General features: G+C 38.9%; 1 long non-coding RNA gene across 1 annotated transcript; it reads left to right on the forward strand.

Moving 5' to 3' along the window:
* Window positions 1-37422: 37422 nt before the first annotated feature.
* On the forward strand, window positions 37423-105867 carry LOC143690163 (uncharacterized). The gene is made up of 3 exons (XR_013179016.1): window positions 37423-38538; window positions 93470-93502; window positions 105725-105867. It is a non-coding gene; the product is annotated as an uncharacterized LOC143690163 (long non-coding RNA).
* The last annotated feature ends 38312 nt before the right edge of the window (window positions 105868-144179 follow it).

Raw genomic sequence — 144179 nt, forward strand, 5'->3', positions numbered from 1 at the left:
AACCCCCTGGTTTGAGGTCCCAGTGGTTTTCTCCCACCTGACTTTGTTTCCCACCAGTCATCCTCACACACCTGATGTTTTAGCCAAACTAGAGTAAAATGTAGAACAATTAAAGGATATTTTCCCCCCTGGATCCCTGCTCATTGGAGATCTGGATTCCAAGCATCTGATTTTCCTGTTGAGTGAGAAGCACATGTGAGCTTTCCACCACAGAAATCCCTTGCTTTTCTGGGGATAGCCAGGCCATCTTCATTGACTCTCATGGTTTCTAATTTTTACTGGCTGTGAGAATGGAAAATATTGTGTGGTGAATTGCTAGAAGTCCCTCATTTGGTCCCCAAAGAAGGGTTGTTCTACTTAGGAGAGGAAATAAAAGGAAATTGTATATTTTTTCTAGACAGTGTGTTTCCTCTTTGCTTGTGTATCTTCTGTAGCGTAGCGTATTCAGCCAGTCACAGCAAAGCATTCTTTGCTGGAAAGCTTGTACTAAAGAAATAAATTATTGCATTTTCCATAGGATATGGGCTTGTACATTTTAGTAAGTTCAATTCTTTCCAACAGTGTCATTCACTGATTTCCTCGAATTAGGAATTTGTTTTTCAGCTGAAATATTTTTGCTAGGCACATGGTTTGAAAGCCAAATTGCTCCCCTTGTATTCTTTCTGTATGTTTTTGGTTTTAAAGTTCTTTTGCTTTTAAAAAAATATGCCCTGAAAAATCTTAATGAACGTTTCATGTAACAGGCCTAGACAAAAATTACCTAAACATAAGTCTATCATCTGATGTGACTGGTATTGGTAATTGATAGGTTAATCAAAAATTGACTAACCAAAGTATGTAGATGTAGGAGAGTAATCTATAAATCCTTGTTTCCAGAGGAGATGGAAGAATGGTTGATTCAGTCATTACTGGTGGCTATAAGTAATTAGAGTTTAGGACGTCACAGATATTGACATAAAAGGGTACAGTAAAATCAATCATAATAGCTAACATTTACTGAGATTTCTTATCCCGTCCATTAAGCCCTTTACATGCATGTATACATGTTAACCAGATTTTGGTTAAGAATGGTTCTACTGTCTTCTTTTTACTCCTTTGTCTTTTGTTTTTGTTTCTGCTAATTAGGTTTAAGAGCTATTATTTATTTTTATTTTTTACATGGGCAGGCACCAGGAATCGAACCCAGGTCCTCGGGCTTGGCAGGCAAGCATTCTTACCTACTGAGCCACCATGGCCCGCCCAGAGCTATTATTTTGATGAGCTAATCTGGAATTTTACTTTTTAGTTTGTGGAGAAGAGGGATGAGAGGTAAAGGAGAGAGGAAGAAGTGGACCTAATTTTTCTCCTGGTCTGACATACTTAATAGCTAAGGACCTGGATTTATTTGGGTTCAAATTCTGGGCTATGATCTGACTGTGTAATCTCGAGCAAATTATCCGACTTTTTAAAATTTTTTCGACTTTGAGAAGTTGTGGGTTTACAGAAAAGCCATGCATTAAATACAGTGTTCTCGTATACCACCCTTTTATTAACAGCTTGTGTTGGTGTGGTACATTTGTTACAATTCATGAAAAGACATTTTTATAATTGTACATTGTTTGTCTTTTACAGTCCTATGTTGTTTTTTCAGGTTTCATTCTAGTAACACACAGTCTAAAATTTCTCCTTTTAAGTATGTTCACGTATAGTTCAGTGATGTTAATTACATTCACAATGTAAATGACTTAAGCTTGTAAAGGTTCAGCTTCCCCATCTGTTAGAAAAGAGAATGGTATGCTTTCTCTAGAGTTGTTGTGAGATTGCATGATATGCATGTAAAGGGCTTAATAGACGGGATAAGAAATCTCAGTAAATGTTAGCTATTATGATTGATTTTACTGTACCCTTTTATGTCAATATCTGTGACGTCCTAAACTCTAATTACTTATAGCCACCAGTAATGACACATGGAGTGAGGTGACAGAGTTCTGTGCCAATCTAACCAATTGCCTTTAGTGAAATCATTATATCTTCAGTATACCTATGCTGAATACTAAGTTTAACAGTTACTTTCATTCAAAATGTCTTTGCTGTTAAGTGGGGGGTTGTTTACACTGCAGATTATCAACCTTGCTTCTACTTGAGGAGAGTTAGCATCATGGGTTGTTCATCAATTTGAAAACTAGTATTTCAGCTGTTTCTTTCCATATGTACATGCAGAGATGAGCTGATTCTCTGAACCTCAGTAGAATTCTATTAGTCAGTCTTGTTGCCAATTTAAATTAGGCATTTAATATTTCTATTTCCTTTTTACCTAGGAAGGGAACTCATCCACAATTGGTTTAGTGATGGAAAATATTTGAAAGAAGTTTTAAATTGTGGAGCCAAAGCTCAAGAAAACAGTGAAATAATAAAAGCATTGCTAACCTCACGTATGAAATGCTTCATCCACATGTTGTTTAGTGAAGCAGCTATTGTTTCTGGAGAAAAAGAAGCAAAGACCAAATAATAAAGACTAAATCAGTGGGAGCAAGGGATGCTTTCAGGTGTTTTGTTTTCAGAATATTTTTATGAGAAAGAAAATTTACTAACAGAAGGAAAAATGCTCCTCAATGTGAATGAATGGTTTTTAAAGAAAAAAAATCATTCTGGAGATACTAAGATTGACCTAGAAATTGACCCAAGCACCAAATGCTGAAGTTTAACTTCACTTGGTCACTAGAAGGTTACTAACAAACTCCAGCTGTTTTCTCAGGCTTGACTGTCTGACAGGCTTTTGACTGTCTTTATTTGGTAATGGGGTGTATGTAGTACATCGATTTAAAAATGTGCACTTCCATTATTTCTCTTATTGGGGGCAGTTGTCTTTCTTGTATGAAAGAGCTTGTGATATACAGGATGGTGATGTAATTTCATTTGTTAGTCAAACATGAGGGTTCTTAGTAGGCAACAAGGGCTTTTAGTTTTTTCTGGTTTTCAAAAATCCTAGAAATATAAGTGATGATTTGAGGATCAATTTGGAGGAACTAAATCAGAATAAAATCTATTATAACAAGATTGATTGAAATCTTTTGAAGATCCCAAGTGTCAATGAGTAGAGGTGTATGGAGGGACCTAGAAACCTAATTTTGAAGTTAAAGCATTAGGTTTCATTTCCATTACTTTTTCCCTCTAGAAGGTTGTTACTTTTTAGCCATTAGTAATTTAACACTTACATTGTTTAAACTGAGATATAACTTCAGTGTTTAGAAAGAAATGTCCAATCATGCAGATTGTAGATAATTGTATTTTTGTACTGGAGTCAGAGGGGAAGAAATGGCTTTGATATGACATCAAAAACTGTCTGCTAATGGAGTGTGTGAAGGCGAAACCAGTTTCCCTTAGACACCTTAGAAATAGCATGATTTATAAAACAGGAGATGCTCCCTTTAAAGTAATTAAAATATAAATTTTCTGAGACATATTATGTGTTCAGAATTGGTCAGTAAATTTTTTGAAACCACCTCCTCCTTTGCAGTATTTTGTGATAAGAATGGAATAGTTTCCAAACCCTAACAGAACTCTGTGGGAAAAAGTGGTTTGGGTTTATTTAGTTTGTAATAGCTTACTGCAAGATTCATTAAAATGATTATTTAAAATTGCAAAAGTAAATGCAAAGACATTCGGTAATTATACCGAGAAGGTAAGAATTAGATTTAATTCTCATTTTTGTTTGTTTTTAATGCTGAGGTTCTAGTCTTAATTAATCTGTTAAATTAGATCTTTTTCATAATCTGTCCAACTGCGTCATCCAGTTGAGTTTGGCCAAACTCTACGAGATCCCCTAACCATTCATGTTGACGAGACAACCACTGCAGGGTCCGCTGCTCAAGCGGCACAGTGTCATCTTTGTAAACTGTAGTCCTGGAAAAACATCCTTTCCCCCCACTTGTGTTTGAGTGGCAAATTCTAGACAGGAGAAATATCCTATTTCTCTATACGATATCATCAGATCAATAGACTCCTGGCAGAAACAGTTACCTCTGTTTTACACTAGTAAAATGAAATGTATTATGGAATTAAGTGACCATTTTACATGACAGTAAAAGTATTTAAGACTTTCCTAACACAATATATTACCCATACTGTCAAGCACATACTTAACTATACTTACCCAAGTCTAGTAAATTAAGGATGGCAGTAAATAGATTTCTAAAATATTGGAAACCCTTCATGTCTTATATAAATAAAATGACTATGGTGTATATTTTTTACTAGATAGTTAAAATGGTTACTCTATATTTAAAGAGGACGTTTTTGTTCTCCTTTTAAAAGGTGGATTTTTAAGATTTTAATATCTTTTTACAGTCAAGAAATTGATTCTAAACTCTTCAGTAGTTGACACAAATATTTAAACATCTTTGACAAAATTTCAATCCAGTGGGATTTAATCAAGCCTTCCCCCCTGCCACCCCCAGCCCTTTACCTGTGGACTGAAATAAGGGCTTCTGCAATTTTATGGGCTGAATACTTTGGGGCAGGGGGGTTTAATTTACCCATGCTTTTTGTCATGTGTAAGTATGTGACGTGAATATTTTGTCCATAACCGATGGCTGTCAAGAATTTAGGGCTGTAAAAAACAAACTCCTTTATCGCTACAACCACTCTATTATCCAGGGACTCACTTTTTAGTTTGTCCCCTTCTTTGCTTTGCTTTCAGTGGTCCCCCATCTGCCTTCCCTTTGGCCATTTCACTGCTCATCAGCGCCTCCACCAGATGGTAGACAGAGTCAGAAATGGGGGGTGGGGGTGGGGTGTCAGCTCTGGTAAAAAGCTTCCTAGAAAGGAGGCTGTGTGAGTAATTGCAGACATAAGGTTTTCAGATCATCTATCTATGTGATGCATCCAGGCTACCCCCAAACCCTGTCCTCAGGAATAATTGAATGCAGCTATGACACTAAAGTTTATTTTTCATTTGTTACTTATTTGTTCTTATAATAAATGTGGTTTTTGAAGTTAGTTAAAAACGTCTTTTTGAGGGCACTTTGCTAAACAAAAGTCTCTTTTTTAAAAATATCTCCTCTGTATTGAGTGGCTGCAGACCAGGCTTCGTTTAGCAAATCTTTCGCTCCTGTACAAATCCAGAAGAATTGCACTAAATCTGTTCTTCCATTGGACTCAGTTTGTGGCGTGATAATTCTTTAAAATTCAGGCACAGGGAGATTGCTTCTTGTTGCTGAAAGGGTCCCATTGGGTATTAAAAGGTCACAAAGCTAACTGGCTGTATGAGCAAGGTAAGCCCATGTTAGCACTTTGCGCCATGGTTTCAGTGCATTAACCTAGTGAATCCTCTTTGTGTGTCTCTCTGGACCTACTATCGTCCTGCAGAAGGCTAATCATGTAAGATGGACAGCGCTGATATAGACAGAGGCCATTTAAACACCTTTTTGTTCATTCGTTTGTTTGCTTGCTTGTTTCTGGCTTGGCTGAGCCACTTAAACCTTAGGGCTCCACTACTGAGAATCTCCAATATTGTCATTTACCATTTGTCTAAACATTTTGCTGAAGTCTTCTGATGGTATTGTGAAAGAAGCCTTATGCTAGGTCCTGGGGATGTGAAGGTCAACAAGACAGTGGGTGCTGCCTTCCGAGAGCTTACACTCTGGGGAACACACACAGAAAACCCTGATGCCAGATTACTACCACTCTGTGTTTCGGATGTTGTGAGGCTAGATTAAATGATAGTTTTGAAGAATTTTTGAGCTCTTTTCAATTTAATAGCCCTCCCGTAGAAGTAAGTGCTTCCCAAATCTGAATAGCATCCTATATCAGCATTTGAATTTATCTACATATATGATTTATGAATTGATTGTGTTATGTGGGCTTGGGGTTATATTCCCTCATTATTGCCACAGAAAATATCCAAGCTAATATCAAATGTACACAGATTAGATTAATTAAATAATGAGCCAATTTTTATCTAATTAAGATAGGCTTTTTGTGATGTGTTAAGTTGGCAGATACAGGCTCAAGAAAGGGGAGAAAAAAAGGGACTCCAAATGAGCAGGATAATTCTATTGAGCTACCACCTCAACACATGTTGACCTAATTTTTTCTCTTTGTTCATGCTGAATATAGTTTGTATATCAAATAATTTTAAAGCCCCTAGGTCTTAGAGCAACTTAATTATACTCTTGTATTTCTGAATAGTGTTATCCTTTGCATTTAAAAATGAGCTCTTTGAGGGTAGAAGGCATATCACATTTCTCTTTGTACCCTTAGCACCTAAGACATAAAAGAGAATTCAGCAAAGTGATTGAGAGCTCAGACTCAGATATGGGCTTATCAAGGCAAGTTGCTCCAAGTAACCAGCCCAGTTTTTCTGTGTATAAGGCAAGGACAATACTAGTTTTTGTATCATAGTTATTTTTAAGAATTAAGTCAGAAGCCATCAAAACATTTTATTCAGTATGTGCAGGCACTCAGTAGCTCCTAGTTGTTGATGCTTGGTACAGTTCCAGTCCCATTGCAGGTCTTAATAAATGTTTAGTGAGTTGAATGACAGTATTTCATTATTGTATATAAAGCATGGTCTTTGAATTTTTGTCTTCCAGTGGTGAATGTGGATTTGGTTGCTTTTTTTTTTTTGACTGACGATTTGTATTTTCAGATAGACTACACTGGGGTTAGAAACACAACTTGTAAGCATCAAGACGGTGTGTGTAATAATTTCATGTTGCAGCTTATGATTTTCCACTTCAGAAGTAAGCTGCCGCCGTCACCCAGGACCAGTAGAGACTTTGCATGCCTTGCCCTACAGTAACGTTTCCATTCCCTCACAACTGGAAATAGCATTCTGCTGTCTAAAATAGACTCTAGTGTTGTGCCTTAAAAGGATTTTGGTCACAGCTTTGAATCATCAGAAAAACAGAAGAGTGCTTTGTTGGCAAACTTCACAAAGTAATTTTCTAAGGTGGTTTCTAATTTTTTTCCACAGTAAGTTATTTTAATTGCTATTTCGGTCACCTTTACTTCTAGTCTTTTAGTGTTAAAATGAAAATAAAGAAAAGAGGAAAATCACTTGCCTTCATTGTTTCTTTTTTCAAGGGCCTTTTTAAAGCACTTTAAATTGGCACATTAAGGCAGTGGGGTATAGAACTGGGGAATTCATTGGGGGGAAAAATCTAATACCTTAGGTTTACGTCACCAAGGAATAAGTAATCCACAGTCAGAATAACATAGGTAGCAATGTTGCAAAGCTTAAAAGTTTAAATATTAACATTACCAATGAAGGAAGAAGCAATCTGCCAAGTTTCCAGACTCACCACCAGAGACTGTACGGAGAGGACGTGGAATCCTAAGACTGTAACTGAGGATGTTCTTTTAAGTGCTGCTGGGGTTGTCATTTTACCATTCCCTGTTCAAAATGATTGTAGTTTCGTAGAAGACACATAGCACCTGAGTGTCTGTTTAGCAATGATCCTGGAGTTTAGTTTCTGTCCTACAGGATCCCAAGCCCCACATTTTCTTTTCTGCCTTTATTCTCTCGGATAGCTCAACTTGAACGTTCCTTCACTTTCTCAGTGGGGACTGGATGAAGTCCCTGCTGGGTTGGAGCCACCCTCGCGTGGTAGGGGTAGGGGTAGCGGTTGCGGTAGCGTGGATGAACATGGCCATTCGGTGGTTCTCCTTTCTCTTGAGAGACAGACACTCTGATACGGAGCCCTGTTCGTGACCCTGGGCATACACCTTAGGGATTTCTTGGGAAAAAATGAAAAGGCAGTTTATGACAATGCCGACCAAAGTTGTCGAACCGTATATTTCCCATATGTGTTGGGTGAAAATTGCCTCATCCCTAACCCTAAGTCTCACCCTTATAATTCTTTTCATGGCCATGATATAGAGTTGAATGACTTTCTGTTTGGATTTGCCGTGTACAGGGTGCTCACTTTCAGGCTGTTAAACAAAAACAGTGATGGGTTTCTGTGGGTTTTTTTAGCTGTGGCCTTATTCCAGTGGTAACCTATTTGTGTGTGTGTGATTTATCAATGAATCAGCCAACCTTAGAATTTTGTGCTTTGCATCCTGTTTAGACAGTTGACTACCTACACAAACCCATTTAAAATCCATAATCATATAAACAATGAAATGGTGACTTTGTCTGATATACAGTCTTAATTGGTTTTGCTGTTAAATCGCTAATCTCAGTGGATGTCAGTTGGGACCCCTGTCATTAGTTGACACTATGGAAACAAAGCTGTTATAATTATTATTTTGCTTGCATGGTTGAAACTGCTTAGGGATTCCTTAATATTCACTGGGAACTATTTCCTACTCCACTCACTTGTACTCCAGTGCCTGTTAATGATGATAAAGCAAGTAGTCTTAATGCACATTATAGGATGAAGAGAATAAGTCCTATTCTATAGGATGGAATCCGTGTACATAGGTTGCATAGTGTGAGAGGGTTTGGCTGTACGTGGTCACAGTATAAAGAATTCCTTTGCGACTGAGCTTTTTTTCTTTGCTAAAAAAAAAAAGAGTTTTCTGCCTGGTACTACTATTATGTGATATGTATTCAGCATCACTATTTGCTATTCTTTTTTATTTTTATTTTTGTTTTCTGTATGGTGTGGTCATATTTCATTATTTTTCCATGTGAGTAACCCATTATTGCAGCACCATTTGTTGAACTCTTTTGTTTGTTTTGCTTGTTTGTGTTTTGGGAAGTGCATGGAACAGGAATCGAACCCGGGTCTCCCACATGGCAGGTGAGACTTCTACCGCTGAACTACTCTTGCACCCCCTATTTGCTATTCTTTTAAGTGAATATGTAATAATAAAAATTTGGACCCTCGTTTTTGAAAAGCTGACGTTTTATATCCATAAGGCAAGTAAAAATGTTTAGATTTCTGTACAATTCTAGGTTTTCTATTTGATAGCTTTATTTTTTATGGGATTTTTGAGTCTGAAAAGATGTTTAGATTAATTTGCTTGCAGTCTTGAACTTCTTTGCTAAAAAAAATCCTCATGCTTATGAAAAGACTATCTTGAAAGGCAATTTCATCAGTACCATTGATAATGGTGTACAGATTTAATCACCCTTCCTGTGACAGCAGGGTCTTAACACTTTCAACCTAAATATCTCCTTATATGGTTTTCAACCCATTTCCGCTTGTTTTGTTCTTAATGGTGATAGAGAACATCTGGCATGGCCTTCTTCAGAATAAATCTTCCTACTGAATGTAGTGAAAAGTGTACACTCTTAGGGTTTTGGAAAATCTACGTTTGAGTCTGGGCCTTATCACTTACTGGTTTTAGACCACTGTTGTCTCTCTGAGACTAAATTTCCTTTGTAAAATGCGGCTGGTATTCTTTTGAAAGTTGCTGAAAATATCATTTTTGTATATCTTCTTAAAAGAGTTTCTTTCATTAACATACTTTTAATCATAGTATTTCACTTTTTTCTTTGGATTAATTGGCAGAATGAATGAGAACTGTTTTGCGATTTCTACAAATAGAAACAAAGTAAAATTTGGGGGAAAAAAAATAAGGCTGGTAATACCTCCCACACAGGTTTAGCCAAAGTGTCCAGGTCCTAGTAAAAGCTGAAAATATGATCTCTGTTATCATCATGACTAGAACCTGTAAGAATTTATTGTCAGCCTTCCCTTTTCCATGATAACATTACCAGCTCTTTCTGCCCATGTTCCAACTTTCTAATTCATTAATCATGGTTCTGGATGAGACTTTGGATGGGGTGGTAAATGGAACACTGGGTTTGCAATGAAAGACCTACCTGACTTGCCTTCTAACTTAATGAACTTCTATCTGTGTAACCCTGGAGAAGTCACTTAACATCCTTGAGCCTAAGTTTCCTCATATGTAAAATGCCCTTTTCCTTAATGGCAATTATTAGGCATTTACTCTCTTTCCATTTGCTGTTATTAAACTGTTCCAATGTGGCCTCCGACCTTCTGGTTGGAAGGCTAAAACTGACAACTTTTAGACATATTACAGACACAAATTAAAGCAGAAGGGAATCTCCGCAGTGACGAACATTAAAGAAGAGGATTGTCGACTGTTCCTCTTAAGGTACAGTCATTGACAAGTTCCAGACAGAAGAATGATGGATGGTGTGGTCAGAACATGTCTGGACAAGAGGATAACTTTGACCGGGCCATTGAGCATTGGTGATGGGGGAATTGGCCCTACTGGTTGCAATGATAGGCCAGAGAGGACCATGGCTATGTCTGCAGAGATACAATCTAAGGGGGGAGGTTGGGGTGGCAGACTGATATGTAGAGAACTGAAAATGGAATATTAGAGATGACCAGAGGGGAGGATACGTCCCCAGTTGTGAGAGCCATACCACAAAGTTGGTCAAAATGTACCGAAATTGGTAAAAAAGGAAAGTAGAGTGGACCCAGTCATATTTACATGAATATTTACCTGTGCTATTGGTTTTATTTTTAGACATATTGAAAATACAATTCAAATTTGTGGAAGCAAGAACATTTTGCCCCATTTATATTGTACTAATTATATTATATATAATTATAGTATAATATATATGTATACTATAATTATATATAATATTATAATATACTATATATACACTATACTATATATAATTATACTATATATACTATGCTATATATAATTATAATATACTGTATGATATACTATATATAATATAATTATATACAATTATGGTATATTATAATTATACGAATACAAATATGCATCAATATTCTGATATCCATCAACAGTCTAATAATTCTGGCTGCATTTCCATTTGGAATTTGTAGATGCTGCTTTCCAGGGGCCCTTTCCTCTTCGGAAAGTAGTTTTTTAAGAGTTGCTTGTCCCCTCTTGGCTGGCTGTGACCTTAACCATTGAATCACTTCATCGTTTTTGGCCTCCGAAGTTGGTGATTCTGAGTGAAAGGAGTGGTAATGTGATGTCATGTCTGGCGCCTGGGCCTGTAGCCTAACTGCACAGGAGTCCCGCCCTTCCTGGTCTAGGCAGCTCAATGCACAGTGCTTGGCGCTTAGTGAGCACTCAGTAAATGGAGTTGCTTTTCCCATGCCTCTCTGGATCTCGGTCCATGGTGAAAGCTGAGGCCCACATGTGGAAATGCAGTTCTAGAACCCTTGGGTAGGGTAAGGCGATTGTTCTGGTTTACAGCTAGGCTTCCCATTCTTAGGAATCATAATACGATCCCTTATGGGTATTAATGTGTTTTAACTTCATGGAAAGTTGATAAACTGGGTGTAATAATGTGACATTTGAAAGTATTGGTTAAGGACACTAGCAGTAGGGGTACATTTGTTGAGATATTTTACATTCCACCTGTATTGTTCGGATTTAATTGACCCTTCCCCAACAAAACAAAACACAACCAGAAACAAAGATCATTCCTCCACATTTTTTCCTAATTCCTCAATAAGGAAAACATCAAGCCAGAAAGGAACCTTTTGAAATACTTAAGCATTTATGTTTTCAAAATAAAAAGGTTCTTTCTTGCCTTTCTCTAGAAGAGTGAAAACTTAGACTCTTTTTCTTTCTCCTTTAACCCAAGTTGCAAACAGTATGTATTCTTGTCTTTTTTAAAACTTGAGACTTATAGCTGCACATGCAGTTGTTAAGAAAGAGTACAGAGAAATCTTTGTGTACTTTTTGCTCCTTTTCCCCCATGGTAACATCTTGTAATACAACAGTAGTACGATACCTCAACTGGGATATTGACATTTATACCCATCTTATTTACCCATCTTATTCAGAGTTCTGCATTTTTACTTGTGCTCATTTGTCTGTATGTGTATGTGTATATTAAATGGTATATGACATTATTCCTATATAGGTTCATCCACCACTATTACCTTTAAAATTGTGAGTTTCTTGATAGTTTTAGGCATGTCCAGGGATGATAGATATTAAGATATACCTTTTCTTCTCAATACACAGGATCTGTGGCTGTAAGGAAGGTGGTTTCTGCCTGTGGCTGTGCAGTTGCTCTTTCACAGTCCTCATTAGAAAGGACGGGCTGGCCCAGGTAAAATTATAGGTGGGCTAGGCACACAGTTAACTGCTTGCCTGGAGTAACTGGTGCTCTTGTACTGCATTAGGAGTTCTGCCAATTTCAGAGGCCAAGAAGCAAAGTGTTGGCCCAGGGGTGTAACACACCTGCTTTGCCCGAAGCCATGGGCAACAGGCCGACTTGTACCTGTTTGCCCTCCTGGGATACATTGAAACGTGTCTCCAGAGTCCCTCAGCTGTGGATACATTCCTTTTATTCCTTAGAAATTCTTTGTTTCATATAGACTTTAAATGTCCACAGGGGCAGATTTTCACCGGGGCAACTGGACTGTTAATTGTACTTTGGCTGTCTGGCCTGTTTTTAGAATGAGCATAGAAGACCCCTATAATCTTGAGATCTTTAGGTGTATCCAAATTTGAAAATACCACAAAAGCATTAGGTTCCCCAGCTTGAAAAAAAAGAAAAAGATTACAACAGTTTGTGAGACACATTCACATACACACACACACATACACACACACACACACACACACACAGCTTTGCTGAGACACTGGACACTTGGACGAGCTGCCTCCCTAGCTAACTGTCTCAATCCTGTAGTTGAGGCTGAGAACAACTGGATTTGCAGATAGCTCAAACTGTGGATATACACATTTGAGGATGACAAAGGTCTGCTGTATTCTATGAGTTACTCCTAGAATCTGATGTTTGATTAGATAACCAAAACAGACTATTATTATTATTTTATTATGTCTAAAGCAGTTATATTGGGCGGTGTGACAGTGGCTCAGCAGGTAGAATTCTCGCCTGCCGTGCTGGATACCCGGGTTTGATTCCCAGTGCCTACCCTTGAAAAAAAAAAAATTAAAGCAGCTATATTTGGTCATAATAATCAATGAGCAAATAGTGATAAATGTGATCATCCTGGGGTCCTTTTAGAGACTAGGTCCAGTCTATTGCCAGTGCACCATTGGATACTATATCCAGCTACGCCTTGGCATATAAAGAAAACATTAGAAAAGAATATCAGGATATGTTGCCATTACTTCTGTAGCAAAATGCTTTGGACCTTATTTAATCCAAGTAAATGTAGCCAAATTGCTGTCGTGGCCAAGGCAAATGGAAGCCTGCAGTTCTGCTTCCGGTGTCCTGTTGACTGTCCCGAGGCCCTGTCTGAACAATTCCAGACACGGACTTTGAAATGTTGACCTATTTGGCGTTTGCTCAGCCCACCTAGAGCCCACTTGGTTTAGTGGTTACATAATCAAATCCTCTCAAGTACTGCAGGGGATAAACTGAAAGCTGAATGCCACTGCGTCCAGCTGACCCCATCACACAACCTCATTAGCTAGAAGAAGAACTGGAGTGCATTGTTTTCCCGCTATACTGAACGGCTTCCTATCACCTCACCAGACCTTCTTCTGTTTCCCATTTGGAATGTTGACCAGAGTTCTTTTGTGCACCCTCTTTCTTCAGGTCCCATTAGCTTTGAACCCATTTTTAGAAACACGCAGGTATTTGTAACACAAAATGAGAACCTGCAACGCATTTCATTAAGTATAAAACAACCCGTCCAGCATTTATAGCTTTTTTACAATAACACACCGAAAAGATTTATAGGCTGTTTGGGTGCGATTTTTGGATTAATTCCCTTTTTTTTTTGAAACCATTTGTTGGGCCGGTTTATTTAAAAAAGAGAATGAATAGACTCGAAAACACATAATTTTCATTTTCGTTTTTGCCTGGAAGCCAGTAAGTGTCTATTTTAGGGAACTGAAAAGTGAATTATAGAACATCAGCACCACATTTATCATTTTGATCTTCAGTTTTATTACATGCTTGTTTGCATGTGTGAAGCCTCTAACTAAGATAAAAAGAATTTTTTCTTTGAATATACTTTTTATTTTATTTTTTATTGCTATATATTATATATTCACATACCATGGATAAAAAGAATTTTTTTAAGTTTATTTTATTTCATGTTATTTTTTAAGGTAATAAAGCCTGGAACAACGTCTTTGTTATATAATATTTAGTGGCATGTACATAAAAGAGGGAAATCCTTTGCTCAGTATTCCTACCTGAATGCATCCCTCCAGATTTCACCAGTTGAATATAATTGCACTCAAATAATCTTCCTGACTTCATTCTCTTCAATATTATCTGATCAGTTTGAGAATAAATGTCAATATAACCTTTATTTGTACCATAAAAACATTTAAAAAAAAAATTTTTTTTTTTACATGGGCAGGCACCGGGAATCGAACCGGGGTCCTCGGGCATGGCAGGCAAGCATTCTTACCTGCTGAGCCACCATGGCCCTAAAAACATTTTTTTAACCAAGTAATGAGCATGGATGGCGTGTATTTTATGAAGGTTTATATGTGATTCCAAATCTCCCTTTATATTAATGTCTTTTAGCTTCAAATATACGTCTTCCCATCAGCCTAGTCCCCATTTCCTATAATCTTACAGACCTGGGAGAACAATATTTTCCCCTCTGTTGTTTTAATAATTACATTCTCTGCGCTCAGTGGTGGCCTATTAACTAATGTGAATACCATCGGCTTGCAGAATAGCCTCAAATTTCTGTATATTGGAACTGTGAGAATTTTCTATAATGGTGCCTTAGCAATAACGATGGAGGTGCAGGCATTTCCTGAGGATTAATGACCAGCTGGGAGGAACCAGTGGCCCTTGGCTCTCCCTCCCAGCCATCCATTAATTCCAAGGAAATGTCTTTTGCTGAGGTTGTTATTGCTATTATAAGCTTAAAATGGAAAAACATAATAGGCATATGAGTTATTTTTATGGGCTGATGCAGTTTCCAATGGTATGCGCTATTTCGAGAAAATGAATGTATACACATACAATAGTAAGTCAGATTGTTTGAATCATCCCTCAGTATTCCATATGTTTTATGACTGATTTTACAGTTCCTTACCTTCCTCACCCTCCCTCCCCCACCCCAAAATGACCCAGTAATTCCAACATCCGTTCAAGTCTTAAAAGTGTTGCATTCAGTGACATATTTGGAAACACCCGTACATGTTATCAGCTTTAAATAATATGTAGGCTTTACATAGGGTCTGAAATGAATGAGTTTATTTTCCGTTTTTGTGATAATGTTTCTTAGGTGAGAATGAAACACAGCAAGAAATGAAAAAAAATGAAACCACTGTAACGATTTTGCTGGGCTTCTTTGATTTTTCTTCGTCATTTAACAGGCAGCCTTATGTTTATATGCTTACATATTGAAGCCACGAGAGACTAATGCACAGCTTAGTTATTCAACTTTCCAGAATTTCTTAGGCATATTAAATATTGTAATATTTAATTTTAACACTAAAAACACAAAAAATCTTCCAAAAACGGAGCCAAAATGTCTAAAGTGTTTTCCCGTAATACTCTTTCCTGATTTCTTAAAAAAAAAGCTAGCCCTTGTTTATTTCTCCTTCCAGTCTTAGTCAACTGGCCTATTGCATTATTTTTATCTAGAGTATTAATAGGGTTTTAAAAAAGTCATGCTGGAATATTGTCACCCTTGACCTTGTGGAGAAATCTGAATCAAGGTGGGAAGAATGTCTACTCCATGCAGGTTGCATGCATATTGCTTGTGGACCTGGACAGCATCACCCAGGCATGATGCCAAGGACCGTTTTATTTATCTATCATCAGTCAATGACTCCCCGTTGGAATGGACTAGGCTCTATAGTTGATTTTAAAAATGTACAGGACAGATATCTGCACTAAAAGAAACAGGACTCAAGCTGTGAAGTCTTGTTCTGCAACACTCTCAAGTTCCTTTCTCACTTCTTTCCTATCTCCACCGAATTCACTTACGACCTCCAAGTAGTTGCTCATGATTGTCTTCTCCTTTGCAGTCAAACTTTCTTGAGCCTGCTTTGTCACTGGTTCCCAGCCTTCTTCTGTTCCTTTACCTCATCTCAGCATTTGCCCTTGATGAAAAGTTTAGGTGCTGCTTTGCCTCTCAGATTTAACCCCCCTTTCCTTTTTTTTTTGGCATGGGCAGGCACCGGAAATTGAACCCGGGTCTGTGGCATGGCAGGCGAGAACTCTTGCCTCTGAGCCACTATGGCCCACCCCTTTCCTTTTGTTTTAGGTGCTAGGATTCTCTGAGTTCCTCCAAGCAGTGCTACCCAATAGAACTCTCTGTGATAATGAAAATGTTCAATGTTTGCCCTGCCCAGCGTGGTAGCTGCTAGCCACACACAGCTCGTGTGTCTGAAGAGCTGAAAACTTGATTTATTGTTATTTTAATTAATTTGAATTAGCCACATATGGACAGTGCACTTCTAGTGACCTTTGAATTATCAAGGCCCTGCCTTCCCTCCATATCTGTCTTTTCTCTGTTTGCAGTACCTCATATCCATTCTGCTCTAATTGCCACCCTGGAGGAGAACTTAATGCCCATCACCTCAAACTTTGCCATATTCTGCTTTGAGTCTCCTGCCTAAGTAATATAACAAAAATCAAATAGCTATTGTGTAAACGCCACTTTCCTTGGCCCTGGAGGGAGTCCAGAGATAAAGAAAGCATACTTCTTGTCCTCAAGGAGCTTGCAGAAGAGAAAGGACCAGGATTTTCTGTTGATAATCGGAAGTGAATCCATCATTCAGGAATAGCCTTGAGTAAGCCATGTTGAATTTTTCTGAGTTTGTGGCTTTGAGATGGGAGGTATTACAAAAATATGTGACTTTATTTCTAAAGAGGTTAACTTTCAAACCATTCTTCAGTGAGGAGCTTTATACAGTATAAAGTTATCGCGTAAAGTGCCATACTCATGTCCCTTAAGTAAGATGACCATATGTCATGGTTTGATAGGACAGTCCCAGTTTATGACAGTTGAGCCTGTGTAACTACTAATAGTGCCACTTTCACTCCCTAAAGTGTCCTAGTTTGGGTGGGCACATTATATTATCACCCTGCTGCTGTCTGCCCAAGTTTTTCCTACAGATACCCATCCCTCTCCTAATCTTGTTTACATTTGTGTTTTTCGGCCACTTCCAGATTATTCTGGAATAATTACTCTAACATGTTCCTCTATTTAAAAAAAACTGTTAATGACGCATCATTAATAACTGAATAAATTATCAGTTTTCCAGCTCACATAAATAGAACTATTTAGCTCTCTGTTTATCATTTGCCTCACATACCTGTAGCCAAGTGAGTAAACTTCCTATTCCATTAACTGGACAGACGCTATCTCACCTTCACTTTTACGTGGAATGTCCTTTTCCCACTTTCAGCTGCTTAAAATCTTCTTTAATCTTCTAAGTCCAGTTTGGACACCATCTCTCCTGTGAAATTGGCTTGGATTCCTGGTCAGAAGTGAGCTGTCTCAATCCTGGTCATGAACACACATCATTAATGCTGTCAGTTTATTTTCTCTTGTACTGGTTATTTTTGAACATTTCTTATCTGTTTACCAGTTTTGTTAGCTCCTTGAGAACAAGTTTCAAGTTTTTTGCATTATTTTTTTTTGTGTGACCAAGGAGAGTGATGATATACAATAGTTGCTTAATACATGTTTGTCAAATAAAGAAAAAAATATATGGCTAGTCTACTTAGGTCATTCCCACAAAATGATTTTTTAAAACTATGTAATTGGAGGTCTTTAAATAATCCATTTCCACAGTGTTATGTCATTAATTACTGTACTCTGAGGAATTTTTGCTGCTGCTAATCTCTTGGAACCAATATTAAAAAATATAAATATAAGTGACATTCAGCGCTGCTACTGCATTCAATGAGATTACAAAATAGAAAGTAGATTTAGAACCAGATGTTGGAAAGAGACCTTCAAAGATAACGTGTAGAAAATCTTGCTAAAATTGGTTTGGGAACAGTCTGAGATGACCCTCCCAAGCGTGACATTTGACAACGTGGTGGCATGTTCTTCTGTAGCAATAAAGAGATGTGTCTGTTTGGGGGAATACTCCACCAAATCAAATTAAGGCAGTTAAGTCATATCTAATGACTTCCCATTTCCATCTGGAAAATTTAAAGTTTTGTTCTGCAATTAGCTTTCCAGCATATAGCATTTTTGTTGGCTTACTGAAACTGTTTAGCCAAAATAGAGCGTGAGGGCAAGTCCTGGTCCCAGCAGTTGGCTGCACCTTCCTTCCAGCTGTCCAGAGTGCACATCTGTAGAGAAGAGTAAAATGTCCCCTGTCGTGTTTAAACTGACAGTCGTGTCTTCAGGGATCATCAGATTTCAAAGACGAAATAAATCAAGAAAAAATATCCTTTGAATGGATCAGCCGATGGGAAACTGAGTTATAAGCTGGAATTCAGTCACAAGGACAGGCTTGAAAGGTTTTCACATGAATAAGGCCATCAGTCAGGAGTGCCAGGCTCTGTGCCCAGCTCGTTCTCTCTGTGTGACCTGCCAGAGGATGTTGTCTGCAGCCTGTGGGGCTTGAAACCTTTCTGGGTCAGTTGGCTTGGCCCAGGCTTTGCACTTGTGCCCTATTTTGGCTAAGCAGTTTTAGTTAACTGAAAATTCTGTATTCTGTAAACTTAATTACAGAACAAAAAACCCTTAACTTCTCCAGGTGGAAAATGGGATAGGCAAATACAACAAAGGAAAGAAGCATTGTTTCCTGCACTGGTGCTCTGCAGTTTCAGAGCAGTCCCATGAATGTTATGTGTGCACAGTAAACATTTATGGCCATATCGAGGTCCAAGCAGCACAAGGGATTTTGTGCTAGTAGTTGTTAATGAGTACCACAAATAGGAATCCCTTATATCTGAGGTAGTCATAGTAACTAAGTAGGGCCCATTTCCTTTGTGCTTATTAGCTTCCAACCTGCTGACCATGCGTAGCCTCTATGGACTCCAGGTTTCCTAATTCATATAATACCCCAGAGAGGTAGGTAAGTGCTTTTCAGAAAAGCAAACTTAGGTAAGAGATTTTAAGAATGCTACGTAGCAACTAAGGAGATAATTTTTGGCCTGTCAATTTAATTAAGTAGTGTTATGAAGACAAAAATCACATGGCCAGAAACTGAGAATTATGATTATTAGGAAAATAATACACCTCCTTGACATCTCTTATGTTACTAGCTCCACGTGTCGGCTATTTTGTACATAGCACAAGTTACACTTGCACAGTGAGCTTTTGGGGAACTCCAGCTTCACCACTAATATTCAGGATTTTTTAAATATGGGGAAATATTTAACATACTAGAAACAAAAACCGTTTAATTAATGACATTCATATGCATATATCTATGTGAATGAAATCCTCACACTACAAATTATTTTATAATATTTATATTTAAGAGAATAGATTTTTCTTTGGTGTGTGTGACTGTGCAGTGTCATTTGAACATCAGCATAGAATTGTCAGTGGCCTGTATTTCTTCGCTTTTAAACTGTGCTTGTAAATATTTTGATCCATTTTATTCACATCAGTCCTTTTGCACATTAGTATCCCTTTGATTTCGTGAGTGAAGCTTTTAGACATTTACAGGTAGAAATGAAAGTACTCTATAGAAATTAAATGTATATACGCTGAAAAGATTATAGCTGCTTTCTTTAAATATTCAGCTTATTAAATTTAAACCTACGTTAGCCCTCAGGCTTTCTGAGGTTTTCAAATTTGAACTGGAATGCAAAGTGAAATTCACTAGAGTGACATTTTTCCATTTCTCCAGTACCAAGAGGAAGAGGGCACTTGTTCTAGGCATGTGTAACCCTGTCTATTTTTCATTAACAGTCAAGGTATAGTTCTTGGCTAAATAGATGGAGAATCAAAATTTGTGAGCTCTTGGCCTCATACCAAATATATAATTACAATTCCTTGGGACCCAAGAAGGGTGAACCTCCACGTTGGAGAGAAAAATAATGGACAAACATAGGAGAAAGAGTGAAAACTGAGAACGACCCCTAAAGAGACATCTGCTCACTCACTCAGTTAATATTTATCACGTGCTACAGCTGGGCACAGTCCTAGATATTGGAGATGCATTGATGACCAATTCCTGGACCCTGCTCTCATGGATCTCAGCATTCTGGAGAGGAATTATAAAAGGTAGTCACTCAAAAATAAGGATGATAATTTCAGATGGTGATAAGAACTATTAAAAAACAAGTGAACCAGGTTAATGTATTAGAGTACAGGAAAGGGGGAGACTGCTTTAGATCGAATGGTCCGTGCAGGTGCCGTGTGAACTTGGCACCATGAGTGACAGGGCCCAACCATGTAACTAGTGCATCTGTTGGTTGGTGTTAACAGCAGATGGGAGGAACGAGGCAGGGATGGTTAATTGAGCATTTGCCTTTATTTTTCTCCACCCCTGGGTAATGAAAAAATGAGCCTAAGCAGACCACCCAAAAAGTCAAGATGTTTCATTATGTCTGTTCTCTTTGTGACACCTGTGTGACTATTTGTACGCTTCAAAGTGAAAAAAATACTCTCTCTCCTTCCTTAGTCCAGAGCTCATTCTTCAACACGGGTGGAATTGAAGAAAAGCAAGCAAAGTGATCATTAATGAGAACACTCATTCTTTTCAGCAGTGCTAACTTAAAAAACAGTCACTGGCCCTCCTTAGCTGTTTGGTATTGTGCCTCCTCCACCTACTTGAGCCAAATTGCTCTTTCTATTGCTCTTTTCCTTGTAGGGATGAGTGTGAGTGTGTGCACGTGTGTGTCAGGATGGGGGGAATCAGTTCCTGGTTTCTAAACGCTGCAGAAGAACAGAGTAGCAGAGAAAGCAGCGAGTTTGCAAAGAGAGGAGATCTTAAGTGTGGATTAAATTACTTAATTGTGGATTAAATTAAATAATTTCAGGAGGGTACATACAGCATTTGAATCTACTGAGGCGCCAAATTCTTTTCTAATGCTTGGCCCTGTTGAGAACATCTTTGCCTTTGCATACAAAGGCAACATTGAAATCCAGAGTCAGGAAGGGCAACCTCTAGGAACTTAATCTGTTAGGGAGAGAGCCAGGAACAAGTCCAGTTGGAGTGGTATCTGGGGAGGAGGAGTCAGAGTTGGCTGACCAGACCTCCCTTAGTGAGTGTTTATTATGTTTAAGCCACAGAATTAATTACTGCGAAAGGACATAAAGGAAAGAGAAGACCTAAGCTCTATCCTCATGATACTGACAAATCAGTTGGACTGAGTACACATAAATCAACTAAAGAACACTTCTGCCAAGTTTAAATTGTGTAAAAATGGAAGATATGAGTCTTGTGGGGACACAGCTTTGGGGTGGAGTTTTGAAGGAAATGAGGACTATATCTGAGTTAATGTACATAAAGCTTGTCACCTGAACAAGAGTAGAAGCATCTGGAGGGTGACGGCTTGGCTTCTCTTTCTTAGTCATTCTCCCAAAGTCCTTTGTTGTTTCTTGGACTCTCTGTTGCAGCATTTACCAGGAGCGTCAACACTGGACTTGGGCACCATATTGCTAAACTGATTAAAGGTCCTCATTCCATGCTGCTACCAACTCCAGCACAAAATGCAAACAGACTTCACAGGCACCTTGTAGGCCTGCCCCATTTGTCTTCTGATGTCCACCCTCTCCCCCTGCTTTGAGCTCTTATTCCCTCACAAAAGAATCTCCGCATCCGAGAAAGAGCAAATATCCAGTAACCTTCTGTAGCTGGCCTCACTGAAAGGGGAGAATCTGTTGAATGCCACTGGAAATGTAAGGTTCTCTTGTGACAGTAAGATCTCAGGAGAAAACTAGTGGTTAAATTGCTAAGTTCTTTGAGTCTGAAGCTTTTTTTCACTTGCAGTGCAGATAAGTGTCTGATCTTGCAGTATCATGTGTCTGACTTCTTTGTTTTGGCTTCTTTTTTTTTTTTTTTCCAAAATGCCATTTTCATTTGTTCTTAGAGTTTAGAACATGTCAAAGAGCTTCTGAGTGGTAGGTGGTTTTACAGAGCACACGGAGAATGAAAACTAAATATCATGCTGGAAGCAGTCCACTGAGATCAGGGAGGTGTCAGATTACTTTCCAGTCTTGGCTGTGTCTGAATGTGAAACAGGAAAGGGAGAACTGGGGCAATGAGTCACTTCATTTGGGCCCCAAACACCATTTACCTTGAGTATGTAGAAAAATTGAAACACGTTTTATTTTTTTTAATAGGTATTATAAAGGTGCTATTTTCTCTATGGTTCCCAGCCAGTTCAATACCATCTCAAATGATGGTTTATGGTATGTTAATATAGAAGAAAAACCCAGATATGGTAGTCTTGCCTAATCTCATTTAATCCTTTCCCCTAATTCCTGACGAGCATCAATTTTTTTTTGGCATGGGTATGCTCCAGGAATCGAACTTGCGTCTCTGGCATGGCAGGTGAGAATTCTGCCACTGAGCCACCGTTACACTGTCCTAGCATCAATTTTAACAAGTGGTCAGTTAGGTGGCTGTTGGTTTTTATGGATTATTCTTGAAAGAATAATGAAAGCATAGCGTTTTTTTAAAAAAGAAGAAGTAAAATTATCTTTATTGTGGGTGATATGATATGCTCCTGGAAACTCCCAAAGAATCAATGATAAAATTAACTCAAACAATAAAAGAATGTATTGACCAGTAGGATACAAAATTAACAGACATAAGCTAATGGCCTTCATATACTCAAACAATAAACAAAGGATATAGTAGCAGAGAAAAGCCCATTGAGAATAGCAACAAAGAAGGGCATCATGGCCTTTTTATTTTTTTTATTTTTAGCATGGACAGACACTGGGAATCAAACCTGGGTCTCGGGCATGGCAGGTAAGAACTATGCCTGCTGAGCCACTGTGGCCCGCCCGCATCATAGCCTTTTAAGGTTGAAAATTAAGAATTTATGACAAAATCCAAAACATAGACTTTGTCACATTATAAAAACTAATGCTGCTGAAAACTTCCAACACATCACTTCCAAGTGAATCTAGTAGATTGCTACCGATTTCCTATACTTCCTTCATCAATGAGGAAAAAGCCTCTTTGCAAAACATTCAGTTGATGGAAAGGTTACCTAGAAGAATGGGTCTAGAAATTGTTTTACAAGGATCGTACTTAGTCAACTCATTACCAAAACCACTTTGATTGATTTTGATTCAATACCACTTGAAATAGGCTATTGCCACCACCATCATCATGTGCATTCATAAATCAGAGCAAGACGAGAGAAGGAATATGGTGGATCACAGAGCAACTCACCAAGGTGGCAGCGATGACTAGGAAATAAACACAATGACCCTATTTTAGGAACCCAAAGAAGGGGAATTATAGCTCTTAAAGGTTTACCTGGTCAATGATGGGTCCCCAAGTCTAATCTGATGTCATGGTCCGTACTCCCCTATTGCTGTCTGCTGAGGCCTCCAGGGAGAAGGCAAGAGGGTGCCATCAAGAGAGTAATTACTCAGGGCATAGTGGACTACCTTTCAATGCAACAGCTCTTTGCCACAAATGCCTCGAGATTGTTTCTATAATTTATATATTTAAGAAAGAATGGTCAAGTCATACAACTCGCATTAAATTCTGGTATATACTGTTTTGAGTGTCATTTCCCAATGTAAATAATACAAAAGGGAGCATCTAAAAACTGTCCTGCTTGGTAGTCATAACCACCAAATAGTAGGCATTGTTCTAGAGACCACAGAATAAACCTTCAAAGCACACTTAATTGACCTAATTTTATAAATGCAGAAGCTGGGTCTTAGGAAATTTAAGTAACTTGCACAGATACACAAGCTAACAAATAATAAAACTGAGTCACGATCCCAGGTCTTTCAGACTCCAAAATCTGTTTTTTCTGCACCATGTGCCGAGTGATTAGACAGGGTATGGAAATTTTAGTTTTTCAGACCTTTTCACACCTAGCTGTAGGTTAAGCATTGGTTTGCTTGTAGAAATGTATCAGTTATCTCCATTATATTTAGAATGCATCTAGTGAGCACTTAACATATGTGTATGCAGATCATCATTATAGATTTGTGTGTAAGTAAATAAAATAGCACTCCTAGCTTTAAGACCTTAATGTCCAGGGGTGGATTTGCATGCAAATAAATAAATATGATGTTACAGGACATGGCATCATGAAATAGTACTTCTAATAGCCTCTGTTTATTGAGCTCCAGCTATGTGTCAGGAGTTATGCTAAGTGTATTATAAATATTCTCTTGTTTTATTATTTAATTCTTATAGAGGCCCTTAAAAGAGCTATTTTGTAAATATTTTGCCAAAACCTAAATCATGAACAAAAATCCATGAGACCTTTATTTCAATCAGGAAAAATAAAGGAAGCTTTACAAAGAAGATGAATGACATTTCAGATGCGCCCTAAAGAATGCATAGAATTCTTTTTTTTTTTTTGCATGGGCAGGCACTGGGAATCACATAGGATTTTGATAGGACAACTAGAAGAGGAAGTTCCTGGAAAGGGCCTTCCATGCTGGTGGAAAGTAGGAACAGATCACTGGAGGCAGGAACATATAGGTACAGGGTGTTTTCAAGTAAGAGAAGCTAATTTTAGTTGGATAGTGCAAATTTAGGGTATGGCATAGGGTGAAAATTGGATGTACACAACTAGCCTCAAGCTTAAGTGGTAACTGGTCATAGGGGAATATGCTTGAAAAGTCTAAGGAGATCGGAAATTATGCTTTGGTAAATGGGAAGCTATTAAAGATATCTGAGCAAGAGAATGACAGGTCAGATTTGATTAGATTTAGAAAAAAGGCTCAGTCAGAAGCTTACATTGTGGGACATAGATAATCTAGTGACCAACATATTATAAATATTTGTTACAACAATTTTATTTCTTTAGAATATCAGTTTTTTAATGTGTATTTATAATAAGGTAATTAGCATTTTATATGTTCGTTCTTATATTTTTCTAATGCCAGGAGCTGGTAATCAGCGCATGCCTTCATTAACTTCAGTGTAAAAGATTGGCCTCTATCTACAAATCTAGTCTTAATACTAGCAGTCTGTGAACTCTCCTTTTAATTTTATGAGCTTGCATTGAAATTGTTGTACCATTATTTCAATGCATAAGTCTTATTGCCTTAAATAGATTGCAGATTTCTGGAGGATATAGACCCCATTTTTTGCTTTCTTTAATATCTCCTGCAGCACTAGAGAACCAGTTGATGCTCACTAAACATTTGTTGAATGAATGAATGAATGTACTCATTCTTACCATTAGGGTGAGTGATTAGTTCAGGGTCACAGTGAGAAGAACCTTTAGACTTCTGAAGAAACAGGGCTCTGTAGATTGTAAATTTATATTTAAATTCCATGGTCTGTTCACATTACTGGATTTCACATCCAAAGACTCAAATTCCATAAATCTAGGCTGATGGAAGAGGTTGAACAGGGATCAGCGAATGATGGCTCAGAGTCCACAGCCAGACCTGCAAGCTAAGAATGTTTTTTATATTTTTACATGGTTGAGGAAAATCAAAAGGAGGGGGCAATATTTTGTGACCCGAGAAAATTATATGAAGTTCAAATTTTAGTATCCATAAATAAAGCCTTTTGGGTCACAGTCACACCTATTTGTCCACTAGTCTGGGGCTGCCTTCTCACTTTCTCATTGCAGCGGCAGTTTGTGACAGACTAAGTGGCCCTCAAAACCTAAAATATTTACTATCTAGCCCTTTACGGAAAAAGTTTGCTAGCTTCTGCTCTAATGTGTCTTTCTGGCCTTTTAATCCATTTAGATTGGTTTCTTTTTTCAGGGTGCAAATGGAAAATGAATTTAAGTTCCTTAATAGACGCAAGAAACCTTTCACTTTGCCTCCAGATATTATTTTTTACCTTCTCTTGAGCTTCTTGAATGTTCTATATCTTGATTCTCAAAGCTAAAGAATAATGAGGTAGAATATGTTTTATCCATTACCGTATCTCTTTACGATGGGGACTCTGAAAATGTGGTTTTCCCTTTAGGTTAGAGAGCTACATTCCTTTATTAGGCACATAGTTTTTGGTTTATACCCAGGCCGCTCCACTGAACAGTATCAAATGAACTACTTCAGGTCACTTAGAATTCTCTTCCAGTTTGATTTCTACCCATATCTCATCCAGTCTTCCTTAGAGAGGCTCAGGAACGCATAGTGGAATAAGCTTTGTTTGTGAACAATATATTGAGCTTTCCTATTTGATAGGTTAATGTCATAATAACCTACCAGTTACCTTACATGCTTTGCAGCTCTTTGGGCTTAGTGAAAGGAGGAGCAGCCTCTATTGTAGCTGGAGCCATTCTGAAATGGCAGGGAGGCAGCAGGATGCAAAGTACAGAATATTCTCCCTTCCTCGTGTCTTTAAATCACTTCTGAGCTCAGTGTAATGGCTTCTGCCCCCTTCATCCTACAGAAAGTATTTTAAATAAGGGCCCCCAGGAATTTCTGAACTGCTCAATCCAAGGGACACATCTCAGTCCTCAACCTAATGCTTTTTGTTTTTAATCTGGCACATTATTTCTACATTCCTGTTTCAAACTCTCCCTTCTGCAAGAAGGGAGAACGACATCTCTTTCTGGTGTTTCTTTTCCTGTGTGAAGGCTCCTTGTGTCTGCTTCACTCTGCTTCTCTCTCTGCTTGCCCCTTACATGTGGCTTGGCTCTGGGGTTAATACCGAGGCCTCTTCGTGTCTGATTCCACAGGCTTCTTCTGAGTAAGCCCATTGACATCTCTGTCTCGGTAACTATCTGCATTTCAGTGACCATATTCGTCACTTACTTGACTTACTTGACACCGCCATCATTCACCCAGTCATTCCTTGACCCTCCCCTTTCTCTATTGTCAACACTCCCAAGTTCTGTCGCTTATTGCCCCTACTTATGCCTTAAGCCCTATGTCTTGGGCTTTTTCCTCCATTCCCACTGTATCTTCCTGTGTTCAAGCCCTTGTCATCCCTCATGGAACCTGATCATGCTGGTCTTCCCTCATTTGCTGCAGAGCTCTAGTCTTCTCCTCTCTCCAGCCCACCCCCAATATTATAGCAGATGTTGTTCTCAAAACAGAAATCTTATCCCTCCTTTGCCAGAAACTTTCAAATGGCTGCCATTCACCCAAGGGCTAAAATCCAAACTTTAGGTCTAGCTCCTAATCCTGTCGCCTACCTTCCCTCGACCAGTTGAGGTCTTTGGGTCCTTAGTATGGAAAAACCAGTTTTTCTGAAGCACTCATTGCTTCGCTCACACCTCTGCTGTTTTTGCTGAATTCTTTATATTTAGCTCCTTCTAGACAAACGTCACCACCCTGCCCAGGGCCCCAGTTCAAATGCGGTCTGCTTCCTCCCGATAGCTAGCTCTTGCCTCCTCCTTGCCACCTTGGGACTTTGCACACCCCTCGCATGGAATAAATTTCCTAGTGTGCAGGAGTGGTTCACTTACCTGACTTTACCCTGTTAGACGATGTCTCATCCGTCCTTGTATTCCCAGGGCATAGCACAGCATCTTTTTATTTAAAACAAAATTCACATTTTATTTAGATTAAAGTAAGCTGTACAGAATTGATTTTCTTCACCCAAAATAACAGCAATATTTTCTGTAGTATTCCTAGATAAACCCAAATCACTTATTTTTGTAGGCTTTCTAGGTTTTGCTTATAAATCAAAGTGAGGCAGCAGATACAGTCATGGAAATAGACAGAAGGAAACAGATAAATCAGCTGTCAGTATCCTTGGCCTCTGATTCTGTCTTGACCATGAAACACAAGAATCCAAAATATCTGCTAAGAACACAGCATCTATCTTATAAAAAGTATCTGGGATACGAATGTGACCGAGCTAGGTGACTGCTCCTGCCCCATGAGCCCTCCACATTCTGTTGCCAGGCCTGTTAGAAATGAATGATGCTATATAAACCTAATAGGATAACTAGTAGCCAAAAAGTTTATTTCCTTCTTTCAATATTTTATTTATATGGAATTAAGTCTAAGTGTAATGGCTATATGTAGTTACTCGTGAGGTCAGGTGTGTATGGAGTGGAAAAAATAGTGCTTATTTCAATAGAACAGAGTGGAAGAGAAGAGACTACTGATGTCATCCTAGTGTATTGCATATACTGGAGATACATTTCATTTCCCCTATTAATACTGGGAGAGCTTGGTAGAAAGTGAATGTCTTATTAGACATTTCAAGTATGTATAAACGTATAATACGAAGTTATATATAAGCTTGGGTGTATCTATGTATGTATATTCTGAATGTGACCCACCAATATCACTGTATTCTGCTGTGTATTTTATTATGTGCATCCTCAGAAAATTGTCATTGTAACTCCAGTAGTAAAGATGGGGGACTGGGACTCTATTTTCAAGTCATTCTTGTGGCATTTGCTCTTGATTGTATAATAGTTACAATAACAGTAGAATCATTTATTGGATGATTAACATGAGCAGGACAAACGTGGGCATAAGATAAACTCTCGGCTCTTATGAAATTAAAAAAATCACACTCATGAAAAAAGTAAGAAACAATTACAAGATAGTTGGAGTAAGCCGTTATTAGTGGCAAACAGTAAATGTGATTCCACTTTGTATTTCTCCATGGCCTGCTGAGCGTTTTGCACACACTGGGTATCTTATAGAAATTTGCTGAATGAATCAGTAACAATAGAACAGAGGTAAATTTTAGTAACTTGTCAATTGTTCTTTCTTCACTGTACGTAATAGACTGAAATTAGGTCTTGTGTTATGTTTATTGCTGCCAGCTAATTGTGAATAAAACTAAGAATTTGAGAATTTGCCCTTCATTCTTTGATAGATGTCATTTACCACCTATGACGACAGAGCTTACTATGTTTTACAAAGTTAAAGTCAAAATTAAATGAGAATATATTTAGTATATTTAAATTATATCTGTGTAATTTAAAGCCATATAAAGCCTACTACTCAGTTGAAGTCTTTTTAAAAGACACACTGAGTGAGAATGTGAATGAAAGTCTTTAATGACATGAGAAAAACACTCAGGAAATTTTACCCATTTTCTTTTTAGTGGGAACAAACTGCTCTGATACAAAGCCTTGGTGTCTAGGAGGAAGGAAACCATGAGTTAGTTGATGAAGTTCCTTCTCAAAGTTGTTTTAGAGGCTTTTTCAGAAAGTGGCATAGGATGGCTGTGCTGCCTCGCCAGCCCTGTTGGCATGGAGCGCAGGTTGTCTGCCCCTCCAGGTCCCCAGCTTAACTCACGGGACCTGAAGGCTTGGCAAGATAACTGTTTTGCTCAATGGCAGAGTTCTCGCCTGCCATGCCGGAGACCCGGGTTTGATTCCCGGTGCCTGCCCATGCCAAAAAAAGATAACTTTTGACAGAAATATGAATGATCGGATTCTAACTCATCTTTTTTTTTAATGGGAAATATAACATATATATATATATAAAAGCAACAACTCCCTAAGTACATTTTAACAAATAGTTATAGGACAGATTTTAAAGTTTGGTATGGGTTACAGGTCCACGATTTTCCTTTTTTCTTCCAGCTGCTCCAAGACACTGGAGACCAAACAGAGATATCAATATAATGATTCAGCAGTCATACTCATTTGTTAAATCCTGTCTTCTCTTACTCCTCCTTCTCTTTAAATAAGATATATGCGTAAAACCAATAAATTCCAAAGTACATTGCAACAATTAGTTGTAGAGCAGATTTCAGAGTTTGGTATGGGGTAAAATGTCACAATTTTAGATTTTAATTTCTATCTGCTCTAAGGTACTGAGAAATATCAGCATAATGTTTCAGCACTCAGACTCGTTTGTTAAACCCGGCTTTCTCTGTATAATGCTGCCATCACTTCCGATCTTTCTCCCACTCTTCAGGGGCACCTGGGCCATGCCCATTCCAACTTTTTTTGTGTTGGAAGGGTCTGTGGAGAACATGGGATGGGGGGATGAAGCCGGTTGATGCTCCGGAAACGTGGCCTCCCTGCATCTCAGAACCTTTCTGGTCCAGGGACCCATCTGGAGGCTGCAGGTTTTAGAAAGTTATCCTAGCGCATGGAACCCCTGTAGAATCTTATATAATTCATCTTTTTTTCTGTATCTATATATGAAGGTGACTATATTCACATGTGCATTTAAAACATAGTTTTAAGAAGAGTCAGCCCCAGTGCCTTCTTCTTTACCTTTTCCATTTTGGAGTTCCAGCTCAGTGAAATAGAGTCACATTCTGCAATGGGTTTAGCTCTTTCTAACAAGTTTTTTCCAGTGCAAGAAAATTGGAACCTCTCAGATCTGCATGTACTTATTCTACCTTCTCTTCTTTCTTTATTCAATAAAATTTCTCCCTAGTGATACTGTTGTAGAATTACTATGTAGCTTGACACTATGGCCAAGTGAGCATGTGTGTGTTTTGTTGTTTAATAACACTGTGTAAAATTAAAAATAAATGCTTACATTTAAATAGCACTACTGCAACAGGTAACTATTCCAAAGTAGTCCTAAACTGAATTTTTACTACTTCATTCTCATCCTAGAAGATACAATGTGGCTCAGCACATACTTATTTTGGTCCTTTTATTGGTAGTAATACTGGGTGTACCTTAGCTATTTGAATAGTTATGTTCTGAATGAGCAAATGATACTTTTCTAAGTTTATCTTTTTAAATGGACTAAAGAAGAACTTGTAATTTGTGACAGTGTTAGTTTGTTATTTCAAAGACACATACTATGCTGCAAAGAATGCATAATTTATATTTACATATATGTATATTCACTTTTGATAGTAAGCCTTACATCAACCATCAGTCAACTTGGTATGATTTTGAACTATCCATTTGGTGGATATTATTTGCTTTTTTAAAATTTGTTTCTTGTCTTTGAGTTATCTTTACTGTCATTAGAGAATAAATAAGGTTGGTTAGTAGAGAATGAGCTCACCTCTGTTACTCCAGCTATTTTTAGAATCTTTGATTTTTAAAAAATGGTTGGAGGAAAGACATGGAACTACTTTCAACCAGGTTGACCCTGGACTCCATTAGCAGGGAATGTGGTGAGTTTGTTCTTTTTTGTTGTCTCTAAATTTCAACAAAACTAGAAATTATTTTTTCCTCTCCTAAACTTATTATATAAAAATAAAGCAGCTACAAGGAGTTATTCTATCATACATATACATGTTTACAAATGATTTACTTGACTGTTCTGGTCTGTTAGTTAAATATGTATCCAAGGTACTTTTAAAAAAAAAAAAAGAAGTTCTGAGTCATGTTTCCCATGGAATGGATTCTAAGTTGCTGCAAAATTCATCAATCGTTTAAACATGTTGAGTTTTAACATTAGGAATTTACACCATAGAGACTCACTCCTAAATCATGGCGTAAAGAGTATAAGTCAGTTAGATATATTTAAAAAGTGAAGGAAAATCTCATCTCACTTGATCATTCTGTATTTGCTAAATAAGTTATTTTGTATAAAACAATCTTAAATATACCTCCCAAAAAGCTTCCTAGTTCTATTATGCCCTTAACTTTATATCCAGTTTTTCTTTAAAGAGAGCCAAATCCTAGGAACCCAGAAAGGGATTCTGGGTTGGTAATTCCCAATTTCTTTTGGCATCATTTATAAAGCAGATAGAACATTTACTTTCTTGCATCTGATTTATGAAAACCATAAAATCATCTTACCACGTAAGTCCAAACTTTCTTTTGACCTAAGAACAAATGTTCTTGCCATCTATTAATCCTTGAAATTAAGGTTTTGGGTAGAACTTTCCAGGCAGCCTATAACAAACTCAATGTGTGGTCCTAAAGCACATGGGATTATAAGATGTTCAACCAGGTGTGCACAGTATTTGCCACAGAAGGAAAAGAAGCCATTCCCACCTTTGAGCAAGCCAGTTTGTTGCTACAGGGGTGACAGGTGAGCACCCGTGGGGGGTCCTGAGGAGGGTGGCTCCAGTGGAGGGGGATATACATGTTGGAGGCTAGGGGAAGCTCATACGTACCCCTGGTCTCTGGGTGGCTGGGCTTATTCTTCTCAATCCTGGTTTGTGAAGTGATTTATTGGCACTACAGTCCATGGGCCATACATCATCTTCCTGGTTGGCTTTGTTGGCACCTTGTCACATTCTTGCTGGCTTGAGGAATTCATTGTTCTTGTTTGAACTGATAAGAACAAAAAAAAGTTTTCTCACTAAGATCTTGGGAAAGGCCAAGAGCGTGGAATGTTGACATGGAGAAGCCGGGCTGTACTTTTCCCAAGCAGTGCAGCCTTTGTACCTGCTCACATCCTAAAGGGAAGCCTTGCCTTTAGGTGTGCTGGCTACAGCTTTTGAAGAGTTTGAGCAGGGTTGGTACTAATTCTTTCTGGAATGTTTGGTAGAATTCACATGTGAAGCCGTCTGGTCCTGGACTTTTCTTTTTGGGAAGCTTTTGAATGACTGTTTCAATTTCTTTACCTGTGATTGGTTTGTTGAGGTCATCTATTTCTTCTTGAGTCAAAGTTGGTTGTTCATGCCTTTCTAGGAACTTGTCCATTTCATCTACATTGTTGTATTTAGTAGCATAAAGTTGTTCACAGTATCCTGTTATTACCTCCTTTATTTCTGTGAGGTCAGTGGTTATGTCTCCTCTTCCATTTCTGATCTTATTTATTTGCGTCCGCTCTCTTCTTCTTTTTGTCAATCTTGCTAAGGGCCCATCAATCTTATTGACTTTCTCATAGAACCAACTTCTGGTCTTATTGATTTTCTCTATTGTTGCCATGTTCTCAATTTCATTTATTTCTGCTCTAATCTTTGTTATTTCTTTCCTTTTGCTTGCTTTGGGGTTAGTTTGCTGTTCTTTCCCCAGTTCTTCCAACTGGCTACAGCTTTATTTGCCCAAAGAAGGAGTTTCCTGATTGTGAGGTACTTCTTTTTGCTGCAGTGGTACCTGGTACTGTGGAGAGGGGCTTTGGGAGGGGTCAAGAAGGAAGGGGGATTCCTTCCTGTCATGGGAGATGGAATGGCTGAGGGGAGATTCTAATGGAAGGTAACATGACCCTGGCCGCTGGGGGAATGTAAAACATGTGGCGACTTCTGATGTGAACCAGTCTCTTCGAAGTTCATCCCGTTGTGCAGTGTGATTTTTGGGCACGACGCCATGCTGCCCTTTCCCCTTTGATATGTACTGCCCCATGCTTCACTTGGTGTTTTGGCAACCCGCACACAGAGGCTGGCATTTGAGACCAGCACTTTTGAAGATAGTTAAATTTCAAAACGGGACCTCATCAAGCCACTCCTTAAAGGGTTTTGCGATGTATACATAGGGCATTATCTCCCACTTTGATGTAGCAAATGAATGATTGCCTGGTTTTTATTTCTCTTTGGCATAACATCTCTGATATCTTTGGTTTGAAAAAAAATGGATTAAACTCTTTTTCATCCAAGAAAAGTAAAAGGCCAGATGATATATACCATGTCATGAGAATGTAAATGCTCGTATCTCTGTGAAAATATGTTTTCTTTAAGAGTAGCTTAACAAAAACATAGGGAAACATTCTGTTCATGAATATTCTCTGTCATCAAGCTGTTGTTGATTGGAAGGGGAACAATTTGCACCCCGGCCAAGGGTGAGGTGTCCTGAGAGTTTTTACACTTTTGTATTATAATGTTAACAAGTTCATGTGCAATGCCATAAATCACATTTACCTGGAAGCGCTATTCACACATCCCCACTATGAACCTCATTTTGAACAAAAGCAATAGAAAGTGGTTTTTAAACTTCTTAAAATGGCTCTCTGCAACCATATTTCCTACAGAATGCATATGTATCAACTGTTTTTTTTGTACTTGATTTGCCAAGCAATTAAGTGTTGCGAATAAGGATGCTTGAAGAACTGCCAAGGTAGGTGGCTAGAAATTTGGATTCGAAGTTGACACTGTGATAATACCAAATGCAAATTAAAGTGACCTAATAAATACATGACAGTACAGTAATTGCACTATTAAAAGAGGAAGCTAGTTTGGAAAAGCACATACTTTTTCTTTTATGTTAACTGTCTTGCTATCAAGTAATATTTGATAGCATTTAAATAACTTTCTAAATAAATAAATAATATGCAATATTGTCCATATCAGCATTAAAACTTTTAGCACGTAGCGTGCTATTATTATTATTATTATTATTATTATTATTATTATTTTAGTCTACAAGCCCAGTTTCCCCAATTTCTTTATAACTCTGATGAGCCTGCCAGCTCTGCCTTTGCCTTTTTTCTCAGCTTGGAAGCTACTCTGGTTTCCAGAATTAAGTTTATTGACAGTGTTTCACTGCTCTCTGCTGGAGAAGCCCAAAGCTAGGCCAGGCTTCTGGGGCTCTGATCAGTTGCAAGGAATGCAGGTGAGATGGCTCAGCTGATAAACTCCTAGCCTCTGAAATTAAACTCAACACAAGACTTATTCATGCTTGTCTTAGATCACCGTTTAAGAACTTTGTTGTGCAGCCCAAAGATAGGCTTCTCTGAGAGGAGGATGGGTAAAATGAAAATGTAACACAGCCCAAATTGTACTTTCTCACTTTAAATGTTGTCCTAGAGATAAAGATTTCTAACAAATACTGTAATGATGCCCTGAGACTGCAGTTTCCAGGTCAACTTTCATCCTTCCTTTTTTGACACATTGATATCTACTTTATTCTGATATGAATATTGGAGACAATAGTCCCTCCCCTCCAAAAAGAAAGAAAATAAAGCTGTTTGGGGCAACTTCTTAGGTGGGTACATGACTGGAAAAAAGGGGCTGTGAGTATATGCCAAGTAAACAGGCAGTGAGGTAGGACATCTTTTCCTAACATAGTTCTAGGCAGGAATAAATACTGATTTATATTTTCATTTGCATGAATACAAAACCATACCATAATTTAGATGCTGTATTTCTCATGGATATAAACGGAAACAGCAAACATTTGAGGTGAGTATTGTTTTTAAAATACATACTGCATATACACGTATACACTTATATTTATGCATGTGTGTTTGTGTGTTTATATACATATTGTGTGTATATATTTTGGGGGGATGGGGAGTGAAGATTTAAGCATAACACATCTCTCCAAAGTGTTTTATGTTCCTTTCAGTCTGGCAACTTTTAACTTAAAAACAACTTGACAATATTATTATATTAAACAATATAAATCATAAAAAGCCAGTCTTACAACAGCCTTAAAGTGCTATTATATTCTACAGCATTCCAAGTGAATTATTGCTGTGCTGTCAAAGAAAACAAAAACATTTGGGAAAGACTGTTTATTTTACAGTGGTTGACCAAAAGTATGCAAGTGGTTATAAAAAAAATGTAGACGGCTCACGATGGGAGTTACCACTTGCACATTCTGAAATTCATTCACAAACCTTTGACACTGAGTCTCGATCACTAGAGATAATATTAGAGGCCAAAATAGTGGGGAAATCCTAGTACTTTCAAAGCATTTCAATTCAAAACAAATAAACACAACTCTACTCCCCAGCCCCCACCCCCACCTGCCATCCTGTACCACTGCCTTCCCCTCACTTACAGAGCCGGATGGCACGAGATTTGATTTTTTTTTTTCTTCCCAAGAACAGCAAAGAAAACTTTGCAAAAAATATTTCTGAGATTATTGCAGTGAGAGATTTTTGTGCTTGGTAGCGTGTGTCACCTCTGTATTTAAAGCTTAAAATAAAAAGCTGCTATTGACAAGCTAATAGATTGTTCATTAAACAAATATTTCATTTTAGAACTGCATGGGAGATTAGAGATTACAGTCCCTTCATATTAAAGATGATAAAATGTATACCCAAAGAAGATAACCATCTTAAGTTCATGCAGCGAGGCAGTGTAGAAGGATAAGGGTTAGAAAAAGAAGGCTTTGTGTTATGGTGTTTCTGCCTGAGAATAGGACAATATACAGTCAAGACCTCACTGATATCTCGTGGCAAATGCTTATTTTAATGTTGAAGAATTTCTCCTTGGTGAAGAGGGCCTTGTTCCAGGAGATTGGGTTTTACAGTTTAGGTTTCTTTTACTTCTTTTTTTTTAGTTTGAATGATAAGCCAGGATCCATTCAACTTTCTGGGGACTCACTGGATATTTTTGAGAAGTATTCCAACTTTGAGAAATTGGAGTAGTCATAACTGGCTCTATTTATCTTTATGATGGGGTGAATGATTGAAAAGCTCCTTGCTATGTCTAGCATGATTCTATCACATAGAACCACCCAATAAATACTGGTTGAAAGGATACATTTAGGGAAATGCTTCAAATGTCCTTTCTGTATACCAGTGCAGCTTGCTTTCTGGGTGGTATGTAAATTATAGGAAGGCAGCTCTCAAAGTTAAGTGTGGGACAGTGAACTGATAGATACTTAGCCATCCCTTACGCGCATTACATGCCACGGGCATCTAACTATATCCTAAAGCTTTGCCCCAGGTGTTAAGGGAATGGAGGAGAGAGAAGAGGGGAGCAGTTCAGTTTGCATCTGTGTCCCTACCTCAGCAGCTCCTCCTCAGGTTTGAGGGTCTCCAGAGTCTGACAGTTTTGTGTAGCTTTGGCACAAAAGATAGGTGTCCTTTTTGACAGCTCCAATGTTTGTGTCTCTGGAGTGAAACAGCATCATGTTTTTTCAGCTGTAGCATCTGCCTTCTTTTGGTGACATCTATGGATTCATCACGTGCTTGCTGGCCAGGATATGTAAACCAAACTTGGCTAAAAACATTTAAAGGATTATGAAGCAATCTTACTTAATAGTAACAAAACAATACAAAAACCACTCCAACAGATCCTCAAGTTTGCTACTAAGTAGTGGAAAGATCTAGTTATGACTGCCCTAGATCTAGAGAGAGAGAGAGAGAAAGACAGCAAGAGCAGGCAGGAGGGGAAAGGAGGAAGAGAAGAAACTGCTGAAGGAGGGCCTGACTCACTCCCTCTTGGCTCACTCCAGACAGAACTCCACACGTTCCCTCCCAGTGGTTGCTAACGAGGAGCCCCATGCTGGCAAAGGAAGCAGGCTAATCCCAAGAACCCGCCTTTCATGCATGTGCTGGGATGATTGAGTCACTGCTGCTTACACGTTTCTCTTCCTTGAACCGCACACCCTTTCCCAAGTGCTCAGAGGTGGCCTGAGCGTCGCAGGTCGCGCAGTGGCGGTCCATGCTGCAGAACGCCTTCAGAGGTTCACAGCGCCGGGTTCCGGGAGGCTGTCCCCAGTGGTCACCGGCCGGGCTGGGAGCGTGGAGGTGTCTGTCACCAGAAATGTCTACCCTGGCCAGAGGGAAATGAGCATGGAAACCCCTTGTGCCAGCCTGTGCCAAAAGCAACATTAGTCACCGAAAGAGCCCGGCAGACGGCGAGGTCCTGCGTGCCGGCCTTTCTGCTGCTCTTATTAGAATCCTGCGCTGCTATTTCGGCGCCTTCTGCCAGCTGGCCCCTGCCCACCTTTTTTTTTTTTTTTTTTTTTTTTTTTTTGTTGTTGTTGTTCATATTGAAGCAGCCAGGAACTGAGCGAAAGAGGAAGCTTCGGCTGTGCTACGGGCTGCGCTGCCAAGGGCGCGTCTGTAGTAGGTCCAGCAGCAAAAACAAAACAGAGCGGAGCCCAGGGAGGTCCCAGGGAGCAGCTGAGCGTGGAAACAAAGCAGCCCGCCCGGGACAACGGCAGGCCGCCGAATGTCAGGCCGGCAGGGAGCTTCGTGAGTGGCTGCGTCCTCGCAAAGACGGGGAACTTCGGTCCGGAGAGGATGGGACATACCCAGGCAGTGGCCGAGCCGGGAGTAGAAACAAGGGCTCATGAGGGTCTGTCTGCCCACCTTGCTGTTGGGTTTTAGTAGCTCTGCTCCTGAGAATGCAGCTCTGGGCGTCTTATCTACTCTCCCCGACCTCGATGCTCTCCACGGGGATGAGAATAATACCTACCTCACCCGGAGGGCGGTGGGGAGAAATGGATGAGAAGATGTAAACAAAGCGCTTGGCTCCATGCCAGGCAACCAGAGGACTTAGACGTGAAGGAAGCCAGAAAGGCAGAGGGAGTTGTCCAGAAATGCCTGATCTTTTGGGGAAGCGTGTTTTTTTACAGCAGCGCCGCAACAAGGGGTAAACACACTCCAATTAAGATCAGGTTGATGATCTAATTTTGTTCAGTTTTGATGTTGTTGGAGTGGTTTATCCAATGACGGACCCTCCCTGCCCCTTCCAGGAAAAGCCGCGCTCCAAAAGGAGGAAGCCAAGCGGTGCAAGCCGTGGAGTTGCGGCAGTTCACACTGACTGAATATATGCGTCCCCTTTGTGCAAGTGCATTCTGAACGTCTCTGACCGAGAGTGTAAACTGCTGCACTTCAAAGTTATGTTCTGATGGAAAACACTTTCTGAAAGGCTGGAGGATAATAATTCTAGGGGTAAAAGAAGGGATTAGGCGGCAAAGAATATGATTTCACCCCCTTAGGCAGAGATACATGGAAGAGACCAGAAACCCAGCTTCTAATACTATGACAGACTTATTCCAAAAGTGCTCTAAATCCTCTTCTGCCAGTGACTGGTTGTGAGACAGGAGGTGAAGCACAAATAAAAGTAGTGATCATATCAACAACAGTGACCACTGATGGATCCCCATCTGGGTGTCAGGTATTGTGCTAAATCTGAATTTATCTCAATTTCCACAGCAATCCCATGAAACCTTTTCCCTTTTAGAAAAGTTGCCTAACTCGTCCATGATCACTTAGCTAGGAAGCGCTCAGCTGTTTCATTATGTCCTACACCCACTTCAATGTCAAAACTCCCTGTTTTCTCACCTGTAAATTAAGGGCCAGACTACATTATTACCAAACCTCCTTCTTTTTTAAGTTCTAAATGTTTCTAGAAGGAGGCACAGTTTATAATAAGCAGTCTTGTTTTCCAAATAAATTTTGCACTGTTAAAACCAAGGAGCTGGTGGTCCTTTGCCTAAGTATATATTGTTTAAAACAGAGGATTCAGGGAGGGATTAAAAACCAGAAAAAAATGATTTCATGTAATGTTTTGATATATGTGCATGCCCAGCTGCCTTAGAGTGAAATTAGCACACTTCTGAATTATGCCTGATCAGTGGATAATGACTGGTCAATATTAATGCACAAGTTTACCTCCTTTTGCCTACAAGGGCAAAATTTAACCTTTATTTGTGCTGGCATATACTGTTTCTAAGGAAGGTTGTGCATGTATGAATGCAACTTAGCATCCTCAAGGGAAGCAGTCCCAGTAGCTTGACTTTATTACTTTACTAAGTGAAATTTCTCTATCAAAAATTTTTCATGTCATAATGGAATGATATTTACTAGTATTTTTGATATTTGGTAAATTAGCTACATCTAAGTTAATATGTACTAATAGTTGCTTAGCTGTTCAACCTTGGACAAGTTCCTTCATCTCTCTGAGCCTTAGTTGCCTCAACTACAAAATGGAAATTTTAACGGTGTCATCATATTACTATGATGGGTTGTTCAGAGCATTAAATAACTGAATTATGTAAAGAGTTTCGAACTGTACCTGCTGCATAAAAAGGGCTAATTGTTAGTAATATTACTGATGTTTTCCAAACTGGAATTTTCTTACAATTGTGTCCCATAAGTTTTAAATCATAATAACACCTCTAGCTGATTCTATTTTTAAGTGATGGCTTCTTTCACTTCTCTCTGATGTCTATAAATTACAATTGTGTAGAAAATCTTTTCTTTTAAGAAATTTCTATATTCTATTTTATCCACTAGCTTTACAAATAAGCAGTTTCTTAGTGTTTATGTATTCTTTAGAATTTTATCTAGAGAAGCTGTTGAACTTCTATATTACTATATTACTATAGGCATTAAATGGATTTACTCTGAATTACAGATTCTATTAGGTAGAATTTGTCCTCCATTTTTTTCTTGGTGCCTGTGTTTCAGAGAAACATGTTTTCCATTCTTAGTCATGATAAATAGTGGGCTTTAAAATGACATCACAAGATACATATTTCTCATATACAAAAGTTTGTTGTTATGTTCTTTTGGCCAGAAGAGACTCTTCTTCCTGGGAAATGTAGCCACAGAATGCTCAATTTGTGTTTTATTAATATCCTTGTAGATTGAAAACAAAATGTTTTCCCTCCCCGTTTTTGTTCTTTTTCCATTTGGCAAACCCAGTGCTTTGCCACATGAGCCAATGCGTGTCTCATTTGCTTCTTTCTTGTGCACTAGCAGTGCTGGTGATATCATCTGGAATGTGTGCGATCCTGGGAATAAATAACACACTGGAAAGACTTTGCTTTGCTTTTGCTTTGAGACAGCAGGATCACTCATGCACCTTACAGTGTACTGTAAATATCCCAAACCAATTTCCTTGTTTAAAAATAATTTGACAGTCTTCTCCTTCCTATACTTTTTGATCAAAATAATAAGAACGATAGTATTAAAAGATTTTTATACGTGATCACTATAATTTGGGAGTCACATTTCCAAAATCATTTTAAAATTTGAGCTGATGATATCAAATATCTATGCCATGAAAATGTCTTACAATTTTTTTTTCCAACAAATCACTAGGTTAACCTATATCAAGGAACTTCCTAAACTTGGGTTACATTTATATATTTGCTCTATTTCACTATTGTTAAACAGCATTCTTTGACTAAATTATAGCATGGTTTTAAGGAGTCAGGATGTAAGTGGACTTTAGATTGGGCTGGTCTCGAACTGCTTTCAAGCTGGCTTTTCACTTAGGGTTAAAGACACTGTAGCATCCTTAGTCCCTGTCTCTTCTTTCTAGTGGGGAGCTTCTTTTGATACCTCATTCTTGAAAGGAATTCATTCTTGAAAGGAATTACTGAGAAGAGCATTAGCTAAAAGACACCTCCGAGATGTTCAGGGAAGAAAATACAAATCCAATCAGGGCATACCCTTGAATTTAAGTGAAATTTCCAGATAGAGCTTTCTAACTGGTCAGCCACCCAACTGGCAGTGGTTAATTTTACTCTCTACCTTATCTTGAACACATTCTTGCTTTTTGAAAGCACAACCCATTGAATTTCCCATTTCCTATTTTATACATTGCCTTCCGCCAGTGCCATTTAATAAGTAAGCAGGAGTCTCTGGAACTGTAGGTTGGATTATGAAATCTTGGAAATTTGAATGACTTTGAGCTCATTTAGAAAGTAAAGCGTGTTTTTGTTACTTTCATGCCTCAGAAATTGTAGGCAAATCACTTCACTGTCTTTATTTGGCAATTTAAGTGATGTCTTCTCTATAAAGAGCTCATTACACAAATGGCCTCTGTGCAATGGATGTTATTTTAGTGAAGAATTTCAAAGACTGAAGAATTTGATGACTTGCTCTAAGGCTAGTTAGTTCAGTGAAGACAATGAAAACCTTATCTTGCCCATTATTTTGAAAGTTGGCATTCCAGTGAGTCACTGTATGGAAAAGCATTAAGAAAAATATTTTATACTTAGAATTTGTGAAAACTCTAAAAACATTCAAGCGTGTTAGCCAGAGCCTCATCTTTAATGGTGGTGAATTAGATCTTTAATAGAAATAACTAAACAGTAAAGGTTCTTTGATCACTCTGACTGTTATAGTGAGAGATCTGATGCGAATGTGGCTTGCTATAGGTAAACCTTAAAAAAGAACAAAACTTGAGTTTATTATTATAATTGATCCTTCTTTGCATTGGGGGCTTGGACCATCCCATTAGGTTTTCTAGTAGAGATTAGTTTCCTCTTGATCTCTCTCACTTACACACACACACACACACACACACTCATGCATATTCATACACATACCTTCTCATAGACTACAAGAAATAGTATTTGCTTGTCTGTAGTTATTAATGTTCTTTTCCGTAGCAGTTTGGGGCATAGGATGTAGTTTGTAAGTTGGGGAGGCACAGATATTTTCTCTAAAGGAGATGCCTTTGAATAAGTTCGTTTATGCCTTTGACTCATTGATTCATTCACTCAGTATATAGAGTGTCTAAGATATACTAGGCATTTTGATCACATTGACTCGTGAAAGTCTTACAAATGTGACACATAGGCTGTCACTCCCTTTTAGAATGAACCCTGTTTGGCTTGTTTGACTTCAGAGCCACTGAAGTGAGTATGCTCCATTTCCCTATAAGCACAAGGAACCTCTCACATTGATTATCTTTTTTTATTATGCTTTTGACCTTTTACTGTCACACTACCCCAACCTACATCAATGTTCCAAGTATTGAACATTTCTTAAAAGCAAGATCAGTTGTTCCCAGTATAAATCCCTAAGCTTTTGTGTTATCTTTGTGTGTTAAATTTCAATATCTGACTAGTTATTTAAGATTTTTAAAATTTGGGTTTTGGTAAGACTTACTGTTGTACTTAATGCAGATAACCATCTTTCTTTCTCTAGTCCCAGGATAGGAAAAGGAAGTTTCTATACAAATCAAAACAATTCTGTGTGCCATTAGCTGCCACTTTTATCTGACGTTTGTACGGTCTCTTTCCCAACTAAATGATCTTAGCATTGAATCAAGGTACAGGTATGTGCTATAGATGTTCGCAGACAAACCTTTTTAGTCAACTGCAGGTAAAAACAAATGACTGTTCTAGTTTCCCCTCCATGAATGTAAACTGAAAACCCAGTATACATGACCATTGAGGGCTAGGGTAGAATATTTTAGATTGCAAATGGTGAATTATTTAAGAGTGACTTTAAAGGGGTAGGTGAGTAGTACTTGACAAATCTTAGTTAAAAGTGTTTTAGGTGATGGGAAAGTGCATTATCGGTGAGGCTATGAGGAATGCCTCATTTCTTTCTCACGAAACTCAATGAGTTAGATGCTGTTGAGGAAACCAAGGCACAGAGAGGTAAAGTAACTTGCTGGAGAAGCCCAGGATAGTGCCAAGCAGGACAGGCTGGTTTGAAAGCCACCATATTTTACTGTCTGTTTCTTTCTATGCCCTGGTCCCTTTACTGCCTATGTTTTTTACATGTTTCTGGCTCCGCTTCTAAGGCAGATAACTTCTGAAGCATTCTTCTCTCTTATTCAGTATAGAAAAGCCAAGCTGTCTTCCCACTAATTCTTACCCACTTTTATTTCTTCCATAATTACTGTAAATATGGATTTATATAGCAAAACCATCATCAACTCATAGAGTAATAAAGCAGTAAACAAGTTCCTCTGGGTTAATTTTTTATCCCACTAGACGCAACTCCAAGGGCCATATGTCTTTAGCCCTCAGCACAATACCTGTATAATCAACATATACTTGTGGAACGAATGATGCTTGGGATAAATGAGTAAGTCTTTATTTTGAGTCCATTCAAAATCCTGCTTAGTCTTTTTCTGAATATGTTCTTGTGATTTGATCAATGCCAAACAGAACAAAACTATCAACCGTTTTATTCTAAAAACTATATTTCTACAGTGCTGTCCAAGTTGTGACTTTTCTTTGGCAGCCACCTTACGCTATTGACTCAAAGCTCACCATGCGTGCCATGATTTTAGCATCCCGTCCACTTCCAAGTAGACCAGGACTCCCGTGACTTTAAGGCTGAGTCCTTCCTGGGGTCAGGTTAAGAGTGAGAAGACCACTTTATTGGTACTTCTCCATTTCCTTTGTGAATTAAAGCCTTCCACTCCTCTTTTACCTCCTCTTCCATATCTTCCTCTTCACAATCAACAGAAAAAGTTGGCTTTTGAGTGTGAACCATAGAAATATAACCCATCCAACAGTTTTTTATTCTAAACCCTTGTCTCTAGCAGGCCACTTAGGACTGGAAGAAACAAGCAGTTTAATTCCAGGGAACTTCCTGGTGTCACCATCTATTCCTACCTCTTAGGGGCAAAACTGTTCAGGGCTTACAGGAGATGTGGCCAGAAAGCTGGCACGTTGATTAATCTGTAAGCAGAGTAATAAATGAACACAAAAGAAACACAGCTGTAAGTGGGGGATACATTTTGCGTGGTTCCATCGATAGTGATTTATGATGTCGAATGACAATAATGTTTTCCTCCATGCTCTCTCCCAGGTCCCGTTTTGACATTGTGCAGCATTTGGAGATGGCTGCTAGACTTGGAGGGGTGGACTCTGTGGGCGTGGCTGTAGGAGATTTGCATATGGTTGCTAATCTGGCTGACAAATGTTTTAATAGAGGTCACTGTTGAGAATGGCATTATATACATTTAGGGAAGAGTGGTAGTTAAGATGGTGGCTTAAATGTGAAAGCACAGAGTTGTCTGGTTTCTCCAACTTTGGAATCAGAGGCAGCGGGGTAGAGAGGGGGAGATGTAGGGACGTCAGTTTGGGTTCTGACCCAAGTTCTGCTGCCCTGTACTCTGTGACTGTATCAAACCACTTTTCTAATACCTGGGGATCTTGGCTTACTCACTCTTTAGAAGGGTCATCATACCTCAAGAGTTATTAAATGAGATCTTGAATTTAAAGAGCCCAAACCCATGCCCGGTCCAAAAGCCTTTGTCCTTTCTTTTGTGTTTCAGCCTTTCTCTCCAGCCTCTTGACTTTATCTCTCAACTGACTTTAGTTGCCCTCCTACCACTTAGTCAGTTCCGTGACTGCAGTTTTCACAATCATGGGCCTCCTTGTCTCCTCGGGGGTGCATTGGGAGCTGCGTGCTCTGCCTCTCCCCTGTCGCTCACACTGATGATCTTGGCCAGGGGACAGAGGCTGCTGGCAGAAGCCTAAGAGGGAAGGCACCGTGGTAGCAGCATGAAAGAATTTGGCAAGGAGGTCCTCACCACATGATTGTGATTCATACTGTACTCTCGAAATGTGGCAGGAGGGCTAGGAAAGTCTTTTAATGCCAGCAAACAGAAAGCAGAGGCACTCATTTTCAGACATCACATTCTTTTTATAGTACAGGCATGCCTCATAGGGAAAATATTGAACTTGGCCCACCAGCACCATGAGAGACATCCCAACTGTGATTTTATTGCTTGAGTCACCCCCTGAATCAGATACAGGATGCGTGGAGGAAGTCTTCTATTAAGGATGCTTTGAAATTGTGTTTTTCATTAATTGTTACCGACTCAGGGCTGGTTTTTAATTTACTTCTAGCTGCCTCCCTTTTTCTCTTCTTCCCTGGAACTTTCTTAGACATTTGCTCAAGGTCTCAGCTGGCTCATTTTAAGTATCTTGGTGAAAGAGTCATCTATGTTGGGTAAAACAATGCAAAGGGAACTCTTCAAAGTAGAGTTCATCACCTTAAAATGAATCTGATACATGGGAAGTGTGTGGCGGGAAAGGGGTCCCTAAAAGCCCAGAAAAATGCCTTCGGATCCCTTCAGCCATCCTCAAGCCATCCATCCTGTTGTTAAAACTTACAGCTAGAGCTGGCCAGCTGTTGGGAAAAGTCCTCAGTTTTATTTCAACCAAATGGTGCTGCCTCCTGGGGCTGGAAAGGGGCTGACTTCAAGCACAATTATAAATGTGTAGCTTTTGCAAGCTGCAGAAACCTTAAAAAAAATGGCCTTGATTCACGGGGCCCCCTTGGCTCAAAGGCACTCTGCTTCCCGTGTGCCATAAATCTGTATCTGCATCAGAACGTGTAAAGGCTGCACTGTGTGGAAGTCCCTCTTCCTCTGCAAGTGTCTATGACAGATTTATACCAGTGGCTACATTGCACCATGATCACAGACTCCTATTGTAGCCGTGCCCCACAAGCTCAGCCCCTGCTTCCCGTTGAAGGTGAGACAAGGTCCTGCATGCAGGAGGAGTGAAATTACAGCTCAGCTCTCTAATTGCTGTTAGTACAGGAGGGTCTTTAAGGGCCCACAGCAAGGTCTGCTCAGTGCATAACAACCTCTACTGTCTCTTCCCTACCTGGCAGTGGTGCGTTATGTCTCAGATCCGAGCCATCTTCCAACATAGGGCACCGCAGAATTCAACATCAGATGAGCAGAGGCCAAACACATAGGTTTGAAAAGGACAAACAGCCTTTCATTCATTCGATTTTATATCTTCAGTGTCATTGTTTCTGTTCTACAGAGTGCAAGTTTATAATGTGATTTTTAGGAAAAAAAAAAAAGAGGTAGCATTAAATCCACGTAGAGGTTTTATTTATCACTATTTGTAAATGGATGCAGAGCAGAAACTGTTTCTGAAACTACCTCCCTGGTGCAGATTTTCATCCTTGGTGATCGTTGTAGGGTTTCAAAAGCAGTGGCTGGTTGGAACCCTCTTCTGTTTGACCTCTACCTTCACGGTGTACAGCTGGCCTGGAAATCGTGGTGAGGTGGATAGTGACTGATGAAGAGGTAGGTAAATCAGAGCTGCAGTTCCAAGAGTTAAGCAACGAAGTGACAAAAGTTTTAATTGGTCTGATTTAGGGGACTTGGGGGTCAAAAGGGAAAGATAGCAGAATGGCTTCGGTTTTCTAAGAGGAGAAAAGAGTAAGTCTGATGCTTCATTTTCCCATCTTACAGTCCAGTCTGCACATGATAGCTGTTTCTTATCATTGTTTTTGTTCAGAGCGCCACAAAATATCATTAGCTGAAGTAGTCTTTTTGTGTTGGTTATTTTTCAACTCACTTGTTTCTTTTAAATTGTAGTACTATAAAGAAATGATACAGAGGTATAAAAACCTACATGGTTAGCAATTAGTTTCATGTGTTTGGGTTCACAGTTCCTATTAATTTTGCTTCTTTCCCCTTGGCCAGCTTAACATGAACATGGTTAAATATTTTTGGTGCTGTATCCTCTGCATATATATCTTATTTTTTTTAGCATGGTAAGGATTCTGGTCTAAATGGAAAAACTTAGTTTTGAAACTCTACCATCTGCTAGATTTGTGAAAGAGGGTCTGGTAAATGAAAATGGTGTGTGTATGTGTGTGGTTTATTTTATGGGCACTGCATATTTCTTGGATGATCTATTTTCCAAGCTCATTCTTATCTTTTAGTAGATGTCTCTAGGATTTATGCATTTGGCAGGATTTCAGAGAACTCTATAGTAGTGGAGAGGTACACTCCATTTATGGGGAATCCTGAATCAGGGTCATTCAGAGCATTTTATTTTGTTCTGTGCTTAAATTTATTTCCGCTCCGGATATTTCTTGCAAATGGGTCTTTTTTACATTTGCAAAACTTCATACTTCATCCGTAAGAACTGTAATGAACAAAGCTTTTCTGTCCAGGCATACTAGGACATTTGCAAACTACCTCAGAAAAGTATGCAGTTGTTTTTTAAGCCATTGTGCATGTTGAGAAAGTATTGCATTCATTAGTGTTTGCAAAAGCCTATATTTAATGATGCAAAAGTAAAACTGACCTCTACCATCGCTGCGCGGATGTATAAACTTTATGGAGTACACCCAAGGTAGAGGCTTATTGGCGTAAGTCTTAGAAGGGGCAAAATCAGTCATAAACAATGATGCAATAACCCTACAATTTTGTATGTTCAATTATTTAGAGGTCTGGGAGAAGTGTGTTTATGATTACATAAGCGAACAAGAAGTGGGTATGAAGAGGTACAGTCCAAAGTTTTCCTTTTGTTGTGTATACCCCAAATAGCATCCTAAACCGGCTTTATAATGTAAATCCACCGGTACCAGTAAAATGGCATTTAAAACAAATAGTAAAATGAGCAACATTTGCAAAGCAATAAAGGCACCACCTTTGCAACCATTTTACTGCAGTTTTGAAAAATGTTAGTGAATAGCTCTCCAAACATGCAAATAAATAATATTTTATTAGACTTTGGCCCAAGAGAAAGGGGAGGAAAACCTGCAACTAGAATTACATGATTATTACTTTGCTCCTCCCTCAGCCCGGCGAACGTTAAAATGGAACATAAAATAAGTCTATAACAAGATTTATGAGGAAAGGTATTACACTTAGGGGTACATTGTGCAGAAAAGTCGTTAAAACTGTTTTGGGCTTGGGAAGAATGGAAAAAAAACCTTTCTAGAAAAATGAGAAAGTCAGATGTATCAAATACCTTGCTGCTGACTACCCAAATTTCAAGGTTTAAAAAGCCACTGTACCTTGTGGTTCCGATTCATTCTCTAGTATCGCAGCTTCTTCTCACCAGACGAAATCGAAAGGTTTTGTTTTCTCTGGAAAAACATTTTAATAAGAGGTATAGTGGGCCTAGTATTCTTTTCGCATGGTCTGCTAGCCTCAGGCTCTGTTATGGTAAAAACAAAATAAAGCATGTTATTTTTGTTAAGGGTTTCAGTAAACAAATATGGCTCTGGGTAGAGAAGAAAGCAGAGCTTACTCATGGCTAAGTGTCCCTCCACTTCCCATTTTGTCTGCCTTGCAGATTTTCTTTCTGGTTGGTTGTGTGCATGTTTTGAGACTGGGATAGCTCAGCCTATACTTTATACTTTGCTCTGATTTGAGGATGCTTAATACACTCAATTCAGTAGTGTGTGCTGCTCTGTTTCCCTCTTTCTCTGCTTGTAGACTGTTTATTCTGTCAAAAGACTTTCAGTGAATGAGTGTGTGTGTGTTTTCTTATCTGTGAAGTTTTATCTTTGGCTTACTGATTAACCAGGAAACTCAGCGGGACAAAGGGGATCTCTCTAAAACTATATTCCTGTTGAGAATTTTCGCAAAGGTGATGTGATACCATTAAAATGGTGGTTTGGGTAGACGTTCAGGGGTTCATCTTTATCAGAGTGATACAGTTGTGTGTGTTTTAAGGAATGTTTCAAGGAGGTCTTTGAAAAACATTTTCTTCAAATGTTCATTGCATCTCAGATCCCATTTTTGTCCCTTTATTTGCTCCAGAATACCGCCAGACTGCCAACAAAGGAGCGCCTGTGCTCCCAGGAATTTTCTGCATTCCTCTCTGGAGCAGGCATTTTTCTCAGCTACAAAGGCCCTTTGGCGAATTCCCTCTAATCACTGGATTTACCCTGGGCTCTGATAGGTGCCATTCACGGACTTGCTGTGCTGTTTGATGAGGCTGAGGCATTAATGGGATCTTTTCATGATAAACAAAACCGGGTAACTTGACCAGAGGGATCACAAAGCTGCCGTTGTTGGGAGGTGTAGGGCTTTCTCTGTCTTTCTCTTCCTTCTGTTTTTCCTTCTCCCTTGGTCTTTTCCTCGCCTTTCTTTTTTTTTTTTATCAATGTACATTTTTTGCATGTGCAGCATGGCTGTTTCTAGAAGCAGATCCTCTGACCTCTGCTGAGCCTTATGAGTCAGTGGCCAGTGGAAGGCCTTTGTTGTACGTAAGATGATTCTATAAACCGATCTGCCATGGCTCCCCAGGCTGTGGGGAGGTCTGTGTTTTCCTAATTGATGAAACATTGGAGGAACACTGCATGAAGAATCTGATTTGGAGATTTTACCGGCTGGCATTTAATTACTGAAAATATCTGGTAGCTGAGATGAATGGGTCTGTGGGAACGGACACTTCACAAGTTGGAGGCCGACTTCCTGTGGCTGCTTTCCCGGGCACATCTCTAGCGGTGTTCCCAGTTTCAGACTAAATGGGGCATCTGCAGTCCCTGTTGTTGTGCCCTATTTACTTCTAAAAAGGATGCACAACTGGTCAGTCAAAAGATGATTCTGGCAATAGCAAAGTGAAAAGTACTGTTCAGTTATTTTAGATTATATAATACTAGTTTTTATTAAAAGAAACTGACAGCACAAACTAGAGAATGTGTGATAACGTTCTCTACATTATTTTATAAGTTTCAGGGAAAATGAAAGAATGATTTTATTGTAATTAAGTTTCAGGGAAAATGAAAGAATGATTTTATTGTAATTGGGGATCTTTGTGATGTAACAGAGTTTTACACAGCCTGCTGGAGACATTCTCCTTATTTTCAGTGTATTTGCTTGTGTTCTCTCTTATGCCTGGGGACAAAGCAAATGAACAGGAAGAACACAAAGTGAGAAAGTGTGCAGAATAGTGTTTTGTTTTGTTTTTTGTATGCTGTGCAGTGGGGGTCACATTTCATTCTTTCCCGTATGAATACTGCGTTATGATAGCACCATTTGTTGAATTTTTTATTATTTATTATTTATTACTTTTTGGGCAGGGGTGGTATCAGGCATGGTCTGGAAATCGAACCTGGGTCTCCCACATGGCAGGCAAGCATTCTACCACCGAACCACCTGTGCACCCTCAGAATAGTGTTTTAATATTCAAAAGCGATGTGAGGGGAGGGTTGCAGGGTGGGGACCCATGTCTGTCATTTCAATATAGAAGTGCAGATATGAGAAAGTTAAATGATTCATCCATAGAGAAGACAGCACGATGGTTTCTGAATTCCACAAGGCATTTATGTGAATTCTTCATTTTAATTCTGATGTGACCCGGTTAGTGTGGGCCTTTCAGTACCAGCCACAGTCCCCTAATAGGTGACTTGATAACTGGATACTTTCCAGCTGGGGTGTGGGGAAGCTGTTTAATGGCCCCCAGAGATCCCCCACCTCCATAAACACTGCAGGTGCTGTAGGTAAGTTGGGGAAAAAGTTAAACAGCATTGAACAGGGTAGAAAGTCGTTATCTTTGGTAGAGGAGTGTTTGATTCATTTTCTTTCAGGTTTCATCTTTGGGTTAATGCACTCTGCTGTGCTCTGTTCAGTGCTCTCTATTGTATCAGAAGCCCAGGCTTTTGTGATTCTTGCAAAGTAGAGCTTCCCGATCTCAACAGAATCCTGCAGCGGCGAATGCTTCCTGCAAAGTCCCATTAAACAGAACTAGTCATCATTTTTCCCATTAGGAAAATCTTCTCACAAGTTTTAAATATCTAGAATTTAATATCCATGTATTTCATATATATGATAATTGATTCTATCCGGCTGTCTTTAAAGGCTTACATTTTGGTCATGTCCACTGTAATTACGGCGGCAACTCTCTCTTGAGCTCCTTCTGTCTTGAACACTTGATTCACATTTTCCCTAACCCTCCTGAAAACCCTGCAATGTTGTGTTATGCTCGTTTCCATTTTGCAAATGAGGGAACTGGGGCCGAGGGAGGTTATACTGGTCATGGGTGGCGGAGCCAGAATTTCAGCCACGTCTGGCAGTGGCATGGTGGGTGGTGCTTTTATTTGGCCCCTCCTATCAAGTTTATAACTCACGCTTCCAGGAAGACTTAAAAGTTTACTTAAATATCCAAGTGTTTCCAAATATCCTCATATTCCACAGGTTATAGGTGATGACACATTATGGATTCTTTATAGCACCTACATTTAGGCTTCTGCCCCCGTACTGTCTTCAGATTCTCTTCTCCCCTGCTTCAGATTTCACTCTGATTCTTCACTGGCCTTCTTTCTTATCACAGGATGTACACACTTCAGAAGTTTTGCCTTATTACACTACCACTGCAGGATATTTTCTGAATTGCAGAAAGTTTGAGTAGAGAGAGAGATAAGGATTTGAATCGAGCTTTTTTTCCAGATGGGAAGAATTATGGTTTAGGGAATCAAGTGGAAACGTTCTCAAAATGACCAAGTTTCTAAATGCTTATTAAGGAAGGCCTAACTCATTACAGATTATTCTCTGTATCCTAGGCATTTTATCATTGTCTGCACTCTTTTTTTAGGATTTTATATTCTGAGGTAGAAACTAGTTGATTCACATATTGAATTATTTTTTATGATGAGATTTGAAGAACTTTTCATCTCTGGATAGTTTTCATTTTAATTTACAGACATCCCCCTGCATCTTAGGGAAGCTAATATTTCTGGTTCCAAGGTGAGATGCCCTATTACATTTCTCCTGTGAACACTTTTGCCACACAGGTAACTAGTTTCCTGATTCTCGGTTCTTTTAGTACTCACAAAGTCTGAGACTGAGGCAGCCATGAAGGGAATTTAAGCATATAATAAAATCAGAAGAGGGGAAACTCTTTTGCCTCCAGCATCTGAATATTTTGTGTTTTTCAAAAGGCTGACTTGCAGGATAATGACTTCACTATTTTAGATTATTCTGCATATGTGGTTTAGATTATTTTGCTAATTACTCTTAGCCAAAGGTGTTGCATTTGCCCTTGTTGACAGTGAAAATGATGTGTTTGAATAGAGGGCTCCCTGGATTATTGCAGTCAGAGACAAAGGGCACTATTGTCATTCTTTCTATATTCTGTTTCTAAATTTGTAATCCATGAGACTTTGTTATGAAAAGACTAGACCTTTCTAGTTACCAAATGTCAAGCCTTCTCCGTACTACTATGCTGAGGACTCACCTCCTGTTCTCACCACCAGGATATGGCAGGCTCTTCGCCCCAAGATTCCTTCCCAGGGTATCATCCGACAAGCTAGAATCTGTCCCCTGTTCAGGGCATGGTTGAACACCAGAGATCAGGGTTCGCCAGATTAGAACCTTGGGTGTGATTTAGGGAGGAACCAGACAAGTGTTAACTTTTCCTCTTGCATCCACAGCAAGCCCACCTTGGCCACTGGTGAAGGTCTGTGTCGAAGGCAACTTGCCCAGCACCATGGACTATAATTAAAAGCAGAGAGCAGGCTGCAGAGACCACAGTAACAATTTTAGTTTTATTCCTGTTTGCGAAAACACAACAACAACAAAAAAAATCAGCACAATTTCCGTAGTTGGAGCTTTAGTCATTTCTGAAGACTCACTGAATTCACCTGCTTACAGATAGACTCAAATTTATCGAGGGACATTTAGTTATGTGCTGGTGCTAGCTCAGAGCCGATTATTAAATTGTTAAGGAATTTTGTAAGGTGGTTGTTAAACACAGCCATTATTAAAAATTAAACTATAGAAATTTATTATTAAATAAATTATATTAAAACAAAGGTAATAACTGTGCATAACTCATCATTTCCTAATTTTCTTTACTAGACTTTACCACTATTTGTGCTTTTGAGGTTTTCTTTATTTCTATTGTGTCTGGATGGAGAAAATACTATATAATGGCGTCTTCCCAACTACCATTGTGGTTGTTTTCCATCAGTTTCCCTGGGAAGATTTACACCATGGAACTTGGCAAATGCTACTGACAAATAGGGCTTGATATATTGTTTTGCTGATCCTATCTATAGACTTCAGAAAGTTTTGGAGAAAATTTCAATAACGCAGATTAAACTTAAAAGGGTATTGGGTCCATGGCCTTTGTATTGTAAATAGAGTTTTAAAATTTAGGAAATACTCTCCCAGGATCCAAAACCTATTATCCAATTCAGCAAAAGTCCTCACTCACATTATTGATGAATGCATCTTCGTTGTTCCACTTGGGTCTTAATGTGAACAAAAGTATCAATTCACTTTCATGTTGGAGCTAATACTCATTTGTTAATGACATGAGCTATTTCCTTGCCGAGTCGAATAATAATCAAGCATTTATTTGTAGTCTGATTTTGTGACACTATCATTGATGATAAAATTACAAAAACTGGTAGTGAACTTAGCAAGAAATATTAACACTGAAGTTAAATAGATCTATGGAATTTACAATATGGTATTGTATATTTTATTATTTTGTAGGTAGTTTGCTGTACATTAATTACATCAGCAAAATTTATGATAAACTTAGGTAAATGTGTATATGCATATATATATTTTTCTCTTGGAGGATCCTGGTGTTAAACATTTACTAGATAATGGAAGACAACGGAAACCTTATAACCTGAATCCAACATCCTCAATATATGTTCATTTTAAGTCCTTGTTATTCGAAGGACACCAATAGAACTTTTCAAACAGAATGAAAAGACACACTCTCTCTCTCTTTCTCTTTCTCATTCTCTTTTCTTTTACATATACACACCTAACAAAGAAAAGTCATGGCTGACAGTGTAGTTTGTCTTTAAAAATCTAAAGGAAGTATTTATATCTAAAATATATCAGAAAACTAAGTCTTTTGCATTAGGCCCATATAACTGTGTTTCAGGTATAATAAAAATGATGGTGTTGATTAATTTAATTTTTTTTCACCCAGTTTGTGTATCGAGAGCCAGCTATGTACAAGCATTGACCTGGGCTCTACATCAAAATAAAACTTGATCCCAGTTCTCCAGGAACTGGGGGTCAAATGCAAATGTTTATTCACACTGTGGATCACCGCACTGTAGAGTTTTTCATTCCAACTAATTAGTCTTAATTTCTTAAGGAAAATTTGTATGCATTTCTGAAAGTCAATGACAATCTGAATTAGTTTTCCGTTGACTGTTAGTAATAAAATAACAATAGTGAACAACTGTTATGCCCTATATTTGGTACCAGGCACATTTCTCACAATAATTTTTTTAAAAAACTCTGTGAGCTAGGTACTATTTCCATTTTACACAAAGATGATAGATTAATTAGTTCATGATCATGCAGTAAGTAAATAAATGATGGGCATAGGATTTGAGCTCAGGTCTTTCTTACTCAAAAATTCTATCTTTCCGGAAAAGGTATTTATCCCAATAGCCCTTAAAAAAAATGCAACAAATAAAAATTGTATTCCTTTGTTTATTGTTAATTTACTAAAACACACACATTGCACCTGGGGAAATGCTTTTCAAGAGCTCTGAGAAGAAAACTGAGTGATATCTGGATGACTTGATCAGATTCCTGTATTAGATAGTATGGTTATGAGAAAATAACTGCCTAGAAACTAGAGAATGGAACAGAATATAGTTTGTTTTGGTATCGTTTATATTCAGAAGAAAGCAGAAAGTCTTGTTGGTGATCTCTGATACAACCAAATTTTCGACGCACTGATGCCAGCTCTAAGGCCTAAGGTAATTCCGACTTCCTCACTTCTCTTGTTCCATGGGAAAGTTCAATGTGCCATTTACCCGTATTGATTTGAAATTTTATATCTAAGTTTTTACCGTATTAATTTGAAATTTTCTATCTAAATTTGGTTAAGTATGGATGGTCATGTAAACCAGGTAGTGTGATTAGAAAACATACGTTATTAATAAATATTGGCCAAAGGATAGATGTGCATCTTTTTAAGCAAACAAGCACCAGGACACAAGGTGCCACTAGAAATATCATTTCCCTTTGATTGATTTATATTTCATTATATATTAATTCAGAATTTATTTATTTCTGTATATTGCCACAAAACACATAATTTGGAGCTAGTGGTTTTGCCGACTATAAAGACTGAAATTTCGGTCACTTCACAAAGGCTGTGCCTGAAAAATCCTACCATAGTTAAATGTCTACATGTCTCCTTTTGAAGCATGCTTTTGAAAATGTAGAGAAATGCAGGGTTTTTACTAATTTATTTGTTTTAAGTCATGGGTTTTTGGCAATGTGAATTGCAGACCATTAGGAAACTTGGGAGCAATGCAGAAGCACGCGGTCAAAAGATCCAAACGGGGGCGGGGGTTGGGTGGGGATACCTTCCAGGGAAAGCACACGTTTGTTACAAGAGCAGATGGCACAGGCTGAGACCTCGTAGGGTGGCAGAGGTGTAGGGTGGCAGGGGTGTAGGGTGGCAGGGGTGTAGAGCAAGGCCCCTGGTCAGTGGGAGCCACTGTAAGAAGGATCAAATAGAAAAGGCTGGGGTGTCACAGTGAATATTTATTTAGGTCAAATGTTAGCAAAATGTTTCTGACAGCCCTGTCAAACACTGTATTGGTGGAACTGGAGAGGTTGTTTGTGTCCCAGGGAGCGGTGCTCCTTTGTCTTGAATATGATGTAGATGCAATCACAGAATATCTGAACCCATCATTAGGTCAGCTTCTCTGGCTTCTTGATTAGTAAGATACAGGCTTCTGTGGATAATTAGGAGAAAACAGATCAAGTTCATTTTTGTTGTTGGAATTAAATAAGGCCCAGTGGTGATGTGTTTACATTCATAATGACTGCCTAACCAAGCTTGATTTCCTAGAGGGAATAAACGGAAATGTTTTATTTGGAGGAGGTGGAGTTATATTTGCCAGTTGTAGTAAATAGCAAAGCCAGACACATCACATGGTAATTATCATGACGAATAATTCTTTTTGTGTGTTTCTACTTACATGGGGATATTTCTTTTAAAAATGTATTTTCTTTCAAAACAGGTATTGTTTTTCTTATTATTAAAATAATGCATTCACTTTATTTTGGATAAGTCATGAAATTGCAAGGAGTAAAATAAAATTACTTCTCTTAGTCCTACTACCCAGAGGAAGTCAGACTTAATATTTTGGCATAATTCTTTCAAATACGGAATAAAAAACATTTTTATGAAACACAAATATAATATAGGCCTGCCTTGTTTAGAAAATTTGGATTATACTTTACATGTAATTTTGTATTTGGCTTTTTACACTCCAGGTTATATTGTGAGCTCATTCCACATCATTAAATATTCATTAAATATTCTTCTAAGTAACCAGAATAGATCGGCTTCAAACAGTGAACAAGCTGCATTAAAAACCAGCCAGAACCTTACCAAAGAGCTGATGCTATGAATACCAATCATAGCTTAGTTGCTGTTCCATATGTTAATTTAATTTGACAGAGCAAGAGTCTTTGAAGTCCTAATTCTCTTTTGCATCCAGTAAACCCGTTTTTATAGTGCCTGAACTTTTAGACATCAGCCTGCAGCTAAACTCATGTCGGGGAAGTTGCCATGAGGTCACATGTAACAATGGCAGGAGGGGGCGTGCCTCTGCAAGTCTTGTGAGAGAGGTGAGGGGAATTGTTGGAGGGTCACTGGGCTGGGGGTGGGGGTTGGGGGTGTCAGTGCCTCTGGTGATAGCATCTTATAAGCATACGGAGTGGTTGCCATTTTATGTGAACCCTTTAAGGTTGATTCTTACAGAAATGGCTCTGCAGTAGCCCAGCAACATTCTGTAACATTCTGTAAAGGCTGTGGCTTTAGAAGGGAAAAAGCTAAGCAGAAGCCTGTCTCGGGTTTGTGGTTTTACTTCCCATACTTCAGAGAGAAGGCAACTGTGTAGTGTTCCCACTGTCAACACTTAAGAATCCAGGCTGGGAGTTTATTCAACTCACAAAATGCTGGTGGGGGGGCAAGGAGTCTGGTTAGAGCTGAGTGTTGCTGGTTAGAGAAGTGAGAAGAAACAGGGGTAAGGCACTTGAGAGGAGGGTCAAAATGAAAGAGACTAAAACTAAATTTTGCTGAACAGTAAGTTCTATAGAGCCAGGAGTTTGAATTTTCTTTTACTTGTTGCATTGCAAGTTATTTGAGGGCAGGGCAACCTGGAATAAAGTACTTAACGCTTAGAAGCTGCCTATTACTGCCTAATAATCATTCTAATGGGCCATCACCAAATATAGTGCCATAGGTGCTTCAGCCACAAAACATCAAGACCTAGTTGGGTTGGGTTCGTTCACAGTTACTAATCATGTACATTGTGCTAGGACTTGTGCAAAGTTAACATCTTGCTCCAAAGATGAAAGCCAAGTCCAAAGAGGTAGCTAAAGGCCAGTTAAAACCAAGCATGTTGGCAGATAACTTCAATGAGAAGGGATCAGTGCCCTAGTGGAGGGTGAGGGAAAAATGATGGAGAAATTAAAAGTAGAGTCTGTGCCCCTCTTTGGATGCACCTGGAAGGTCTGTTCTTTGTGGGGGGGGGGGGGAGGGCCTTCATTGATGACAGCAATTTGGCAATAAAGAGCAGAAAGATGGAGTAACCACTTAGAGAGCAGACAAGCCAATATTTATGGAAATTGGTCATTAATGGGACGTTATTGGACAAGTGCTGAGCGTTTCTAGTAAAGATGTTTCTAGGTAACAATTGTGTTGGAGCCTGGTGGTCCTGGGAGGTGGTGGAGATATGGCTTTAAGCAGCTGCACGGGATAGTAATGATGTCATGGGGTTTCCAACATAGTTTCCAGTCCTCCTCCTGCTTCTGGGTGGTATCAGCTACTACTGTGAATTAAGTTCCATTTTGGCAGTCCATTTCAGCTTCCAGGGTTGCTTTTCCATCTTCACAAAGGTAGCTTGGCTGCCTCTTGACACTAAATTGTTCCATTTTTACTCCTTTGTATAAAATCATATAGATTTTATCGTGTAGATTTATTAAATACTCTACTTTATGGAAGAAAAAGGCCAAATCAGAGGACCAAGAATTTGCCTAAGATATAGTACAATTTCCTGGAGCTTCCCTTATTTTTATGGTACATTATGGTATAGTTTTTTGGACATTCTTTACGAGGATGTGACTGTCACCCGTTTTCTACATACAGATGACAGCCTGTACACAGCTTGCACTTGTCCCTTGCCCTCGGAAACGGCTCTAGGAAACTTGCCATGAGCCTTTCTCCCCTACCTGGGAGATCTCACACACACATAGTTCTCCTCAGTCTGTCCTGTTCTATGCGAATTCTAACCCAGACATTTCACATCTCTTGTAAGCTTTGCTCCATCTCGTCAAAGTCTTGCTCACTTGTCTTTTCCATATTTCCTTTCTCCACAGCCCCTCTTCTGTTTTTTCTTCTGTCTTTCTCTTTATTCTTTCCCTCTTTGCATTCTCAGTGTTAGTTCAGTCTGTCCCCAAATGTAGCTGAGATGCAAAGTTAGATGCTCCTTTATCTGTTCATCCATAACGTCCATGTCTGCCTCAAAGGGACTTTTCATCTTTAGCAACTTCCCTGGCACCCAATGAGGACTTAATAAGTGCTTGTGTTTTTAACCACCACCAGAGCATAATTTCAGTAAGAAAGTTTATTCTTCTTTTCAGATAGTCAATTTACAAACAGACTTTTGGAACTCTACCCTGTGTAGGTTGAAGACTTCCTGTTACATGGTCAAACTACAGCAAAAGGCTTTTTGTTACGGAACTGTAATCTTGATGTACTTTGGCCCCACCTGAATTCCACTGTAATTGCCTTTACAACGTATATCCTGCCATCATCTTTAAAAGGTTTAGTTCTGAACACATCCGCTGGCAGAAGATTTGTTTTGCTTTCTTTTCTAGGAAACTGTAGCTTAGCAAGCTGTTAGGCTGTCTGTCTTTAATTTTTCTTATTTTTTAGCTCTCAATCTAATTTTAAAAAAAAAGTAGATTATCTTTAATTTGTTTGTATCTTATGCCCAATAATCACACATTGGCAATTTAATAATTTTAACAGCAGAAAGTACATCTAAGTCTCCTACTGTTTGTCTATAGGTCAACCCCATACCTGGGAGCCAAGATACTTTTAAAAATCCACATCAAAGTGATTGTTTTGCCTGGCACCAGTTCAAAACTCTGCTGGGACCTGTCCCGTTTAATATAAATTATATTACCTGTGGAATTTATGAGAATGTAAGGTGTAGCATTGCCCTTCGGGCAGGAAATTTAAACTATAGATTGTTTTGTTTTGCTTTGTTTTGTTTTGACTCTGGTTTGTTCCTATAGTACAAGACATTTCGCAACTTTCATTTCCGTTTAATCTTCTTACAGGCATATTTTGAATTTTGCATTTGTATGGAAGACAAGTTCAGAAACCTGGTTGTTCTTCAGGCTAATTTGAGCCTGAGAAATACCTAAAACTAGTGATGTGTAGGCTGTACCTAGCCATAGTAAGGTAAGAAAGAGATACTGTTATCTGAATGAGTTGAATGTCAAACAATTTCTCTACAGACCAAAAATAAAAGGGATGATAGAAGAAAAATAGGGGACTTTGACCTAATTTAACCAAATCATCGTGCTTCAAGCTTGATGTCATGCCTCTATTTTGCCCATATAGACATGGATTTAGGAGTAGAACACCTGTGGGCTTGTATATGGAGACATAAACCTCATGATCTTAAATCCACTGAGTGCAATTTATATCCTGCTTATGGTGCCGAGGTGTTAGACCTTAAACCTGTGGCAGGAACACATGTCAGCTCTCTGGATGAAGAGTCCCCCTCCCACGTGCATTCATGCCCTCAATGGCTTGGTTCTCCCAACCAAAGTCTCCGATGCCCTCAGGTCAACCCATTTGGCCCACGTGGTCTTCTGATGTGAGATTGCTGAGTACGTATCATCTTGGGTGCTGAATGTGTGGGATAAACACTTCCACTAGAACAAAATAAAAAGATAAGTAAAGTTAATAGCACAAAAGAGGACAGACAGAAAAGTAGAGAGGAAGGAAGGAGGAAAGAGAGCTAGAGAAGGAGACTAGAAGAAGCTAAGTCCAAAGCAATAAAAGGAAGGCTCCTCTCCCATGCTTCTCTCAGTGCCCCAAATGATTTCTTATGCTCAGTCTTACTCAGAAATGGCCTATTCTTGAGCAGCCATCTGTGGGATACCATAAATGAAAAAAATATTCCTTCCCCTGCTCCCAGCAGGATGAGGGGGTCTCTGCTCAATCTGACCATTCATTCCCATTTAAGACAGATCCCCGTCATCAGGAACAGGTAATTTTTCTGAGGTTTGTTTGTTTTTGTTTTTGTTTTTTGTCCTCTAATCCAGATACTCTCTCAAAGGCTAATATTACAATATCATGAATAATAGTTACCACTTACCGAGGTACTGTGTTAAATCTTTTCTATTGTACTTAAAAATCTTTACATTGTACTCAGTTCTCAAATAAAAAACTCTAAGATAGGCACCCTTGTCTCAGCTTTACAGATTATTGCCTAAGATATGGTGTAATTTTATATCTTTGGCCATGAAGATGAACAACTGTAGTTGATATGTCTGCATAAGCCCCAGATGCTGTTGCCTTCACTCTGCTTACATTTCTGTCTGTCCAGCTTCTGCGGTCCCCAATTTCCCAGGGATATTGTCAAGTAGGAACATTGGGTACTGGATTTCTGGAATTTGTTTTAGTTACCCCCCCCCCCTTTTTCTCTTTTCAAGTAGTTTCTTGTTAGTTTGTGAATTGCTGCCCAACTTAAACTGAAAAGCACACACTTCCATGGTTTTCTTTTAATTTCTTACATGTTTCCTTTTGCCTTATAAAAAGGCCATATATCCTGGGTTCTAAAGGTTGACTGAATTCAGAGTCCCAAATTCAACTCTTAAGATATTGAACTGCATAGACTAAGAAGCAGCAATTGGTAGTCACTCAATGTCAGTATTTCAGATGCCTGATTTTTAGGCTTCCCTCAACCCTACTCCCAAACCCTCCATATCCCCATTATTCCTTTCGCCATTGGAGACCCATCAGACTCTGTAGCAGTGAGCAAGATCCTCTTAGGCAATAGCATAAAGAAATAAAATTTCAGGAAAATAGCATTTTCCAGTCCTGAAAACAGTTACATATCCAGTAGAAACCCAAGTCTTTCTTACAAACGAGACCCTCTTATATCCAGATCACTTGGAATACTTTGATGGCATACTTACATTTAAGGTACGAGCTAGTTAGAAGATGCCATTGGGCTGAAATGCTGGGTGTAAGGAGGAACTGGTTTCTGTTATTAGAAAAACAAATATTCAAAGGTCTGCGAGAGCAGCCACGCCATCTCCATCACGTAGGGAAAGGCAGCCACGCCATCTCTATCACTTGACTGTAAAGTCGGTTTTAAATAAAAGAATAGCTTCAAAATGGGACTGGATGTTGGGAAGATGAGGCTGTAAAATCCTTACCAGGCTTCCAGCCTCCCCCGGAAGCAGGTGATGGGGCAGCTAGCATCTACATCCTCTGCTCAACAGAGTGGCTTCTCTCCTAGCACATTGTCTGGCGGTGCTCCAAGGAAAACTGTGTGATGACAGCAAGATTAGGACGTAGGAAGCAGGGCTGGGTCACGTGCTCTTGGTTATCTGTGTTTCCTATTCCCTTAGCATGGTCAATTCCACTACCATGGTTTACTTCTAAAGCCAAACCTCCTCATGAGGTTTGTAAAACTCCCACCAGTGCCAACTGCATTTCATTTTGTGGTCCCTCTCTTGGTCCCCTTTGTCATACTTGAGAAAGCGAGACTCCGGACGCTAACTGTGTCCTCCCCCACCTTTCAGAACCGGGGCGTCTTTGTAGAAGGAACACCATACCAAGCATCAGTACTATTGCGTCCCCCAAGACTTGGGATTCACCACATTTAACCACATGTTTAGCAACAGTTTCATGTTTGAACTCATTTTATAAGTACAGCCAAACAGGAATGAGGATATTATGGTGGCATCTATATACTAAATTCTACTCTACAGATCTGGGCATGTCTACACTTATAGACAATGTGTTTTATGTAGACTCGAGTGTCTAAATTAAGACTGGCGTATGATGGTCTCTGATTATAGCTTCCTTCTCTCTTCCCATTAGTTTTTCTGTTCATGTTCTCTTTATAGTTCTCAAACACTTAATAGTTTTGACCCTTACCACACTTCATAGAATAATTCTTAAGGCGAATGATACATACTCTTTAAAAATGGCTTTGATTTCTGCAGATTATTTTTGGAAAGTCCATTAATTTAAACTCTTTTTGAAAATGAGCTTGGTAACTCTTTGGTATTCTGGCATTTATTTCTCTGTAGGGGATACTATTTTAAAATTTTCAGTGCTGCAAAGATAAGCAAAAACCTGTGTCCTCATCCATTTAAAATTTAAATAAATGAATGAATAAACAAATGAAGAAAATAATGCTCTTTGGATGCTAGTCTTCAGAGTGGGCTTCAACAGCATAAAGAACAGAAGCTTTTAGACATTGTTTTCAACTATCTAGAACCATCATGAACCTGTTCTCATCAGTGTCTCTCTAAAATGGCATGAGTGTCCTAGATACTTGGGTCCTATTTATTGCTCTCTTGTTCTGAACTATCAGTTTTTTTTAGCCGCTTTTCTACCACTCAATGCAAGCAATCTCTAGTGTCTAAAACAGTGATTTATATCGAGGTTGAGGGAACAGCCTGAGTAAGTATAATTGATTGGTAACCAACCCTCAGAATGTTTTTGATGATATAAGATTCAAAACAGAATCCTGAATTTGGAATTTGTTTAGGGACCTAATGTCAAATCTTAGCTTTGATAGTTATTAACTAAAATTTTTGCAGTTTTACGATATAGATTGTCATAGGTGATAATACCTAAATATACAATGGAATATGAGAATTAAATGAAGCATTATGTATTTTTTTTTAAATGAACTGTTTTGAGGATTATAAAAGCTCCTACAGTCCCCACTACTTATTTCCTCTCTGAAGCAGGACCATGCCTAAGGTACTCCATTCAGGTAAAAATCTAGATTGCTTGAAAATACCTTCAAAGGAGCTACTGCAGGATTTTACACCACAAAGATAAGTTAGTTACATGAGGCATTATTAAAACGAAAGTATGTTCATTAATCTTTTATAATCATGAGTCTCTTAATTGTTGTCTATATATTTCCTCGTTTCTCCATTGATTCTTTTCTTCCGGCCCTTGGCTGTTTTGTAGCACGCTATTCTATAGCAGTTTTCCTCCTCCTCTTTCTGGTCAACCCCTTCTGGGGTTTCCTCCAGTTTAAACAAAAGTCCATTTGCCTCTCCTCACCAGGAACAGTTGTCTGACCTTTGTACAGGAAGAAGATTCCAAAATGTCCTTCACCCACCAACTCCAATATGCCCAACCCCTCTGGTAGGGAAACTTTCATTGATGTTGCAGTTGATGTGCATTTTTCTATTGTTTCTTCAGAATAAGTTTCAAAACAGCTGGTCATCATTTTACATTAGTCTTTTCTAGACAGTACTTCAACAATGTTACGTCACTTTTCAGTCTTTTTTGTAGTGCATGATTTCTAGAATTTCCTTTAACTTTTCCTTATAAGGAGAATGATTACTCTTTTAATACGTAGCATGGTGTAACTGAAAGAATATGGACTTAATACTCAGACCTGGGTGTGAATGTGGACGATATTACTCACTAGCTGTTTGACCCCAGTCAGGGCACCTAACTTCTCTGAACTTCAGTTTCCTCATCTATCAGATGGTGCTTATCTCATAGGGTTCTTGTCAAAATTGGTGACACAGGTACCATTCCCAGCTTATAAACAATATTCTCTCTGCTTTTGTGACTCTCCCCTATAACAGCTCATTACTACTGCAGGATATTAGAATCTAGGATGAAAGCAGTGCTGAGAGTTTTAAATTATTCTCTTTGCCCATTCCCCAAATTTATTCCCTGCCCTCCTACATTGTAATATTCTGTCACCAGATTTCCTCTGAAGTATTCATGTCATTTTCATATATCCTCTGATGTTATGGCCACAGAGACAAGAACCCAGACTCTGAGAAGAAAATCTCAAAGGTACCAGTATCAAAACAAGTTCAGCCGAACTCCTTGACTTCATTTCCACCATGAGAGTTTTTCCAAGTAACCTCTATGTGGCTTGTTTGTGGCTCTCCCCAATACAGGGTCCCATCAGATGTCCTTGAGATGACTTCAGAACACTGAGGAGATCATTTTTACGTTTTCAGCTCATAGCTGGATGATTCCTTAGATGCAGTTTCACTGTTAGTCCATACAGCACTCTTGTGCAAACTAGAAAAAAAAAAAAGAGCTCCTGCTCTAGCAAATGAAGTGCCATGCCTAGGAGGATAGCTCAGGGCTTAGAGGTAGGCTAAACTGCAGGTACCCTGGTACAGGGATTGACCTTTTGGCATAAAACACAGTGTTGGTTCTGCTGTGGTTTAATTGCATAAAACAGATGCTCCAAAAATATTTATTGCTCTTGTGTCTTCTAATATCACCCTTCCCTTATCATTCTATTGGCCTTTCCTTTACCTGAATCTGTTATCCTCTATGCAATTTGTAAATAACAGTACATTCCCTGCTTCATATTTTCTCCAATTCCTTTTGTTGGTCCTGTTTCTTTATACGCATGCACCTTTTAATGCCTGCTTTGACTTAAATTTTTGGTGACGTTACTCTTTGTGCTTAAACAGTGAGCAATTTGAAAAAGAGTCTGCTAAAAATTTTCAATATTATCTTAACAGATTCCTATGAAAAGCAAATTGGCAAAATATATATGCTTACTGTTTTCTATGTCACTTCTCTCTCTTCTCGACCCAGCTTCTGGAGATGACTTTAAAGAGCGTCCAGATAGCCTAAATCTAGGTAATGAAGAGGAAGGTGGGGGCTACGCAGAGGCTGGGATAATCCAAACAGTGTTAACTTTCACAGGAAGTGAGAGTTCAGTTGTTGTAACAGAGGAGTGCAGTGCTATCTTCCTAACAGAGAGGAAGCTCCTTTTATACTGAAAGCACACAGCTTTGGACAAGTCCCACAAAGAACAACAAGGGTGGTCAGTGAGATGATTCACATTTTCCAGGGATCAGCCAAATCTGTTCTGGTGAGCAGTGTAGTTACAAATCTCATCCAGCTTGTTCTCATGTCGAGTAATCCACAACTATTCTTAAATTCATCTCAAACAGGTGGAAAAAATAATTTAATGCAAAAAAATTGCAGAAGGGGGATAAAATTAAGAAATGAGAAACTTCATGGTAAATCAGAGACATTTCCTTAAAGTATGATGTTCTAAACTCCAGATAAACCTTTTGATAGCTAGGCTTGGATTGCTATTATTAAATTTACTTTATCTCCGTTTTTCTTCATTCATTCCAATGTTCCTAGTAGACCAGTGCTTCCCTGAGAAGATAACAATAAAACAACTATTCAGTTAAGTAAATAGAGAAACAATACATATTCATGTAACTCCAGCTTGGTGTATTTCATCTATGCTGTGTAAACTGCTAGAGAATTTATTTCGGGAACTAGTCCCGATCTGTTGGAATATGCAAGATACCTGAGAAAGTTTTCCTGTTTAATACTTCTTTGAGTGTTGTTGTTTCTTTTCTTTCCTTTTCTTTTTTAACTTTGAGATAGTTAATATCTGGAATAGTTCTTTGGCTATGGGAGTAGTAGTAAAAGATTAGGTCTGAGGAAATAATGCAGAGAAAGAATTAGTAGGGCTTAGTAGAAGACTTTTGGGAAGAGGAGAGGGGAAAGACAGCAGTGAATGGAGAAGAGACTGGGGAAAGTTAGGCTTGGAGGCACAGAGAACACTGGTGCTGCTGCTGGTAATGGGGAGGTTGCCAGCAGAGGAGGTTTGCAGGGAAGCGATAACAAAATCTGGTTTTGATGATTGTTTTAAATGGCAGTGAATAATCTAATCTATCTATTTTGTAGACGTGGAGAAATATGGGACTGAAGAGAGGGTGAAAGGTCAGGGCTGGAGCCAGGGGTCTGGGACTCATCTGACTATAGGTGCTAATTGAAGCCAGGTCGGTGCTTCAAGGAAGTAAGTGGAGAAAGAAAAGAGCAAGGAGTCCCAGGCTGAGCCCTAGGGGCACTAAGTGATAATGCCTGGAGGGGAGAGAGAGAAGTCAGAAGATAGAAAATGCAGGTGGAGGGGGTGCGAGGGTAGTTCAGTGGTAGAATTCTCACCTTCTATGTGGGAGGCTGGGGTTCAGTTCCCAGCCCATGCACTTCCCAAACAAACAACAAGCAAACAAACAAAAAAAATTCAACTAATGGTGCTACAGTCATGGGATACACACTTGGGAAAAGAATGAAATGTGGCCACCACCAAACAGAATACAAGAAAATAAAGCAGGTGGAAGGAAACATCTGTGAATTCCTGGGGCGTACGTAAGGTCCCTGCCACTGAGACCACGAGGTGTTGACTAGCCCATTGCAATGTGGAAGGCCGCAAGGATCCACGAAAGAGGAAAAGAAGCTGCTAAGAAATTCAGTAACGATACACGGTGTGTGCTGGCTCTCATGAAAGCAAAGAGCAGAAGCTAGAACTGTAGAGAGGTGAAACTGGTACAGAATCTGGGTCTGAACATCTTACTCCCTTTCCCTTCCTGTTGCCTGAGTGCGATGCTTTGTAAGACAGCATTTGCTTAATGAACGAATTAATGAATAAATCAATCAAATAAGCAGACAGAAGCAATCATGGAGTTTGTTCATAAATGAGGGGCTAATAGCAAGGCCCTAAATGGTGCCTATAAATGTTGCTGTTGGTCCTAATATATAAAACAGGCTGGAGGGACAAAAGGTGTTGAGAAGAGGAAGAAGGGATACAATGGGGAAGACAGAGAAGTAGATCGGAGTAGGGAGTAAAGAAGGCCAGGGTTTTCCCGAAGGGGCAGTCATGGGGGTAAACAACCCAAATGTGTGGGTTTAGTCTTTGTTTGTGTCTCTAGTCATTTTTTTAGCCACTCATCTTGTCTTGCTGATGGAGCTTTAGCTTCTTGCAAAGACAAAACTATTTAGGTGTATTTCTTTAGCACTTAATAGAGTTCTATAGGCTTCTGCTTTCCACTTAATGATATGGTATGCTGGGAGAAAGAAAGGTGAGTTTTCAGTACTTTCTAAAGTAAGTGATTTTCCAGGAACTCAATCAGGGAAAACATTCCGTTTTGACAAACGAAATTAAAGTGGCCTTTGTCCACTCAAAGGAAGCTTTTCAACTTGGGTTTTCTAAATGATTTACTCAACTCTCTACCAAGAGTGTTAAGAAGCATTGTTTGTGAAACATGCTTCCCAGCCAACTAAACAAAAATTCTTCCTAATCTCTTAGCAAAATGAAGAAATGAGTCCAAAAGATTTGAAATATGCTCCTCTCTCTCCTGTCACTCTGGTTTGGTTGAGGTTTCGTAGGAATACCTCTAAGTATTTTCAGATGAAATGAAGACAGTGTCCTTCTGGACAGAAATTCCAATGTCCACTTAGGCTTCTGATAAGAGGATTATAAAGAGAGATGGAGCTTTGTTAGTTTACAAAGGGGAAGGCCCATTTAATAAAGTAAGCAGGGATGGTGAGAGGACCCAGTGGAGGAAGTTGGATGAGTTTGAACCTGGGAAATACCTCAGTATTTCATTTGCACAATCTCCTTTAAAAAATTCAGGACACTTGAAAAATGTCAACTTTTAATTTCAACTAATTTTTATGTAGCAATGATTGAATAAGAAAAATGGCTTGAAAGCTTTGTAAAAATGTAATTTTCACCTTCTTATCATTTAAAAACTTCTGAACACATTCTTCTCAAGCTTTTAAAAAGGGAAACAAAATCCACCATTTAGTGGAGACAAGATGAAAATGTTCATACTTTTCGAATGCTGGAGTCTCTTAAAATAGAACGACATCTGTATGTAACTTTATAATGTCCTGCCACAAATGCTCTTATAAGGACAATGAAGAGACAGTTGAAAAGACAACAATGTTACTTATCTTACTAAATCTATACATGCTGTTTCAGCCATTTTCTGGTAATAATTCCCATTTTTAGGAGTGATGTTGCTGATCCTATAAAGCAAGAGAAACCACCAGTGGTTGACCACATGTTCAGAGTACTCTGAATGTAAAAACAAAATGTTTCTGAAGGAGGGAAGAGGGTCACCACTCTGGTAAATCTTTCTACAGGATGAAAAAGAGGGCAGTCTAGACAGTCTTGTTTTATCTGATAGAATTTCCCCACAGAAGATGGGGTGAATATCAGATAAGAACATTTATCAGACCACACAGATTTTTACAGGCTCATCGCTTTGGGAACATTATGCAGCCTCGACTTGCTAAATTCCCACGATGGAAGACACAAAATGCAGTGAAAATATAGGCTGGCACTCAGGAAGGAACAACGGCCATATCTATTATTCAGCCTAATGTACATTTCAGGCAGTTTGGTGTGCTTGTCCGATTAAACATAAGGCAGCATCACTAATGAGAAGACAGCAGTGGCTTATGAACGCCTCGCTCAAAAGAAAGCACAGGTTAATCTGGCAAAAGATCTATTAAAAAGATGGTAGTAGAAAATCAAATATATTCTGATACATTTTCATATTTCTGCTTTCATCTGATCTTCATAAGAATGGGTGATGGGAGCAGTCTTGAACATGATTGTAGAAAGCAATTACCTATAGTCAGTTGACTCCAAGCTTTAGAAGCAAGAGTTGATAAACTGACAACCTATGAGATGCATTAATTGATAAAAGTATATGTTTCCAGGCAGTTTTTTGCAGATGAAATAGAATTGCAGGAATAAAAACTAAACACTGTTTCAAAGGCTTAATGCAGTGATTCTTAAATATTTATATAAGCATGCTGTTTTCTCGGTCCTGGAGGGCAGCAGCAAGAGACCAATGTGGAAAGGCACAGGGCACTTTAAATTGTCATTAAATTGATGAGAATTACAAGGTGTGTGAATCCATTGACACCACTGAAGTATATGCCGTAGACTCAAATCAGTGGTAGAATATGCATAGAAATGGCAAACTATAACAAAATATTCCCACCAGATGATGTTCAGATCTGTGACTATTTATTTGTGACCTTACTTAGTCTTATCTTGTTTCACCTCAATCCACAAAGGACCCAAGGCAGTTTACAAAAAACACAGTAGGTCTTGGGCAACTAGAGTTCTCAATGGACGAAGCCAAAGCCATGGCATTTTTTCTTGGGCACAAAGTTGAATTCTGGTGCCTAAAATCTGATGGTTTGGAGAAAACTGTTTAGTGTGTGGTTGAATTGAACCAACACTTTGCCAGCAGCCACATCCCAAAGTGACTTGGTTGTTTCTTAATTTGAGTTCATATAGTGACTCTCAGAAAACATAAACCATTTAAGTTTCTTTGTTAAAATAGCCATCAAATAAGGGATGAAAACTTGTTGAAAGTTGGAAAGGGAGATAACTTGTGGTATGAGGATCTGCATAGGAAACGCTTGCTTCTAACAGTAATAGTTTCAGGAGAAATCTCCAAGTCTAGGCAAAATATTTCCTGGATTCCCAAATTTAGAGGCTGAATTTGGGGATTTTCCAAGTCTTTAAAAAATATCAAGGGTCTGCTAAAATATAACAGAGGAATCTACAGAAAAGAGAAAAAGACAGGCAAATGTGAAAACTTTGTTCAAAATATGCATTTTAGATCCAATTCTCTTACAACTAACCACGTGACCTCGGGGAAGTTATTTGAATGACCATTTCCTTGGTTTCTCCAATTGGAAATGAGGCAAAACTTCTCATGCCACTGTAGGTGTGCCCCAAAGAAGGGCAGCTTGCTCCTATTACTAATTTAATTGAGAACTTGCCTCAACTACATAAAAGAGAAGCAAATATTCCCCATTGACATTCTTTTAAAAGGCTACATGGGGAAAAAAGAAGACAAAGGTCTAGGTCCCTTCCCTCCCCCAAACCAGAGCAGCTTTTTTTTTCCCTCTAACTTTAAAAAAAATCATATAATCTAACATATATACAAAACAAAGAACGAAAAAAGCAGTCGTTTTCAAAGCACTCTTCAACAAGTAGTTACAGGACAGATCCCAGAGTTTGTCATGGGCTACCATACATTCATCTCAGATTTTTCCTTCTAGCAGAGCAGCTTTGTTTTTATCATTTATAAAATTGATGTTCTGATGATTAGATGATATGTGGGAGGGGGGAACAGAATGATTCTTTGATAGAGGACCGCTTATCACTCCCTACGGGTTTCCCTGTATTACAGGCCACTTCCAGTTCCCAGGCTTTTAGGGAATGATCCAGTACAGCAGTGAACGATAGCACTGTACCAGTAAAGCCAAACAGACTATGATGCTGAAGATCAAACAACTCTCTGACTTTCTTAATGACAACTTACAGGTTCCCATATCCAATGGGATCCCAGAATACTCAGAATTCTCAATATACACCTGCTTAGAGCAAAATAAAATAGCGTGTTAGAACACCAATTATAAGTACCATTTTACGACTTCAAATGGGAGTGCTCTAGTTTGTCTCATCAGACATGCCAAACTTTGATACTCCTAAAAAAGCCATTCCCAAACCCCAATCCCATTCTGCCTTATGTAGGGTACTCCTTAATACTAAATTAAATTTCTCTTGCTTTGGTTGAGGTCCATTTGCTCAAGGCAGTGGAAGCGTTATTCACACCCTACTCTTCTTTATATTATCGAAGTTGGCTTTTAAATGAACTATATTCAAATTAAAGTTTAAATAATTTTAATATTTCTTCATCTGACCTGTTTTCAATCCCATTGTTCTTTTTGCTGTATCTGAGGATCCTCTCAGTGTCTTCAATGTATTAATTTCTGAGCTCTAAGTTGCATAGGGAACAGCTACTCAAATTTTGGAAATGTCCTATGATTAGAAATTGCTGTTTGCCTCTGTCTTGCCCTGATCCAGCATAATGCATGCACGCGTGCGCACACACACACACACATACACACACACACACCTGAAGTCACTCTGGACAAAGACTCTAACTATGAGGGCTTTGGTGGAAGGCTGTGCTGTTGAGGATTAGTACAGAGAACTGAGTACTCAGAAATTCTTCCTGACCCTTTTGTCCCCTCAAAATTATGTCCTTGCATAATTTTCATGCATGCAAGGCTCCGATTCTCTCTTCCTTTACTTTCTTTTCCCTCTTTGTTCCAGCTCTTTCCAGTTCTTTCAGCCCATGCCGTTCCGTTCCCTCCCACGCCTCTTCTACCATTATACAGCTAGAGTGGCCCTGGCAATACGCATATCAGAGAAGAGAGAAACCATATGTTTCAAGGTAGAATTCAGTAGAATAAAGAAAGAATGCCATTAATCTCCAGCCCTTCAAAAAGCCCAGAAGTTCCCATTCAGATTTCCCTTAAAAGTTTCCATCCACTGTCTTTTATTAAACTCTGGTATTCCTGAAAAGTAAAACACCAAACTACGTTTTAAAAATATTTTATAAACTTGTATTTACCACTTTTAAGTAATTATGAGTAGTTCAAGTGTATTTTTTCACTATAATTTCTATTGTAAATGTGATATATTTTAGGTGATAGATCTCTGGCATCCAGCTTGGTTATACCTTTTCTCACCCAATGGGAAAGTGTGTTCCGAGTTTGTAAAAAATTGACACACAAAATCAGCTTTGGGGCTGTTTGTCTTCTAATAAGGTTTTGGTTGGCCTGAGTAGGAAGAAATGTTCTGCAGGTAGTTCAGGAAAATATCTTAGGTTTAGCAACAGTATTTCATTTTCCAGCCCTTAGAAAGTAACCTGACTTGAAACCAAAGTGTGCGGTTAGGATGGAGAACCAGCAGTTTGGACTCTGGAGTTCTGATTCTGCTTCTGACACCACATTTATCGCTGGGGAGTATTCTGCTCGCAGCTTGTTGTATTTTGTGACCATCATCTCTCATTTGTCTTTGTGTCTAACCCAGTGCTTCTAACGTAGTAGGCACTTAGTAATTGCTTCCTGAACTGCACAGAATTTAACCTGAGGCTAATTAATGTTTCTTTACTATCAGATTTGGAGGAGAAAGGAAATTAAATGAAAAGCCATTAGAAAGTAGTTAGGTTAAATCATGTCACGTAATGACTAAATTTTCCATGAGGGCGAGGACTCGGATCTTGGGGCATCTCAGTCCTGTATGTTGAGATGTGCACGCGTGTGTGCCCACACATGCATTCTTACATCAGCGAAGGAAGGAAGTTGCGAGATGGGAGAAAATAGAGCTATTGACTGAAGAGCCATAAAGCTGTTTTTAGAATGACTGCTTCTGTTGTATTGGGGAATGCTTCCTTTGAGAAGGGGTACATGATGCATCCTCTTTCCATTAAGTCTATTTTGGGAAGAAATTACAGAGGATAATATGTTACTAACTCTCGGGGATCTCTTATCAACACAGTCGCTATTCTCTTGACACACCTGCTTAGAGCAAAATGAATTAAATCGTCTGATTTTAGGAATACCAATCCAACGCAATCAAAATCTCCACTAAATCACTGTAATTGTTAGAGAAGCGCTAATTTTTGAAAAGTGTTAACTGCCCCCTAAATACATTAAGTGAGAGCGAATCACAGTGGTGTCAGTGATTCGAGCATTCAGTCACATTCAAATGCTGGCAAAGTCTAAGAATTGTTTTCAAAACAGCGTGGGGGCTTCCTTCTTTGGGTGAAGATTTATCTGCGTTTGGCAACTACTCTGGTTACTGTGGAATGAGAAGTTTACTTCTCAGTAGTTTTACAAATTATGTGTTTAACTTTGTCCCTATAGAATTAATTTATGGGAGGTGGTGGGGAGGGGAGGCTTTCGAGGGTAGTTTGCAAATTTGAGTAGTTAAAAATACACCGCTCTTATAGTTGGAGTTCTTAAAGTGATAGCAGCAGTTTTCCCCTAAGCACCACAGTTTGGCGAAATTCTCTTTAAACTGGAGTGCAGTCTGCATCCTGCGTGTACGCGGATTTAAACATTTAAAAGAACAAAGAACTTAAATGTTTAGCAATAAAAAGTTGTTTAATCATTAAACGGCGGCCGTTTTCTCTTGCCCTTTAAACCTGCATTTAATCAGCTTGGATTCTGGTTTACAGTGTCGTTAACTGCCAAGAGCACAAAGGAAAGGTTAGCAAGAGCACCAGGGGCAGCAGGAAGCTCTGAAACGCCCCCTTTGTCACTTGAAACATTCAGCTAGACGCTCCTTCAGCTGTCTCCTAACACACATTCTGCTCCAACGGAGGTATGTGACGAGAAAAACCCAGTTTCTCGTTCCAGAAGCGGCCTCTCTGTTCATTCCTAGAAAGGGTAGAAGAAGCATCCTTGCATTTAATTCTCCTCAATGGCCGTGCCTGGCATTAACTGTGGAAGAAGCAGGGGTCTCCGTGCTGCCCAAGGGTAACTTGGGAGAGTGTGTCATTTTGGACTTCTAGGGGAAAGGTGTAGATGTTCCCTTTTTTGTAAAGGCAGGGGGAGTTGCGGCGTTTTATAGCCTTCTTTCAACACGTGGGAGTTTTATCACTTATTTTAAAAGCACAATTTAACACCATTTCAGACCAGCCTGAGTTCCAGCCTCTGGATTGTTTTCACAAAATGGCCCCTTTCTCCTCAGAGCGGGATGGCCACGGATGTCTATTAATTGCTATACTTGTAGGAACTGAATTTATTCCCTTTATAATAGGAAAATCAAGAGTGTTCTCTGCGATTTAATTCTGTGAGCTACAATCTGTGACCACCCGCCAAACCAGACTCTAGGAAGAGATCCCAACTTCCTGCCGAGATGAAATGCTACTCCGCAATAGGCTGTTTCCTTTTGATTCCTTTCTCGAACCCTGTTGGGTGTTCATTTTTGCTGCCAAAATATGTTAATGACACTGGAAAAGACAATCATTCATTTTTAAGTGGCCAGGTTATAGATGAAATTATTTATCACTTAGTTTTGAAGAAGGCAAGAACCAACAATTCTTTATGTTGTTTTTTTAAAAAATAAAATTGTAACAGTTGACAATAAGAAGGCACCTGGTGTATCATATAACACAAATGGAGAAATAGAAGCCTGAAAGATCAAGAGACTTGCCCATAATCTCGTAGCTAGCTAAATGCAGAAAAATGGGTTAGACGCCAGAATCTTGTCTTACAGTTTATTGTCCTTTCAGCTATCCAGATGCCTTTTCTGGATTAATACAAATGTCTCCAGATTTGTTCTTTTGGAAGATAAAAGCCTGCTTTTAGCCTCAAATCTTCATATATGATAGTAATTCTCCAATACACCTCTTAAGTCACCAGAATTCTCATCTTCTCCAGTCTAATGCCTTTTCATTTTCTTTGGAATTTCCATTGTCTTATCTTTCTACCATTTTTTTTAAAACTTGAACTATATGCAGCAAACTTTTAGAATCTGAACCAAAATATTCAGACTTATGGCCAGGACTTTATACCGGCATTTGGTTAGTATGTAGACATGTTCTATGTTTCTCTATTCTCAAACTGCTTCCTAGATTGTGGCGCTGACCATTGGATGTTGTTCTTTGGACACAGTTTATTGAAGCATTTCTGTCCATTTTCCATCTGTGTATCAGTATTGCATCCTTAGACACTTTTGACTTTTAAGCAATGTTTTGTTTTTTCTGTTCTTAGTGTACCATGACCATAACATTTAAATAGGAAAGAAGACATTGCTGATTTTAAAAACCTGTATTAACTCATTTTTGTATAAGAAACCTGAAAAGTATCAACTTGATCTTTCCTGAAGAGATGTATATGTAAGTAACTGATATGTTTAGGTAGATAAACAGAATAGACCTTACATCAATTCTTAGTACTTCAATGAATACCCATTTCTACTCAATTCTAAACTAAATTGAACGGACAAAAGAAATGCATGCTACACACATACCCTTTAAAGAGGTTATCCAGTCAACTCATTGGGGAAAGAACAATTGGTTAAACTGCTTGTTTGCTTTTACTCAAATAAAGCCACTAGTCAACTGAATGAATTCTCTAAAATGTCAAGACATAGGTGGCTCAAAGTACCATGCACGCTGAGTGTGGGGTATGCGACCAGGGATGGCAGGCTGTTCTTATATAATAATCAAAACTATGGAAGGAAAGAAACCATGAAAGAGGGAAGAAAGAGGAGAGAGATGATGCACTGCAAAAAAACTGACTCAACAGAGACAATTTTCAAAGTAAAATACATTAAAACCTCAGTATAGTTTGAATGCTTCGAAGAGGAGACATTTTGAGCGACTCCTTTTGTTTCCTAATGTATATACTGTACCTGAACAAAATGCTTCTTTCCTGTGAGCTGGGCAGTAGGAAGTAATCTATCCTCAGCCTTGTTTGGTTTGTAAATAAGAATGGAGAAAGTGTTTGTTTAACTTTGGACAGGCAGTCTCTATGTGCTCTCCCTCACTCTTTGTAGCAGGTCAATGGTGACGGCCATGACCACTATCTTTAATCCTTCAGGAACTGTTTACAAAAGATTGAAAAATGTGTCAGGGTCATACCTTCCCCCCTACATGACTAGCCCAACTCAAGTTGGCTGGCAAGCAACATGGCTTTCACGGAAACATGGCTTTCACGGAAACTGAAGAGAGAGCTTGGGATAAGCCTGCATCTTTCAACATGTACTTTTTTTTTCCTTCTCATACTGAAGTTCTAATTTCATGAAATGTCAGTAGAAAAATGGACACTGGCCTTTTTTTCTTTTCATCTGCTGCTTTGCAGCTATTGAGATTCTGTGCTTTGGGATAATGAAATAGGCTGCCATTTCCTCCCCCAAATAATACACTACAAAGTGGAAATGCAAATTTCCTGTGGAAGCTCTAAGTAGCAGGTGGTATTTCCTAATATATTGTTTTTGACCTTTGGGGAAACTGATATTATGCGCTGACTTTGGAAAATTAAAATAGCATCAAGAGCCTCCATTTTAAGTAAAGCAGTCAATATCTTACATAATTAAAAAAAAAATTAGACTAGAGTAACACAGCAGGAAAAGACATACATATTTAGCTTTTATGTGTTGTTTTAATGTTTGTAATTCATGGTGAACAAGAAAAAAATATCGCACAGCTGACTTAACTATTTTGTAAGAGAGTAAAAAAATTAAAATGTCTATGTTATTTAAGTTTTATTTTAGGCCTTTGCTTTGGCACATCAAGTCATACAAAGAGTTAAGTATGGGGCCGCTCAGATGGCAAATTTGAGTTGAGCTGAAGGTAGAGACATCTGTATTTTTCATTCATTTGCTCAGCAGCACTAAATTTAAAGCTTGTTTTTTGTTCAGCATCAAAGAAAAAATTTTTATGGTTATTGGATTTTTTTAACTCACATATTTCATGCAAGGGACTCAAGTCACTGTGTCTTTATATTCTTTTTAGTTAGTTTTCTGCCAACAACCGTTCTGCATGCCATCTTGTTCAATAGGGAAAACATAATTATATTCTTTTTCTCTTCCTTTGAAGAAAAAATTTAAGAGGTTTAAATACCACTCAGATTTTGGAATTTCCTTCTTTACTTTCTCCCAGAGCTTTCATCACACAACTACAAAATACAATCCAATATTGAAAGGCTTAAGAAATTCTCACTCCTATAAATATCCTTTATATGATTATAACTCCTCTGCTTATCAAGGGCAACAAGAATGGAAGGCAAGAACTATTAAAGTTTATAGATACATGTTTATGTATGCCCATGTGTGTATATATATCTGTGTGTGAAAATATATCCAAATCTTTATGTGTCCAAATGTATACAGAATTTGTAACATACAAATTGCTGATTAAGCTTCTGTATTCTTTTTTCTGCTAAAACTTCTTTAAGTGTGTAGACCTATTAGTTGTCAGGGGCCAGATCTCTGAAATTTTTACCAAATTCAAGAAATTGAAGTTTATTTGACTAGTTTAAACAATTGTCTTCATTCTTCAGTTATTTTGTAGCATAAATGCTTCAAGATCTAGATTTTTCAGCACAAGCAATCTACATTTTCATCCTAAGAAGTACAGGGCAAGATATTTACATTTCACTTAAGGTTTACAATAATTGTCATTGCACCCCTCCTTCTCAAAGGGAAGGAGAACTGAAAACCTGGTACTGTAAAAGCTTAGCTTGTCTTGGACCCTCAGAGAGTATTAATTTTGCAGATAATTGAATGTTGACACCTTTACATTTTAATTTTTAATTTTGTTAATGGTGTATATAAAAATCTGGGTAATAACACACATATCTCTGACTACATTCATAACTGCATGTAATGTAATTTTACAAGTGCCTTGATAATGTTTGGTCATTACAATGAGCATCACTAGACTTGTCAAGGAGCAAAGATCATATTCTTTTATCCTTTCTTCCTTCCTCATTTATTGAGTGCTTATTCTGTGCCAGGAGCTATGTGCCCACCTGATTCTTGGTACAGGGAAGGCACTCAGTGAAGATATGTTGAGTAAGCAAAGGAATGAATGAATAAGCAAATTCAAAGGGTGGTTATAATTGCAGGGCTTTACAAACTTTACTTTGGGTGCAGGGCTAGGCATTGTGCTAGCTGTGACTGTAGACAGAGCCATGTGGTCATAAATAGTGTGGACGACAGGGGTGAATGTGTTTACCAGCAGGTCATTGGTGTCCTGTATCTTCTTGAAAAATGCTGCTGACTTTTTTTGATCAGACTTTTCTGACCATTGGCTACTTCTCAAAATTGGAGAGGAAACCTGGATAGCTGCAACACTGTCTGGGCACTTCCTAAGCATAGATAAAGTACAGGGCAGATAAACCAATATTGTGTGGATCCAATGACATTTTCCTGTGCTCACATTTTCCAGCTGTACAGCAATATCCGTGTTCTCTAATAACATTAGCATCATTTTATGCTTCAAGCTTTTTTGCTTTTCGTTAGAAGAATACTGGAATCCATGATGTAGAATGGTTCCTTTAAAACCCAGCCCACTTTTGCATTTACATATCCATGCTTATACTAAGCAATGTGTCCTGGCTAGGACTGGAGGACGCAGAACTTGCCATCCTGAGATCCTCTGCATCTAGGTTTTCTGCCAAATCGGGATTCATCATGTCTCCATTTTCTCTGTAAAAGGCATTGGAGCACCCATAAATGTCATATCTTAGTGACGGGCAGAACTGAGGAGCTTTTGTTCTGGTGCTTGCTTTGTTCATGTGAATGAAAGTTCGCAAGTTGAAAAGTGATCTGCGCGAAGGAACTGGGAATGCACAGAGTCGACTCAGCGGCTGGCATTCTCCATATTCTTGTCTCTTGGTTTCCTCATCTTCTCCCTGAAGTGGTGACTGAGTGGTCAGGGTCCATAAAAGTGTCACGAGACTCTGATTTGTGCCCTGTGGCAGCCAAGCCTGTGTCACCCAGCAGAACATGGAAGGATCTTGAGAGCAAGAGAAAGCTAATGAGTGGTTCCCTTCACAAGGGGTCAGAGCAGAGAATGTTGAGGAGCAAAGTACAGGTTCCAGCTGAGAGGGAAAAGCAGCTTCTGAACTGAATGCCAACCAAACCTGTCTCTTCTTTCCTTGGTTCTTCTGCCTCTGTCACCATGGGTAGAAGTGGTGGCTTTATTGCTTCCCAGCAGAAGGGAACTCACAGAATGTGGATGGCTTAGGATCCTGGAGATTCTCTAGATGTTGAATCTGTTGGGGAAGCATCAGGAAAAATAGATAGTTTGAATATTCAAGTTCTTTCACGTTAGCTCTGTATTTTATCTGATTCCAAGCTAGAAGTTGAAAAAGTAGCTCAATTTTAAGATTTTATTTATACAGGAAATATTATCAATTATTAGAAACATTGTAAACTTGTGGCTGAATGTGACCTGTTGGTTGTCTGCTTGGCCATCCAGCTGTGGTTGTTTGAGAATAGTCTGTTAGTCATTTTAGCACGAAGTAGCTTCTTGAAAATTTGTTAAATAAATAGAATCTCTTGGACAGAAATATCTGCCTAATTTTAGTCCATTATACATGGTGAGTACAGCCTACCGGCATCTCTTTGAGTTTTGTTTTTTTTGTGTGTGAATATTTACTGCTGTTATCTTTAGAAAAGCTTTTCCCTTGACTCTGACAGCCTAAGCATACAAATGGTAATTTGCAAGCAGCACATAATTTTGAACCAAAGAATTAAGTTTGATTTTTTTTGAAATTTCTAAGTTTGTAATTTGTTAAAAATTAATTTTTGAAGAAGATAAGAGTATTTTTTTTAATCTTGAAATCTAATTGGTAGTCATTAATTAAATTTTATAAAAATAGCTTCCTTTCAAAAGAAATCCCTGACAGTAGTACATTTTAAAGCCTGGTTCACTTTCCCAGCAGCACAGGGTGTTTGGAAGATACCAGAACAAGGGAAGTACTTTAAGCTGTAGTAAAATCTTGCAGGGTTGCAGTTAAGTGCTTTAGACACTGCTTTCTTGATGCAGCATCATGTTACAGCAATATTATGAAAAAAAGCTACAGGGAATTCTCATACATGCCTAACACATATAGCTTTAATGTTCACATAGCTGGATCTATTCAACAAATGGGATCTGTGGGTCAGATGCAGTTTGCAAGCCACTATTATTAAGCTGTTTTACTTTTACTGTTAAGTAATGGTTCCTTGTTAATATTATGAATGCATGTGTTCTTTGCTCTCTCTGTAAATCTTTTGTCCCATTCATTTTTTTTTTTGACCTTACAAGAATGTTGGGGAAGGACATCTGAAGCCACAAATCAAGTGCTTTAAATAGCAGGGCTAGAGCTGAATGAAGGAAATCAGTCTAGATAGTATCTTTGTGAAATGTATGCCTATAAACTCCACATCACACAATACAAAGGAAATTGCCATTGTCCTGTGCAAGTCTGGTGAACAAAGCACATTAAAAAAAAAAAGAAGAAGAAAGAAAAAAGCCTGTTCTGGTTGCCATGCATATTGCTGTGCAGATGAAAGCGGAACCTTGGAGGCCACAGAAATGGCACAGTTTAAGCTTAGGTGGTAAACGGACAAATCAGAGAGTCTGGATTTTAGATTCACAGCGTAAAAGTCTGGTAATTGTTCACCAGAGTGATACCAAGTTCTTTAAAATTGAACAATGCAAATCGTAAACAATGGGGATTGCTGCCTCTGCGCCTGCTCTTACTACACCACCCCCTCTGCCACCTCCACCAGTGCTATTAGGTAATGTTTATCAAGTTCCTCCAGCCAGCAATTGTGTTATGGACTTTAGCTGCATTAACTATATTTAGTCATCCTGCAAACCCTAAGAGATATCCATATTTTGCAAATTGGGAAATTGAAGTTTAAATTGCTACTAAACCGCATAACTTGTGCATAGCTGGGCCATATCTGATCTCAGAGGTCCCTCTAGTTCCAAAACCATGTTCTTCACCACTAGCTTAAACTTCCTTTCCCCATATGTGAAGGGAATGGAAATCTTTGGGGGTACCAGAATGTTACCGCCTAACCCTTACAAAGTAAATTGAGGTCCTTGGGAGAAAAAGTTTTTGCAAAGTCAAAACTGCTGCCATGATACAACAAAGCAGCTTCCATGATACAACAAAACAGCTTCCAAATCTTGGAAACAGCAACGACAACCAATGATTGTAATTTACAAGCATCCTTCCTTTATTGAAAAAATAATAATAATAATAAAAACAAAACTTCTACCACTACCAACAGTTCCTCCCACCCCCCAAGATCAGAGATACCTACACAAAGCTGGCAATAGGTCCAGACATATCAAAACATGGATTATTTAGAGCTAAGGACTTGAATACCACTGCATCTGCAGAGAGAGAAGCATTTCATTTCAGTAGGCAACTGGGGTTATAGAGTAGCGACATTCCCCTGCTGAACTGACAGCAAGTGGGAAAAGCAACATAAAACAAAGAGAGGAATTATTGCTGGGCAGCAAAGGCCCCGAGCATATCCTCAGGTTCTGTTTTTCCTCAGTTTAACCAAGTAGAACTCTGGTTGACTTCCATCAAAAGTCAGTAGGTGCTTGACTTCCAAAACCTGGGCAGAAGCTCATGTTAGGTATTTGCTCCCCATCTCTGGAATTCTTTTTGGACATGAGCCACAAGTTGCAGCTCGTTTTTAGGCAGCATGGCACACTCAGGTCCTAGCAGATGGGATTAGCTACACCCCTCGGTCTTCAGTAAAATGAACTCAAATCAAGATTTACCAGAGAAAAATCCCAAACAGACCAGGAAAGCCAAAACCACTGACAACTATCTCCATAATATAACTATAAAACTAAAATATGTATGTTCAACAAAGAGGGCCGTTCTTCCTCTGTCTCCTCTGAAACAGCTTGACCAATGCAGAAGCTTTATGGACTAGCCCAAGATAAACAATGCAAAGAGAAATCTTGTGCAGGAGATTTCAGAGTCCAAGAAGGTAGTTCTCACCAGTGCTCAAAGCTATACCGCCACAGGGAACAGTGCCATATGCAAAGTCAACTTGCGGTTGCTACTGTTCACCCATTACTCATCTTCCTGTGTTTGCAGAAAGTGACCCTTTCCCTGGCCCAGATGTAAATCTGATTTGTCAGAGCCAGTCAAGGGAGTCCCATTCCCCTTGCTGGGACCGTAGGAAGGACCATCCTCTCTCCTTCTGCTGAGTATTGTCATCTCTGAAAGTACACCAGGAGCTCTTGTTCCTGAGGGAGATAGACTGAGAACAAATCTAAGAGGGCAGAGCAGAAAGAGGGTCACCCCAGTCAGGTTATTGACCCCTTGACTTAACGAACTCTGGAAACGTATCATCTTGAGGATTTTTGTTTTGTTAGGTAAATAATATCCTGATAAGGTCAGCTTGAGTTGGGGGTTCCTGTCATATAAGAGGGACTTTCTTATGTGGGCTACTTGAGACTCATCAGAATTCATTGTCTACATTCTTGTAAGTTTCCTTTAGCCTTCCTACATACACTGATCTGCGGGACATATAGGAAAATAAAATTGCATTTAATTTGTATTACCATGTCTTAAAAATATAACATTTTCTTCTCCCTACTTTTAGATCTCTTTCAAGAAAATAGCTGTCCTGTGTTCAACTACTGCCATGGTGGAGGGAAGAATCATAGCTGTATAAGCATTCATTCCCTATGATTATGTTTCTCAGAGAGTGGCCCATAGGACCATTTACTTATATTAAAAGAAGGTTACTGGAGCCTGCCTGAATCAAATTTTGTGAGTGTAGTCCAGAAGTCTGCATTTCTAACAAGTGTCTGTCTATGAGGTCTGTGAAAGGTTGTCACTTCCTACTTGAGAAAGGGGGGCTGGAAGAGAAGGACTCTTCCAGGCGGGGAGGGAGTTTAAAACCTAGCCAAGAACATTTTAAAATATATACTCCATGCAGAACACAGAGAGTGATTAGGGGCTGAGGCAGGCAGGTGGGTGGGCAATTTCCATGTTTGTGAAGAATCTCCCTGGGAATTTTCCATCGTTTGCGTGATCTGCTCTGCTCGAGGTCTGTGCATACAGCTTCCCTTAGGTTGAAGCATCAAGTGGTCAGCATCAGTTGTTTTGACTCGTAATTGTACCTTAATGTAAATATGTATAAATATTATCCATATAGATGAAGGCTTTAAACGGAGTGTTTTAAACGACTCCCTCTATATGGGAATGTGTATTTATAGATATCATGGGTAAAAAAATAAGTGTCATGGGTGGCCACATTCCAAAGAAATGAACGCATGCACAAAAGCACCAGCCGGAGAAGGCAGAGACCATGAAGGACAAGGGATTAAAAGTGATTCTGGGAAGCACAGATTCCTAAGTAGAAAGCAGCAGAAACGAGAGAGGGAGAGGTGTGATGACACTGACAAGCCCAGGACATAACTGTGTTCTTATGGTGGCAAGGAAAACGAGCATCTTCATTCTTCCTCATATTCGATCACAGACAGTAATATGTAATATATGAGATAAGTGGTTACAATGTCTCTATATTTCCTATGTCATGGACACCACAGAACTGATAGCTTACATTTGTAACACAACCAAATATTAGAGCAAGTGATGAAAAGGCAGAAGGGGGGGCGGGGCAGAAATAAATCTTTAACTTTCACAGCCTTATCTATGTTTGTTTGTTTTTCCCGTGGAGTTTTCTAAGGAAATAAAAGAAATGAAAGGATTAGGGAATATATATATATATATAGAGAGAGAGAGAGAGAGAGAGAGATAAGAACGGCCAGGCGAGATTTCTCATTTTAAAGAAAACTAGTAAAAAAGCAAATTGCTATGTTTCTAAGGCATCTTGAACTTCTTGACAAAAAAAAAATTTTTAGAGCAAACCTGTTATTGAAAAAAATGCTTTGCCCTTTAAATGTATTAGAAACTTTTTTTTTAACTAAGATCTTTAAAGAGGTTACATTAAATGCAACTTTTCTTCTTATTTGGTTTATTTTTCCTTTTAGTGAAATCACAGTCTTAGCAAGCTACATTTTTGTTATCTTTTTTAAAAAAAGAATGCTAGGGTATAGTTACAGATAGCACTGATTTTTCATAAGAAAACAAAAAAGCACAGAAAAAATTAACTAATTGCCCTGAATTCTTTTCTGGGGCCATGTGATATAGTGGAAAGAGTGAAAGATATGGGACCATACCACCTGGGTGGAAATTGCAGCTTCTTTAAACACTGACCTTATGATGTTTTGAGTCATTTACTGTCTTTAATATTCTCTTTCTTCTTGCCTGAATCTGAACAGCACTACTTTCTTCAGATGGTCCTTGTAAGGGTTAAATCAGAAAGTCCACATTAAATTGTTTTGTAAGCTATATATGGTTGTGCTATTAGCGTACAGTCAGTATAAAATGGAGAATCGTGTTATCTCATTCGTAATTGTGACTACAGGAGGCTTGGCTGTACGAATGTGATCATGAAATCAAATTCAGAAAGACATTTCTGGATTATTCTAAATAAATATCTATAGTTGTTAAAATAACAGGGATAGTGATTCCCTAATGATCCATTTTAGAGAAGTTGAGCTGAGTTAGGTAGTTCGGAAGTTGTCTGAAGCTCCATTTGAATTTGAGGTGGACTAGATTTTGGAGATAAGCCTAATGAAGTATTTGGTTGACCGAAGAAGGAATGGTGACATTGTAATTTACAGAGTTGAGGGAAAGGGCATTCATCCAGAGAAAACCTTGAGGGAAAGTCTAGGAAGAAGATATCCTTGGAAAGAGTAGGGTGTTAGGAGCACTCTGGAACTGTGAGAACGTTGAGAAAAGATAACTCACTTCTATGACTGTTTACAAAGTTTAAAGATATAAGCTAATGTTCGGGAATAGTTAACATTTCTCGGATTGAGTATTAAACTTCCTCCAAGGAAAACAACTCAACTGCTAAAGCCAGCCCTAAACTAGTGCCAAGAAAGTACTGCTAAATTAGGGTACTAGGAGAGATATGACTCAGTTAAGTATCATGGAGCTCTCAACCCATAAACTATCTCTTTGTAGTCCTTGAGAACATGGGAGATTACAAATAAATTTGCTGACTCTTCCCTTAAGGAAAGGAAATGCCTAAAATCTAGATTCAGCTTTTCAAATTCAGTTTCCATGTGTAACTATTATAGCTGCTGGGAAATTCTGGCTACTCAATCATTTTTATACATTTTAGTTTACAGCCTAGACAGATGTTTTTAGGTCTCAAGAAATTTTCTCAGTATTGACTTTAAATCTCTAGTCAAAATGAAAGGAATTAGAACTGTTTTTAAAATTATGTTATCTGTATCATAGGCACGTGGGCATGCACACAAGAAAATGTGTACGTATTATATACAAAATTGTGCATATACAGTTTAGTCCAAATGCAATTTAACAGAACTGCTATCTGAATAATGGGTCAAATGTTAAGACCCATTTAAACATGTGTCTTAAATGGGCATTGAAGTATGTTGCCAACACGTTTGGATTATTAATTATTGCTGATCTCCAATACTACCTAACTTCATTTTCATTATCTCAGAGATGTCTACTTTCCATTTAATACTGAACATTAGTATTTCTATCTTAGCTCAAGTTTGCACTTAGGACTGAGAAGCTAGACATATGTGTTTCAAACCAGCATAGTGCTTCAAATATTTATCCATTTTCCTTTGGTGCTGCTAACCATGTGTATATGCAGTGGCCTATCTTGGTGAATGGTTATATACAGAGAAAAAGAAATAAGTAAAGAGAATAAATAAATAAATGTGAACCTCTTAAAAAACATATAGTGTTTCTTTTCCAAAACCCGTAGGATAAGAAAACAGGACCGAAACAGATTGACTCTCTTTCTATGAAGTGACAATAATCTTACAATTTTCATTTCGCTTCTTTGCCTAAGGGTGATTTTTTTTTTACCAAAATATCTCAGCGAATCATAAAAATTGAGATGAAAAATCAACTCATGAAGGGGGTGCGAGGGTAGTTCAGTGGTAGAATGCTCGCCTGCCATGCAGGAGACCCGGGTTCAATTTCCGGTCCGTGCACTTGCCAAAAAACAAACAACCAAAACAACAAAAAACAAAACAAATCAAATTCATCAAATGGGCTGCAGTAACGGGATACTAACATGGAAAGATAATGAAATGTGAGCCCGCCATACAGCATACCGCCCCCAAAAAAAATCAACTCATGAGAACATATATTCCTTTACCCCACCTGTGTGTGACTGTTTACTTCAAAATGCTTTACATTCCCCTTCGGCAGAGCCATCTCCTATAAAATAAAAATGCCCATTGCACTGCTCTAACTTAGCATGCCAAAGTATTACTTTAAAACTAAGTATGGCTTTGATAATGCTACCCCCATAACTACATCCTCTGCTTTTGTTTTCTGATTTTTTTAAAGCATAATTGTCATCTTTAACTCTCCAAAGTGAAGACAAAGAGTATTTCTTTCCTGTCTAAATAGCTTAATGATAGGAAAGAAATGATGTTTTTCCTCCGTGTTTAGCCTTTAAATTTCTTGCATTTTTTTCTTTTATGAACTTGTCTCCACTTTCTCATTCTCGCTTTTATAGGCAGCCATCTCTTTTTCTTTCCTACAATTCTTCTTTTTCTCTATACTTTGATGATCAGGACTTTATACACTTAAGATTACTCTGTAGAAAAAAATTAATCTAAAATTGTGCTTTGTATTCTAATATCTATTTCCTCATTTATCTCCCCAGTCAGACTCTGGGCTCCTTAATCCTGAAAACCAGGCAACGTTTCTTATTCATTTTGCATACCCAATCCCTGCCTGACATATAGTTCATCAAATATTAATTAGTATTTGATAAATCAATGAATGACGTCATGAAGTCAGATTCAGAAGGATGGATTTTGAAACTAATCAGGACACTGTGATTATTTTAAAGTATTCCCCATTGATTTTTCTCCTTTTCCCCCAAAGTATTTGAAAGGCATCAAAGGTAAAGCAGAGACTGCAAAGGATTAGCCCTGAAATCTGCCCTCCTGAGGGCTGCTGCGACTTGTTGCCATCTACATATGGGATGATGTTAAAGAACACTAACTCGAGCTAATTATGGCTGTTCTCATCCTTAAACAGACAAAATGAGGCCAACAGCAATGGGGTTACTTTGATATAATCAATAAATACTTTTGGAATGATGCTTACTTTTGCCTTTTGTGTTAAAGTCTCAGGGTAAAGCCAAAGAAGAATAGAAAGAAAAAGCATACCTTTCCTTCCCCACAATACCGATCAGAAATTCCAGAGATTTTGTCAAGCTGCCCCTTTGATTTATCACTTCTTATGAGACTTTGTACTCTATAAGGGCCAGATGTTACTGTCAAATTGTCCATGGCGACCTATGCACACACACATTCCACAGCCATCTCTAAGTGCACACGGGAGGCGGAAGAAATGGAAGTTATCACCTAACCCAGGCTTTTACTAAGCCAGAGGGAAGTTGCTATGAGTTCCTCATGGTTGATGGCTTCTCATTTTTACCAGGGTTTCCCACCACTAGAGGGCAGGCTCATTCTCAACTGAGGAAGCCACAGAAGCAGGAAGACTTCCAGCCTGGGAAAAGTGGTACATGCCATAGGGGTGCTTTTTGTATCGCTATAGCTGCATCTCTTCCTCACATTCTCATCCAATATTTTATCTGAAGTAAAGTCTTCAAACTTCACACACACTGGATTCATATCAAATTGCCAAAATGCATTCCTTAGATAAATCAAATAATTATTCGTCATCTGGTGTGACAGAATGCCCAGAACTCAGCTCCCCCATAAGGGTCAATCACTGAGAGTTGACCATTATTTTTAATTTCATTAGGAATTAGAGTTACATTCTATAGTTTCCCTGGATAGCCACAGAAAATTATTATTAACAAATGATTCCAGCCATCCAGGTTTAATGAAGAGGCAGAGTTGGGCTTGGAGTGGGTATGAGAAGTGAATCAGCAGGTCACAAGGTGCCCAAAATGGTCTGGAAGAATAAGTGATAAAACTGGAAACATCGCACCTATTATGTGCAAGCCTGCCTTTTCACCATGGAGTTGAGAAGTCTTTGCAAAATAACTGTAAGGGCCAGGACCCAGGGTGGAGAATAATCAATTGAGTGAAGGGAAATTTTGCATAGATCTAGGTGAATATCTGTTGGCTACTACAGCCTAAGGACACATCATAAAAACTGTCTAACCGACTGAGAGAACAGTCACCTTAACTTGATTCTTTTAACTTAAATCATATGAAATTTCTGATTTTTGCCCTACTGAAATGGAAGTTTGTATTGTTCAACCTATTAATATAACTCATGCTGGATGAACACTCTGGAGACATCCCCTGGTGATCCAGCTCTGAAGGGAGATTTGCATCTAGAGAGCAGAGGCTTTTACTTGACCTTCTCTTGAGCTCTGGTATTCCATTGAGGGGCCTCAGGGGGGCTCCTGGGTGACATGGGGGGAAGTTGAGGAAGAGGCCATGGGAACAGATCTCAGACCCATTCATTGTCCATTTTACCAGCTTCCTAATATAGGGTTCCACATACGATGACATGATTTGTAAAAGGAGAAGAGAAGGTTTCTGTGCTTTTTTTAAAAAAAAAATCTCAAAACTCCCAGAACATGAAGTTCATGTTTTAAAAGTGACCCAGATATAAATGTTGACATTCAGAAGTATTGAAGTTTTGTATACTGTAAATCCAGATGGCCATGAACAAGTCTGTTCATGACATCATTTCACGAAAGGCAGGAAAGCGTTCTCATTCTTGACAATGATAATCCTCACCCAGTCGGGTTAATATCATATTCACAGAAAACATATTCAGAACAGTGCTGTGAGATTTAGAGGACGAAAAAGCCTATTTTTCAGCACATACGTGGAAGAGAATCTTGCTGAATGGCTATATACAGAGAGAAAGGTCATCTTTTGGACCTTTAAATTGCTTGGGACAAAGGATATTGTTCAAACCACAAGTCAAAAAAAGAAGAACTTCCATCAGTATGTACATCACACGACACAAAGTTTTCTCTCGTCTCGATGGTTCTTGGTCATGTTTGAGTTTTTACGTTGAGATTGGACAGTTACTTGTCCAGAATCTGATCTGTGTCTGCTTATTCAGCTGGTTTGACATGTTTTAATAAAAATAACCAATTAGTTCAGTTGAGAGCAGTTGAGGTAATTAAGCAATATAGGTTGGTTTATTTATTTATTTTGTGTTTTGAAATTTTGTTGGGTTGGTAGGGAGAGATTCATCAGTCTGTTCAGGGAGAACGTGATGCTGGTTGTGCTTGTGTAAATACAAGCAGAATCGTAATCCCTGCTATTTCATTGAGCTGATCTAGGCACAAAGGACTTTTTTGGAAGTTAATAAACAAGTTTCTCTTTTGCAAATATTTTTCATATCATTGAAATTTTAAAATAATTGAGTTATTCACTACGAAAATGAAAGGCCAGTAAAATGTAACTCTCCTTCAGAAATGATAATGGGTTTGTGTTTTTGGTTTTTGTTTTACTTTTCAGTAAATGGTGAGGGGGTCTGTCTTTATTGCAAAGAGAATGAAAACAATCTACATGAAAGTAAGATTGTCCTAGGGAAAAAAAGCACCTATTGATTGAACAATGGCCATATAATTTTAAAAACAAAGTGGCCTACTACTGACTGACAAAAAAAGCAAAGGAAAATTAGATTAAAAATCTGCTGCTAACTGTTCCAAGAAATGATCATGAAGATGAATATGCAACTATGTGATAATATTGTGAATTACTGATTATATATGTAGAACAGAATGATCAAAATAGGAGTGTTTGCATTTATTTGATGGTTTTTTTTTGGTATTTAAAAAAATTAAATTAAATTAAAAATTAAAAAAAAAAACTGCTTTCATAAAGCTCAAAGACCTGTCTGCACAGAGATCCATAAGAAGAGCTGTTTTCTTTCAAAGGACAATTTAGGACACAGTGTAATGATCTTCCTTAGTTTACTCTACATTGTACCTTGTTTTTAAAAATTAAATTGACAAGCCCAATTCAAGCCTCTTTTCCTTTAACGTTTAGATTAGTACTAAAATGAATTGCAAATGTCTAGGACTTTGTTCGGAGGGTTTTCTTTCTATGCCTACTATGAGGGGTGGCTTAGCTATCTAAGTGTCAGTTTTAAAGTACTCAGACTCTTTGGAATCGCAGGTTGGAATTTCAGGAGGACTGGGGAATCCCATAATTATTCTGAAGTAGATAGATAGAGTAGCAGGCTATTTCCTACACAAATACCCTGTGGCCATTAAGAATTGCATAACCTCTTTCCTTCCATTTGGAGAAATGCTTTTTTTTGCTGAATGATTTCAGAAACCCCAAAATAGGCCCTTGCCTTTTCAGGTTTTCAGTTTTTCTTTTGCCATTCCTTAGAATGCTATTTCCTAAGCTATTTACATTAGTTTTCACAATAATATTTATTCGCTTAAGCATAGTATTTTCAGTTTGACTGAGTATGTCCAGTATAAGGGCTTAACCTGGAGAGAACTGCACATTGAAATCTGTGTGTTTAGAGCCAGCCCTTCTTCATCTTTACGTGAAATGTCAACTGGTGAGGTCCATTAGTTCCTTATCTTTTTATTTTAACATTATATTCATCCAAAGCATTTCTTCAAAGCCCGTTGTTGCTGTTACTCTTTTGTTCTGGAAGAAAGCTCCATCTCCCCCATTGACCCATTGCACTTAATAAGTTTAAATGCAACAGGGGACTGAGAAGATGTTCATGATGAATGTTTTGGAAGGTGTAACCACTTCTTAACATAACAGACTCAGAGTCTCCGTGCATTGAGAGGTTTGCATGCCAAATCTACACGAGGGCCTAAACTGTAGAAACTCACTCTGTCCCCAGACTTACTAGAAACAGAATCATCAGAATTTTCTGAATAAGCAACTTGGGAAGCTTTGCTGTCCATTGGATAGAGCGGTCGTTATGAAACCCACGCCTTTGAAAAGGACTCACCCAGACCCTCCACAGTTAACAATGAAGAAAGAAACTCCAAGAAGGGCAGGGCAGCTGGACCTTCCTTGTGGGTGGGACTCTTGTCCCCTGAGACTCATTTCTCATCAATAACTGCAAGAATCAGAACTGGGCCTGCTGGAGAAGCCACAGCAATAGGGAGTCAAAAGAGAAAGGTGCATCTGGAGATGGAAACCAAGGCAGGAAGGATTACAGCTTCTGTTCTCAGATTTGATTTTTTTTTTTTTAAGAAGAAAGTAGGTTTCCTCCCAGGATTATACAGGCAATGAAGAGAATTAGAAGAATCGGATGGTTTTACCTTTAGAAAAATGCCTTTGGAGAGCTTATTTAAATTCCCTGTGATTTAGTTTCTCTCTGAGGAATGGAAATAATAAGGCCTGTGCCCCCCCGCCAAACACAAACAAGCAGATGTTAAAATAAATGTAAAGGAGTTAAGCTTCTATATGGGAAATGCAAGCACAAGATATTACTTCTTTATCAAGGTGCATAAAAATATACAGTTGACCACACTCAAGATCAAGGTGCATAGTTGATTAGTCCTTCTTATGAAAAATATAGTGGCCAATCATAGTTTCAATGATAAGAACTCTAAGGAGGTTTGTAGGTAGCAATGCTTAGTTCTTAAGCTCGGAGATGCCTCAAGGGGGATAAGTGAGTTGCAGTTTCTTTGGTGTCCAAAAAAGATTTGCAGACAGCAGTTTTGTTTTGTTTTGTTTTTCCTTTCCTTTTTTATGAATGGCAGTAGTATTATGCTTCAATCTGCATTTTCTACCAAAGCCATTCATAAAAATAAAAACAAAACAAAATAACAACAACAAAAACTTTTTTTGGCACAGTCTGGAGCCATTGGGTGCCAGAGGCGGGGAAAATATCCTGGCACCTCAGTCCCAACCAGCACTGAAAGTATTCAAGGGTCTGTTTGTTTGGTGGTCTGAAAAGTATGAAGTGCTATGTGGAAGGGCGGCTGGTGGAAGTTCTGTGACAGACCAGGCTGAGAGCCAGGGCTGGCAGCGTTTCAGACATTGTCTTTCCCTCATTGAAGTGTCAGGACCTAATTCATGGAAAATTGGGTGAGCTGGCAGCCTTTTCAGAGCATTTCATTGAGCTGCAGTGTGCAGGAGTCACATGAAAGCAAGATCCTCGGCCAAAAAAGGAGGGGGATTTCTGAGTAGTAGGAACCAGTCAGCCTGCAAGAATGTTTGTGGATTTGAAACAGTTTGGGAGTAAACATGGGTACAGGTGTAATCGGCAGGAAGAAAGAGGTGGAAGCAATGTGGTCTGTTCTTACAGATGGCTCTTTTGAAAGGAATTCTCTCTCAGCACACACTTCTGAGTCCTAAGCGTCAAGAAATCCTAACAGTACTTGGTTCAGTTCCACCTGGAGAAACATCATCTCAAAACATGCCCTTTTATGACATCAGCTCCACTGTGATTTAAAGTCTAAAGAAAGAATGGTGGTTTTTTTTCATCATTTCTTTTATTGTTATGTTGTCCATCTAAGAAAAAGCTCTGATGATTTGTATATAACTTTAATATACCAGCAATAAAATACCATGCCATCCTGGAAATTCTAAGAGAATGAAAATGAATAAAAGCTCAAATCCTCCATGGTACAGTGAATTTACCCTAACCTCTTTTATTTGGTAGAACTGTAGCAGTTTCATATCTTTCATTTGTACACTGAAAGCATATCACTATCAATATCAGGGTGACACGGTTGTACTCACAGGTCTTAGTAATGTACAGATAGAATAAGTAAGGCTTATATTCACTCATGAAAGTACTGGAAGTAATCCATCAAATAGCTTGGATTTCAAATCCACCTTGTACAATACCAAGGAAAAACTTATTTTTTTCTAATACTGTAAATAACTGGAAAATTAATTCAGACTGGGTAAAAAGAAAAAGTTTTTCTTAGATGTTTTGCTCAAAAGCAGAGAGTTTCTCTACACACACAATTAAATAAATACAAACACACACAACGAAATATTCTGTAAATAATGCCATGAAGAAAATAAAATAGACCCACAGAATGAGAGGAAATATTTGCAAATCATATATCTGATAAGCGTTTTGCATCCAGAATATATATAGACCTCTTACAATTCAATAACAAAGAGACAGCCCAATATTTTTTAATGGTCAAAGTCTAGACATTTCTCCACAGAAGATACACAAATGGCCAATGAGCATATGAAAAGATGCTCAACATTATTAGTCATTAGGGAAATGCAAACTGAAACCACAATGACATACCACCTCATACTCGAAAGAGAGACAGTAACAAGCAACCTGAATGTGGAGAAACTGGAACCCTCCTACACTGCTGACGGAAATGTAAAATGGTACAGATGCTTTGGGAAACAACCTGGCAGGTCCTCAAAAAGTTAAATATCCAGTTATCCCCTATATAACCCAACAATTCCACTCTTAGGTGTATACCCAATAGAAACGAAAAATGTATGTCTACACTAAAACTTGCATATGAATATTCATAGCAGCATTATTCATAATGGCCAAAAAAGGGAAACAGTCCAAATGTCCATCAACGGATGAATGTATAAATAAAATGACACATTCATATAATGGCATATCATTTGGCAATAAAAAGGAATAAAGTACTGATACATGCTACACTATGAATGAAGCTTGCAAACAATATGCTAAGCTTATTGCATGATTCCATTTACATGAAGTGGTCAGGCTGGGCAGGAGGCAAAGGGAAAAGAGAGAGAATGGGGATTGATGGCTAATGGGTAGGAGATTTTTCTAAATCACTTTGAACCATACCCTTTAAATGAGCAAATTGTATGGTATATGAGTTATAACCCAATAAAACTGTGTAACATATTAACAAATTAGGTACCTTTACTCCTCGTGCTTTGTGAAATGCAGACTAAAAATAAAGTGAATTGAGTAGCAAGTTTAATTTGGTATATGCCAGACTTTAATAGAGAATTGTTTTAATTGAGAAAACCTGCATTGTTGCATCTCTAACAAATAAAGATCATTATAAACATCCTTTAGCTTGGATGAACCATATGAACTTCAAAATGTTCTTCTTTACTTTGCAGAAAAATGTGTACATTTAAAATATGTATGTTTTTTTTCCATTACATATGTTTCTTTTTAAAATATAACATTTCTTTTTTCTTTTTTTTCCTTTCCTAGCCACAACAAGTGGTTCAGAAGAATCCTACTCAGGTAAGAGATGGTCATTCCAATTCTTTTTTCCCTAATTAATGTAGAAAGTAACATAAAACTATACTGGAAAAAAGTCCCCGAACTAAATCTTCACTTAGCATTTTTCTAGTTTTGAATATGTCAGCATTGCAGTATTCGTGACAACTTGTTGTATCTTTCAGTCAAAATCAGGAATATATGGCCAGAGATTGCATAATTAAAACCCCTAAAAGTTCAAGGTCTTAAGAGTACAAAGCAAATATAAATGTTTTAAAAGTAAAACTATTTCAAAACAGTAATACTTAATCTCATCATGGTTTTTTTTTTGCCAATTTTTAAATATCAAATTTCCTCCTTTCCACCTGACTATCCATATCCCAGTGACTTGATATAGCCCTTATTTAGCTGCAGAATAGCTTGCAATTCTTGACTGGAAACATCTGTTCACTGAATTATTCCATAACAGTTGTCGATCCCAAAGCACCCCAAAAATGTGTGGGAAGCTAGAAAATTTATTTATTTCACCAGTTTTGCAGGCTGATGAACTCTCAGGTCTTGTATTTTGAATGGCTAAATCTCTGAAAAAGCCTTTGGCATCATCAAAATGAGGAGCCAGCTTTACTTCTCTTGCTCCATCTGCCTGGAGTGCCTTGCCCTACCTACAATCTGTACTTAGAAATATAAAAATCATATTTATTGAGAAAAATATATCTTAAAGAAAAGACTACTGAAGAATAAATTAATCATAATTTCCAAGTATGAGAACTGTGATTAAAATATAACAGTGTCCTGCTGTTCTCCCCTTCTGGCCTTAAAAAGACACTCAGGATGGGGTGCGAGGGTAGTTCAGTGGTAGAATTCTCACCTGTCATGCAGGAGACCTGGGTTCAATTCCTAGACCATGCACTTCCCAAAAACAAACAAAAATTCAGTAAATGGTGCTGCAGTAATGGATACTCACATGGAAGATAATGAAATGTGACCCCACCATACAGCATACAAAAAAAAAAAAAAAAGACACAGGAGATCTAGATGGAATCCTCTAGAACCTGCTAAAATGAGTTATTAAGCAGTGTCATGAGTTATCAAGTTCCTTGGAGATCTCTTTCATATTGAAAGTTTTTTTTTTACAACTTAAAATATCCATGGATATCTTTTAATCTAGAGTCTTTAAAAATGTACCTTATATCCCTTTCTCTTAGGACAACTGTGCCTTGCCTGGGAAAGACCTTTTTGGCAGATTTATGTTTCTACTATACTTTTAAAATGCTGCTCAGGAGAGAATTGAAGTTCTTGATACATGTTATAATCTAGGAAAAATGTCTTCAAATAATTATGGTTGTATTTTAAGTGGAATAAAAGCAGAGCTACCACTAAAAATTCATTTTCATTGCTGCCCCATGCCTAAAGCCCAGGGACAGACAGGGGAGGGCACAAAAAATAAATACACAGAGTTTGTAAGCAAAATTATACAAATATATATCAACAAAAGCTTTACGTTTTAAGTAAGAGATCCCAAATATATTTAGCCTCTTATCCTTCATCAGTAAGTTAAAATCAAATAAAAGCGAATTTGTAATTCTGGGCATCAGGGTCTAAGGAAACTGCAGTGGTCACTGTAACATCGTAGGGTGTGAATTGTAGATTAACAGTCCCATGTAGCCTAGTAATATCATTTATTCAGTCCCTGTTCTTCGTGTTGTAGAGAAGATGAGTGGAACAAAAACACTGGCACTGCATCTGAGAAATGTGTAATCTAGTTCAGAGTTTCTCAACCTTAGTTGCGTATTAGAAGCCCCTGTAGAAATACACAGAAACACACACACACTCATACATGAGCAGATCCACCCACTGGTGTGGTGGTGCCAACTCTTGTGAGCCAGTTGTGAGCATATCTTCCCAATTCTGTGTTCAGTGATGAGAAGTAGGTAACTTGGAAGTGGTCCCGAATGGGAGTATTTACACATGGAAATTGGCAAATGCTACAAATTAGGGCTCCCCACCCCCCACTCAAAGCAAGTTGTTAAACATTTACCTACACGTCACGACTGGCCCCATCCTTCGGAGATTCTGATTATCTGGTCTGGGGTGTTGGCCCAAACATTAGTTGTTGCTTTTTGATTGTTTGTTTGTTTAAAGTCTCTAAGTGTTTCTAACATGCAGTCAGAGATGAGCGTACTCAGTACAGACATGAGAAGACATTTGAACATTTGCTGAGCAAATTAAATGTCAGTGTATGTGGCACATAAGGGATACTGATGAATGAGTGGACTGCCGTGTGGTTACTAAGGGAATGGTTCTGGGAAAACTTCTGATTTTGTTGCTGTTTAGTTGCCGAAAGAAAAATGGAGACATAAAATTAAGGGAAAGAAAGGAAGACGTTACAGACGGGATGAGTGGCATATGCAAAAGTATAAGATAGTAACAGTTCTCATCTTAGATGGAGACTATTTAATTTGCTGGGACAGATTGCAAATTAGCAATACTACACCAGGAATTGATATAAGTGAAATTCTAGGCATAAATTTTTTCCCAAGAGAATCAGAACTATCATAGAAGCAGTGAGTGGGATGGGTTTATCTGGCTGTTTTACAGTGCCTGCTCCAGATTTGTCCTTTAAAGGAGAGGAGTTCAGACTCAGAATTAGCAGCAAGAGCATGAGCTCATTGGGCTTCCTAATCTATATTGCCTAAGGATATAGTGATGAATTATATAAACATGGGGACTACGTGGAAGTTCATGGAAGATAATGTAAATTTTGCATTACATTCAGAAGAATCTCTTCCTTTTCCATCTGTTTTTTTCAAAGTACCCTCCCAGATGGCTTTTCCATGAGGCAATCTGGATTAACTCAGGCTCATATGAACCTTTCTTCATCTGCAGTACTTCCAGGGGTAGTAGCATTCAGAGCCTGTTTTGAGGTGGTGATGATTTTAGCACAATTACATATTTTATATCTAAAGAAAAGGGCGCAGAGAGAGAGACCCGGTTTTGCATTCTGGCCTCATTGCTGGGCTAACTAATCTCTTTGTGGCCCTATTTATCCATTTATGAAATGGGATAAGAGCAGTGCCTTTTCTCTTACCCCCAAGAATATCATGAGATTCATAATCATATAAATTCCAGGGGGTTATTAATTGTTTTGTTCTGTCTTATTTGGGGCTGCTAAGTTTTTGTTTTTAGAGACTTATTATCTCAAAATTCTAGAATTCTAATTAGTTCAAAACTACTCCCATTTTGACTTCAAATATTTTCATTGTCTGTTTTCAAAATAAGGATGTTTTTTAACCAAAGGGGGGGATTTCATAGGAATTGCTACATCCTATCATTAGTAATAAAGCAGCCAGAATCACCTTTTTTTTTGATATTTGTCTCATATACAGGGAATTACAAGGACTCTACTATAAAGTATTCTAATGCCATCAAATTCAAATCCTGAAATCTCGAAGCTTTAAGAATGTCACTTCTTAGAACTGGGACACAAAGCAGGAAAGTCCATTCTTATGAGACACATTCAGAATTAAGATAATCTCAAAATCTTGAGATGAGTTTGCACCTGTGAATCTAAGTATGCGTGTCTAGAGAGGAATAAAAATTTAAGGGAAACCCCACTGTGGCGGTTGTGTTTGGAAAAATCCATTGTGTGCTATCAGCTGCAAATCTTAAGTGTGTCCCATAATCCTAATAGGAAAATTAATATTCTCTTAAAAATCTAAAAGGAAAAGTCTGAAATATTCATGTTAACTGTCTTGTAAATTCCCAAACCAGTGAAAACAAAGCTTCCTAAGGAACTCTACTGCATTTTCCTTCAAAGTGGTAAAGTAAGCAACACAGAGAAATTCACTAATTTCCTAGATTTTTAGCAATTTGAAGCAGTTGAATTCTCAGCTATAAGGATTACATTCGTAACTTTAGTAGAAAATAGCAGTGGGGTTTTTTTTTAATTATTTTTAAAACAAAGTATCAGATTATTGTGGTACGAGGGAACTCTTAATTTGAGGAGAATAAATCTCGGTCCATCTCAGACTAAGAAGAGTTCTCTGGTTTATCAGGTATCTTACTGTTTCTCCTTTTAATTTTCCCCTTTTAAGGTTTTTAAACTGAGATTAGAAGTGACTCCTTGCATATAATTCAGATTTTTTCACACCTCAGCCCTATCCAGAGAGAAAACAGGTTTTTAAAAACCCCTTACTGTTCTCCTTCCTTCAGCCCACTTTTCCTCATCTTTGCAAAGTCCTGGAAAGCTATACCTCTAGCAACAGGGACAGGTATAAACCTGCTGCTTTTCAGCTTCGTAATGAGAGAATTGGAAAGTTTTCCGTTTCTAAAAGACTGGAAACGAAGTTTTCTATTTCGAAATAGAGTTTTTACCTGCAAGTAACATCTTCTGTGGCTGATGTGTACCGTGGCAAAGGAATCTCAGTAAGCCTTGGTTATCATGGGATTTTTCCCCTCTTTGAAAAAAAAAAAACACAGTTGAATGTTTTTACAGAGACTTCAAGGGCAGTTGTAAGGATGTTTATATTTCAGACAACCTAAACATTGTTTGGAGCAAAATGAGAGATTTCATTTTGGGACAAGCAAGTTGATGAATTGCAGTCAGCATCTTGTTCTCAAAGAAGGCATTTTTACTGAGGGCTTTTAGTCTAGATATACAAAGGAAGGAAGAGAAAGAGAGGGGAGTATGCTCATTCTAAAATTCGTCTTTTGCATGGTACCTAGGCCAATGGGGTAAACAGGGCATAATAAATCAGACTTGGAAGTAGTCACTCAACTACTCACTCGGGGAGCATAGTAATTTATGCCACCTAAGTCATAAAGAATACTGATTGATTTATTTTCCTACTTAGGCTCCTTCAAGCTGGTAAAACATTTTGTGGGCCAGTAAATGTTTGCTACCAACTGGCAAAATATTAAAAAGCATATCAAAGTGGCACTGTTTTGTTATATAGGAAATATTTTTTAATTTAACCCCTGACCCAGTCTGGCATTGCAAAGGTCAAGGGAAAAGGAGAGAGCAAAGTAGAAACCAATGTTTAACCCTTTCAGTAAAGTAGCCCAAATATATAACAGCCCAGGAATATAATCAAAGAAGAGGAACTGAAAGAGTATGGGGGAAAGGATAAATTTGGAGGGAGCAAAACGTATATCAATCTGGTTATTAACTGCTAACAGATGGACTAATTAGTTTAGCTAACAGTTGTAACAAAGGACTTGACATATTGCCATAAGAGTTTTTAAAAATATTTTTGTTTATAACTTTGTAGGGAAGTCTTGGAGTAGGCTAAAAATGAAATGGCAATATGTGTGTTTTTCCTGTTCATACCTCAGAATGCTTTTCCTCTCCATTTTAATGAGAACTGGATTAAAACCAATTACCTACCCAATATATAAACTTTCTTCCTACTACCCAAACTTGCTGACATGAATTAATATGGAGCAAATAGTAACTGGTCTTAAAATCTGGCCCTCTTAAGAAAATTCTTAATGTTTGAATAGAAATATGTTGCTTTGTCTAAGACACTGAACATTAAAGAAATGTTTGCTGGACACTAGCCTGGCTGTTGAATAATTATTTGTTCACCTCAGTATCGCTATCAGTATTTTCATCATCTTATTCAAAAGTCATATCTCAGGATAATGAAAAACATTTAGTACAATAGTGATTAAAATCCATAAATGTTCTGTTCCCTGGCAACTACTGCAACAGTTTTGCAAACTTCTGTACATATAGAGCACAAAGGGTAAAGGTTTGCCCTCTCTGCCACAAGTGATCACATCAGGAATACAACCATTAAGCAACCTTTAGCCTAATTGTATTTCAAACTACTTTGCATAAAAATTAAAACATTCCTCAACAGTTTGGGAAATGTTGAAATAAGTGTCCTTCCTCTGAATGCTTCCTTCATGCGAAGATCCTTTTGCTACTTCTTGAGCTATTTTTTAAATGCAAGCTCTTTCAATCTGCAAACATTTATTATTATTCCAGAGTTTGAACTGGCAAGGGAAATGGATCAAATCCATAATGCTCAGGAATTGTGATTTAGGGGATCCTGCAACTTGCATTGTTAACTTATACATAAAAATGATTTCACTATCTGAAAAACCTGACTTCCCATTTCAAGATTTTTTTAAGTAGCCCTTCATCCCAGGACAGAGATATTTGTAGTTTCCCAGAAAGCAGTATTAACTTTTGTTGCAGTATTTTCAGGGCATGAATGAGACAACAGGAGTGCATTTTAAGATTCTAAGATTCTATGGCAGCATTGTTTAATGAGTTTTACTTTTTTCTTCCTGGAGAATCTGTCCTATTGACTCACAAGAGTAACTATAATTTATAACCAGAGTTCCCCACTATAATCTTAAAGGATTTTTACTCTTTTTCAGTACTTTTCCCATGTGGTCATCACATTTTTTTCTCACACAACCCTGCAGCGTGGAGACATAGGTGTTATTGTCGCTGGCCTGTCCGAGAGGAAATAGGGCACCAGTTATGCAACCTTTTTAGTGCCAGGATTGGCACATGAGGTCTCTGGCATCTGGGCTCAACCTTCTTTATATTAAACACGCCCCCAATAAGACCTTAAAACCAACTTCAGAATTAACTTGATAGTAACACACACAAAGTACTTCTGATGCTTGTCTGTTTTTCTATACATAAAGCTAAAATAAAGAAAAGATGGGGTACAGATGCCACAGAGAATCCAACTTCTTAAGACCCTTTTGGAGAACACTTTTCACTCCTAGCATTTCCACCAAAAATCCTTGCACTTATCAGATTATTTGGTTTATGTATGTTCCATTTAAGATGTTTTTAAAAAAATCTGCTATAAAATTTTCCTAGTTGGAAGAAATAATCACTTTCCATTAAGTTAAACAGCCCCAATCGATTTTAAATTAAAATATCTAACAAAGACATAGAAAAACTCAGCTTTGTGGTCTTGTGGGTCCCTTAGCTGCAGACAGAACTTGAAAAATTGGTTCCTGGTATTGTTGATAAAGAGGAGAGCCCTTATTTCCATTCTGACAGGACGGGCTGGACATATTTGTGCACTTGAAAAACTCTAAAATGTGTTCTTAAGAGTTGAACATATTGGGGTGATAAAAAGAGCATGCCATTAAGCTGTAACTACCCTTTCTAGAGTACCAGGTATTTGTATATTTGTAGGTTTATTGGCAAGATGGCTTAAATTACAAATAAAATTTTAGCCTGCAGCATTATATAATAAAAGAGCTACAGAATTCTTTGCAGTTAAGAAAAAAAGGCGGGAGGAGGTGCTTATTAAAGCAGGCACCAGCTTCTGTGATTTTTGCCCTCTTTGCTTCCATACAAAGAGGGAATCATGGTGACACAAACCCCTGAAGTTTGCAGGGACAGCATTTCCATTTTCCGGTTCCATTTAGACATCCCTGGCCTCCCTTCCACTGCAGACCTGCTGTTTAGTCTGCATCTGAAAATTAAACCCAGAACTTCACCTCCCAGCATTAAAGACTACTCAGCTTTCCTGCAGCACACATCTCGCCAGTGTCTGTGTGGTGAGATGTAAGATTAAACTCTCAAGACATTTTAAAAGTCCACCCAGCGTTAGGGGCTAAGGTGGGATATTGGGTTCTTTTCCTGGTCCTTTTGACTCAGTTAGCTGAAGTGTGCCCTAAGGTATATATGTCACATGCATTGTATTGAACCAAATCAGAAAAACAGTGATATGTGCAGACTATATTTCTGGGTTTTAGTAGATTCTTTTTCAAGCTTAGCCAAAGCAGTGAAGGAGTTACATTTACTACTTTGTTTTCCATGAACAAAAGAAAAACTAAGGCAAAATGGGTACAGTTTTTCTACTAGCCAGAATAAAAATCGAGCCCTCCAACTCTGTTTGCTTGCCCCTTCCCTTTCCTCAGTTTTCTGCCACAAAAACATGCGTTTCACCCCCAGTGTGGTGCAGTCTCAATTGTCTTTGTAAAATAGCTGCGTGAATGGCTGGGAGCTGTTCAGTGTTTAGAGGCCTTCACGGCTGGTGCTCATAAAAATGTCACTTTGTACTTCCACTTTGAAAAGTCCTTTTATCGTGCATTCCTGCAGCCCCATTCCAAAGGGTAAGCCGCCTTAACCAGAGAACTGCTGGTTGGCCCTAATGAGACGCGTGCGACTCTTGGCTACAGCATTTCAATCTCCCTGTTGCTTCAAAGCTGCTTCTGGGGGGGCTAGGCAAGCTCTGAGGTTCTTTGGCCATATGTGGCAAACATGAAACAATTGTAGAAAAATCTTGAACTGTTGTCTGTAATAAGTGGCAGTGTCTTCTAAGTTTACCAAAGAGGATTGAAACTCGGGGTTCCCCACCAACTCCTCTGCTATAAAAATAAAGTTTCTTTGGGGATTTCAGGGCCAGCTGTATTCCCTACTTGTGTCTGTCCTCGCTTTACACTGTGATGTCGGGTCAGACGTGGCACTGAGGGTCATGAGGGAGAGTTTGCCAACTTCATCTTCCCTCCTGGCAAGGAAAGTTTCTCTTCTGTACACCCCACACGCAGCAAAAGCCTAAGTCACTGGGAAAGGCGAAACTGAGATTTGCAGAGGTGAAAAGTGCTGTTATGTCCAGTATCCGTACACTTGGCAGCCATGCCTCCTTTGTAGGGTGGCCAGCCCGGGAGCTCTGCGTTGACTAGACATTGGAGTAAAACTCACATTCTGAGTTACATTACCTCCAAAAGTTAAATGGAGTGAGACTCTCACCCCCTCATATCCTAGCTATGGGTCCAGTGCAAATTGACAAGCTGCCATACCGGTGGGAAAATTCCCAAGTCAGCAGAAAGATACATTAAGAAAACACCTATCCAGGTCACGTTAAGAACTGTCAAGTAAAGGAAGCAATACCAGGGACCATCATTTTCAGCCGAGTTGTGTCTAAGAGATTTGAATAAATCACTTAAATATCAGGAGCTTTGTGAGCGCAGATCAAGCAGAGTTTCTGAGAATGCTTAGAAAAAACCAATCGCATTCCATCTAGTTAGTACAAGGTCTTTGTAAGTTCATGGCCTTCAAACTTGATTTCCTTCCGGATTTGGAATTACTTTGGTTTCCAGATAGTATAGAAAAATTAGGCAGTTACAAAAGGAGAAATCACAGCTCAGCGGAGGAGGGTTTCCAGCTTGACTGGGTTCTATTAATTTGCTAACCATGAGAAGTAGGAATAAAATATACCTGCTGACTTTTATGCTGTGGTCTATTTCAGGGCAGTAACTTAAGTCCACACTTCATGTCAAAATGAGAAGCGAGTCATTTGGGGATGCAAAAGAAGTGTATCTGCCAAACAGCTTAGTGACTTTCAGGAATTTAAATATTAAGTGACGAGACAAGGTCAGAGGGTAGCTGAACCTTGGCTCGTCTCTCTTTCGTCTGTCTGTGACTTTGATCCTGCTACATCCCCCTTTGTGGCCGAGACTCCAGAGAGAATCTCAGGGTCATGGCCTGTTGCCTAAAGAGGTATAAACCTGCTGCTTAAATATGTGAAGACTGCAGTTAGGGTGTTGGGAGTTGCGGGGAGGTAGCTTCATATGACCCACGTTTCCCACATAACCCAAAGCAGACTAAACAAAACCGGTGTGAAATCTCATGACTTGATGCTGCTGTGGTTATATTTTTTAAGCTGTAATCCATTCATTGAGGGGTGTGTGTGTGTGTGTGTGTGTGTGTGTGTGTGTGTGTGTGTGTGTGTGTGTGTTTATTCCCAGGATTTACAGCTTTCTCGGTTTTTTGGGAAAGAAAATGTTTGAAACCTCATGCATAGGGTTTGCAGTGAGCAGTGGCCTGTGATTAAAGACAGGATAGTGTGTGTGTTTGTATGTGTGTGTGTATTCAAGTGAGTGTGTGAGTACCCGTTCATGTGGGTTTTTTCCCTCCCTTCACTGCTTTTACACAAAAGTGTCACACATGGTAGCATTTAGGAGCCCCTTCACAGCTGAAATGTTTCAAACACTAATGAATGGAAGCTTGGTCATATAATGCAGACAGGCTTTAAGGCATGCTTTTCTGAATGGTGTACTGTAGTGACCTGGGAAAGGAAGAGAGGTATAAATTGTGTCAGTTAGCCACCCAGACAAAATGAAGCCATGTGGAAAATCAAATCTATTAAAGTATGAAGACTGTTATAAGCTGTTTTAAGCTGGCCATTCTTAAAGGGACTCCATTTGCTGCGGGAGTAAATGTTTACCTATTCTCCCAGATCTTTTTCACATGCCGTCTTATGAAATGATGTGCAGCATTTGATAAAAATCATCCTCTCACTAACGACGCTTTTATCAGAAATGTTTATTGTCTCCGCTTTACCACCCGTGTCCTGAAAGGTACTACACATTTGTTAAATAAGCAAAAATGGAAAGGAAGTGCTGGCTCAAGCAGGCTTGAGAAGCCCCAGCAAATTCCAGAGCCATAAGGAATCAGAAAAAGGAAAAGAGGAGTTAGATTTATAGGAAAAGGAGGGCCTGAACACACACACACACACACACGCTAGATTTTCTCTGCTTAGCTAGCCCAGCAATGAAATGTTTGGTGGATATGGAGATGGTATTGGGATCAAGCAGTTATGATAGATTTTGGTCATCATCTTATAATGTGCTTTTAATAAATATAGGAGTGAGGACACTGATTTAGAAAGGAAGCTAATCGTCCTCTCTTGCAGCACTTTCTCAGCCCCTGCTCCTGCCCCATTGCTGCCTCTGCATGTGACATAGTGTGAAACACAAGCTCTGGCACCGTCCAACACAGCCCATCCTAACCTTACTTGTTCTTGGACTTTGGACGCATTACCTGTCTGTGCCTTGGTTTTCTTTTCCTACTCTCTCTCTCTTTTTAAATTTTTATGGAGGATAATAAATATACAACATAAAATTTCCCATTATAACCACTTATATGATACAATTCAGTGGCATTAATTATATTCACAATATTGCATCACCATCACTGCCATCCATTACCAAAACCTTTTCATCACCTCAAACGAAAATCCCCCGTACTCCTCAGGAAGTGGCTCCCCATTTCCCCCTGCCTAGCCCCTGGTTATTTGTAATCTACTTTCTGTCTCTATGAATTTGCTTGTTCCAGCTATTTCAGATAAGTGAACTCATATATTTGTTTTTTGTGTGTATGGCTTATTTCACTCAATACCATGTCTGCATGGTTTATCTATAGTGTAGCGCAGTTTATCTATCATAAAGCATATATCAGAACTTCACTCCTCTTTAGAGCCAAGTAACATTCCATTGTATGTATACACCACATTTTGTTTATCCATTCTTGGTTGATAGACTCTTAGGTTGTTTCTACCTTTTAGCTTATTGTGAATAATGCTGCTATGAGCATTAGTGTATGGGGTATCTTGTTCAAGTCCCTGTTTTCAGTTCTTTGGGGTATATGCCAAGAAGTGGGATTGCTGGGTCAATTCTCTGCTTAACTTTGTGAGAAACAGCCAAACCATTTTCCATAGAGTGTGCCTTGTTTTTCTCATCTGTAAAATGGGAACAGTAACAGACTACTGCCTTAAAGCATCTAGTAAGCACTATAAAAGCGTGAGCTGTTAGCTATTATTATCAATATCTGGAGGATGAGTTTATATGTGCCTTAAAAAAGCAGCCCCTTGGGCGGGCCGCGGTGGCTCAGCGGGCAAGAGTGCTTGCCTGCCATGCCGGAGGACCCCGGTTCGATTCCCGGCCCCAGCCCATGTAAAAAACAAACAAACAAACAAAATATAATAAAACAAGAAAATGTTTAAAGATGTTTCCCTTTCTTCCTCCCTTCCTTCCTTCCTTCTCTGTCTTTCCTTCCCTTCCTCCCAAAAAAAAAAAAAAAAAAAAAAAAGCAGCCCCTTAACTTTATTTTTCTTACTTGTATGCTGGGTTCTGAAACTGATGATTGGCATGCTGTCAGAAAAAATCCATATCCATCTCTCTTTTTTTTTTTTTTTTTACTGTACTCGGTGAGTGAGCTCACATTGGTCTGACATTCTCTGGACTGAAAACGATTGAATATGCTGACCAGTTGCCATGAAAGTCAAGCCTTAAATCAATGGTGGCTGATGACTACTCTGGGAAAAACCACCACCTTGATTCCTCAGTTACGGTTTAAGAAGCCCTGGGGATGAGGTGCTTGCCAATCATCCTCTTCCTTTTTTGAAGGGAGCCTAATGGGCTGTGCAGACAGGTCGCCTCTCAGCTGTTTGCAGTAATGGTTGCGCCCTTTGTGTATTCCAGGAGGAGACTGAAGAGACCTCCTCGCAAGAGTCTGCGGAAGAGGATTAGGGGACGTCACCGCTCGATTTCTACCTCAGCAGCAGTTGGATCTTTGGAAGGGAGAAGACACTGCAGTGACCACTTAATCTCTGTTGTCATGGTCTTTCCACTTTCATCGGGGGGGAGGGGTGGGCTGGGGAGGAGGGGCGGGGGGAGGGGACGAAATCACATAACCTTGAAAAGGACTATATTAATCACCTTCTTTGTAATCCCTTCACGGTCCCAGGTTTAGTGAAAAACTGCTGTAACACAGGGGACACAGTTTAACAATGCAACTTTTAATTACTGTTTTCTTTTTTCTTAACCTACTAATAGTTTGTTGGATCTGAGAAGCAAGAGTGGGGAGGGGGGCGGCGAGACAAACTTCGAATCGGGCTTAGTGAGTCACTGCGCATGAGCAAGAAACCTGGCCCGCCCGCGCCTTGGGGCGCTTGGGTGGGAAGGCACCGTGTGGGGTGTAGCGCCGTGAGCCCCGCACACACCGCCCCCGCCCCGCCCGCGTAGTGAATCCTCTGTTTAGAACGCCAAAGATAAGGACTAGCTGATCCTACTCTCTCTCTCTTTTGTATAATCTCGTAGACAATTACTTGATGATGTTAACTTGTATTTCTAAATGAGACGAAACGCTGATGTATCCTTTCCTTCAGCTAGCAAAACCAGAAAAGGTTATGATCATTTTTCAAAAAGGGAAATAAGCAAACGAGTATCACCAACTCCTGTATTTATGGATCTCGCACATACCAGCTGGAGTAATAAATTTACTCGTAGCACTCTTTTTCAGAAAAACAAAAAATGAAAAAAAAAAAAAAACAACCCGCACTCATCCAGGTAGAATCTACTTCCTACAGAGCCAAATGCCATTTAGCAATAAATAATACTTAGCCTCAAAGCCATAGGAAACCTAGACAAGTAAAACGATCCTCTTTGTAATTTAATGAAAAGGTACAACAGAATAATGCATGGGAAACACCAGAATTTTGAGGTGTGAGGAGCAAAATCTAAATTTCTTTTGCTATGTTTATACTACAGTTTAAAAAAAAACAGTCTCTCTCTTTCTCAATGTGTATCAGTTTCCGTGAAAGACCTAAATACCACTTACCTCAAATTAAGCTTACGTGTTACCTCAAGTAATACGTTTTGACATAGGATGGTTAACCCAAGTGCTTTACTTCGGCTTCAGTTTACCATCTCTTCATTCAAACTGCACTTTTTGCCAGAGATGCAATATATCCCCACTACTCAATACTACCTCTGAATGTTACAATTAATTTACAGTCTAGTACTTTTACATGCTGCTATACACAAGCAATGCAAGAAAAAAACTTACTGGGTAGGTGATTCTAATCATCTGCAGTTCTTTTTGTACACTTAATTACAGTTGAAGAAGCAATCACCTTACTATGTTTCAGCATGACTATGTATTTTTGTTTGTTTTTTTTAATTAAAATTTTACAAATACTTATTTCAGTTTCTCTGCTAGATTTCTACATTAACTTGAATATTTTTTTAATCAAGTCGCTCCTAGACTCTTTAAGGACTCCTCAGTCACACTACATACATATCACGCAAAATTTGACTGTAATGTTTAAATATTATCCTCCGAGTTTGTACCTCAAATGAATTGTGTATGGAAATGGACTAATTGACTTGCAAAGACCTACCTCCAGGCTTCAAAAGGAATGAACTTGTTACTTGCAGCATTCGTTTTATTCAATGTATGAAATAGTTCACACTGCAGCTATCCCTGAAAATCCGTGCTATTTTTGTAAAAGGAATTTGATAGAAAGGAACACATTTTTAAACACTTTTGAAAAAAAAAATAAAGTGAAAGCAACTTTCCAAGAAACTTGAATCTTTGTAGGTGAGATGCAATGAGCTCAGCTTTTGAATAATACAATCAAAATATGTGTTTTTAAGATCACTAGACTATAAGAAAATGCTTGACAAATATTTTCATATATTTTACACAAATGTGATTTTGATAATATGTCTCAGCCAGATTTATTTTAAACGCTTCTTATGTAGAGTTTTTATTCCTTTCTCTCCTAGTGAGTGTGCCGACTTTTTAACATGGTATTATCAACTGGGCCAGGAGGTAGTTTCTCATGACGGCTTGTGTCAGTATGGCTTTTAGTACTGAAGCCAAATGAAACTCAAAGCCATCTCTCTTCCAGATGTTTCAGAGAGGTAGTTTCCAAAAGCCACATACCTCTCTGAGGACAGGAGATCGCTCACTATTGTGAATCACCAAAGGAGCTATGGAGAGAATTAAAACTCAACATCACTGTTAGCTGTGCATTAAATAAGCAAATAAACAATGGCTCATAAAAATAAAAGCCCCATTCCATATCTTTGGTTGGGCCTTTTTAAAACCTCATTGGCCAGCTCATAAAACCGAAGCATGTTGACCAAACTCATAGCACTGAGGGATTCCATCTCTGGTGGAGTCGCTCTTTTATTTCCTATACGTTGTACAATCAAAACACACTACTACCTCTTAAGCCCCAGTATACCTCATTTTTCATACTGAAAAAAAAGGTTGTGGCCAATGGAACAGCAAGAACATCATAAAATTTATATATATATAGTTTATTTTTGTGGGAGATAAATTTTATAGGACTGTTCTCTGCTGTTGTTGGTCGCAGCTAATTAAGACTGGACATTTAACTTTTCTACCATTTCTGCAAGTTAGGTATGGTTGCAGGAGAAAAGTATCAAGACATTTAACTGCAGTTGACTTTCTCCCTGTTCCTTTGAGCGTCTTCTAACTTTATTCTTTGTTCTTCTTGTAGAATTGCTGTCTATGATTGTACTTTGAATCACTTGCTTGTTGGAAATATTTCTCTAGTGGATTATCACTGTCTGTTCTGCACAATAAACATAACAGCCTCTGTGATCCCCATGTGTTTTGATTCCTACTCATTGTCACAACTCCATTAAGTGAGTAATAAAGTTTGGTCAAAACAGGTCAAAGAGGGAGGCATTCATAAGTCATTTTGTTGCGCGCCCCCCCCCCCATTCGTTTGGACACTGGCATAAAAGTCTCCAGCCTCTTATTCACCGACCTAAACTCACCTTTCCTAGTCTGATGACATTTAATTCTACAAAGACCATCTTAGAAGAAACATAAAGGAAGAACAGGCTATGGTTTAGAACTACAGAATCTGTACTTAAGGCTAGCATCGACCAAGTTTATAAGGGAAGTAACCAATATACCAGTAACCTTTGAAGTAACATTTGGAGAAATATCCCAAACCTATTTTAGAGAAAAGAATAAGAAGCAAGAGCTTCAAAGTTCCTATTAAGTAGGAATTTTTTAATCCTAGAAAAGCCATTAGCAGAGTTAGAAGTAATCCACCAAGTTCAAGGTCATCTTTATACCTCACTTGCTCATTATGAAGAGTTCCAAGAGTTTTTAAAAGCTCTGGTTTGTGTTGCCACCATGGTCACTAAAACTCTTCATTCAGCTTCTTAGAGGGGGAAAGTTGTTTCTAGGAAGGACTTGCCCATTTTAAGAAACTTCCTCTCAGGAAATGCGTTGTCCAGCTTACCCTTTTGTTCATCTATTCTCACAACCAATATTTTGTGAGCACTTGCCTTGTGCTGGACTCCAGACCAAAGAGACCATGGTCCCTACCCTCCAAAAGATCATCTTGCTAGAGAAAAATAATGTAGGTGCAGAAATAATAATGAGGCAGGCAATATGTGAAAAGAAGCAAATAAATCGTTTAGGCAACATGTTACAAGAATTCAGAGGAGGGAAGATCAGCTCTTGCTGGAGTAGGTCATTTATCTGCATCACTATTTCAGCCAAATTATTGGAGGGAGAGGCAAACACATTTAATAACCCATATTTAGTCTCTTCATTTTTATTAATATAGAAAAGCGCACAAGAAACAATAGCTTGTCAAAAAATTAGAATAAACCACAAGAGAATTTTTGACTTGAGAAAGAAAGAATAAGAAAGGATGTATTATGTCCAGATAGATAAGTAGATGAACAGAACAAAATGTTTACCATATTTTGGAGTTGATACCCACTGGGTGATCTCTGAATTAGAACCTTTTAGAAAGACAAAAGTATTGCTTTCACACGATGGATCATACACTTATAAACGTCATAATGTGACGACATCTTACGGGTTTAAGCCTAGATTTGAAAAGGATGTGCAAAAAAATTTGACCAATGCACTCAAAAGATGTGGAAGTTCTAATATGTGCTAGATATTGTCTGGATCATAAAGGGAAAGGAAATCTCATCCCTGCCCACAAAGAGCCAAAACCTTTGATGCAGGGCGGGCCATGTGGCTAAGCAGGCAGAGTTCTCACCTGCCATGCGGGAGACCTGGGTTCAATTCCCAGTGCCTGCCCATGCGGGGGGAAAAAAAAAAAAAAACAAAAAACCTTTGATGCAGGAGCTAGGCTGGAGGGAAATGTGTGTCAGGAGAGACTAATTGAGACACCCCAAAAAGCAGTTGGATGCATCCTTAACTCCCTACCAATACCAGGGAGGAATTCCAGGCCGTCCTACCGAAGGGCTTTCCTATCACCCTCAGAGAGGGATCCTGGGGCTGCGTGAACAGTGTGGCTCACCCCATGTGGCATTTCACGTGGGTGGGTTATCAACAGGACTAAGTTTCCTCAGGTTTCTGGAGAATTCAGGAATGGTAAATGGTTTAGAAGTATGAGGAGAAAAAAAACTCTGAGCAAAAAAATAAGTAACATTCCAGTAAGTGGGATATGATGCAAAGTCAGACTACAGTTTGGTGAACAAAACCTTTGGAGAAGTAAAACAAGAACTGAAGAATGAAGTAGAGAGCGGCACGGATGCACTTCTTATCAAGTTTTATTTACATGAGATGGTGATTTATTGAACAAGATTAATTCTGAGAGTTAGGAAAAGTCATACTTGAGCAATTACTCTTGGGATATAGGAAATCTGATCTAAAAGGGAAGATACGTAGAAAAGAATCAAAGAAAATTACTTTTGAAATATGTAATGCAGATGGATAACAAGAGAGTCAACGGACAACAACAGAGGTCTATACCCATAGTCTGAGTTTAGCCACCTGTAAAATTTGGCAATTTGCTTCTTCCTGAGATAAGTGGAAAATGGCTGCGGAAATAACCCCCTGCCTGGCTCTCTGCTCCTCTGTCCACATCCTCTACCTCCAGGACCCCTCCCATGCTAAGCCAGTTATGCCTATGTCCTACTCTCACACCAAATTCCATTTACAGTCAGTGGGAAAATGCTTCATGTTAGCAAGCCATGCCCCACTGTGTAGCCAATTAGTAATAGTTGGGGGTCCTCTCGTCTGCCTTTAATCCTAACACAGCTTCAGGACCTGCCTTGTCCCCATTCCTCCAAGGCGATGTGCTGACCTAACCCATGCCAGCCTTCCCTAGGCCCTAAGCCCTGCCCCTGTCCTTCAACCAACCCTATAGTGAACCCCTTGTGTTTTGTTAGTCCGTCTCCCCTTCTCCTCTCATCTGATTATCTATTTTTTCTCTCTCAAATTTAGCTTACCCTGTGGCTGCTCTAGTCCTAGATTAAGCATACGTTCTTGGGAACATGGAAAGATCACATTTGAGAATGCTACACTGCTAGAACCCAGATACTGGGGTACCTACCTTGGAAGAAACTTGCCACGGGAGAGAAATGGCACACACAGATCTAGCATTAGCGGTCTGCTGCCCCTGAGAACCGAGAGACAGGGTGCGGTGGGGCAAGGGAGGCCCTTTAACATCCTGCTAGGACTTTTCCCTGAATGGTTTAGAACCCAGAAGCTCCAGTGTCCTCCCAGGCTATGTCACTGACTGGTCTTAGCTGTTCTGTTGGACATATCAGCCGCATCGAAGAGGAAGTAAGGAAAAGGAGCTACCATTTGAACAGTAACACTCCAAAAGATGCAATGAAACAAAGGAAAATAACATTGAAATTCAGGTAATTCTCTCTTCTTTTAGACATGATGGCTGTCTCCAGGGCACGCACAGCAATGCTGCACAAGATAACTCACTGTGCTGTAGGATGCAAACTGCCAAGAGTGGGCTCTGGGGCTAGACTGCCTGGGTTTGAATCGGGCTTTGCCACAAACTAGGTGAAGGACCTTGGGCAAGTTGCAGAAGTGTGCCAGATCTCAATATTTTCATTATTAAATGGAAATGATAACGCCATCTACCCAATAGGTTTGTTGTGAGGATTAAATAAGCCAATATACGTGAAGTGCTTAAAAGCACTTGGCATAGAGAGAGCTTGGTATTTGTATTAACTATCATTATAACAATTCTGTCTCTGGCTGCAGAAGGAACTTAGTTACCTTTTCTTCCTCAAGTTGCTATCATCATTTGGTCTTTGGCACACAGGGATGGATATACACGTATCACGGTCAAAAAAGAAACTTTTCTCTCTCTCTCTCTCTTTTTTTTTTTTAATATCATTCTGGTTTACATTCCATGGATGGAAATCATGAATATATGTCTGTATTCCTTTTTCCCATTATGGTTTACACCATGTTCGATCTCAGCAGATTAAGTTAGTAGAGGGAGTCAACCTTAAAAAATCAGCAAAATGCAAGTTTTGATGACTGTTCATTATGGTGACAGTCTCAGGGGTCCGCACTGCTTCATAGCCTCATTTACACCGGTGGAGCGTGCTTCCCACCGCTCAGTCCAGGCCACGCTCAGCCTTCATTGGTTGCTCCGATATCCTGACTTTGGCCTTCTTTGAAAGTGTCTCAGTGTTGGAGTAGGGAGTTTCTTCCTCCTCGTGACTGATGACACTCAGCTCCTCCTGTTTCTCCTTCCGCTTCTGATCCCTACCTGTCATCCATATTCTTAATGGAGCCAGTCTCTATACCTCATTCTTCTCATTAGCATTCTGAAGCCACATAATTTTCCTTTTCTGCCCAGCCCTCTTCCATGGAACTTAGCAAAATTTCTCTCCTGTATTCCCCTAGTGCTTTAGGTCACCCAGGGGAAACCAATGGGCTATAGGCTCCTTAGGCAAGAGCTAATTGATACATAGAATAATACTAAAGCCATGCAGGAAACCTGGGTTCAATTCCCGGACCATGCACCTAAAAAATAATAATAAAAAATAATACTGAAAAAGGAAAGGAGAGAAGAGGAATAGGAGACAGATTTCTCCTACTTTGCAATTTGCCCTAATGCCTGATGAGCTCTAGGATGGGATGAGAACACACATACCCATCTTCACCTGCATTCCCACGTCTTTCCACCAGGCTGGCAGGTTCCACATTGGAGATGAGTAATGGTGTTATCCAGGACTCCTCGGACTGCAGGTGACATAAACCCAGTTCAAAATGGCTAGCACCAAAAAGAAAATGTATTAACTGAGAAGTCCAAGATAGCGGGACTTTAGGCATGGTTTGATCCAGCCCGAAGAATGTGGCCAAGGGTCTGACTTTTTATAAACCTCAGTTCAGCTTTTCTCCTCTTTGGCTTCATTCTCAGGCAGGTTCTTCTCCAGTGGTGACAAGGTGGCTGCTGGAAACCCCAGATCCATTCCATAACCTCTTGATTGGCACACTCTGCAGAGACTTTTTTCCCCCAATTCTTCCCGTAAAATCTTGGGGTTGAATATTGTTGGAGTCACTTGGATCCCAGGCTGATTGTTATACCAATCATTCCAGCTAGGGAAAAGAAAGCACTGAATGGCCAGATGTGGGTCGCATGTCTGTCCCCAGGCCAGCCCAGGAGGAGGGAAGGGGCTGGAGTCTCAGCAGGGAGAGGTGGGGAAGAAGAATGCCAGTCCCGTATGAAACAGGAAATAGATGATGCCCTAAAAAAAAAAAGAAAGGAAAGAAATCGAGGTGCACTTCCGGGAGAAGGGAAAATGCACACGGAGGGGAGAAATGACAACTGCCTTTTAGGAGGGGACAGCCAGTAGGTGCATGAGCCCGTCATTCGAGAATAGCCCATGAGTTTTCAGGTCAGCACTTTTCTGGGCCTACTCTAGGAAAATGAGCCTTTCTCACTCCAGTTCAATTGAAGCTAGTAGGACATATGCCTGTAACTTGAGGGAAAAGTGGGGAAGAGGGAAGGACATATTTCCACATCATAGGATGGAGCTGCCTGAGAATGAAGCCAGCCCAAAGGAAAGTAGAGCCAAGGTTTGGAGACAGACCAGGTTGAAGACATTTTAGCCACTGGATCTATTGTGCCTGATGGTTCTACGTTACATGAGCCAAGAAAGTTTCTCCTTCTCTTGAAATGTCTCAGAGTGGGGGTTCTCTCACTTTCACCCAGAAATTAAAGAATGCCATAAATTAAAGAATGGATAAATGAATGAACGTAGTGGAGAGACAGCAGAATGGCCCTCCATCAGGCCTTTATTCCGGTCTTGGTTTGATACCTCTCAGGGTGCGAGCTGCTGGACGAATCTCTGAGCTTCAGTTTCCTTACGTACAGACTGCGGATGTTGGTTGGATCAGAACTCTAATGTTCTTCTAGGTTTAGAATTCTAGGATTCTTTCTATGATACGAAGATGACCGCAGAGCCAAAACACAAAGGAGCTAGTTCCTAATGGTGAAAATTTGGATAACAGCCTGTAAAGGAAATAGTACTGGCAGGCGGGGGAGAGGGCAGCTTTCCTGTCTCTCTGCATATCTCATGTGTGTGCAGCTGCCTAGTCTACTTCCAGGATTGAGAAACAAGCAACTTCCTGGACAGATAATAGACACTGCGGGTGTTCAAAGCCAAAATACAGCAACACCACAGGCAGCAGTGGAGTTTCTTCATTTCCTGAGAGAACTTGTCTTTTTCACAGTCACTAGAGGTGCAGACAGAGAGAATCAATAGATAAATAGATAATAGAGAGATACGTAGATGGAGAGATAGATAGATAGATAGATAGATAGAGAGAGAGAGAGAGAGAGAGAGGGAGGGAGATGATAGAGATAGGTATAGTTAGATGATGGATGAAATGATAGATATAGACATATACACATATACACTGTTTTAAATTAAATAGCATTATGCAGAAGATATTTTCTTTCTTAAATTTAAGGTTATATATAGTCATCATTCATAATTAAGCATTAATGAGAATAATAACAACTCTAGCCAGAGGCTATTAAGTCAGTAAAAGAAAATAAATGAAACATCAATATTCCTATACATTTGGGGTCATGAATAAGTGTAAGATAAATTTGCTATAATTCTGGTCATAATGGATAGCATGCTACAGACTTTTGACCAAGACTTTTTCAACTTTTAACTTAATATGTTTCTGGAAGACCATTTGAATCAAAGACACATTCTGCTTAAAAGGAGTACTCTTTTTGCAAAAGGGACAGCTCCCATATGAAAATAGACACTGAGCTAGATTCTAAACCCACATACATCAATGAAAATTCTCCCACAGTTATTATTGATGGCATCCTGATTTATCCAATCTCTCTCAGACGCATAAACTAAAAATCTAGCTTCACACGTAGAACACATAAGACATCAAATAGAGTAATCCTCTACGTCTTCCTACATTCATCTATAGGCCCATGAGACAGTTCCAAGGAATACGTTCTCTTTGATTTGCTGATCTTTAGCCTGTCACATGACTTGAACTGAAAACTGAAAGCTAGCCCAATTTCTCAACCCGGAATGAGCACACCTCCTCAATCTGACAGTCATCTTTCAGCTAGCCTCAGATTAAGATTTTAAAACCATCTTTAAAGTTTTCTTCCAACACCTTCCTATCATTTGTGAGGGCATTCAGTGCATATTAGCACTGGTCCAATGAAGAGCAATAGGGAAAGCTTGAAGGATCTAGGATGCTTCTATAGCATCTCATGCCCCAGCTGAGGGGGAAAGGAGGTTGGGGCAAGAGCAAGAGAAAAGGGATGTATTGAAAACATTTTTGCTCCCCATAATCCAGAACCTGATCTCATGAGTGATAAGGCAGGTTAAGTTTTCAATGTGGACTTTGTTAACTATTATTCAAAGGCTCTGAAGAAAGGAAAATATAACAGCTTTCCCTTACCTATTTGTCAAGCCATAAATAAGAAGTTAAGTTATAGCACGTGACACAAACCATTTTGCAGGTACTTTACATTTTTCTTTCACGGAGCCATAAAATTATATGGTGCATTCTCAATTTAGTTAGGAAATTGCTAGAGGAAAAGAGCTTAGGAAATATTCATTTCCTATAGAACACAGGAAATACTCACAGCCTTCTCTCTATCTCTTTTCCTTTAACTTCTGGATTTGGACCAATTTTATTTAACTCATTAGCCTTTGACTTACCATTGTTCAGCACAGCTGTGCAGTTCATTGGGTTGTTATTGTTCACACATATTCAGTAGGTGTAAAAACTAAAGAGAACACTATTCAGTGAAAATACCTTTCGTTAATTCATTCATTCATTAGCAAATATTTATTGAGCACCTACTATGCACCAAGCATGCTGCCATGTGCTGTAGCTACCAAGACAAAGAGTTCAGTGTCTACATTCATAGAGCAAAAAATCAGCAGGGGAGACTGAAAATAAACAGCAGTGACAAGACCCTGCATGAAGTGGCATGTCAGAGGGGTGCACCAGCAGGTATGGAATGTGCAGGATTCCAATTTTGGGGGAGCCACAGTCAAGAAAGTGCCCTCCCAGGAAGATACCTCTAATCTGAAGCCTGAAGAATGGGAAAGAGTTTAGACAAGCAAGAAAGAAAAAGGGAAAGAATGGTGTTTCCAACAGAACCAAAACACAGTTTAAACACTAGACACATCCAAACAAAAGAATCCTCCTAAAAGATATTTTAAATAGTGATTTACAGTAGTATCTGGCATAGCATGCTCTTGAGCGGCTGATGGGTGACATCGTAGCAGAAAATCCAAGCACACACAAGGTGAGCAACAAAAGAGCTGAGGCTCAAAAATGAATCAATGAAATGAAATGAAGCCATTTTATGTAAAAATCTCATAAATTTCCTTGAAACAGAGGTCACTTAACAATCCAGATGAACAGACTGAAAGAGAGCTGTGGAAAGATGCGTGAAGGGAAAACAAGTAGATGACACTGACAGATGTTTCCAAGAGCACTTATACATGAGTTTTTCCTTCACTTTCTTCAGTTCCTGTTGTAACAGATCCTAATGATGAGCACTTCTGTAGTTCTACAAAAATTTCCTAATAAATAAAACGTTTATTTAGAAAATTATTGTATGATGCTTTTCCTTACATTTTGAGGACACAAATTGGCATATCAAATACAAATCTTCATTATGAGAATTCATAAGCAGAATTTATTCAATTGAGTCTGTTACTAAATATTTTTTAAATGACTTTTTCCCATTTTTAACTTAAATCCAGATGTTTTCAATCCATGCAAAATGGCAACAAATACTCAATATCTTTTTCAGTAATTCATGCAAATGCTTAACACAATGTCTGGCATGTAATAAGTGTTGAATATACGTTAGCTATTATTACTGCTGTTGATAGGACGTATTTACAGTAACTACATGAAAAACATTTTCTATGACACATAAACTCTTTTGAAATCAGCAATACAAGCACATGGTGAAAAAAGCAATGGAATGAAAAAACTTACAATGGAAAACAGCAGTGCCCTGTCTCATCCAGCTCTCATTCCCCTATCTATTCCTCAGATATAAGTGTCCTACACTCCTTTAGGTTTTCCTTCAGGTTGTAGTCTTCCTATTTCTAAATTATAGGTTTATATTTCTTTTTTCTTGGTTAACCAAGAAAAATTTTGGTTTGAGGCATAAATTGAATTCTTTTCATGGTAGATGAGAATTTAGATCTCTTGCATCACTCACTTATTCATTCACTCAACAAGTGACTTTTGAACATCTATTCTGTGCTAGGCCCTAGGTAGGTGCAGAGGATATTAGAGTGAACACCACAGACAAAATTCCTTGTTTGCTGGGGGTTTACTTTCTAGTGGGCGAGACAGATGTTAAACAAACAAGTAAAATGCCTAAGTTGTCTGATGGTAATAAGTTCAATATAGAAAATTTAGTAGGGAATGAGGACAAGGAGAGCTGGGGTGGGGGGAAATAGGTTGGTCAGAGAAGTCCAACTGAGAAGTTGATATTTTCAGACTTTAACCCTGGGAAATTCTCTTATATTGTTTCTTTGTTAATTTCCTCACCACCATTTTCTCTATTCTATCTTTTTGGATAAGCTTTCAGCTAGATAATGAGATTGCTAGCTTAATCTTCTATGCTGCTTGGATTTTCTTTGATCTTTTTTCCTACCTTTATTTTTTTGGTGTTCTGTTCTCTTGAATATTTTCATGATTTTATCTTAATGTGGAGATTTTTTTCTTAGACTCTTTAGGTCTCCTGGGAAGTCATCTCTGGATCTCATGGCTGGGACAGAAACCAGGTTGCTGTCATTTTATGCCCCCCCAAAATGGGTAGAGTCAACTGGACCACATAATCTCCTTGCTTTCATCCTTAAACCTAGGTCCCACCCAACTGCTGTACCTGGCATTTCAAAATCTTAAGCCTTTCTGGGATTCTATTGGAGCTGATTTCCATTGTAACCAGCTTCTTCTGGATGCAATCTGTATTAGTTAGGGTTCTCTAGAGAAACAGAATCAACAGGGAACACTTGCAAATATAAAATTTATGAAAGTGTCTCACGTGACCGTAGGAACGCAGAGTCCAAAATCCACAGGGCAGGCTGCGAAGCCGATGACTCCGATGGATGGCCTGGATGAACTCCTCAGGAGAGGCTCACCAACCAAAGCAGGAATGGAACCTGTCTCCTCTGAGTCCTCCTTAAAAGGCTTCCCATGATTGCATTTAGCATCACTAATTGCAGAAGACACTCCCCTTTGGCTGATGACAAATGGAATCAGCTGTGGATGTAGCTGACATGATCATGACCTAATCCTATGAAATGTCCTCATTGCAACAGACAGGCCAGCACTTGCCCAATCAGATAAACAGGTACCACAACTTGGCCAGGTTGACACCTGTCCCTAACCATGACACAATCTAAGCAGCAGCTTCCTCTGCTCTGCTAAATCTGTCTTCCGGAAATGTATGGAAATCTCATCTACCATTGACAATTATCTCATTCTTCTTGTCCTCATGGAGCTGTATCTTTTACATACCTTTATGATCCTAATAGGGCCTAAGGAAGATGAATAAATTAATGTACTAGTCAATTTGTCATCTATAATTGAAAATCCATGTATGATTTTTAAAACATTTATTATAACCTCCATCATATATACATACATAAAAGTGTGTCTTCCCGTGTATTTAACCCTAATATACATAATATATGTACATATTTTCACATATGTGCATATTGTAGATATGTATTACATATATAAACATTTTGCCATCATTCTACTCTTTTGGAATTCAGATATGTAAACTCAAAAAATATTAATGTCACAGACATCAAGTCTTGCACATTATGTTTTAAGGGGCAGGGGCAGATCATATCTTAGGAACTGCAAGAGCAACTAGAGTGTGGATTTGTAGTAGAGGGAGGAAAATTATTACAGAAGATGCTGGAGAGTATAAAAAGAAAGGGGCAGGGTGTCAAATACTGATTCTGAAGGGCCTTCTAAGCAAAGTTAAGAAATTTGAAATATATCCTAAGATAAATACCCATTGAATGAGTGAAACAGAGAGTGATTTAATCAGATTTATATTTTAGAAAAATCACTCTGGCTACAGCAGAAAGAATTTAGTAGGGGGGAAAACAAGAGCTAAGGATCCATTAGCAGGTGATTGCAATGATCAAAGCTAGAGATAAAGTATCTAATGATCTAGTGAGCCCGAGTACTGGCAGTGGTGACACAGAAATGTGGACCAATTTGAAAAGTATTGGGGAGGAGGAGTTGATGAGTCTTATTGTGGGTCAGAAATGGGGGTATGAGTGGGAAAAGAGGAAAGGATAATTCCCAGTGTTCCGACCTAGGGAGGTGGGTTCTGGTGCCGTTTGCTGAGTTGGGAAGCCTGGAAGAAGTAGCAGGCTAGAAGGAGTGCAATGAAGGGAGAAGCCGGAAGCCAACTACACCTGCCAAGGCAGGCCACCCCCAACCATGGACCTTAGCATGGAGGCAGGAGGCGCCATCTTACTCGAATGTAGATGGAAACACTGATTGATATCTCAGACACGGTCGGTGAGACCACAGAGAGTAGAGACTGCATGTTAGTTAAAAGCCCACAGAAAAGACGCATCATTTTGTAGAGTTTGTATCTGGGAACAGAGGAAATTTACTCTCAGTGAATAAATTTGAGGTTGCATCATAGATTCAAAATATGAATTATAGTTATATAAAACTCTATACTCCAAAATGTGAAAATACACATTTCTATTCCAAGCACACTTTAATTAATTCGTGCCTCCACACAAACACTCCAGTCCTGTGAGTTTGAACCCATTTGTAAATAGGCTCTTTGAAGAAGCTATTAGGTAAGGTGAGGCTGAGCAGAATCAGGGTGGGCCTTAATTCAATAGGACTGGAGTCCTTATAAGCTAAGGAAATTGGACACAGTAGAAGCCACAGGAAGAGAAAGAGACAAATTGCTAAGTGCTGGAGGCAGAGATTGATTGCCAGCAAGCTGCCATCAGAACGTTGCAGTTTTCAGAGAAGGCATGGCCTGCCAATACCTTGATTTTGGACTTTTAGCCTCCAAACTATGAACCACTAAATTCCTGCTGTTTAAACCAGCCAGTTTGCTGTACTTGTCATAGCAGCCACGGCAAACTAAGAAACACACGTAAAACATTTATCAGAATTGACCGTATACCACGTCTCAAAGGATGGTACAAAACTTTTCAAAAATGTCACTTCAAAAAATGTCACAGTGATTGCATTTTTTACCACAAAGTCACCAATTAGACATAAACAATAAAAATAGGGAAAGGGAGGAAATCTCATCTTGACTAAACACACCTCCAAAAATTCTTGATGACAAGAAAAAAAATTCTTGAGGAAATTACAAAATATTTGCACCAGAACAATAAGAGTATTACATATCAGAGTATATGAGGTTCAGCTAAAATGGTTTCTCAAAATACCATATACTTATTTTAAAGAGTACTGAAAATGAATAAGCATTTACTTCAAGAAAGGGCATTAAGTTACTTTAATGAAAATTAGATGCCAGTAAGACCTCATCTTTCCTTAGACAAAACATTATTGGGTAAATAAACTCCTACTTGCCACGAGTGAAATTTATATCAGCCGAGTAATAAAAAGCCTAGTTTCATACACTCTGCCTTCTTTGTCTTTTGCACATACATATTGATCAAAAACTTCAGTGGGGTGGTAGATATTCAGATTTCTCATATACATCTTTGTATATATGCTATCTGTATGTATATGTAATATGATTCTCTGATTGTGTATTATATGGTTCAATTTGAACAAAATTTGTCTATAAATAGAAAATAGCTCTGAGTGATGCAAGAAAGAGTGAATAAAACATGGGCCCCGGATTCAGAAAGTACTGAATTCTGCTGCGAAACTTTGAGCTCATCTATATAACCTCCATAAACTTGGGCTTTCTCTGCATAAAATAGAGTTGCTGTAACAACCAGACCAGGTACAAATATTTGATGTGATGATTACAAGTTACAGCAGATGCATGCTTACCTCACTGCCCAACAGAATTAGCAATTGTTAGGTGGTAAGCTATTAGTATTAGAGAAGGAATAAAAAGCTTTATATTGGAAGAGAACTCTTAACTTTGATGAACACTTCAATCAATGTACCCATTTCATTTGGCTTTTGATATTCATAATATTCCATGAGGTAGGTTTGACCAGATATTATTCCCATTTTACGGACAGGGAAGCTAAATTCCGAGGAGTATAAGTGGCTTTCCTAAAATAACAAAACTAGTTAAGTGACTGAGTTATTAGAATGCTGATTTCTTGATTCCCTGGGTTCACTGTTCTTTCCGGAATGGGTTTTTAACAGGACTTCTACTTACAGATCTCTTATAAAGGACCTTCATTTTTTTAGCTCAATAGGACACAGGTTCACTTAATTGACTTTTAAGATAATAGAAGAATTAATACTTTATAAAAATATGGACCTAGGATGGAATCTTTTTTGGAACAAAAAGATTCAGAGAATTTCCACAATTTGTGAAATAAGGTCTATCACTTCTTTTTTAAAAGCCAATATGTAATTTACATGGAGTAAATATTCACCCTTTCTAGTGTATAGTTCTGTGAGTTTTGACAAAAGTGTAGACAATTGTGCAACCATCACTACAATCAAAATGTGGAACAGTTCCATATTCCAATAGTGCCTCCATGCTATTTTGGAGTCCACTCCTGCCCTTACCTCCAATGCCTGGAATCCATCCATCTATTTGCTGTCCCTATAATTCTTCCTTTTCCAAAATGTCACAAAAGGATGTGCAGTGTGCAGCCTTTTGAGTCTGGCTTTTCTCCTTACACAGTGCCTTTGAAAAATCATCCATGCTGTTGCATTTATCAGTCGTTTGTTCTGTTTTATTGCTAAGTAGTATTCCATTGTATGAATTCACCATTGGTTTACTCATTCCCCAGTTAAGTAGTACTTGAGTTGCTTCCAGTTTTTGGTGATTACCAATAGGGTCATGGTAAACATTTGTGTACAGGTTTTGCTTCCACATCTTTTTCATTTCTCTTGGATGAACACCTCGAAGTAGGATTGCTCTATATTTAACCTTTTGAGGAATTGTCAGACTCTTTTCCAAAGTGGCTGCGCCATTTGCATTTCCACTAGCCACAACAATGTATATGTTCTCATTCTTGCCAGAATTTTGTATTGTCGAGTTTTGTTTTGTTTCTTTTGGTTTTTTAGCCATTCCAATAGGCATAAAGTGACATTGCATTTTACTAAGAGACATTGGTGATAATCCCTGTTCAAACAAACAGCTATTTGAATTGATCAGGGAAGTGTAAGCAAGTCCGTAATTAACTTATTCGTTGTTCTTCTTCCTTATGCAACCGGGTGTATTGCTTAAAGATATGTGTGAAGTGCACAAACACGCACACAGGCACATAAGTGAGGCTCACCACATTTTCAGTCCTTTTGGACTGGAAGAGTAGGCTGCACTTCTCTTTTCCAAAGGAGACTTAGAAAGGACTTGTAAGGCGTGGTAGGCAGGCAGAATAAGGGCTCCCAAAGATATCCACCCTTAATCCCCAGAATACCTGAATATGTTATGTGACATAGTGTGTTAGTTTTTCATGGCTGCGGTAACATATAGCACAGACTGGTTGGTTTATACAATAGGAAATGATTGTCTCAAAGTTTTTGAGGCTAGAAGTCCAAAGTCTAAGTGTCGGAAATCATGCTTTCCCTGGAGTCTCTAAAATTCTGTGCAGTCTATAGTAATCTCCATTTCTCTCACATGACCTTCTGTCCCTTTCTGTCTCCTATTACTATGTCCAAATTTCCTCTGCTTATAAGAACTCCCATCATGGTGAATTAAGGCCCAACCTGATTCTATTTGGTTTCACTTTAAATAATAACATCTTCAAAGATCCTAATTACAAATGGGTTCACATCCACAGGACCAGGGGTTATGAATTGAAAATGCCTTGTGGGACACGTGATTCAACCCAGAACACATGGCAAGGGGGAATTAAGTTTGCAGATGGAATTTAGGTTGCTAATCAACTGGCCTTAAAATGGGGAGATTATTTTGGATTATCCAGATGGGGCCTAATGTAATCATAAAAATTCTTACAAGTGAAAAAAAAAGAAGCGAAAAAGTCACTGTCAGAATGATGCAGTGTGAGAAGGACTTGACCGATCATTGCTGACTTTGAAGATAAAAGGGGGCCACCAGCCAAGGAGTGAGTGCAGCCTCCAGAAGCCATAAAAGGCCGAGAAACAGATTCTCCTCTGAGCCTCTGGAAGGAATGCAGCCAGGCCAACACCCTGATTTTTGCTCAGTAAGACCCATTTTGAACTTCTGACCTCCAAAACTGTAAGATAATAAAATTGCATTATTTTAAGCTACTAATTTGTAAGAATTTGTTACAGCAGCAATAGGGAAGGAATACATAAGAGTATCTTGCAAGGAGGAAAACTAGGTGGCCACTAACTGGGTTAATTTCTGAAAGGTCTTTCTTCCCCTCAGTGCACAAAAGATTGAGTATTAAGTATTTGTGATCCCTATCTTTGTTACAGTTTCTCAGATTCGGTCCTGGGACATCCTCCCATCCCTCCTGTCTCTTTTCCCTCTCTGTGTAAGCTCACGCACCCTCATGGCTTTAGATACCATTTATATATGTGGAAGATCCATAAGTTTGCATCTCTCAGACTTCGTTTTGCTCCATTCTGAAATATGCAAGTGCTTACTTGATATCTCCATTTGAATATCTCAAACTTAATATGTCCAAAGATGAACTTTCAATCGTCTCCCACCCATCCCCAAACTCCACATTCCCAACCTGCCTCTCCCAGTCTTCCCCAATTCCTCATGATAGAAACCAGCCAAAAAACATTTTGATGTCTTTCCAAGTCTAGTCAAGTCTATCTTCAAATGTATCTCTAACCTCTCCAATTCTCCCCACCTTTCATCATGACCTAGTCCAAGCTCTTTCATGAAATATTACAACAGCCTCCTAATGAATACCCCAGTGCTCCCCTCCAACTCATTCTCCACGGTGCAGCCAGAGCAATCTTTGAAAACATGAATCAGAATCAATTCTTCTACTTTAAAATGCTTTAATGGATCCCCATGGTTTATGCAATAAAATTCAAATTCTTGAGCATGGCTTAAAGGGTCCCAAATGATCCTCCCTCATCTCTCCTAATCCATCCCATGCCACAACCTGCCTTGCTACTGTCCATCCACATTGATCTTCCTTTAATTCCTTGAGCATTCCATCTTCTTTCCAACTTCACAGACTTCATACAAACTATTCCTTCTGCCTGGAACACGTTTTTCCCACAGCATCTGGCTCTTCATTCTTCGAGTTTCACTTATATGAGAGATCTCCCCTGACTTAAAGGAGTTTTCATACCATCCTGTAGTTTGCTTTCATAGTTCTTATCAAAATCTGTAATTATACTTATTTGTTCATTTGTTTAGTTGCTGTCACCATTACTGGTTTTAGAGTCTCTTGGAGCACAAGACTATTTCTACTGTGTTCAGTTCTGTATACCTACTATGTGTCACAGTGCCTGACACATAATAGGTACTCAACAATGTTTAATAAAGGAATAAATTCATAAACGAATTATTTGGATTAAGTAAGCAGAAATATTTAAGGTCTCCTATTCTATTCCTTCTGGTGGTTATTTCTTCCCCAGCCTCCCATCTGTCCATCTCTGACTGCCACTCACTCCTACTTTCCCTGGGCAGTGTCTTGTGCTCTGAAACCTCTCAACTGTATCAAAACACATCTGTCCTATGTCACATTCTCACAGGGACCCTGCCCTCTTCTGGCCATTATAGGAACCAATTTCATTTTACTGGATGCCTGAGGGTTAATTTATCTTCCTTCCCAAACAACATTTTAATATTAATTAGCAATTTCTGGAAAAACAAGTGCATAACCCCAGATAAATATTCCAAACTCATTGCTGTTTAGTAATGCATATAAATCAAGTTCATTACCAATCCCATGTGCAATGAATCCATAAGTTTAACCATGGTGGTCTTCATTCATTTGTGAATCCCACACCTATTTATTGCCTACCTGCTCTGGACGAGGAATTGGCTAGGATTTTTCAAGGAGCCCAAGACCCGGTAGGGGCTAAAGACACTATAACTAGGAGAATGAAACTATCCTCTCTGTAGATAACTCCCATCTCACCTCCCCTAGGCCAGGTTACTGGAGAAGAAGACAACCCCCAGCTGACAATTTAATCAGCCCCTACTTTATACATTATTCCACACTACTAAGACCTTTACATATTTCCGTCAAGCCGGAGAGAGTATACTTGATGTTAAAGGTTAGGGGTAGGAAGGATCAAGAAAAAGAGTTATGACTAATCTGCGTAACACCTGGGGGGTAGTAAGGAAACATTTCTCTCTTACAGGTTTAGACGACATTGTCTTTGAGAATCATTAGTGCTTGTCTGTGTGTGTCTCAACAGTTCATTGCTGGACAAAGGGGAACACTCGCTGGGCAGGAAATTGGATTTGGAATGCCCATGGCCACTTTGGGCTACTCTGGGGCACTTGGGAATGCCACTGGACACCTCAGATTTTCCTGCTTGGAACTGCCTTTCACCACCCCCCTCCCGACCTCCCCATTCCCCACTGCCTTCACCTCTGAGTATTATTACTGGCTGACTAACTCAGACTTGGAGAAATGTAATGCTGGGGAACAGGAGTGGACCCAGAAATAAAACCAAATCTCATGGGTAAGAGTAGAATTTCCCAACAGGCAGGTGGAGTGTCTCCACTGGGAATTTAGAAGAGGCACTTTTTGAGAGAGACCCATAGCTGAGGACAGGGTGTGAATTTGGGCATGGAACATCTGTGAGGAAACACCCTGTAAGCTGCTCAACTTTTTGGATTCTTTTCCCCTCAACTGTAGGAAAAGTCATCTTCAGTATACAGTTTTAGATAATTTTTCCTTCTTTGGGGTAACTCTCTTTAGATGAACCAAACCTCCAGGAAAATCGCATTTATCCATACTTCTTTGTATGCAAATATTGTAGTGAATGTAGAAGTGAGGCAGTCTCATTACATTTATCAGTTGCTGCAGATCAAACCAGCTTAAGTGAAAAATGAATTAAATGCCAGGTGCTCAAACTATGTACTCAGAAATCTCTCTTATCCTCTCTGAGCTCCATTTTCCTCTGTGTTGTCTTTCTTTGCTATCAATCTCACCTGGAAATATTGGTGGAATGGTCAAGCCTGGGCAAAATCACCATTTCTGAAGCCAGGTGGTGGGTCACACTTTTGAACTGCAGAGGCCCAAACTGAAAGGGGATTGCCAGATACATAGCTTTAAAAAATAGATTTGTAATTTTATATCAGGTAATGAAAAGTGTTCTAAAATGAAAATAGCAAAGTAAACGAATAGGGGAGGACAAGGAGAGAAAGGCCCATCTGACTGAAACATAAGGAGAAAGTGGTAGGTGATGAAGACAGGAGGCAAATCAGGGACAGCCCTTATCGACCCTGGGGAAGAGCACAGATTTTCTTCTAAATGTGGCAGGAAGGCCCTGGAGGAATTTGAGCACCAAATTGGTCTGATGCTACATTATTTTTAAAAGACAGTGGCTATTATTATAGACCTGGTGTGATTGGGGGAAGCTGTGCTGGGGGCATCGGTGGTGGTGGTGGCGAAACAAGGAAAGCAGTTAGGAGCACAGGGCAGCACCAACACTGAGAGATGCTGATGACTTAATGGTAGTGGAAATGGGCTCCACAGACAGATTCAAGAATTACTTTGATGATAGGAGCAACAGGATTAGGAAATGGATTTACGTAGGATGTGAGGGAAAGAAAGGAGTAGAGGACAAGGTCAAGGTGTCATGCTAAAGGAAAAGAGGAAAGTTCCATTTAGGTAATGAATGGTAAAGAATGATGGCAGCACATGACACACACACACACACACTTTACTCGAAATCTCTTGAACTCTAGTGCTTGGAACTTGGAACTCAGCACCCTCCCATACTCAGTAACCCTAACCAACCACTTTCAAAACTACCATCCTTCAGGCCCCCAGGGAAACATTTTTCCTTATTTCTTGCCCACATCCTTGAGCTAAAAAAAAGTCTGACTGTCATGAAGGTGTATGGGCTGTGCAATTGTCAGCGCCTCAAGAGCACTGATTTAAGTGAGACAAGCTTTGAGCAGTGGAAGCACGTGGGTAAGAGAAAAAGACAAATGAACTTGTTGGATATTTCCTCCTACATAAAAGCATCACGCCTGTCGTATTGAACATCAATTTTCTTGTTTCACCTGATGCACTAATTGTCATTTGTATTTTAACCTTTTAATTTTGCAGAGAGGGTGGTGCGACGGTGACTCTCACCTGCCGTGCCAGAGACCTGGGTTTGATGCCTGGTGCCTGCCCACGTTTGAAAAAAAAAAGCAATTTTGTAGAGCATTTTAAATGTTTAATAAAAGAAATAACTATCTGGAAAATAATTTTAACTTTTCAATTTTACATTTACTTTAATATATGCTTTTGTTAGATAAATTAGCTCAGGATTTAAAACTGTTGCATGTGGTATCTGAAGAAAACAATTTGCAACACTAAAAAAAATTCATATTATTCTTAAATTTATATATGTAGGCATAGGTGTAGTTGTGTGAAATATAAGACTAATGCTTTACCTTATTAATTAGATGAACATTGAACACTGGAGTTGCAAATAGATTTATTTTTATAAAAATATTAACTTCTCAACAAATTAAATTATATAGATTAAAATTAGGAGATGAAACCTTCCATCTTAGTTCTGTAAATTAATCAGCTGCGTTTCCTTATTGATGGAGAGTTAATCCACAATATGCACCTCACTGGGTGAACATTTTTTAGAATGAGATAGTTTTATTGCAATAATTTTGATTTAAAAATTTTATATGCATTGTCATTTGTTTTTTACCTTTTAATTTGGTAGACAATTTAAAATGTTTTAAAAGAAATAACTGTCTTGAAAATACATGTAACTTTTAAATTTTAACATTTACCTTAATATAGATTTTTATTATATTCAATTTTGTATCTGTTAAGCACAATTACATCTTGTTGTTTAATCCTTTCCAATATAACACAAATTAAATGAAAATCTCTAGTATAACATAATTAGTGACTTTGCTGAAATGCAGTCAAGAAAAATCTATTTTATGGAATAGATATATAACATATATACTATAGTACATAGTATGAACTATGCATTGTTCTTTTATTATCCATGCAAATATTTCCAGCCTATAAAATAATATTTGAAAATGATTATTAAATAAAATTCAGCTGTCTTTCTTTTTGTTTTGCATGGGCAGGCACCGGGAATCGAACCCAGGTCTCCGGCATTACAGGCAGGAATTCTGCCTGCTGAGCCACTGTGGCCCACCCAGCTCAGCTGTCTTTCATACTTTGCCAACTTTCTGTCTTATAAAAACTACTTGTATTTTTTATTCAGTTATTATGAAAGTGTATTTGACAAGGGAGGAGTGAGCGTACTTTATTCAACCATTGGTTAGCTTGATTTATAACTTCTTAAATATCTGGCCATGTGGTATATGGACCTCTGTCGAGCTCTTCCTTGGGCCCGTAAGGACAGGCCTGTTCAAAACACTGAGGGAGCATGAAGTTCATTGTGATTGATTCTGTCTAGAGGGTTAGGGGAGGTTTCATGAGGTGGTAATGCTTGACTGGGTCATGGGGATTAGTTAGGAGCTCATCAGCAAAGGAAGAAGGGCATCCAAAGAACAAGAGCAGCATAAGCAAAGTTGGGTGATGATGTTCTGTGAAATGTGGTAAGTCTTACATGGTTGGGCATGACATTGCATGGGGATAGGGGAATGGTTGGATGCGGAGCTGGAGATCAGCCTCATAGGAAGACATCGAGACCTGATATACATAACCCTTATTAGCACTCATGTTACTTTGTGCCATGTATCCGACCAGATGCTGCGGGTGCAGCTATAAACCAGGCACGGTTTCTGCACTCTAGGAGTTTATATGCAGGAAAGATAATCCTTGGGCACCTTAGGAGAGAGGTCTTAAGAGACCTCTTGAATGAGGGATCCTAGTACAAGTGACTTTGCAACTCTACCCAGCTTAGGATCTTAAATCCAGTAATAACCCATGATTATTTGTTGAATTGGAGTGAAATAAATCAATGTCAGAATATTTTAATTTATTCTTAATTTTTCATTGTAGGAAGCTCAACCTTGAAATATTTCCCAGGCCCCAGTCTGAGGGATACTGGGAATCCACTAACATTGTTGAGAAATGCTATGAAACTTGAAGCCTTATGAACAATAGAAGATTAATAAAAGCTAAAATAAATTATTTCTGCCAGTAATAACAGCTGCCATTTCTTGAGCACTCCTAGTATTCACCGGCCACCATGTTGAGCCGTGTACGTAAATTATCTCTACAGCCTCACACCTCCCCCATGAGGTAAATGAAGACACTGAAGAGCAACAGACGAATTAGCCTTCCCTGATACAGCTAATGAGACAGACCCGAGGTCCAAACTTGGGTCCCTCTGGATCCGGAGAAATCTAGAAGGTGTCCCTTCCATACATAAGAGGCAGGTGGTGCTTTTCAAATAGCCCAAAGGGCTATAGTCTTCCTCAAAGGGCACGATCTTGTGTTTTTTCCTCTCTTCTGGTGATTTTACATTTCAACAGTGAATACATCTGCGCGATACACAGGTAGAGCGTAGACTTTCTCCTCTGGCCCATTTCTAACATGCTCATCTCAATGGCTTGGTGGTGGGTTAAGATATTCCCTAACCAATAAGGAAAAATGGTTGCCCGCTTGATAGATCTGAGGGAAAAAGGTGTCCTTTGCCAGGTTCTGGGCCTTTGTCTCCCAAATCCTGACAGCAGGAATCTGCCCCAACAGGGAATCAGTTGGAGCCATTTTTCCCCTAAATTAGAAGCATTTACTGCTATTAGAAATGTTTTAAAGAACTGAAGTGTTAAGACAAGAGAAAGAAATATCTCACAGGATATAAAAGCTTGATGAAGAGACTTCATCACAGGGGAATCTTAGTCACCAGGAGTCAGCAGATGATGGGAGAGCCTGCTGAAGAAAAGTAAAGCAACTGGCCGCCATGTACGGCTGAGCAAGTTGGTCACTACATAGAATACCCAGTTGAGGCGGAAAGTGAGACAAAAATCCAGCCCATTGTTGCTTGCCAAGTCAGGCACACTAATGCAGAGTTGTGTCTGCCCTGAAGAGAAAATTTGAATCTGTGAATATTCATCTTATGTACTAGTAGAGCTCTCTCCTAGAGTCCCTCCTCCTTAAGGTTGCTGGAGAGGGCACCAGTCATTCACCCTGGACTGCACTACCCTAGAGTCAGGCAGAGGTGGCTTAAACCCCTCTCCCATGCGCTTACTTGCCAGCTCTGCTTCATTGGGCAGGTTCCATAATTTCTCCACAACGGGGTTGTTGTGAAGACTAAGTGAGGTAGTACATGCATAGTTCAAAACACTGCATCTGACACATAAATATGTATTAGTAGTATCATTTCTTAACCACCTGGCCCCAAAAGGAAGGGTAAGAGAAGCAGATGGATAATCCCAACATACGTAGAAATTGGGTACCAGGATCCAAGGCAAGCCTCAGGCCAATGCAGAAGGTCTTGCAAAGAACCTTGTTTGGGGGCACCATTCACTTCTTGGAAGTCCTGCCTTTGTTTCCAAGAAGCCTACTTGCTCTAAGGAACCATTCCAGCTGCAGCTGTCTGTGCCCTGCCCACACCATATTGCGTCCTGAGCACCCTAAGAAGACCCTCAGGCCAAGATGTAGCTCTTTTCTCTTCATCCAGGTCTCCTTTAGGACTTAGTCCTACATTGTCATATGGTATTATGAGTTCCCACTATTTTTTGTCTGTAACCATAAACATATGCCCTTCTCCCATTTTAGGAGACCTGGGAAAAACAACAACAAAGAAACAAAAATAAACAAAATAACAAAACAAACACAAACCTGGTGAGCAATTTCACAACCACAGCATTCACTACTGTGCTTGTCTCCAAGTCCTTTTTAGGCAGATGAAGTAGGAGGGAATGTTCATAGTTTCCACTTTTGAAAAGGCCTCAAAGATCTTTATAATCCTTGGTCCAGACATGTCTCTTTGTGGGAATATTTACAATGTTTTTATTCATAAATTAGGAGGCTAGGACAGATGTGTTAATACAAATGTTCAGCTTCTGAACAAGACTGAACGTTCATTAGTCTACTTATTTCATGTTTCATAAGGGCTGATGTTACTGAAGTATCCAGAGGCGAACAAGCTGCAACCTGAGCCAAGTGCCTCTATTACATATCATTTTCCTCTCAATCCCAACCTCAGGTGCTTCAGAATCATTTGTTTAGTTCACTTTCCCCCTAAGTCCTGTCCCCGAGACACCACAACTGCAGGGTTTCCTCCTATAAAGAAGTCTTTGACTAATTTATAGCTCAAAATAAATTGATAAAGAAAACAGCAATTTTAAAAAGCACCACTGTCTGCTGATGGAATCTGATTCCGACACTGTGTCTACACTCAAAGAGTCACTTGCCTTTCTGAGTTTTAAAATTCTCCAGCTAAATAGTCCAAAATACACCTAAAGAGTGGGAGAAAGATCAAAGGTGATGGTGGAGTTGTACAGAGAAGGTAGGTTTTAACAAATGAGTATGACTACTGAATCATTACATTGATATTTCTTTTAGTCTCTGGTATCTTAGAGCAGCTAGAAGTAAAAACCTAAAGTTGTGGTATTGTCACCCATACCAAACTCTGAAATCTGTTCCAGAGCTAATTGTTATTTTATTTATTTATTTATTTATTTTTTACTTGGGCAGGCACCAGGAATCAAAGCCGGGTCCTCTGGCATGGCAGGCAAGCATTCTTGCCTGCTGAGCCACCATGGCCTGCCCAAGCTAATTGTTGCAATAGACTTTGAAATGTATTGCTTTTTTGTAAATACGTTATTTTTCACAAAAAAGAAAAAAAATTGATTGTGATGATATTGTGAAACATTGATTGTACACTTTGGATGATTACATGCTATGTGAATATATAATATATATCAATAAAAATTTTTTTAATTGAAAAATTCTCCAGCCAAAATCAGAGAGGTGAGTGTTACACTGTAGGCTTTGGGGGAATAAAGAGGTGGATTAGCACCAAAGGTAGGCAACTAATATCATTTATGAGAAGAATTCTGGACTCAGTTGAGTCCTATGATCTTTGAGAGTTGTGGAGTTGCCTACCACAGCACCATACTTCTTCCCTGTTCCTCTTTCCTCCTCTCTCGCTCTCTCCAGTTATTAGCTCATTTTGTTTCCAGTATTGTCTTACTTGAAAAATTTATCTTTTAGTGTTGAAAAACAGGGAGGCAAGGTTCTAAGCCATAGGGTTTTCCTCCCAATGGGAAAATGTTTAATGGATGTTTAATAGGTCCAAGATGCTGTTCAGAAATCAAGGGAAATAAAAAGATAAATAAGCATCATTATGCCCTCAAAGAGTTTCCATCAAGAAGAAGAGTTTAGACGTGTGTTCAATCATTAGACAAATATTTATCAAGTCCTTACTACATGCCAAGCATGTCCAAACAGCAGAGAACAAAGTCAAATGACTCTTATAATACAGCTTGTATTCCGGAGGAGGGAGAAAGAAAAGAAATAACTCTAGTGCACCTGGTATTATCGCACCAACTTACTGCCGTTTACCAAATATCGCTGACATTCCACGGCCGGGCACAGGACGCCCCCATAGTCCTCACCCCTTTTGCAGCTTGCCATGGTCATGTGACTTGTTTTGACCAGTGAAATAGGAGCAGCATGTGTCAATGTGTCGATGGCAGGCAGAAGCCTTAAAAGCCAGTGCACAAACGATCACATTCCGTCGCTGCTGCGGTAATTGTGGAAGCACCCGTTCAGGGTGTCTCCTCATTCTGAGACCGAGGGACTACCATGAGTGGGAGCCCCCTGCTGGCCACGTGGACTCGTAACGTGAGCAAGACGAACTTGCTGTGTTTAATCATTAACATTTGGGGGTTTTCTGTTACCACAGCATAATCGGACCTTTCCTGATGGCAGGGGGCGGCTAAGTGCCCCGTAGAAAAAAAATCAAACAGGGTTTAGGGTATTAAAAAATGACATGGAGGGAAGCGGTTTCTATTTTAGATAGGGTGGTTAGGGAAGTCCTCTCTGATGAATTGATATTTGGGCAAAGACATGAAAGAAATCCAAGAAAGAAATCTGGATGCAGAGCATTACACGCAGAAGAAGCTGGAGGTGCAAAGGTCTTGAGATAGGAGTATGCCTGGAGAGTTTGATGAGACCGTGTGGCCCAAAGCACACCAAGCAAGGGAGAGAGTGGTAGGAAATGTGTATGGAAAGGTTGGTGGATGCTGGTGGGTGATGAGGGCTTTGTGGTCCCTATGTATTATATGAAGAGGTCAAGTGCAATGGAAAATCACTTTCTATTGTGATTGGGAGATGACAGTCAGATGGGGAAAATTGCATTTGAGCTGATATCTTTGACTCTTATATTTAACTCATCAACAAATTTTAATTATACCTTGGATCCATTCTTCCATGCCCTACCCCAACCCCACTGTCACTACTTTGGTTCCAGCCTTTGTTTCCCTTCATTTGAACTGCTGCAGTAACATCCTATCTGGCCACCTTCTTTCATTTTTGTAGCCCTCAAATGAATCTTCCATGTTACAGTGACTCCCTCTGAGAATTGATGCTTTAAAAATTCGAAATTGATCAACTCACACAGCCCCGGTCATCAGTGGCTCTGTACCTCCTAATGAAAAGCAAAACGGAACATACTTCTTTAGCATGGAATGTGAGACCTTTCACCATTATGCCAGCCCATGCATTCTCATCTGCATCTTCATCCCTTTGCACTTGCCCTCCAGAATCATTTGCTTCTTATAGTTCTCTATACTCCATGTTATTTCCTACTTCCATCTCTTTGCACCAGCCAGGCCTTTCCCACATCCCTACCTGCCAGAAGCACTCACACCCTGCTCAGTCATGGCCTCCTCCATGGCACTGCCCCCAAATCTGATCCAATGAGATTCCTATCTCTTTTACCTTAGCATGATTTCATCCATTATTGCACATAGTATATGGCTGCCTCTTCTCCTAGTATGTTCATTTGTTGAAGATGAAGACTTGTGGTTCACTTCTCTGACTTGGGTTGGACCCCACCATAGAGCATGTGGAGTCTCCTTTAGAAGTTCTGTCCCTGTATCTGGGAGACTTTTCCAGGCTTTGCCTCCCAAACCTGTTCCAGATCCAGCTGTTCACTCTTTGCTTCCAATTCTTTGTTTAACTCTTTGCCAGCTGCTGTGGACTTGATGTTGTAGAACCATCCATTTTTCCAGCCCCAGACTTTTCTTTGAAAACATATATTCTTGGTCCCTCTTTGATCAATCCTGGCACCTAGACAACCATGAGAGCCAGCTGTCTACTCCCTAGTTCACCTTGAAGGGTAGGTTGGCACAGCTTACCTCTGTACACAGCAGCGGTCCCACACAGGATTGCAGAACTGAGCTGACCTCACCTTGCAGAAGGGGGACATACCTTCTTCCCTATTCACTGCACATGCTTGCATAGGAAAACAGAGGATCCCCCCACCTCTTTCCCACCCCTAACCCCAACATGACAAAGTTTCAAAAGGTTTTTAAGGTAAGTGGCAGAAGCTTTTCACAGCAGTCTGGGTGGCCTCACCAGGGCTCCACCAGGCTCATCTCCTCATTTCTCTTTTCCTCCCTCCCCTGTCTCTTTTCTCCTTCAAATAGCTGGAAATGCTTAAGGAGCAGAATTTGTCCAAGCCTGTCTGAAATAGGGGCACAAAAACCACAAGAATGAAGTTGTTTGCTCTTTTATTAATATTTTGCAATTCTTCTCAAATATGCATTCTGATATGGGTGAGGGGTCAGGAAGAGCTGTACTCTTTGTCAGATCCTATTATGTCAACATAAATCTCCTCCTGGGGCCATTTTGCCTGAAAGAAGGAAGAGTGTGTTTTGAATCTTCTCTGTCTTAGAAAACCCCACAGTGGCTGTGAGTAAGGATAGTGGCATCCAGGGTCATGGGTGTGGGCTAGGATGGCTCTTGCCTGCCAGCTTCAAAGTTTCTGGGAAAGCACATAATTGTGGTAGAAAGAATTTCTAGGCAACATCAATTTCAGGGAATAAAGGTGAAAGTAAGGGAAAAATAAAGCTCAGAAATGAAAATGAAGGATCCAGTGGCCTTGATATTTTACTCTATAGTCATTGGAAAGAAGATCTGATGTAGGGATTTTGAGCTTGTGCTGTCCAGGGTGGTTTTGCATCTGGAAAGGCAAAAGAGTTCTCAGGTTCCCAAATGGACGAAAGGGCACCTAGGCAGATCAGACATGTCATAGTTAGTCCCAGAGCCCACAAAGGGGACCAAAGCACTGGCCATTCCTATGCAGGCCTCTTATAAAGAAGCTTTATGGTAGCCTTAAAACATCTCCAAGGTGGCTTTGAATGGTTGGTGACTGGGCACTTCACATCTTCTCTACTTTCTTATTTTGGCATGAATTAATAGCTTGTGATTCTGTCCAGTGATCGATTTAGGAATAAATTGTTTCTAGCCAATGAAACAATGAGGTATCTGCTGCATGTTTCCTAAGAAGCCAGCACGGGAAGAGAAAATCCATATTCATCCTTCCACCATTGCTAGGCCTGGATGTAATAATCAACCCACTGAAGATGGCGGAGGGGAGGCATGAAAGGAACTTACATCTTTCATGATATTGTTGAGTGCTTCAATCATCTAAATCTGCAGACTGGACATCTTAATACTTGACATAATAAATATCTTTATTGTTTAAGCTAATTTGTGATGGGTGTCCTATTATTTGCATTTTAAATATCCTACCTGACTCAAATATGTTACTGAAATTGACTAAGAAGAAATATGAAGCTTAAAAATATGAATACACATTTTAAAAGTTAAATCCGTGGGGCGGGCCAAGGTGGCTCAGCAGTCAGAGTTCTCGCCTGCCATGCTGGAGATCCAGGCTCGATTCCCAGTGCCTGCCCATGGGGAAAAAAAAAAAAAAAGATTAAATCAGGGGGGGTGCAAGGGTTGTTCAGTGGTAGCATTCTCACTTGCCATGCAGGAGACTCGGGTTTGACTCCTGGTCCATGCACATCTCAAAAAGCAAACAAAAATTCAACAAATGGTGCTGCAATAACGGGATACTCACATGGAAAAATCATGAAATGTGACCACGTCATACAGCATACAAAAAAAAAAATAATAAAGTGAACTCATTGTCAAAACCCTATCCACAAAGAAAAATCAGGCTCAAAGAGTGTCAGGTGCTTCGCCAAACCTTCAGAGAACATGTAGCTCCTATTGTATGCCTTAGTTCTAGAGATAGAATAAGGGAGAAGCTCCCCCAATTCCTTTTATAAATTTAGTATAACCTTGCTATTAAAACTGGGCAAGGGCATTTAGTATGAGGAAAATCAGATGTAAGCATATGTACAAACATACATGCACAGAATTTTAGTAGAACTTAATGTTTATTCACTACTTTTTAAGAAAGAGGAAAGGAAGAGAAAAGGGGAAGAAGAGGGAGAGAAAGATAAAAAAGAAAGAGAGAGAGAAGAAGGGAGGGCAGAAAGAAAGAAAAAAGAAATGTAGTAAATTTAGAATAGAAAGAAATTTTTTAACCTGATCTAGGTACCTACCAACAACCTAAAGCAAACATGATACTTTATGTGAAAAATGAGAAGCATTACCTTTAAAGCCTCACGAGGACGCTCACTATTGCTGCTTCTATTCAACAATTGCCCTAAACAGGACAGAAATTCAGAAAAAAAGATATAAAAACTGGAAAACAATATGGCCTCTATTAACCAAAGATATGGTTGTCCACATGGAAAATTAAAAATAATCCACCATTAAGTTAGTAAAATCAATGAGAACGCCTCAAAATTGCTGGATAGAAAAACAATGGCTTCACTGTACCTGAAACTATAGCATTTAGAAAACATAATTAAAGAAAAGATCCCAGTGACAACAAAAAATGAGGTAGAGAATAAATCTAACAAAAGATGTATATTATCTTAATGGAAATGGAAAATATATAAATGTATTAAAGGATATGAAACAAATAATTGGAGAAGTATAGACTGTTCATAGATAGAAAGGCACAATGTTGTAAAAATGATAGTTTCCTAAATTAAATTAAATTCACTGCAATTCTAATCCAAAATTAAGCAGGATTTTTTTACTGAGCTTGAAAAGTTAATCCTAAAATCCATATAGGAGAACTAAGAACCAAGAGTACTAATTAAGACAACTGGAAAGAATAGGAATAGGAGGATCCACTTGCTCTATCAAATATCAAGATTTATTATAAAACTTTAGTAATTAAAACAGTGGGATATTAAGCCAAGGATAAATAAATTGACTACCGGAGCAAGACAGAAAATTAAAAAGCAGACACACAAATATAGAGAACTTGGTATATGTATTTCTGGTGCCTAGAGACTTCCCTGAAAGTAGCATTAGAGAGGAAAGAATATGCTATCTAATAAATGGGGCTGAGAAAATGGCCTGCCCTATGGTAAAAATAATAAAAAAAAAAAATAGATCCCTACCTAACCCTATATATAAAAATGAATCCCAGGGGGGTGCAAGGGTAGTTCAGTGGTAAAATTCTCTCCTGCCCTGTAGGTTCAATTTCCAGTCCATGCACTTCCCAAAAAAACAAACAAACGAAAAATTCACCAAAATGGTGCTGCAATAACGGGATACTCACATGGAAAAATAAGGAAATGTGACCCCGCCATACAGCATACAAAAAAAAAAAAGAATCTCAAGTTAACTAAAGGCCTAAATATAAAATGCAAATTATGAGATGACAATGTGGAGAATATCAGTATATGGGGTATACTTTGTGACTTTGAAGTAGGGAAGGATTTCATAAATAAAACAAAATTTATCTCAATAAAGCAATTAAATTTTTCTGTGTGACAAAGGGAGTCTATACAAAATTTAAAAATAAATTTAAAAAATATATTTTAAAAGATATATTTTATATTAAAAAATATAATCAAGAAACTGTTCACATATAGAATATGCATTTAAAAAATAATCTATAAATAAATACCCCAAGCCCCATCAAATTAAAAAATGGGCATTTTATATGAACAGGCAATTCACAATAAAAGGGAAGCAAATGGCCAATAACCATACAAAATGATTTTCAACTTCTCTAGTAATTTGGAAAATGTGAATAAAAAAAGGAAATGGAACTTCATAAGCAATTTTGCAAAACTAAGGTATCTGACAAAATTTGTGTTACTTAGAACGCAGCACAATAAAAAACAATATTCACTGTCAGTGACAGTGTAAATTTGTACAAGCGACTTGGAAAGCAGAGATGCTGATACACAGCAATTCCACACGAAGACGCATAACTGGAAGTCTTCGTACATGTTCACAAGGCATAATCTATCAGAATATTCACCATAGCATTCTGTAATAGTAGAGCTATTGGAGGAAAAACAATATTGATTAATAGGAATACTACAACGCAATTTCTAAAATGAACCAGATCTTCATATGCAGGATGGATAAATTCCATAAACAAAATACTATGTTTTTTTTAACAAAGGAATACACATAATAGATGTAACTGAAGTAAATTTTATTACATAATAATAAAATGGTTATGTAAAAATAGCATGTTCTTCGTGGATAGATACCTATGTAGTAAACATATAAAAACATAATTAGGAAGTATGCTTCAAGACGGGGGTAGGAAAGGGAATGGGAAGGGAGTACTTTCAACTCTATAACTCTATAACATTTTATAAAAAAAAATAAACCTGGGCGGGCCACAGTGGCTCAGCAGGTAGAGTTCTCAGCTGCTGTGCTGGAGGCCCCGGTTCGATTCCCGGTGCCTGCCCATGCAAACAATAAATAAATAAATAAACCTGAAGCAAAGATGATGACATTGATCTGGCTACCTAGCTTGTTGACCAGTGCATAATCCTGACCCATCCATGCGTAGTAACTGGCCACCATAACCCTAAAGTAAGTATCTCCCTCTCCCTCTCCACAGCTGACCACTTCCAGCCAAGCCAGCGCTTACCTATTACCAACCCATCAGCTGCACTGAGACCTGACTTTCCTAGTAATGTGAGACAGAGACAGTTCCCAGTCTTTAGGCTTTAAAAGACCTACCCCATTTCCCTTTTCTGAACCTCATCTTCTAGAGCTTAGATTCTGGGCTGGATTGGGTTTCCTGTAGGGTAATAAAACTTTCTTCTCAATACGCTTTGGTCTTCACTGTTTCTTTAATAATGAAAAAATGTTAGTATATTTAATTCACTTAACATACATATATTTAAAATCTGAGCCGTGGGTATGTGAACGTAATTTTTAAAATAGCTTGCAAAAAGCATAAGACTTCGTTGTACATACAAAAATCTTTCATAATTTTAAGTATTTTTTAACAAATAAAAAACCAGTGGGGCTTATGCTTAGCGAATGATGGAGAGACTCTTTGCAGCCTGCCATAACTGTGGATGAAACAATAAACACCATTCCCTGAAGAGCTCTCTTTTGTTGTACCACTTTAGACACTTTGCCCATGCTCCATAGCTATGGCCCACCTGGAGCAGGGAGGAATATGGAACCTCTCCCTCAAGAGAGCCCTTAATTTGCCATTTTTGCCATATGACCCTGTCTCTTGCTATCACATAGAGGTGGTTGGCCAAGGGCTTGCCACTCTGCAGGTGAGCTGGGAAACTCTTCCTCATCTTCCTTCTAAGGGGAGGGTACAGCTGTAGTAAACCTGTAATTAAAAAAGGTCATCAGCTGAATGTATTATAACAACATATTGGTAGGATAACAATAGCAACCGTATTCTTAGTTCATACCATATCTGAAAGCCTATCCCCTGTCTTCCTGAGATAGCGTGCACCATGCCCCCTTCCTGGGTTATCATAGCGAAATGAATGCCAAGGAACATGATTAATGGGGGAGAGAGATGTGCCAGATATTTCATATTTACGAACTATTAGCCCTTTTGTACTTGCCAAAGTCCAAGGGCCAGAAGTTGAGTCCAGACACATCCGAATCGAAACTTTATTCTCTTTATGCTTTATGGATTCTGCCAGGTACTCCTAGTTGCCTACTTAACGGCCATTCCCCCACAATCTTCTTAGCTAATAAAAGAATTCTCATTTTAGTCTACTACCAGGTGGCCATGTGCTTCAGACAAATCTGTCCCCTCCCCAGTCCAGGGGTAAATCTTGATTAGGCTAACTAAAAAATGCAATTCCATTCCTATTTGAGCAACTGATTGAGCAATGATCCAATCCAATTTAATAAGACATCTAGAAAATCTGCTGAGAGGATTCTTGAGATAGTTTCCTTTCTCTTAAAAAATTATACAAAAATCTGTCAATTTTATATGTATAATTTTTGCCTCTGGGTAATTTGTTTGGATGTAATATCTAGAATTTCGATGATTATCTCGGGACACTGACAGAAGTTCGCCTAAGAGGACACGACATTACGAAATGGCACTGGGAACTTCCTAGTATGATGACTCTGTTCTATATCTTGACGTGGTGGTAGTTATACAACCATTTGCGTTTGATGTAACTCATAGAATTGTACACCAAAAAAGGGTAAATTTTGCTGTATCTAAGTTATACCTTAATTTTTTAATGAAAAAAGTATACATGGAAAGGATACAGAAGAAAGTATTAGCTTAAAAAAATGTATTCCCAAATTTGTTTGATTATTTCACCTTAATGGCTATCATTTTCTACATTTGCTTCAGTTTTGAGTTTTCATTCTGGGTTTCATAATTATTTAATTTGTGTAGGTGAAGACTGACTCTGCGTCAGTCTTCACCTACACAATTATTTTCACGATTATTTCACGAATATACAATTATTTTCACGATTATTTTTATCTATGACTATAGAAACTGAGTTTAAAAACGTTATCACCATACTACCTTGAATTCATAAGTAGTTTCCAATGAATGACTTTATAAGCACCACGAAAGCGTCCCCCAAAACTCTGCCAGGAAAGGAGGCGGATGTAATTACGAGGCACAGAAGTTAAACAACTTTCTGAGCCCTGTGATAAATTGACCAGTTCAGATCATTCCAACTGTAAGTCAAGAGCCTTGAATTTTGTCTGCACACTCCTGTGGATGGGCAAACTGAGTCTGGCTACTGTTCAAGGTCAAACATACACAAACCAAAACCACTGGGCCAAGAGAGAAATCAGGAGTTGGAGTCAGGTTACCAGGCTTGAGCTAGACATACAAAGGTGAAGATCTGAGACAAAGCAGACACAGCTAACAGGAAACAACCCAAGAGCTTTGGAGGTCTGGAACCAGGTTTTAATTCCTGGTGGAACAAACCCGAGGTCAGAGGGTCAGCCCTGAGGAAATTTAACCCTTCAGGCTTTCGGGCTGAAAAAAGATGGGGTCTGGGAGGCCGACAGCCAGCTAAGAGGAGAGAGCTTGAAGGTGAATGCCTGGCTCTGCCCGGGGTGTCCTTAACCCCACAGCTTAACTTCTGCATGCTCAATTTATCCACCCTGTACTCTGCAAGGTCCTGATGGGATCAGTAAACCCAATCAAACAGCTGGTGTGTTTATGGAATAAAAAGCCAGGCCATTTCATTGAATTGACAGTGTCAAGAATTTGTCCTATTTTGGTGTCTACTGGACAGTCTATTCACTATCACTGTTGCTTAATATTTCGAGATATGGATTTTATATTTGAAAGCCAAGAGCAGCAGAAAGAGCATAGATTTTGGAGTCAAACAGACTTGAGTAAAAAATCACTGCTGTTTCCAGCCACATGACTTTGGACAGCTAAAATCTCAGAGTCTCAAGGTCTCCACATAAAATACGGGGTCAAGAATGTCTACCCCATGGAACTATTATTGCTGTGAGGAATGAATAAAATGATATTTGTAAAGAGTCTAACACACAGAAGGCACTCAATAAACAGCAATAAGAGAAAATGATTGTTTTATCACATTTCCTGTTTAAATTGGGACATTCCATAAACAATCCTTCTATTTCATTCAACAAATATTTATGGGGCAACTACTATGTGTCAAACACTCTTCTGGGTACAAGATGCAAGAAGAAAGCAAAGTCTGTGTCCTCCTGGAACTAGCAAGCCTCTGGGAGATTTGCATACTATTTGCCACCCACGTGGCAAGAGATACTTTTCCCACCAAGCCCAGAGGACAACTTCTTACCCCTCGGCAGTGCTGCGTAAGGACTAAGGCCACTGAACAGACAGACCTACAGAGAGGATGGTCTGCAGTTTTCCAAAACCACGTCTTCATCACAATGCCCTGCTAGAGAAAAAGGTCCAGTTCTGCCTAATGGGTGATACCTATTGAGAGAAGGAACTTGAGGTTTGCAGACTTTGCCATACAGAGGTATCAGGAACGTAATCAGTATTTCAGAGCAATCATAAGCTTCAGGGGCTAGGGTGACAAACCCAAATGCCAACCAGGAACCCCAAGTAGATGATAAAGCAACCTGGTGTCATGGATAAAGAGTAGGGAAGATGGTAAAAATGCAAACTGTCTCTATCAAATGGACAGTCATTACCTAGTTCTGGTTAACGTTGCCAGAGAAAATGCCGGACAACAGCTTGCACCCTCTGATAGAGCTTTGGAAGACTGTATTTTTAAAAAACAATAGAATAAGCTATCTTTGATCTTTTTCCGCTTTCTACGCTGAAAGATATTCTTAGAATCGCAAGATGCCAAATGCAAAGATGTTTTAGTTTAGTTTAGTTTTTGTTGATGTTGGTTTTATTGGAAACCACAATTTTATCTATCATCTAAGAAACTGCAAACTCCAGATCCCCTAACTTATGGAGAAGTTACACAATAAGGTTGAAGTAATGATGGACCAGAGGGAAAAGGGTGCTTTCACCCCAATGTCTTGTGAAATATTACTACCTTAGTATTAAGACATGTGGAGATTTGTTTGCAGCACAGATTTTGTGTTCTCTCTTGACGTGGCTGCAGTGAGAAAGCACATCTGTGAAGTGTTTGCCAGCATTTCAAATGTCATGCCAATCCTTGTGCATAACATCTTTAAAAAGATTGTTGCTTTAAAGATCTTAATATTAAAAAAAAATCCGAAATGCAATACTTTTAGCCACTTAAAAGTGGAGTTCTTTTTCACTAAGCAAAGTTCAACTTTTTAAACTTATTTTTGCCAGACAAGCCTCCTTTTGGGGGTGAGCAAATAAATTAGCATGTAGGTCCTAAGTGATCTTAAAATCATTTTGCTTTAGATTTGTCCACTGTTTATAATTCCTGAATAAAGCAAAAAGTAAAGAAAGTCTTTCTCTGAAGGTTTATGAGCATTTTTCCGTGAAGGAGAAGTCAAACAGAAGATCAAAGGGATCTAGCAAAATGTTCCAAACCTGGGGTAGGGTGGCTGAAGGGCGGTGAAAAGAAACCAACCTCTCCAGATCGTTTGGGAGATGTGTCTTGTTATTTAAAACAAAAACTAAAACACGATAGTCTCAGTGTATCTGACCTACATTTCTGAGTAATGCTGTTAAAAGTATCAGTCTTTGATATTTTACCCACGGTATCAAAGACAATTTAGAAGAGGTTAGTCAACTGTTTTACCAAGTGACAACTATGAACAAAATCAGGTGAATTTTCTACACTTCTAGTCCTAATAGCCATTCTTCAGGCTTCTCAGAGACTTTCTGCAGCATCGAGACCTTTCCAGG

The sequence above is a fragment of the Tamandua tetradactyla genome, chromosome 7 (genome assembly GCF_023851605.1).
Source record: "Tamandua tetradactyla isolate mTamTet1 chromosome 7, mTamTet1.pri, whole genome shotgun sequence".
NCBI lineage: Eukaryota > Metazoa > Chordata > Mammalia > Pilosa > Myrmecophagidae > Tamandua > Tamandua tetradactyla.